Raw genomic sequence first — 144179 nt, 5'->3', positions numbered from 1 at the left:
TGAGCGGCATTAAACCCAAACTGGTGCGGTCCCTCAAGGAATCTAACATGCACTGGGTAGAGGAGCTCGACTCCGTGCTATGGGGGCTGCAGACCACGCCAAATCGCACCACCGGATACACACCATTTTTTATGGTGTACGGCGCAGAGGAAGTTCTGCCCTGCGACATAATTAATGACTCACCTAGAGTGCGCATGTACGAAGAAAGAGAAGCCGAGCTCGATCGGCAGGACAACTTGGACGCCCTGGAGGAGGAGCGTGACGTGGCAAAAGCCCGTTCCGCATTTTATCAACAGCAGGCCCGAAGATATCAAAGCAGAGAAGTACGGGCCAAAAATTACAATGTTGGCGAACTAGTTCTACGCCTGCCGGATAGGAAAAAGGAAAAACTCAAGCCCAAGTGGGAAGGTCCATTCATAATCGACCAAGTCCTGACTGGCGGGGCGTACCGCCTGCGAGATGCGTCGGATAACCGACTCGAGCTGAACCTCTTTTCTCTCCTTCCCCTCTTTTCTTTTATAGCCCTTAAAGGCTCATCTAGTGACGCGCCACTCGCGCTCATTAAACCTGGGGGCTTCTTTAATAGAAGCTTATTTATACGGGCTTCATGCCCAACACATGCGTCAAACTTCCGCATGTACCTTTTTGTTCACCATTATATGCATCGACATGACTTAAGTTTTGGCCAAGCTGGGTTGCCTGGCTCTGTGCTTACCCCTACGTTCCCGATTGTTCGGCTAGGCGGTAAAGGGAGCACCTCTGCGATTGTTACTGCCGGGTCAGCCGGATGTGTACCTCAGACTGGGTGAAGCTGAAAGCTAGCGTTCTTAAGGGAATATTCGGTCGGTGAGATAAAAGATGATCTTTTTACTCATTTTATGCGCCCCCAGATGCTTTTTTCTGCGTCTTTTTATGCAGTCCGGACATGCACTTTAGGGCATGCCTCCCAGCGAAAGGAACCCCTAACGGAACTATTCTCTCTGGAAGATGTTTCTTACTAACCATGTAATATAACATAACTAGTTGGGCACTTGTCTGATAAAGCACTAATGACCCCTACGCCTGGTCTCGACGCATACCACGGTTCTTATATAACCGCTATGGTATTCGGACACACTCTGCACCATCAGATCCCGAGGTTGAAGCGAAAAGGTTGGCAACAACAAACGATCTACAATCCGGCTAGAAGGCATTACACATGTCAATTCAAAATTACATAGTCATTCTGACTGATTGTATTCCTCTTCTATACCATCTAACAGGCTGTCTAATTTACAGTCCTGCTGGGAATACTTCGCGGCTAACTCTACTTGGCCGTATACTAAGCTTACAGGGATCTCCTTCCCGTCAGGCCCGACTGGTCCGACCTCGGCCATGTGGTTTGGGTCAGACTTCGTAAAACGGGTCTTCACCATGGCCCAGGCCTCCCTAGCGCCTTGTCGGCAGGCCGATATCTTCCACAACCGGAAGCGCCGCCGAGCTCCCTTCAGCTTCTCCGCAAGCTCTCCAAGGCCCTCGGGCATGGAGTGGGCAGGCCATAAGGCTTGGGCAACGCCTCGCATCGCCTGCCGAATTCGCTCGTGCAGTTGCGTGAGTTCGGGAAGAAGGTCACCCGTAGAACCGGGCATCTCCTCTGCAAGACGACCTGTGAGCATACCTACAGACATTACTCTGTTAGTCGACTTCCTCGCCGAACTCTTTTTTCAAAGTTCGTTCAAGCACTTACTAAATATGCCGCGTCGAAGCTGCTGATTCTCCTTCGTGGAGTCCGACAGCTAGCCACGAACATCTTTAAGTTTGACGTCCAGCCGGGTGTTGGCATCTTGAATATCATTCTTCTCTCGCCTCACCTTTGTCAACGTAATCTCACCGGCCTTTAGCCGGTGTAAGAGTTGTTGCTTTTCCGGATCGAGTTCGGCGCCATCTGCAACATGGTTTGTCACATTTGCACCCACACCGCACAATACTAATCTTTCAAAGTGTATCTTACCTGAGGGGGTCTCTTTGGGCTCCCCTGCTGCGGCTAGTGCGGCCTCTAGTTGGGCCTTGCACTTTTCCAACTCCTGGGACAGTACGGTATTCTTCTCTGTAAGAAGCTGCATATTAAATGATCCTTAAATCAGTTGCTCTAACTGCTTCAAGTCTCGGGGGCTACTGGCATATATATATATATATATATATATATATATATATATTTAACCAAAATTTTCTTGCCCGTATGTCTTTTACATACTGCTCTGTGGCTCGGGCTAAACCATTTTGAGCGGCACGGAGGTACGCATCTCACGAATTAAAGGCATCTAAAGCCTCTTGGGAGAAACAAGCGTCGCGTAGAATTGTCCGGCGACGCCTGTGGTTCATGGCACTCTCCACTTCAGAATTTGTGGCAGACAACCTGTCCGCATCCTCTGTTGGAGGAGCGTCCGGTGCGCGCCTTGTGCTCACCTCCGCTTCCTGGCCAGACGATGGAGCCTGGCTGCTGGAGGCGCGATTGGCAACCTCTCCGGATGTAGTCCGGCGAGGTCTCTTCGTTCTGAAGATAGCACGAACATTAATATGCCCTGACAGAATAACTCCAGGGAAACAGAGGGTGCACTATACCTTTGCGCCGGCATCTCAGTCCGGACTTCATTCCTTTTTGCCCCACGGGGCCTTGCGGCCCCTCGTTGGCTAGCCGCCGTAGGTTCGGCCTCCTGCCTCGAAAATCTCCCCTGCAAAACATGGCTGTCGTCAGAAACACCGGGCTACGTGAGGGTGGAATCTCTTTCAAGGGAATAAGACCCCGGTTTTTGTCACCTGGGAGGCCGGGATTAACCCTGGGTAATCCGCCGTAATGGCTACCAAGGTATTGTCCTTGCTTAGCTGATGGAACACCCCGTTGATAAGCTCCACCGATATGTCCGGATCCTCTTCGAAGTCCGGATTGAGGGACCGTTCTGGGTCCTCGGGCTGTGGAGGGCGGCTGCTTATATCCTTTACCTCCTGTCGCAGTTCCTGCATTGAAGTCGTTAGACTACCTATCTAACCATGGGAGTATAAAACGAATGGGCAAGCGCAATTGTTCACTTACCCAACTTGGAGGATCGTACATACTGAATCCGGCCCGCGGGTTGACGCCGAGGAATTCCTCCTTTTCTCCCTTGTACAAAGAGGATAAGATCTTTACTAAGGCGGCAGCTGAGGCCGGCCCCTTACGACTGTAACGTGTGGCGCCATCCTCCCCGTTGAAATCCCACATGGTGTGGCCTCTATATTGAAGCGGCTGCACCCCCCACATAATGCATGCGGCCATGACTCCAATCCTGGTTAGTCCGGAATGAGCCAACAGTCTTATCCGGCCCATCAGGTAAAGGACGTCTCTGTCGCTTTCTCTCTGAGAGCTCCGCGGACGCCAGGTCAAGCGTTTCTTCAATGGAGCACTGTTGAACTCAGGGAGACCGACCCGGATAGGGTCTGGTAGCGGGACGTCATCTATGTAAAACCATTTCGAAGGCCAGTCCTCGGACGCCTTCTTTGGGGTTCCGGATAGGTATCCGGTCCCGGCGATGCGCCATACTTCGGCTCCGCCCACTTGGTATATAGACCCCTCTTGAGAATGGGGCACCAGGCAGAATAACCTCTTCCACAGCGCGAAATGAGCCTCAATGCCTAAAAATAGCTCGCAAAGGGCGACGAAACCCGCAATATGTAATACGGAGGCGGGCGTGAGATTGTGCAGCTGGAGGCCGTAGAACTCCAGAAGCCCGCGGAGAAATGGATGAATTGGAAACCCCAGTCCCCTTATTAGATAGGGGACGAGGCACACCCGCTCTCCTTTAGAAGGATTGGGGGTGCTCTCCGCTTGTTTTCCGCCATTATAGGTGGCGAGACCGGCTCGGACCGGGACCATGTATGCCTGAGGGAGAAATCCCTTGGCCTGAAGCGACACTAACTCGCTATGCGGGATGGTGCAACTCTCCCAGTCCCCGGGTTTGGGACCGGAGGGGTGAGGGGAGGAGCTGCGACGGCTGGTCATGTTGGAATGGACCTTTGCTAGAAGCGCTCTGATGATAACTCGCGAAGAGGAGAAGATGTGGTTTGGACCTAAATCCCCATCCCGTTAAATAGGCGGCTCGTTTATACGGCTAGGGGTGTGGATGTAAAAATGCCCTGGCTTTTCGCATTTGTTTGACACGTGGAAGACGGCCATTATTGGGCGTGGGAGCCGAGGAGCGCTACATTACAAAAATTGGACATTATTCCTACAGGTACACAGGATTTGGAGAAGAACCCGCCTTGCAATGCCGAACAATCTGCGCGCCGGACTCGTCGTCATTGAAGCCTGGTTTGGGGGCTACTGAGGGAGTCCTGGATTAGGGGGTGTTCGGGTAGCCGGACTATACCTTCAGCCGGACTCCAGGACTATGAAGATACAAGATTGAAGACTTCGTCCCGTATCCGGATGGGACTTTCCTTGGCGTGGAAGGCAAGCTTGGCGATGCGGATATTCAAGATCTCCTACCATTGTAACCGACTATATGTAACCCTAACCCTATCCGGTGTCTATATAAACCGGAGGGTTGTAGTCCGTAGGCAATCAACTCCATATACAACAATCATACCATAGGCTAGCTTCTAGGGTTTAGCCTCCTTGATCTCGTGGTAGATCTACTCTTGTACTACCCATATCATCAATATTAATCAAGCAGGACGTAGGGTTTTACCTCCATCAAGAGGGCCCGAACCTGGGTAAAACATCGTGTTCCCTGCCTCCTGTTATCATCCGTCCTAGACGCACAGTTCGGGACCCACTACCCGAGATCCGCCGGTTTTGACACCGACAACATCCTTTTGGCCATATCACATCACATAGCATACCCTGCAAAAACAAGTTAGACGTCCTCTAGTTGTTGTTGCATGTTTTACGTGGCTGCTATGGGTTTCTAGTAAGAACGTTTCTTACCTACGCAAAACCACAACGGTGATATGCCAATTGCTATTTACCCTTCATAAGGACCCTTTTCATTGAATCCGATCTGACTAAAGTGGGAGAGACAGACACCCGCCAGCCACCTTATGCATCAAGTGCACGTCAGTCGGTGGAACCAGTCTCACGTAAGCGTACGTGTAAGGTTGGTCTGGGCCGCTTCATCCCACAATGCTGTCGGATCAAGATAAGACTAGTAATGGTAGGCAAATTGAACAAATCATCGCCCACAACTGCTTTGTGTTCTACTCGTGCATAGAATCTACGCATAGACCTAGCCCATGATGCCACTGTTGGGGAACGTAGCAATAATTCAAAAAAAAAATCCTACGTGTCACCAAGATCAATCTAGGAGATACTAGCAACAAGAGAGAGGGAGTGCATCTTCATACCCTTGAAGATCGCTAGCGGAAGCGTTACAAGAACGCGGTTGGTGGAGTCGTACACGCGGCGATTCAGATCAGGGTCGATTCCAATCTAAGCGACGAACAACGGCGCCTCCGCGTTCAACACACGTACAGCCCGGAGATGTCTCCTCCTTCTTGATCTAGCAAGGGGAGAGGAGAAGTTGAGGGAGAACTCCGACAGCACGACGGCGTGGTGGTGATGGAGCTCGTGGTTCTCCGGCAGGGCTTCGCCAAGTGCTACCGAGGAGGAGGAGGAGGAGGAGGAGGAGGTGTAGGAGAGGGGGAGGGGCTGCACCAGGGGAAGGGTATGGCTGCCCTCTCTCTCCCTCACTATATATAGGGGGAAGGGGGTGGAGGAGGCGCCCTAGGGTTCCCTAGGGGAGGGGCGGCGGCCACAGGGGAAACCCTAGATGGGTTTGGGCACCCCCACCCCTAGGAAACTTGCCCCCCAAGCCGGGAGGGGTGGCTGCCCTAGGGGAGGCGCCCCCACCTCTCCAAGTTACGTGAGATGGGGTGGGAGGAGCACTCAGCCTCTTAGTGGGCTGATGTGCCCCGTCCCCTTGGCCCCTAAGGCCCCCCAACGCTTGTTGGGGCCTCCGAAACCCCTTTCGGACACGCTGGTCATCACCCGGTACCCGCCGGAACAATTCCAAACTCCAATACCCTTCGTCCAATATATCTATCATCACCTCCAGACCATTCGGGGACTCCTCGTCACGTCCGGGATCTCATCTGGGACTCCGAACAACCTTCGGTAACCACATACTATTTCCCATAACAACTCTAGCGTCACCGAACCTTAAGTGTGTAGATCCTACGGTTTCGGGAACCATGCGGACATGACAGAGTCATCTCTCCGGGAAGTAACCAATAGCGAGATCTGGACACCCATATTGGCTCCCACATGTTCCACGATGATCTCATCGGATGAACCACGATGTCGAGTGTGACGCTCGGGTAATCCTGCTACAGTAATTTCCTACTAATGATGCCACGTCACCATGGTCACAAATTCACGTTGGTTCGAAAATGATTCAAATTCAAATTCAAATTATAATTGCATATTTCAAACTCACTAACATATGAACTAAAATGTTCATCATGTGGCAAATATTCTCTGGATATTTGTCATGCTAGATTCGATGTTAAATGATATGTTTAAAATGCCCAAACGTTTTGAAGAGCAACAAAACAATTATTTTAATGGCTTTGATAATTATTAAAATTGCCAAACTATTTTTTTAGGTAAAACTTTTTGTCGCAGTGGGCAAAATGCTTATGATAATTTTAGATTGTGGTCCTACATTTTTCATGGCCAAGCATTTGTGAAATGAATTAAATCTGAGTTGGCAAATAAAACAAAAACCTAAAATGTAATAAACAAAAACCCCCCTGGCCAACTGGGCCGTGAGGCCCAGCTGGCCGGCCCACTACCTATGGCCTATATGGCCACCACCTCCACTGAGGGAGTCCTGGATTAGGGGGTGTCCGGATGGCCAGACTATACCTTCAGCCGGACTCCTGGACTATGAAGATACAAGATTGAAGACTTCGTCCCGTGTCCGGAAGGGACTTTCCTTGGCATGGAAGGCAAGCTTGGCGATACGGATATGTAGATCTCCTACCATTGTAACTGACTTTGTGTAACCCTAACCCTCTCCGGTGTCTATATAAACCGGAGGGTTTTAGTCTGTAGGACAACATACAGAACAACACTCATACCATAGGCTAGCTTCTAGGGTTTAGCCTCTCCGATCTCGTGGTAGATCTACTCTTGTACTGCCCATATCATCAATATTAATCAAGCAGGACGTAGGGTTTTACCTCCATCAAGAGGGCCCGAACCTGGGTAAAACTTCGTGTCCCTTGCCTCATGTTACCATCCGGCCTAGACACACAGTTCGGGACCCCCTACCCGAGATCCGCCGGTTTTGACACCGACATTGGTGCTTTCATTGAGAGTTACTCTGTGTCGTCGCCGTCAGGCTTGATGGCTCCTACTATCATCGATAGTGATGCGGTCCAGGGTGAAACTTGTCTCCTCGTCTGTCTTCGGCGGCTTTGCACTGCGGGCTAATTTGCTTGGCCATCTGGAGCAGATCGAAAGCTACGCCCCTGGCCGTCAGGTCAGGTTTGGAAGTTTAAACTACACGGCTGACATCCGCGGGGACTTGATCTTCTACGGAGTCGAGCCACTGCCGAGCACGCCGCACTGTCACGACGGGCATGATCTAGCTCTGCCGCCGAACAGTGCCCTGGAGGCCGCACCCGCACCAGCTTCGACCCTTAATTCGGAGCCAACTGCGCCGATCGAGGATGGGTGGTTGGACGCCGCCTCGGGGGCTGCGATCCCAACGATGATCGAGCCGAACACCAGCCCCGCACTCCGCGAGACTCGTGACTCCAAGGAGCCGGACTCCTCCCCGGACTCCGAACCTTCCGCACCACTGCCGATCAAATCCGATTGGGCGCCGATCATGGAGTTTACCGTCGCGGGCATCTTTCAGCACTCGCCCTTCGGTGATATTATGAAATCACTAAAGTCTCTCTCTTTGTCAAGAGAGCCCTGCCCGGATCATGGCCAGCAGGATTGGGATGCGGAAGACGAAGAAATTCGACGCCCACCCACCACCCACTTTGTAGCCACTGTCGACGATTTAACCGACATGCTCGACTTCGACTCTGAAAACATCGACGGTATGGACGACGATGCGGGAGGCGAAGAAGAACCACCGCCCACAGGGCGCTGGACGCCCACCTCATCATATGACGTATACATGATGGACGCACCAAAAGATGACGACGAGGAGCGGAAGGACGCACCGAAGGCTTGTTCCCTCGAGAAGCAGTCAAAGCGGCGATGCAAGCGCCGCCCCAAATCCCGCCTCGACAGAAATAACGATCACACAGACCCAGCGCTGGAGTAGGGCGAACCGCTTGCGGACAATGGCAATCCGGATAATCAAACCGAACAAACAAATTCTATCAAGGATAATAGTCCGGACGACATAACGCCGGACAGGCACTCGGAGCAGCAGAATGCCCGTAAAAGGCTTGTTGCCACCGCGAGGAGTCTTAAAAAGCAGAAGCAAAGGCTCAAGGCTGCGCAAGACACACTCCAAATCAGATGGAGTAAAATAATCAACACAGCAACGAGGTACGGCAACAATCGCCCCTCCAAGAGCTACCCAAAGCGGAAGCTGCTACCTGAATTCGATGAGGAGGCCTCAGACCCCCCACAACCAAACATCAAAGCAGCCACCTGGCCGGATAGACGACCCCTCTACCAACACAGAGCGGCATACAACACCACTCACAATACAACACGCGATCCATGCGAGGGCTCGCACCCAAAGGACGGTGCAACAAGATCCATCTATGGACCACGCAAGCGCGCCCCAGCATACAATGCAACACAACAAACATCCGAACAACATGGTACACCTAGCTACAGGGGTGCCGCACACCCCCTATGTTTCACCGATGAGGTGCTGGACCATGAATTTCCAGAGGGATTCAAACCCGTAAGCATAGAGACATACGACGGAACAACAGACCGTGGGGTCTGGATTGAGGACTACATCCTTCATATCCATATGGCTCAAGGAGATGATCTCCACGCCATCAAGTACTTACCCCTCAAGCTCAAAGGGCCAGCTCGTCACTGGCTTAAAGGCCTCCCCGAAAGCTCCATTGGAAGTTGGGAAGAGCTCGAAGATGCCTTTCGGGCAAATTTTCAAGGGACTTATGTCCGACCTCCGGATGCGGACGATTTGAGTCATATAACTCAACAGCCCGGAGAGTCAGCCCGAAAGCTTTGGAACAGGTTTCTTACTAAAAAGAACCAGATTGTCGACTGTCCGGATGCCGAAGCCTTGGCAGCTTTTAAGCATAGCGTCCGTGACGAATGGCTCGCCAGACACCTCGGCCAAAATAAGCCGAGAATGATGGCCGCATTAACAAGCCTCATTACCCGCTTTTGCGCGGGTGAGGACGGCTAGCTAGCCAGATGCAGCACCAGCGACCCCAGTACATCTGAAGTTAGAGATGGAAACAGGAAATCACGGTGCAACAGCAATAACAAACGCTGGAATAAAGAATACAGCACGAAGGGCACGACAATAAATGTCGGATTCAAAAGCTCTCGGCCAGGTCAGCAAAAGCCGCCCTCTAAAGGCACCAGGGATGAACTGTCCAGCCTCAACAAAATTCTGGACCAAGTATGTCAGATCCATAGTACCCCTGGTAAACCTGCTAATCATACCCATAGAGAATGTTGGGTCTTCAAGCAGTCCGGCAAGCTCAACGCCGTACACAAGGGGGAGGATACACCAAGTAAAGACGAGGACGAGCCTCCCAAGCAAGACACTAGGGAACAAAAGAAATTTCCACCAGAAGTCAAAACAGTAAATGCGTTACACGTGATCAAGGGAAAAAACAACGCGGCACTCCCAGGAAAATATACCCAAGTGCCTGTCACCGTGAAGTCCTGCCACTGGTCGTCTCAACCGATCACTTTCGACCATCGCGATTACTCAGCAAGTATCCGACGCGCAGGATGGGTTGCCCTGGTATTAGACCTAGTAATTGGCGGATATCACTTCACACGAGTCTTGATGGACGGTGGCAGCAATCTAAACCTAATATATCAGGATACAATCCGCGGGATGGGGTTAGACCCAACAAAAATTCGCCATAGCAATACTACCTTTAAAGGAGTAACGCCAGGCCCAGGGGCTCATTGTACGGGCTCCCTCCTACTACAAGTTATATTCGGCTCCCCCGATAACTTCCATCGCGAGCATTTAACCTTCCACATTGCTCCGTTCCAAAGTGGCTATCAAGCACTGCTCGGACGCGATGCTTTCGCTCGCTTTAATGCAATACCACACTACGCCTCCCTCACACTCAAGATGCCCGGTCCACGTGGCATCATTTCAGTGAACGGAAATATCAAGCGATCTCTGCGCGCCGAAGAGAGTGCGGCTGCCTTGGCAGCCGCACACTAAAGGCGCCCGGACCAGCGAAAGCATCCAATAGGTCGTCAAGACCTCAAACACAACTAATCAAGTCCGGCGCCGCTATTTATACCGAATAAATGGTCACACCCATATTTGTCAATACAAGGGGCTCAACGCGCGCAGACAAGTGGCAATTTTTTCTCATCTTGTATTATACATGGTTTCTTTAAAAACTATCTTTTTGCACGACAACTTTTTCACCTAAATTCCTCTCTTTTACAGACGATCATCGTGCTACACCCGTCCAGGATACGGCACAACGGAGACACAGGCGCAGACGTGCAGCAGGGACCCGCTCCAAGGATTCTTTTTAGATTAAGACCCTGCGTCAACCTTTTTTACTGTCTCTTGTTGATACATATCCACCGTTGAGAAGGATGCTGACGTCTTGGCATGTGGCCACGCCAAAACAATGCACGTACCTGGACACAAGGGCCTTCTTACAAAGGCCATTATTTAGGCCCGGTTTATACCACAAAGACCGAATACCTTAGGGAGTGTTCGGCGTCGCGAGTTTGGCCCTATATGCATCAGCTCCGAATCATTGTCTTTGGTCAAATGTTGGGTTTGCCCGGCTCCTGTGTTTTGGTGCCTTACGTTCTGCTTTACCGGCTAAGGTAGCACCAGGAGAACTACTGCGATTGTGCCCTGGTTCATCCGGACGAGCACCTCAGTAGAGAAAGCCAAAAACTGACTGTCATGATATAGCGTGAGACTGGTCAACCACTCGATGACCTGTTGGAATGTTAGAATTCCTCCGCCTTAACGAAGGGCCATTTTCCGGCCAGGCATGTACGCACCCCGGGATTAGGAGAGTGCGGAGCCACCAGGGGCTATCTAGTAGCCCCACTGTCAAACTCCTATGGCTAAGTGAAAGTGCTAAAGCATTATAGTCCGATTGCCTCGCTCGCTCCGCTATCACCTCCTTAATAGGACCAAGACATTGGGTTAAGTGTGAACGCGTGTATTTTGCGAGCACCTCCGCATTATATGCGTGGGGGTTGAAGCCGACGGCTGCAATCTTTCAGGTTATAGACATGTATACATAAACGGCCGCCCAGGAGGCATCATATTACTTTTAGGCAAAAGTACAAAAATAGCCTTATAAAAATTTATAAAAGCATTTCGCTTACAATGAGATTACATATCACTCAAACATAATATTTTTTGAGCACTGGGTCTCTATCAAACGAGCACCCTCAAGAACTTCTTCAAAGTAGTGCTCAGCAGCCATTCGGCCTATGGCCGAATCCCGTGCTGCAACAGTGGTAGCATCCATCTCCGCCCAGTATGCTTTAACACGGGCAAAGGCCATCCGTGAGCCCTCTATGCACGCCGACCTCTTCATCGCATTAATGCGTGGCACCACGTCAAGGAACTGCTGCACCAAGCTGAAATAGTTGTTTGGTTTTGGCCTTTCCGGCCATAGATGATCCACAACAGACCTCATGGCGAGTCCGGACAACCTATTCAGTTCGGCCCATTCGGCTAATTAGTCAGTCAAGGAAAGCGGACGCTCGGGAGAATGGAATTGTGTCCAAAACAGCTGGTCCACTTCACGGTCCGTCTGACCCTGGAAGTACTTGGCCGCATCGGCAGCGCTCGCCGCCAAATCCATATACACATCCTCCGAACTCCACAGCCGATCCAGAGGGGCATACCGTGGATCTCCGAACTTCCTCCGCAACATAAAGGATTTCCCAGCTACAATATCCCCGGCTTCCTGCAGCTCCTCCTTCTTCGCCCTCATAGCAGAGCGGATGTCTTTTCTCATCGCAGCAGCCTTCTCAAGGTCCGATGCCTTCGCTAGGTTTTCCTTTTCAAGAACCCGGCAACGGTCGGCGACGGCTTTTAATTCTATGGCCATCTTGGCCATCTTATCTCGGCTCTCGCCATGCGCGGCCTTCTCGGCTTTCAACTCTTCGGTCGCCTTCAAAGCAGCCGCATTACCAAACCTCGCTTGTTCCTTGGCTCGGGCAAGTTCTGCCCGCAAGGCTTCAACAGTGGCAGCTCCATCTGTAGTCACAACATATTAAAGATACTGGCATCATGCTGCTCTTACTATGTGGCGTTTACCAGATAATGACACTTACCCTGTGCCTCGTCAAGCCTTTTGTTAACAAGCTCGATGTCGGCGTCTGCCGCATCCAACTTCCATTTTAAATGGGCAAACTCGCTAGTCTGGCTAGCCACCGGAGCTTCCATCACCTGCACATAGAGGCAGTATGGTTATTACCTGGGAATATGATCCTCTGTTCATCGTCGTCTCCGACGACAACCAGAGTCTCAAGGGCTACTATCTACACAGGGCACACCTAGCATGTGCAGGACTATCATACATTATTTTACGTACCTCAAAGCCTGTCAGTAGACTCATAAAAGCTTCATGCAATCCGCTTTCGGCGGACGAGATTCTCTCCATCACCGTATTCATCAGCATACGGTGTTCATCTGAGATGGCCGCTTGCCCCACCAGCTCCCTCAGAACATCCGGTCGCACACCAGACGGTGCCAGACTCTTTTGTCTGCTCTCTTCGGGAGCCGGACACTGGGAGCTTCGGGGGTCAATGGGATTATCTTCTGGCCTCACCGGACTCGGAGAGGCCCTCCACGACGACACTTCAGGGTCGCCCGCTTCCGGAGCGGAGGAGTCCGGAGGAGGCGTTTCGCTCTCCATCATCTCTGGAAGAAGATCCCCCGAAGACGAGCTCATTTGAGAGGGACTAAGGCCCGAACTGCAAAGATATACGCGGTGGGTATTTTTTCTCAGAAGAAAAAGATGGCATACCTGCACTATTAAAGTATTTCGGGTCACTTACGACTTGCTGGAGAATTGATCCCCCCACGGACTTTGTGCGGCAAAAGCACCCCCCAAGGTAGGACCCTCTGTGGGAGACTTCTTCTCCCGTTTGGAAGCTTCGGCTTCCAAATCCCCAGGCGCAGTCCTTTTCCTCCTCCGGTCGTCTTCCTTCATGGAGACGCTCGCTCCCTCGGTTAGAATGGGAAGTGTTGGGGGCGCGCGTCCGCCCGTATTATCCTCCCCAGTATCTTCCTTCAAGGGCTCCGGGCAAGGTGCAACCTGGAGCATCTTTTCCAATACCGGATTGTCCAAACCCTCAGGGAGGGGGGCCGAACACCAAATCAACTTCGCCTTTGTTAGCCAGTCCTGGTCAAAAAGCAAACTCTCAGAAATAACTTCGTAACAAATGAGAGATAGTATGTTCGGCCGAAAGATTCCTTACCTGTTCGGCGGCGCGGTTACTGCTCAGGCCCACGTCCTCGGTGATTTCCGGACACTCTACCTCAGGTCCGAAGAATGACTTGTACATCTCCTCGTGCGTCAGGCCGAGGAAATTTTGAATGACACGCGGTCCCTCGGGATTGAACTCCCACAAGCGAAGGGGCCGGCGTTTGCAAGGCTGGACTTGACGAACCAGCATAACTTGTATTACCGCAACCAAACTAAAATCTCCATTGAAGAGATCTCGAATCCGGCTTTGCAGTATAGGCACGTCCTTGGCTAGACCCCAGCTTGGACCTCTGCTGATCCATGACATGAGTTGTGGTGGAGGGCCCGAGCGGAAAACAGGGGCGGCCGCCCACTTGGCACTTCTAGGAGCCGTGATGTAGAACCACTCCTGTTGCCACAATTCAGACACCTCTGGAATGGAACCTTTGGGCCATGGAGCTCCCATCATCTTGCATATTGAGGCACCTCCGCACGCTGCATGTTGCCCCTCGATCATCTTCGGCTTTACTTCAAAGGTCTTGAGCCACAGGCCAAAGTGAGGGGTAACCCGGAGGAAGGCCTCACACACGACAATAAATGTCGTGATATGAAGAAAGGAGTCCGGGGCTAGATCATGGAAATCTAGCCCGTAATAAAACATCAAACCCCTGACGAAAGGATCCAGAGCAAGGCCTAGACCTCGGAGGAAGTGGGATACAAACACGATCTTCTCGTTGGGTTTGGGGGAGGGGACGGCCTGCCCTCGGGCAGGCAGCCGATGCGAAACCTCGGCGGTCAGATATCTGGCCTCCCTCAACTTTTTGATGTCTTCTTCCATGACGGAGGAAGGCATCCATCGGCCTTGAAGGCTAGATCCAGACATGATTGAAGGTTCGGAGCACCTGACCTGATCCACACATGGCCGGACTATACCTTCGGCCCGACTCCTGGACTATGAAGATACAAGATTGAAGACTTCGTCCCGTGTCCGGAAGGGACTTTCCTTGGCGTGGAAGGCAAGCTTGGCGATGCGATATTCAAGATCTCCTACCATTGTAACCGACTCTGTGTAACCCTAGCTCTCTCCCGTGTCTATATAAACCGGAGAGTTTTAGTCCGTAGGACGAACAACAATCATACCATACGCTAGCTTTTAGGGTTTAGCCTCTCTGATCTCGTGGTAGATCTACTCTTGTACTACCCATATCATCAATATTAATCAAGCAGGATGTAGGGTTTTACCTCCATCAAGAGGGCCCGAACCTGGGTAAAACTTCGTGTCCCTTGCCTCCTGTTACCATCCGGCCTAGACGCACAGTTCGGGACCCCCTACCCGAGATCCACCGGTTTTGACACTGACATCCACCCTAGCCCACCACACCCAAACCCTAAACCAGCCCACTGTTCACCCAGCCCCCTTCTTCATTCTGGATCGGGAGGAGACCCGATCCTGCGCTCCACCGCCGCCTCCCCGACACGGCGCCCCACTGGCACCCCACCCCATCGCCGGGCCACCCCGCTGCCGCCGACCGCCTCCCCGGCTCCCTCCCTCACCGCCTCTCCCGTCCCCATGTGAGCCGCCCGCCGCCCCGCTCACCCCTTTTCCTTCCGGTCGCCGCGCCCCTCCACGCCGTCTGTGGCCGCCGCACCGGCCGAGCGCAACACGCCCTGGCCGCGCCATCGCGTCGTCCCCTCCGGCCATGGCCACCGGCGGCCGCGCCCTGCTCCCGCTCGCCCGCACATGCCCCGCTTGCCCCCCTGCTGGCCTCGGCCACCGCCGCACAGCCACGCGTCGCCGGCCACGCCGGTCCATGCCACCCGTCCGCCCGCTGCTCCGGCCGACCCCCCGCCACCTCGCCTGCCTCCACCCAGCAGCCCCCCTTCACCCCCTTCGGCACCCCAGCGGCTACCGCACCGGCCGGCTCGGCCATGGCCGCTGGCCGCGTGCGTGCCCCGTCCAGCCCGGACATGTTCGGCGCGCCAAAGGGTGTGGCCTGGACATTGTCCGGCCATGTGTGGTGCTGCCCTGGACGTGTCCGGCTAGACACTGTCCAGTGGCCCAGTACTACTATCACTAAAAAAAGATAATAAAAATAATAATGTTAATTAATTAATTAATTAGTTAATTAGGTATTTTAATTAAGTTAAATATTCTGTTAATAGTCTAACTAATATTAGCTAATCTAATTAGTTAGATATTCTATTAGTTAGTGTTTGAGGCAATGGCATGCGGGTCTGTTGACCCTGTTGTCCAGTCAACTCTGTTGACTGTTGACCATTGACCAGTTTATTAAAATTAATTCTAAATGCTTAAAACTTCAGAAAATAATATAAAATAAACCATAGCTCGGATCGAAAAACTTTGAACATGAAAGTTGCTCAGAACGACGAGACGAATCCGGATACGCAGCCTGTTCGTCCACCACACATCCCTAGCATAGCAAACACGCAACTTTCCCCCTCCGATTCATTTGTCCGAAAACGTGAAACACCGGGGATATTTTTCCGGATGTTTCCCCCCTTCACCGGTATCACCTCATGTTGCGTTAGGTCACCCCTAGCACCGCGCATTGCCATGTTATGCTTTGTGTTGCTTTGTTTGCTCTGTTATTTATTGTGTTCCCCCTCCGTTACTTCTTTCCGGTAGACCCCCAGACTGCTGCCGGTACCCCCGATCAACTACGGTATTGACGAGCCCTCCTTGCCAGAGCAACCAGGCAAGCCCCCCACCCTTTGATCAACCCGATATCGCCTATTCTTCTCTCTACTGCTTGCATTAGAGTAGTGTAGCATGTTACTGCTTTCCGTTAATCCTATCCTGATGCATAGCCTGTCCTTGCTACTACTGTTGTTCCCTTTACCTGCAATCCTAATGCTTAGTATAGGATGCTAGTTTATCATCAGTGGCCCTACATTTTGTTCCGTCTGCCATGCTATACTATCGGGTCGTGATCACTCGGGAGGTGATCACGGGTATATTCTATATACTTTATACATGATACATGTGATGACTAAAGTCGGGTTGGCTCGAGGAGTACCCGCGGTTGATTCACGAATTGGGGGCTGGAAGGACATACTTTCCTGACGGCCCTCTGTGTGGATCTTTGTGGTGAAGCGACAGGGTAGGTTGAGACCACCTAGGCGAGAGGTGGGCCTAGCCCTGGTCGACGTTCGCGGATACTTAACACGCTTAACTAGATCTTGGTATTTGATCTGAGTCTGGCTACTGGCCTATACACACTAACCATCTACGCGGGGATAGTTATGGGCACTCGACATCGTGGTATCAGCCGAAGCCTTCGTGACATCAGCGACTGAGCGGCGCGCGCCGGGTTGGACCGCGTAACGCAACTTCCTTTGTAATTGAGGTTGCTAGGTCTGCTCACCGACCGCGTCAGCAACGTGCAGGTGTGCAATGGGTGATGGGCCCAGACCCCTGCGCCATAGGATTTAAACCGGCGTGCTGACCTCTCTGTTGTGCCTAGGTAGGGCTGTGACGTGTTGATCTTCCGAGGTCGGGCATGACCCAGAAAAGTGTGTCCGGACAAAGGGGATCGAGCGTGTTGGGAAATGTGGTGCACCCCTGCAGGGAAGTTGATCTATTTGAATAGTCGTGTCCCTCGGTAAAAGGACGACCCGGAGTTGTACCTTGACCTTATGACAACTAGAACCGGATACTTAATAAAACACACCCTTCCAAGTGCCACATACAACCGGTGATCGCTCTCTCACAGGGCGACGAGGGGAGGATCATCGGTTAGGATTATGCTATGCGATGATACTTGGTGAACTTACCATCTACTCTTTTCTCCTGCTGCAAGATGGAGGTTACCAGAAGCATAGTCTTTGATAGGACTAGCTATCCCCCCTTATTCCGGCATTCTGCAGTTTAGTCCACATATGATGCCCTTATTCCATTTGATACCAATGCGTACATATGTAGTGTAGCTCCTTGCTTGCGAGTACTTTGGATGAGTACTCACGGTTGCTTTTCTCTCCCTTTTCCCCCTTTCCCTTCTACCTGGTTGTTGCAACCAGATGTTGGAGCCCAGGATCCAGACGCCACCGTCGATGACGACTACTACTACTCGAGAGGTGCCTACTACTACGTACAGCCCGCTGGCGACGACCAGGAGTAGTTTAGGAGGATCCCAGGCAGGAGGTCTGCGCCTCTTTCGATATGTATCCCAGTTTGTGCTAGCCTTCTTAAGGCAAACTTGTTTAAATTATGTCTGTACTCAGATATTGTTGCTTCCGCTGACTCGTCTATGATCGAGCTCTTGTATTCGAGCCCTCGAGGCCCCTGGCTTGTAATATGATGCTTGTATGACTTATTTTATTTGTAGAGTTGTGTTGTGATATCTTCTCGTGAGTCCCTGATCTTGATCGTACACATTTGCGTGTATGATTAGTGTATTATTAAATCGGGGGCGTCACAAGTTGGTATCAGAGCCGACTGCCTGTAGGAATCCCCCTTCCACACTCCTTGGCCGAAGTTGAGTCTAGTCGATGAAAATTGTTTTACTAACTTGGTTGTGTGGCCCCTAGGACCACGTCGCCATCGGGTGTTATTAGGATCTTTTATTCCTCGATCTATACTCTGGGACTCTGATCTCTCTTCTATTCGGGTTAACTGATTTTGCTAAAAAATCTAACTCTAGGTTCTCGTTACCACTCCCTGCCGCAGAACCCTTCCATTACGGATGATCGACTGCTTCAACAGAAGATTCTGACAATACTCTCCGATATTTTCTCGAGACCTTGTGCCTGTTGCTTTTGCAATTCCCTACCACCGAAAAATCCCTATGGATAAATACTTACACCTGTCGTTCTTACTTTTATTCCAAGTTGGTCTTGTTATTACAAGATAGCCCGAAATACTCGTCGTTGTTTCAATAATCCTTTGAGCTTACTGCCTTGCTGTTCTTTGTCACCTGAATACCCCTACGGATAATTCTTGCACTTATCGAGTATCCGCTCATCCCCCAGTTGTTCATGTGTTTCACAATGGTCATCAAAATACTATTTGATCCTCCAAAAATCCTTAGTAGCTTATTGCTCTGCAATACTTGTCTGCTTGCATGATGGATGCTTTCCATATGTCTGGCAATATTCGTTAGTATCCTTAGGCACCGTCATTTTGATCCCTTTGATTCAACATGAGTGCGAATGCACGCAATCATCAGTTGATCCTTTTAAATTATCTTTCCGGCTCAGACGTCATTTTAAATATGAGCTGGTTCTCAACAAATCCAATTGTCGTCGATTGTACCCCTAAGGCTATTCAACTTATCCATCCCTAATCAGAACATTTCTTCTGATCCCTTGATTTGAAAATCATAATTCCTTTGCATTTGAGCTCTGGATTAGTCAGTTGTTTCCATAATCCAATGCCTTTGCATTGTTACTTCCTCTGGTTATGTGTCGATGCTCACGTCAGCTCTGTTATCGACCGGCAGATCCTTTAATGGATTTTATCCGTCAGCGTCCTTCATATTCAATAACCTTGTGAGCCTTCCCTCGGATACATAATGCCTTTGGTAAATTGTATCATCTACTCTCTCAACCTTGCTCTACTTTCGAGCTTGTGATATTTACTCTTGAAACTTGTGGTATATGTTTCTAAGAAACCCCTATGGGTTGAACATATGCCTTCTCTAAACTGTGTGAACTCGAAAGATTTCACGAGTCATACACTTCTGGTATTTTGCCAGATAAAATTTCCACACTACAACTTCTTCGAAAGTGAGAAGTGAATGAAAGGTTATGCATTGGAGAAGTGGGAGTCGACCTTGAACTTTGTGTTCATGCCCATGGACACGATGTAGATCTTATCATTAAAGCTTCTCTTAAATTAAATTATTCCTTTGGTATAAGTTCATCTTATATCCGGGATCTGGCCTTTTGCAATCGTGGTTCCGACCATGTTCTCCTTTAAATACCATTTCATGTGCAAGTTTAAGCGCTTGTCTTCTGTAGAGCAATACCCCAGTCCAACCTCTACTTTGATCTGTCATCGAGTATTACCCCCTCCGGTATCTCGAGATTATCACGGAACTGCATAATTTCTTATGAGTTCTTCTTCAAGTATTATTTGACTTTCACTGCATCATCATTTGACTTGATGACATCGCCAACCGATTACATCTTCATGAAATATCTCGACAAATGTGTCGTGGTCATCAGCAACATCCTGAGATCTTCCAAGATATAAATTGAATTCTTGATGAGAAATACCATCCTCGCCCCTCAATGGTTTGTGTTATAACCGACCACTTTATTGCCTTCCGTTCAACACAAACTTATTCGTGTTTTGTGTTATACCTTGAGATCCTTGCTATCCAGCATTTGTTCTTCTTTACCTTGGGATATTACCACCTTTTATGTCAAGAATGTCGTGGTAATTTTACCACCTCTTGAGAATTCTTGATATAGTAATATCTCTCGCCTTTTGCGTTCATTTCTTGGTCTCCGTGTTGTTTCTAACCGGAATACCGACAAATGGTCTGTGATGTGTAAATTCTAAACTTCTAGCAACCCTATTGCTTTGAAGTTATTGGTCTACAGTTTCATTCTAAAGTCTATTGCTTATTGAATCATCATTCGAACATTGATCGTGCTACCTAGTCCAAATTCCTGGGTGCACCCTTCTATCATTGTTCAATTGTGTATGTTTCCCTCGAGCATACATCATTATATCATTTGATCCGACAAATGATATTCCCTTGTTCACATAATGGTGGAAATCAACCCTTTGGAAATCTTGATGATTTGTTGCTGAGCCTATCAGCCACCTCCTCATCCTCTCCTTGGTTTACTGATGAACTCTTGTTTCGAAGCTCGCTTCCATAGTTCATTTCCCGATAATCTTACGAGGTCTTCTCGTCAATTCATGTCGTACCTTTTTATCCCGGGCATCTTGAGTCTGAGGTATCCTAGCACCAATAAGGTCTGAATCTCGGCAGATATGATGGTTGGGACATATTTCCAAGAATTATAACATTGGTCTTTATATGATCCGATAAGGTGATGTCATGCCTAGCACAACTGGCCGGAGGACCTATTGTTATAGTTTCCATTTTAGCAAGGTTAACCATTCTTCCATGAGGAAATGGTAAGGCTTGTTCTATAAGTTGTTCCTGAAGGATCATTTGTGTATCCAAAGTCTGGCCCTTATTTGAAACACCAAATCATTGCTACCTCGAGGCATGACTATGATATCCTGATCTTCAACAAGAACATTGGAAGCGCGATGCTAAATGTTTCTTTGTCAGTTGTCCAAACATCGATGTATGGGTAACAGCTTGATTATCCCTTGACTCTTTATCTAAATGGTTGGATACTTGCTCTTCTACCCTATATGCCATATTTTGCTTGTCCATGGGAAGGATATACTCCTAATACTTGTGTGTAAACACAATTTTTCCTCTCCATTGTTCTGATTAATGTGTTGATCACATTTTCCTTTCCATTGTTCTGTTTAACCTTCGCGAGGCCAAAAATTATATATATAATTGCGATCACGATGAACAATATGCATAGGATAAAACTTCTAATGAAATTCCAATTTCAATCGTTTGTAATTCCATGACCCCATATCATCACATAGCATATACCATGTCGATGCATCTCCCTTCAAAGATAAAGGGAAGACCTTCTTCTTAACAACACCTCCGGGTACACCTGCAAGCTTAAATAATCCACAAACTTCATCCACATATGTTAAGTGCTCATCATGATGCTTTGTTCCATCTCCTACAAAAGTATTAGCTAGCAGTTTTTCTATCATACCCGAAGGAATTTCAAAGCAGACATTTTCATTTTCAGTAGGTTCAGTAGGTTGAGGAGTAACTCTTTGCTCTACTAGTCGGGGTGAAGATACCCCAAACAAGCCCCTCAGAGGATTACTTTCCATAGTAACAAGTGACAATAAATTTCAGCACACTATATAAATTTTTCCTTACCAAATTCCACCTACCAAAGGCGCTTCACTCGCCGGCAACGGCGCTAGAAAAGAGTATTGATGACCCACAAGTATAGGGGATCTATCATAGTCCTTTCGATAAGTAAGAGTGTCGAACCCAACGAGGAGCAGAAGGAAATGATAAGCGGTTTCCAGCAAGATATTCTCTGTAAGTACTGAAATAAGTGGTAACAGATAGTTTTGTGATAAGATAATTTGTAACGAGCAACAAGTAACAAAAGTAAATAAAGTGCAGCAAGGTGGCCCAATCCTTTTTGTAGCAAAGGACAAGCCTGGACGAACTCTTATATAGAGAAAAGCGCTCCCGAGGACACATGGGAATATCGTCAAGCTAGTTTTCATCACGCTCTTATGATTCACGTTCGATACTTTGATAATCTGATATGTGGGTGGACCGGTGCTTGGGTACTGTCCTTACTTGGACAAGCATCCCATTTATGATTAACCTCTATTGCAAGCATCCGCAACTACAACAAAAGTATTAAGGTAAACCTAACCATAGCATGAAACATATGGATCCAAATCAGCCCCTTACAAAGCAACGCATAAACTAGGGTTTAAGCTTCTGTCACTCTAGCAACCCATCATCTACTTATTACTCCTCAATGCCTTCCTCTAGGCCCAAATAATGGTGAAGTGTCATGTAGTCGACGTTCACATAACACCACTAGAGGAGAGACAACATACATCTCATCAAAATATCTAACGAATACCAAATTCACATGACTACTAATAGCAAAACTTCTCCCATGTCCCCAGGAACAAACGTAACTACTCACAAAGCATAAACATGTTCATAATCAGAGGGGTATTAATATGCATATAGGATCTGAACATATGATCTTCCACCAAATAAACCAACTAACATCAACTACAAGGAGTAATTAACACTACTAGCAACCTACTAGCACCAATCCCGGACTTGGAGACAAGAATTGGATACAAGAGATGAACTAAGGTTTTGAGAGGAGATGGTGCTGATGAAGATGTTGATGGAGATTGCCCTCTCCTGATGAGAGGAGCGTTGGTGATGATGATGACGATGATTTCCCCCTCCCGGAGGGAAGTTTCTCCGACAGAACAGCTCCGCCAGAGCCTTAGATTGGTTGTGCCAAGGTTCCGCCTCGTGGCGGCGGAGTTTCGTCCGAGAAGATGGCTTATGATTTATTTTTCCCATCGAAAGACTTCATATAGCAGAAGATGGCCACCGGAGGGCTACCAGGGGGCCCGCGAGGTAGGGGGCACGCCCAAGGGGGTAGGGCGCGCCCCCACCCTCGTGGGCAGGGTGTGGCCCCCCTAGTGAACTTCTTCCGCTGAGCATTTTTTATATATTCTGAAAACGTCTTCCGTGAAGTTTCAAGACTTTTGGAGCTGTGCAGAGTAGGTCTCTAATATTTGCTCCTTTTCCAGCCCAGAATCCCAGTTGCCGGCATTCTCCCTCTTTATGGAAACCTTGTAAAATAAGAGAGAATAGGCATAAGTATTGTGACATAATGTGTAATAACAGCCCATAATGCAATAAATATCTATACCTACTAATAAAGGAAGGTGCGTTTCTACGACTTTTTCATCCGTTCACCCATATTGTTATTCTTTTCAGATATTTTTCTATCCGAAGTGGTACTAAAAAATTTCGTACAGCCTAAATTTCGCACATCTCTCGTGGGACGCCTTTATTTCGTGTGTTCCCTGCATGGGCCAAACATGGCCCTATTGGAGAGCAGCTAAAAATAGCATTCACGTGTGGTTCGAACTCACGACCTCCGGTTCCACAAGTAAGTCCGCGACCACCCGGGCTAGCTAGCATTTTATTACAATATATATATGGTTCCTTAGTAATAGTTCCACCCCAATTCTTTTTCTATTATAAATTGTCTAAAATATCAGCAGCCATTGAGAATCAATAAACAGATGAAAAAGAGGAACTACAAAAAAAAACATGCATGCATAATTATGCGGGATTGTGGGAAACAAAAGAGAGAGATTTGATGAGAGACAAAACTATTTGTGCATTCGGGGGAACTAATTAAGCGGGATTGATGATAATTAAACGAGATTGATTTGATGAGAGGAAAAAGGGGAGGGATGCGATTTCTGCATGCTGGGGATCTAATTAAGTGCGATTGATGGTAATTAAATGAGATTGATTTGATGAGAGAAAAAAGGGAGGGATGCGATTTGTGCATGCTGGGGAACTAATTAAGTGGATTGATGGTAATTAAATGAGATTGATTTGATGAGAGGAAAGAGGGGAGGGATGCTCGTGCTTTGCATGGCTCTGTGTAAGTAGAAATTTGATGAGAGAAGAAAGTGGGATTTAATTTGACGAGAGAAGAAGTGGAGGCTCGCCCTTTGCATGCGTGGCCTTTAGTAATTAAGCTGAAACTAAAGAGGAGAATTTCATGAGGCTCGCTTGGGACGACGATAGGAGAGAAGCATAGTAGTGTTGAAAGACAAAAATACATGAATGTTTTTTGTGCGGCCAAATTACATTTTATTTTAAAAATTTACCTGATTGATTGTACATCATTCATGCAACCGGAATACATGACACTAGAAGCCTGGATGTTGCTGCTGCAAGCGGAACGCGACGTTCCAAGAGCAAACACTTTATGCATCTAGCATAAGCATGCCAATGCAACACCAGTTGCCACTATTCTTTTTTACTTGAAAAGTTGGAATGCCATGGTGCAACCGACTATGCATATGCTGCAAGTATGGTCGATGGTATTTCAAGTTAGAGGACGATGTTGCAAAGCCGACCACATGAACGCTACAAGGATGACTGGCATCAATGTAAAGTCAAAAGCATATCGTTGCAAGGTCAATCGGTAGATTTGTCCCCTAAAAAAATTAAGTGTAGATTTCAATATTTTGGAGAAGTAAGTTTTCTTTGCATCGTTGCTAAGGCTGGTTTTGTGATTAATGCACAGCTGATATACATTTCTTCTACACCTCTGCGTGAGGCTCCCTCTAGTGGCTCCGTTCCATGCTATCTTACCATGCGACAGATGTTTTGATGAACACACATATTTTCTCTCCCGTTGCAATGCATGGGCCCTTTTGCTAGTCAATATAAAAGCATGATGCAAAATGGATGTATCAGTAGCTAGATGGCTTCTTCTCTCTCTTTGGATCTCAATACAAAGTTCTCCTCGATTCTCTTGGAGATCTATTCGATGTAATCTTCTTTTGCGGTGTGTTTGTCGAGATCCGATGAATTGTGGGTTTATGATCTAGATTATCTATGAACAATATTTGATTCTTCTCTGAATTCTTTTATGTATGATTGGTTTATCTTTGCAAGTCTCTTCGAATTATCAGTTTGGTTTGGCCTACAAGATTGATCTTTCTTGCAATGGGAGAAGTTCTTAGCTTTGGGTTCAATCTTGCGGTACTCGATCCTAGTGACAGTAGGGGAAACGACACATATTGTATTGTTGCCATCGAGGATAAAAAGATGGGGTTTATATCATATTGCATGAGTTTATCCCTCTACATCATGTCATCTTGCTTAAGGCGTTACTTTGTTCTTATGAACTTAATACTCTAGATGCATGCTGGATAGTGGTCGATGTGTGGAGTAATAGTAGTAGATGCAGAATCGTTTCGGTCTACTTGTCGCGGACGTGATGCCTATATACATGATCATGCCTAGATATTCTCATAATTATTCGCTTTTCTATCAATTGCTCAACAGTAATTTGTTTACCCATTGTAATACTTATGCTATCTTGAGAGAAGCCACTAGTGAAACCTATGGCCCCCGGGTCTATTTTCCATCATACAAGTTTCCAATCTATTTTATTTTGCAATCTTTACTTTCAATCTATATCATAAAAATACCAAAAATATTTATCTTATTATTATTATCTCTATCAGATCTCACTCTTGCAAGTGGCCGTGAAGGGATTGACAACCCCTTTATCGCGTTGGTTGTGAGGTTCTTATTTGTTTGTGTAGGTACAAGGTGACTCGCGCGTGGTCTCCTACTGGATTGATACCTTGGTTCTCAAAAACAGAGGGAAATACTTATGCTGCTTTACTGCATCACCCTTTCCTCTTCAAGGGAAAACCAACGCAATGCTCAAGAGGTAGCAGTATCCATATGCAGGACATACATCAAGTGTTCTCAAATCCAATATTCAATCCAACATAACGAAACCTCAAAGAGCAAGACTCAATTCATCACAAGAAGGTAGAGAGGGAAGAACACCATAAGATCCAAATATATTAACAAAGCTCGTGATACATCAAGATCGTGCCAAATCAAGAACACGAGAGAGAGAGAGAGAGAGAGAGAGAGAGAGAGAGATCCACATAGCTACTTGTACATACCCTTAGCCCCAAGGGTGAACTACTCCCTCCTCATCATGGTGACCGCCAGGATGATGAAGATGGCCTCCGGTGATTATTTCCCCCTACGGCAGGGTACCACAACGGGGTCTCGATTGGGTTTTCGTGGCTATAGAGGCTTGCAGTAGCGGAACTTCTCATCTAGGATTCTTTCTGGAGGTTACGGAATATATATGATCTTTTGGCGTCAATCTCACGTCAAGGGGATGGCCGAGGGGCCCACCTCATCAGTCACTTCCTGGCCCAGCTCCGATGTTTTGGGGGTCTCTTTTGGTCCATAAAAATCATCATAAATTTTCAGCCCATTCCGAGAACTTTTATTTCTGCACAAAAAACGACACCATGGTAGTTCTGCCGAAAACAGCATTAGTCCGGGTTAGTTCTAATCAAATCATACCAAAACCATATAAAATTGTTGTGAACATGGCATTAATACTTCATAAATTATAGATACGTTGGAGACGTAATAACATCTTCAAGGTTAATTCCCGCTCGTCCTCGAGTAGGTAAATGGTAAAATAAATAATTTATGAAGTGTGAATGCTACCTAACATGTTTGTCAATGTAATCTTTCTTTGTTTGCATGAATATTCAGATCCATAAGATTCAAAACAAAAGTTTAATATTGAGATAAAAACAATAATACTTCAAGGATACTAATAAAGTAATCATGTCTTCTCAAAATATCATGGCTAAAGAAAATTATCCCTACAAAATTATATAATCTTGTCATGCTCTATCTTCATCACAAAGTATTTATCATGCACAACCCCGATGAAAAGTGATACGTCTCCATCATATATACTTTTCCAAACAATTTTGACCTTCTTTTGGACTCTAACTTGCATGATTTGAATGGAACTAACCCGGAATGACGTTGTTTTCAACAGAATTGCCATGGTGTTATTTTTGTGCAAAAATAAAAGTTCTTGGAATGACCTAAAACTTCACGGAGAATATTTTTGGAATATATAAAAAATACTGGCAAAATAACCAACATCAGGGGGCCCACACCCTGTCCACGAGGGTGAGGGCGCGCCCCCTATCTCGTGGGCCCCCTGATGCTCCACCGACCTCAACTCCAACTCTATATATTCACGTTCGGGGAGAAAAAAATCAGGGATAAGGGTTCATCGCATTTTACGATATGGAGCCGCCGCCAAGCCCTAATCTCTCTCAGGAGGGCTGATCTGGAGCCCGTTCGGGGCTCCGGAGAGGGGAATTTGTCGCCATCATCATCATCAACCTTCCTCCATCACCAATTTCATGATGCTCAACGCCGTGCATGAGTAATTCCATCGTAGGCTTGCTGGACGGTGATGGGTTGGATGAGATTTATCATGTAATCGAGTTAGTTTTGTTAGGGTTTGATCCCTAGTATCCATTATGTTCTGAGATTGATGTTGTTATGACTTTGCTATGCTTAATGCTTGTCACTAGGGCCCGAGTGCCATGATTTCAGATCTGAACCTATTATGTTTTCATGAATATATGTGAGTTCTTGATCCTATTTTGCAATTCAATAGTCACCTACTATGTGTTATGATCCGGTAACCCCGAAGTGACAATAATCAGGACCACTCCCGGTGATGACTATAGTTTAGGAGTTCATGTATTCACTAAGTGTTAATGCTTTGTTCCGGTACTCTATTAAAAGAAGGCCTTAATATCCCTTAGTTTCCTATAGGACCCCGCTGCCACGGGAGGGTAGGACAAAAGATGTCATGCAAGTTCTTTTCCATAAGAACGTATGACTATATTCGGAATACATGCCTACATTACATTGATGAACTGGAGCTAGTTCTGTATCACCCTATGTTATAACGGTTACATGAGGAATCGCATCCTACATAATTATCCAGATCCAATGCCTACGAGCTTTTCACATATTGATCTTTGCTTAGTTACTTTTCCGTTGTCACTGTTGCAATCACTACAAAACCAACTATTACTTTTGCCAATGTTACTGTTACTTCCATATTACTTTGCTACTAAATACTTTGTTGCGGATATTAAGTCTTTCAGGTGCGGTTGAATTGACAACTCAACTGTTAATACTTGAGAATATTCTTTGGCTGCCCTTGTGTTGAATCAATAAATTTGGGTTGAATACTCTACCCTCGAAAATTGTTTTGACCCCCTACACTTGTGGGTTATCAAGACTATTTTATGGCTCTATTGCCGGGGAGACATAGCTCTATTATTTGAGTCACTTGGGATTTATATCTGTTGATCACTATGAAAGATGAAAGAACCAAGATTTTTCCTTCAACTACGAGGGGAGGTAAGGAACTGCCATCTAGCTCTGCACTTGATTAACCTTCTGTTTTGAGTAAACTTGCGACGCCTACTCTTGCTATTTATTCTGATATGTCGCATGTTATTGATGATGCCACTTCTGCTATGCATGATGCTTATGATGAAATTACTTGTATGCTTGATAATACTATGCCATTAGGTGAATTTCTAGGTGAACAACTTGCTAGGGTTAGAGAGAATGAAATTATTGAAATTGATAATATTGATGAAAGTGATGATGAAGATTCTCCCCCTAGATATGGATTGCCTGTTGTGCCTGAGGGTTATGTTATGGATGAAGAAACTTCTAGAGACTTTTTAGCTTGCAATGATAGATATGATCTTAAGAAATTGTTAGCTAAGCTGAAAGAAAAAAAATCCTTGAATGCTAGAATGAAATATGACCCTACTTTTGCTGCTTCACCCATCTGTATTTCCGATAAGGATTATGATTTCTCTGTTGATCCTGAGTTAATTACTTTGGTTGAATCTGATCCTTTTTATGGCTATGAATCTGAAACTGTTGTGGCACATCTTACTAAATTAAATGATATAGCCACCCTGTTCACTAATGATGAGAAGACTCGCTATTACTTTATCCTTAAGTTGTTTTCGTTTTCATTAAAGGGTGATGCTAAAACATGGTTTAATTCTCTAGATCCTGGTTGTGTGCGTAGTCCCCAGGATATGATTTATTACTTCTTTGCTAAATATTTCCCCGTTCATAAGAAACAAGCTGCCTTAAGGGGAATATATAATTTTGTGCAAATTGAAGAGGAGAGTCTCCCACGAGCTTGGGGGAGGCTTCTCCGATTACTTAATGCTTTGCCTGATCATCCTCTCAAGAAAAATGAAATACTTGATATCTTTTATAATGGACTAACCGATGCTTCCATAGACCACCTGGATAGTTGTGCTGGTTGTGTTTTCAAGGAAAGAACTATTGATCAAGCTGAATTGCTATTGAATAATATGTTGAGTAATGAAAATGATTGGACACTTCCTGAACCAACTCCTAAGCCAACTCCAAAGAAAAGGGGTATTCTATTTCTCAGTCCTGAAGATATGCAAGAGGTAAAGAAATCTATGAAAGAGAAAGGTATTAAAGCTGAAGATGTTAAGAATTTACCACCTATTGAAGAAATACATGGTCTTGATAACCCGACACATGTAGTAAAGGTAAATTCTCTCTATAGATTTGATAAGGGTGAAATCCCATCTACTAAGTTTGCTAGCCAATGCTTGGATGGGTTTGATAATTTTATGGTTAAACAAGAAGACTTTAATGCCTATGTTGGTAGTCAATTGAAACGTAATGCTTATATGATTGAACACTTGAGTGATTATATATCTAGATTTAAAGGTGAACTTAAACTTATTAGTAAACATGCTTCTATGGTTACCACTCAAGTAGAACAAGTACTTAAAGCTCAAAATGATTTGCTCAATGAATTAGATAATAAGAAAAATGAAAATGTTGTTAGAGTTGTGACTAGAGGGGGTAAAATGAATCGGGGACCTTTGTATCCTGAGGGCCACCCTAAGAGAATTGAGCAAGATTCTCAGAGAACTAATGTTGATGCACCTAGTTCTTCTAAGAAGAAGAAAAAGAAAAATGATAGAACTTTGCATGCTTCTAGTGAACCTGTTGTTGACAGACCTGAGAATCCCAATGATATTTCTATTTTTTGATGCTGAAACACAATATGGTAATGAACATGAACCTAGTGATAATGTTAATGATGATGTTCATGTTGATGCTCAACCTAGCAATGACAGTGATGTAGAGATTGAACCTGTTGTTGATCTTGATAACCTACAATCAAAGAATCAACGTTATGATAAGAGAGACTTTGTTGCTAGGAAGCACGGTAAAGAAAGAGAACCGTGGGTTCAAAAACCTATGCCTTTTCCTCCTAAACCATCCAAGAAAAAGGATGATGAGGATTTTCAGCGCTTTGCCGAAATGATTAGACCTATCTTTTTGTGCATGCGCTTGACTGATATGCTTAAAATGAATCCTTATGCTAAGTACATGAAAGATATTGTCACAAATAAAAGAAAGATACCGGAAGCTAAAATTTCCACCATGCTTGCTAATTATACTTTTAAGGGTGGAATACCAAAGAAACTTGGAGATCCAGGAGTACCAACTATACCAAGCTCCATTAAAAGAAACTATGTTAAAACTGCTTTATGTGATCTTGGAGTCGGTGTTAGTGTTATGCCTCTCTCTTTATATCGTAGACTTGATTTGAATAAGTTGACACCTACTGAAATATATTTGCAAATGGCCGATAAATCAACTACTATACCTGTCGGTATTTGTGAGGATATGCCTGTTGTGGTTGCAAAAGTTACTGTTTTAACGGACTTTGTTATTCTTGATATCCCCGAGGACGATAGTATGTCTATTATTCTTGATAGACCCTTTTTAAATACTGCAGGGGCTGTTATTGATTGTAACAAAGGCAATGTCACTTTTCATGTTAATGGTAATGAGCATACGGTACACTTTCCGAGGAAACAACCTCAAGTCCACAGTATCAATTCTATTGGAAAAACTTCAACGATTACTATTGGAGGTTTTGAATTTCCTCTCCCTACTGTCAAGAAAAAAATATGATATTCTTACTGTTGGGGACGTGCATATCCCCGTTGAGGTAACCTAGTGCTATTCGAAAATTCTCCGGTTTCATGCGATTCGAAAGAGTTTGTTAACAAGATTTGATCAACCTTGTTAGTGGATTCCTTTTGATGAGCATGAGATGGATGAAGTTACAAAGCACAACTCTGTGTACCCTCCTTTTACTTTCTGTTATTTAGATTAAATAAAGCAAAAATAGTATTTTCTCTCTGTTTTTTGAATTATCCTTGCAATAAAAAATACCCCAAAAATAAAAGTTCTCCAAATGTCATGAAAATTTTATATGATTTTTCTAGAATATTTAAGAATTATTGGCACTGAGAACACACCCGGGGGCCTCACCACCTAGCCACGAGGGTATAGGGCGCGCCCCTGCCTCGTGGACCCCATGTGGGCCCCCTCCACTTATTCTTACACCCACACACTCCGTCTTCCTCCAGAAAAAATCCTCCACCAGCTCAAGCCCGAGTTCTAGCTCATCTTGCTGCCATTTTTGATCTCCTAGCTCAAAGTTCCATTCAAAAACTGCTTTGGGGGATTGTTCTTCGGTATGTGACTCCTCCAATGGTCCAATTAATTTTTGTTCTAGTGCTTTATTTATTACAATTTTTTGCAGCTTAGGTGACCCTGTTATTGAGCTTGCATGTCAAATTTATGTGGTCAAAAGTAGTTTTAATGCATGATATGGCCTCTAGGCATTTGTAGGAGTAGTTGCTATCAATCTTGTTAAGCTTGGTTCACTTTTATTTTGAGTCACTAAATTTTTTAGAAATTTTTAGAGGAAGAAATATGTTTAGGAAAATGTACCAAGGTGGTTCCTCAAGGAAGCAAGGCCCAAGGCTCATGATACGTGAGCCGGACAATGAACTACCAAGGGAAGCTCAAGCGCAGCCCTGTGAATGGCCGTCAGAAGAGTTCATGGTCCGGGAAGGCATCAAGGATGAATTTTACACATATGTGCATAACGCTGATCTTGAGAGCTTCGTGTCAGATAAGTATCGGCAATACCTCTATCTTACTCATTCATTTGTGAGAAGGTTTAAATTTACATCCTCGCGCAATTCTCACACTATCCTATTTGATATTTATGATAAATCATATACCATGGACCTAGAAGATTTCACTACTGCTTGTAAACTCCCGCACTGGGGCAATGTTAGTGAACCTCGCAAATCTGAATATAAAGACTTTCTTGCTAGTTTTACTGTGGGGGAATCTAGGGAGATCACACAAGCTACCATAGGGAGCATTCATTTCCCTTCCACACATTATTTTGCTCTCTTCATTGGTAGAAGCATTAATGGTAAAGATGAGGCTTGTCACATGTGTGTTCGACATCTTAGTGTCCTCAAGAGTGCGGTATTAGGTGATAAACAATATAACTTGGGGGCTATTGTTGCACGTAGGTTGCATCACAATAGTATAACTAGAGATTTGTTTGGTGGAATTTATGCAACTCGTGTAGCTAACTATCTTGATATACCCATACGTGGAAATGATATTGAGTTGCCTCCTGCTTACCTAGATTATAATGCCATGGTTCGCCATCAGTTTGTTGAGAGGAACAATCAGTTCCTCCAGTACCGACTAATCTTTGACAAACGGCGCACCATCCATGTTGCTCTCCCTGCTCCTACTTTCTTTGACTTTCAGGCAAAAGGGAGATATGTTATAACCAGGGAGGAGGCGAATGAGTACGAGAGGAGGACGGAGGCAACTCGCCTCCAAGCTGCAGCTCGTCAGGCAGTGGCTGCTGCATCTCAGTACGACCCCAGCTACAATTTTGGATATCCACCAGGCCAACCATGGTGATAAACCAGCTTAGGCCAAAAGTCTAAGCTTGGAGGAGTACGTATCTCTCACTGACATTACATTCATGTTCACACACTCATAGCAGTTGTCGGTGCTCATACTTTTTCATTGTACTATACATGCTAGTCTATTTTCTTTTCCAGCATTCTTCTTGTTTGTTTGAAAAACCTTAAGAAAACCAAAAAAAATAGTTGTAGCTTTTAGCTAGTTTACTTTCCATGCCTGTAGTAGTAGTAATTAAAAAGAAAACCCAAAAAGATTTCTCGCTCTTCTTTTGCTTGTTGGGAGCTTTCTCGTGTAAATAGTTTTATTTCCTTTCTTTTTCTTTGGGGTCGAGAGGAGAAGGCCATGATGAAAATGTTGAGTGGCTTTCATATGCATTATTGTTGATCTAACAAAGAGCCCATATCACCTTGTCTTCTCCTATGTATTGAATGCTTGCAGATTCCAGCTTAGTCCAATGCACGTGCACTATTATTATTATCCACACCGTTCGGTCATGCAAGTAAAAGGCAATAATGATGATATATGATGGACTGATTGAGATGAGAGAAGTTGGTATGAACTCGACCTATCTTGTTTTTGTAAATATGATTAGTTCATCATTCCTGATTCAGCCTATTATGAATGAAACATGTTTGCAATGACAATTAGAGATTATAGTTGCTCATGTCATGCTTAATTAGCTAGGAGTTTATAATGGTTTACCTTGCGTGCCAACATGCTATTAAAATGGTTGTGATGTGGTATGATAGGGTGGTATCCTCCTTTGAACGATTCGAGTGGCTTGAGTTGGCACATGTTCACGCATGTAGTTGAAACAAAATCAACATAGCCTCCATGATATTTATGTTCATGGTGAATTATATCCTACTCATGCTTGCACTCAGTGTTGATTAATTTTAATGCACGTTCATGACTGTTGCCGCTCTCTAGCTGGTCGCTTTCCAATCTCTTTCTAGCCTTCACTTGTACTAAGCGGGAATACCGCTTGTGCATCCACTTCCATAAACCCCAAAAATTATTCCATATGAGTCCACCATACCTTCCTATATGCGGTATCTACCTGTTGTTCCAAGTAAATTTGTATGTGCCAAACTCTAAACCTTCAAATGAAATTCTTCTTTGTATGCTCGAATAGCTCATGTATTGTGACGCCCCCGATTCAATCGTACACTAATCATACACGCAAATGTGTACGATCAAGATCAAGGACTCACGGGAAGATATCACAACACAACTCTAGACACAAATTAAAAAAAAGTACAAGCTTTATATTACAAGCCAGGGGCCTCGAGGGCTCGAATACATAAGCTCGAATACACAAGAGTCAGCGGAAGCAACAATATCTGAGTACAGACATGAGTTAGACAAGTTTACCTTAAGAAGGCTAGCACAAAAGCATCTACGATCGAAAAGGCAAGGCCTCCTGCCTGGGAGCCTCCTAACTACTCCTGGTCATTGGCGTCCGTCACGTGGTAGTAGGCACCCTCGGGGTAGCAGCAGTCGTCAAAGGTGGCATCTGGCTCCTGGACTCCACCATCTGGTTGCAACAACCAGAAAGAAGAAAGAAGGGGGAAAAGGGGGAGCAAAGCAACCGTGAGTACTCATCCAAAGTACTCGCAAGCAAGGATCTACACTACATATGCAACATTATCAAAGGAAGGCTGTATATGTGGACTGGGCTGTAGAAATGCCAGAATAGAGAGAAGGTCTAGTCCTATCGAAGACTAGCATCTTCTGAAAACCACCATCTTGCAGCAAACAGGAGGGAGTAGAGTAGCATAAAGTAAAGTGGTAGTAGTGTTATCAACCTCGGCCAGAGATCCTTTCTCGACTCCCTGAGAAAGCAATCCCAGAGCCATACTATCCAGTTACCATCACAATCCAATACTCATCACCATCCAGTTCTCATCACAAGTATCCAGTTCTAGTTGTATCGATCGGGATACAACTCCAAGTGTCCGTTACCGTAGGACAGGCTATGCATAGATTAGTTCTTCCCTGCAGGGGTGCACCAACTTACCCACCATGCTCGCTTAACTCCGGCCGGACACACTTTCCTGGGTCATGCCCGGCCTCGGCCAAACAATACGCCGCAACCCGACCTAGACTTAAAAGAGAGGTCAGCACGCCGGACTAAACCTATGCCCCCAGGGGTCATGGGCCATCTCCTCGGAAACTCCTGCATGTTGCGTACGCGGCCGGTGAGCAGACCTAGCTACCTCCTTCAACAAGGCAGGCGCTTGCGCAGTCCAACCCGGCGCGCGCCACTCAGTCGCTGACGTCTATTAAGCTTCGGCTGATGTATACGACGCAGAACGCCCATACTATGCCCACGTGATGGTTAGTGCTATCAGGCCAGAGGCCCCTCGGATCAAATATCCAAATCGTAGTGGATTAGGAACGCGCGGTAACAAGCAGAGACTCACGAAAGATGTGACCCCGTTGCCCCGTCTCGAGGACTTGCGGCAAGGGCTAGGAATGCCCGGCCACGCCTCGTAATTATCTCGCGGGCACCCTCCAGGTCAACCCGACTCCACATCACTCGCAATTAAGCTCGCGCGGGTACCCCTCAGGGTCGACCCGTCTTTCCAAGTAACAGTGGTAAAGTCCAAGTATCCGTGTGTCCAAACATTAAGGGGAAAACCCGAGGAATCACCCCCGGTGAATTCCACTCGATGTAATCATCAAGGTGAACGTAAGAGGAATCACCCCCGAGGTTCACACTTGAGGGGTTGCACGACAGAGTCGTATCGGAAGTGGTTAAAGAGGAAATCACCCTGATAACCATGACCGAATAGCTACACTACAGGGTTAACATCAGAAGTGTTGTTAAGGTCTCACCCTCGGCACTTGATAGTATCCCAGTAGTGTCGAGCAACTAAGGGGAAAGTGATGTGCGGTGTCGGGGCCTGGTCTTCGATCCCGTTGATCGGGTCTTCAATGATGAAGCAGGGGCAACAAGGACAAGGTGGGGGTCACTGATGGATCACTAACCAACCTATACTAAGCAGTTTAGGATAAGCCGGTAAGGTAACATTAAGCAGGTTACAAAAGAAGGCTATGCATCAGAATAGGAGCAAACAATAACAATAGCAAAATCTGATGCAAGCATGAGAGAATGGAATGGGCGATATCGGGATGATCAAAGGGGGCGCTTGCCTGGTTGCTCTGGCAAGGAGGGGTCGTTGTCGACGACGTAGTCGATCGCCGGGGCATCAGCAGCCTCGGGGTCTACCGGAGAGAAGAGGGGGAAGAAACAGGAAATACATAGCAAACAGAGGTAACACTAAGCATGACATGACGATACGTAGCGCTAAGCGTGCTCTAACGCGGTCCTAGACGTTATAGGTGAAGGGGGAATTCAACCGGGAAGGTGTTCCCGGCTTCGGACCTGTGTCAGACAGATGACCGGAGGGGGAAAGTTCCATGTTCAGCATGCTAGGGGCATGTGACAGATGAACGGACCGCATATTCGGATTCGTTGGATTTTTCTGAGCAACTTTCATATAGAAAACATTTTCATCCGAGTTACGGTTTATTTTCTATGAATTTTTAAAGATTAAACCATTCTCTGGAATTATTTAAAATAATAGAAAAGATAAAATGACGTCAGCATGACGTGCTGACCCACATGTCATAGACAAAGGGCTAACAGTGAGTTATATTAAATTAACAGGGTGTTAATTAGCAGTTAGGCCCCACATGTCAGTGACTAATTAGCTAAACTAATTACTTTTAGTTATAAAACCATTTTAATTAGCTTAATTATGTGGTGGGGCCTACACGTCAGTGGTACTGGGCTGCCCAGTCAGCAGTTGACTGGGTCAACCCGGTCAACTGAGGGCCATAGGGCCCGCTGGCAGCGACCCTGGGGGTGGCCCCAGGTGTGCCACGTCGGTGGTGGCCGGCGGCTCAACGCCGGCGACGCTAAACGCGGCGGCGCGCCGCGGATCTCGCCGGAAAACGGCCTCAGGCGACCATTTGGCGCGCGGCCTAGCGCGTTCGAACGAGGGAAATGATCCGCGTCGATCTACGGCACTCACGCGGTCTGAAGCGGACGGAGTCGACGGCGGCGTCGACCGTGGCGGCGCCGGAATTCGGCCGAGGTGCGGTACGCGGCCAGAGGGCACGAGGTGGCGAGCTAGAGGCTCGGGCGGCACTAGGGAGGCGCCCTGAGCACGTTGCCGTGCTTGCCCGGCCTTGGCAATGACTACAGCGACGGCGACTAGCTGCACGGCGGAACCGAGCTCGGCCATGGCGGGCGCTGTGGCGACGGGATCACCAGAGGCCAGGGGAGTGAGGGGAGAGGATGAGGGGCTCACCGCGCGGCGCAAGAAAGGCCCTCGACAGGTTAGGAGCGCAGGGGAAGGCCGAATCGACGACAGCGGCGTCCGACGACCCGGGGAAGAAGAAGACGGGGATCCGGTGTTGCGGGGCTTGCCAGCTCGCGTTCGTGGCCGTAGTCGACGTAGCGGAGCGCAAAGGAGCGGCTGGTTACGGCGGAGGAGCACGAGGGGAGCGGTCGCCGCGGTGATGCGAGGTGGGACGACGGCGATGGTGCTCGGGTGAGGCGGGCGAGCGAGACAGAGAGGGAGAGGAGGAGCAGGCGGAGTGGGTGGTGCAAGTGGAGGCGGGGATCGAGGAGGCGAGGAGGCGCAAGCCTTATCCCCTCGCTCGGGCGACGCCGGCGAGGCGGGTCCGGCGGGGACGGGCGCGCTCTGCCTCGCCCGGTCGGAGGAACAGGAGGAGGGGGAGAGCGACAGGAAAGGGGGAGTGGGCCGGCTGGGGTGGGCCGATGGCCAGCTGGGCCTGTCTCTGCGGCCTTAGGCCCAGGGGCAGGGGGGTTTTCCTTTCCTTTTTTGTAAACAGCTTTTGCATTTTCTTTTCTTTTTCTTTTAGCCAATAAAGACTTTGCAAAAAATTATGCCATTGGACAAAATAAATTTCAAAGAAGTATATTGCACTGCCACGAAAATATTGTGAGACTTTAGAAAAAGAATGCCAATTTTATAAATTAAAAAGGCATTTAATTTATTGCTTAGGCCATTGCTTTAAGTAGCTTAGGCCACTTAAACCTTTTGCAAAAATGTTGGTTCACCACCAATATTAGTTGTGGATTATTTGGCACATGATGAACATTTTTGTTTTCATGTCTGAGCATTTTGAATTTCACACAAAATTTGAATTTGAATTCAACTGTAATGTGAAAGAACATGAGACAATAATGATCAGGCACATGTTTAGCAAAAAGATTAACTTAACCCCAGGGGTTACTGTAGCATCATTACACCGGGGTGTTACAACTCTCCTCCTCTAAAAGAAATTCTCGTCCCGAGAATTAAGAGGTAGAAGGGAACAGGTCGGGGTATTCAGCCCGGAGGTTATCTTCGCGTTCCCAAGTGGCTTCCTCTTTAGTATGATTCGACCATTGCACCTTGAGGAACTTGGTAACCTTCTGGCGGGTTCGACGTTCAGCTTCTTCAAGAATGCAGATCGGATGCTCTTTGTAAGTGAGATCATCTTGAACTTCAATCAATTCCGGATCCACTTCACGTTCCGGATCCTTGAAGCATCGACGAAGTTGCGACACATGGAAGACGTCATGGACGTGAGAGAACTGAGGTGGCAACTCCAATTGATAAGCCACCAGTCCACGACGGGCGAGAATACGGAAGGGACCAATGTAGCGCGGAGCTAGCTTGCCCTTGACTCCGAACCGATGAGTGCCTCTCAAAGGAGTGACACGCAGATAAGCTTGTTCACCAGGTTGATAAGTTGAACCCCAGTGTTTCCGGTCATAGTTGCTCTTCTGGCGGGATTGGGCCGCCTTGAGATTATCCCGGACAATGCGAACCTGCTCTTCAGCTTGTTGAATAATGTCCGGACCAATGAGTGCTCGTTCCCCAGTTTCTGACCAATTCAGAGGGGTTCGGCACTTACGTCCATAAAGCACTTCAAAGGGTGCCATCTTCAAGCTGGCTTGATAGCTGTTGTTATAAGAGAACTCCGCATAAGGGAGAGATTCTTCCCACTTCTTGCCGAAAGAAATAACACAAGCTCGAAGCATGTCTTCAAGAATTTGATTGACTCGCTCGACTTGGCCTTGGGATTGGGGATGATAAGCAGTGCTCCAGGTAATATGAGTTCCCATTGCCTCTTGGAAACTATCCCAGAACTTAGAAGTGAAAATACTGCCGCGGTCTGAACTGATCTCCTTCGGAATGCCGTGGAGTGACACAATTCGGGAGATATACAAGGTTGCCAATTGACTAGCAGTGATAGTCTCCTTGACTGGCAGAAAGTGAGCAACCTTCGAGAATTGGTCGATGACGACAAAGATAGCATCGTTACCTTTCTGAGACTTGGGAAGGCCAGTGACGAAGTCCATTTGAATCTTATCCCACTTCCATTCAGGAATCGGAAGCGGTTGTAGAAGTCCAGCCGGTTTCTGATGTTCTGCTTTGACGCGACGACAAACGTCACATTCTTCAATATATCGAGCAATGTCTTGCTTCATCTTAGACCACCAGTACTTCTGACGGATGTCAAGATACATCTTGGTACTTCCCGGATGAATAGAGAGAGGGGTGTCATGCGCTTCTTTCATCACCTTCTCTGTCATAAGCTCGAACCGGGGTACGACAATGCGATCTCTGAAGTATAAGGTTCCATCTTCACCAAGTGAGAAATCTCTGGATTTCTCTAAGGCAAGATCCTTTTTCATCAGATCAACATGAGCATCTTTGGCTTGAGCAGACTTGATTGCTTTCAGAAGAGTTGGTTCCAAAACAAGGTTATTCAGAGAACCCTGTGGAACTAGTTGAAGGTTCAGCTTGCATAGCTCTTCATAAAGGCGGGGTTGAGCTTTGTAGACCTGGTGATTATTGCAATAAGACTTTCGGCTTAGGGCATCGGCCATTACATTAGCCTTGCCAGGTGTATAAGATATACCGCAGTTGTAGTCAGCAATAGCTTCCATCCATCGCTGCTGACGGAGGTTCAGATCTGGCTGAGTAAACAGGTATTTCAGACTCTGATGATCGGTGAAGATCTCACAACGATTACCGAGAAGGTATTGTCGCCATAGTTTCAGTGCAAAGATAACCGCAGCAAGCTCGAGGTCATGAACTGGGTAGTTCTCTTCGTGAGGACGCACTTGACGGGAGGCATAGGCAATCACTCTGCGCTCTTGCATTAGGACGCAGCCTAATCCTTGACGTGAAGCGTCGCAATAGATGACAAAGTCCTTGCGAGAATCAGGGGGAGCAAGCACTGGGGCAGAAGTCAGTTTGTCCTTGAGTGCCTGGAAACTTTCCTGACATTTGTCTGTCCAATCGAACTTAACGCCTTTGTGAAGCAGATTAGTCAGTGGCTTGGCGATCTTGGAGAAGTTCTCGACAAAGCGGCGACAATAGCTGGCCAGTCCGAGAAAGCTTCTGACTTGCTTGACAGTCTTCGGAGGGGTCCAGTCAAGAATAGCCTGAACGCGCTCTGGGTTGACGGCAATACCATCCTTGGAGATAACATGACCAAGGTAGGTGACTTCGGGTAACCAGAATTCACACTTGGAATACTTGGCATAAAGTTGATGCTCTCGAAGCTTCTCCAGAACAAGACGAAGATGTTCAGCATGTTCTTCTTTATTCTTCGAATATACCAGTATATCATCCAGATAGACTACGACGAACTTGTCGAGGTAATCCATGAATATATAGTTCATCAGACGAGAGAATGTAGCTGGAGCATTGGTTAAACCAAATGACATGACGGTGTACTCGTAAGAACCATAACGAGTCACAAATGCGGTCTTTGGAATATCCTCTTCACGAACACGGATCTGGTGGTAACCCAACCTCAAGTCGAGTTTAGAGAATATCGATGAACCAGCCAGTTGATCATACAGATCATTGATCCGAGGAAGGGGATATTTGTTTTGAATTGTAGCTTGGTTGATAGGACGATAGTCTTGGACCAAACGGTTCGTACCGTCCTTCTTCTTGACGAAGAGAGAAGGTGCTCCCCAAGCAGAGGAACTTGGACGAATGAAACCCTTGTGAAGAGATTTGTCGATTTCTTCCTTAAGCTCAAGGAGTTCATGAGGTGGCATCTTGTAGGGTCGTTTTGCAATAGGAACAGTGCCTGGTTTCAAGTCGATGACGAACTCGACAGCCCGGGCAGGGGGTATTCCTGGAAGTTCTTCTGGAAATACGTCTTGGAAGTCGCGAACGACTGGAATCTTTTCAATTCCCTCAAGAGGTGCCGCGTTCAACGCATTCAAAGCATAAAGTCGTGCTTCAGCGTTTTGAACAAGCTGAGCATGGTAGGTTACAATCTCATCTGAAGGATGTAGGAGGTGAACGACCTTGGTAGCGCAAACGATAGAGGCAGTATGCGCTTTCAACCATTCCATTCCCAGAATGAGGTCAATATTGGAAGACTCCAGAATAATGGGAGAAACAAGGAATTCCAACCCTTCAATTTCAACAGGAACGTCGCGACCAATCATGGTAGTTTGACATCGGCCCGCAGGGGTGCGTACCACTATCGGAGTGTTCATGGGCTCGCATCGAATGTCATGTGCGTAAGCAAAATTTTCTGACATGAATGAATGTGATGCTCCTGAATCAAACAAAACAGAAGCTAGTACTGAATTAACAAGGAGAGTACCCATCACAGTGGCAGGCTGGTCTTGAGCTTCATTCAGATCAACATGATTAGCCTGACCACGACCATAAGGTCTGGCATTGTTGTTATGGGGTTGATTGTTATGGTCAGTTGAAGACAGACCCAGCTGATTCTGATTCTGAGGGCATTTCCTGGAGCGGTGACCTGGAAGGCCACACTTGAAGCACAGACCATCATTGGGATTGGGAGCAGAAGCTTGGGGTGGTACAGCCCGAAGGGGCAGCCTCTGTGGTTGAGGAGGCAGACGAGGTGCAACATAGGACTGTCTTGGTGCAGGTGCAGTTGGACGATACATGCTGTGGGGAATCCATATCCGACGCTTCTGCGCTGACGGGCCCGAAGATGGGCCAGCGTCACGGCTACGCCTGAGGGATCCCTGGTGTTCCTGAAGACCAGTCTCAACCTGAATAGCCTTGTTCACCAAGGTGGCGAAGTCGGCAAAGTCATGAACGAGCAATGCTAGCTTGATATCAGGGTGAAGTCCATCATGAAACTTCTCTTGCTTACGAGCATCAGTTGCAATGTCTTCTTCAGCATAACGTGACAAGTCCAGAAATTCCCGTTGATAAGCATCTACAGTCTTGTTGCCTTGGTTGAGGTTGCGGAACTCTCGCTTCTTCCTGTCCATGGTTCCCTGAGGAATGAAACGGGCACGGAAGGCAGCTTGGAAATCCGGCCAAGTAATGACCGTTCCAGCAGGTAGGGTACGCCTGTGGCTGTCCCACCATTGAGCAGCAGGACCCTTCAGAAAGAAAGATGCGAAGGTGACATAGCTGGCAGGGGCAACACTAGCAGACTCCATTTCATATGTGATGTCGCGGAGCCAGTCATCAGCATCAAGGGGTTGAGTTGAGCTGCGGTAGATAGTTGGGTTGAGGCGCATGAAGTCCTGCAGAGTTACTCGGGTTGGATGTTGATTCATGTTCGGACGAGGAAACTGAGCCATCATTCCTTCCATGAACTGGCGAGTTAACTCAAACTGTTGCCTCATTCCAGTAAAGAATTCAGGCGGTGGTGGGTCGTTGGCACCACAGCCACGACCAGCGGGTCTAACCATCCTGCTAACATGTAACAGGGGTAGTTCAGCATTGAGCATTTGCAAAGATAAGGATCATTCATGATGAAAACATGCATAATGAAGGAGGTACGATGGATTCCACTCCGTAGTCAACACGACAGGGTGTGCACTACTCAAAAGGCTATTCTAAGGAATAACTATGGCTTCATCCAACTTCGGGGTGAATGTGGTCACGGGATCCTAATGTTAGTAAATTCGTTTAACCCGAGTAGAAGAGAGTTCAGAGTCCTAGAGTATAGACGAGGAGTAAAAGATGCTAATACCACCCAATGGCGACGTGGGCCCGTAAGCCACAGAGCCAATGTTAGTAAAAGTTTTCAGTGACTAGACTCAACTTCGGCCAAGGAGTTGGAAAGGGGGCTACCTACAGGCAGTCGGCTCTGATACCAACTTGTGACGCCCCCGATTCAATCGTACACTAATCATACACGCAAATGTGTACGATCAAGATCAAGGACTCACGGGAAGATATCACAACACAACTCTAGACACAAATTAAAAAAAAGTACAAGCTTTATATTACAAGCCAGGGGCCTCGAGGGCTCGAATACATAAGCTCGAATACACAAGAGTCAGCGGAAGCAACAATATCTGAGTACATACATGAGTTAGACAAGTTTGCCTTAAGAAGGCTAGCACAAAAGCATCTACGATCGAAAAGGCAAGGCCTCCTGCCTGGGAGCCTCCTAACTACTCCTGGTCATTGGCGTCCGTCACGTGGTAGTAGGCACCCTCGGGGTAGCAGCAGTCGTCAAAGGTGGCATCTGGCTCCTGGACTCCACCATCTGGTTGCAACAACCAGAAAGAAGAAAGAAGGGGGAAAAGGGGGAGCAAAGCAACCGTGAGTACTCATCCAAAGTACTCGCAAGCAAGGATCTACACTACATATGCAACATTATCAAAGGAAGGCTGTATATGTGGACTAGGCTGCAGAAATGCCAGAATAGAGAGAAGGTCTAGTCCTACTGAAGACTAGCATCTTCTGAAAACCACCATCTTGCAGCAAACAGGAGGGAGTAGAGTAGCATAAAGTAAAGTGGTAGTAGTGTTATCAACCTCGGCCAGAGATCCTTTCTCGACTCCCTGCGAGAAAGCAATCCCAGAGCCATACTATCCAGTTATCATCACAATCAAATCCTCATCACCATCCAGTTCTCATCACAAGTATCCAGTTCTAGTTGTATCGATCGGGATACAACTCCAAGTGTCCGTTACCGTAGGACAGGCTATGCATAGATTAGTTCTTCCCTGCAGGGGTGCACCAACTTACCCACCACGCTCGCTTAACTCCGGCCGGACACACTTTCCTGGGTCATGCCCGGCCTTGGCCAAACAATACGCCGCAACCCGACCTAGACTTAACAGAGAGGTCAGCACGCCGGACTAAACCTATGCCCCCAGGGGTCATGGGCCATCTCCTCGGAAACTCCTGCACGTTGCGTATGCGGCCGGTGAGCAGACCTAGCTACCTCCTTCAACAAGGCAGGCACTTACGCAGTCCAACCCGGCGCGCGCCACTCAGTCGCTGACGTCTATTAAGCTTCGGCTGATGTATACGACGCAGAACGCCCATACTATGCCCACGTGATGGTTAGTGCTATCAGGCCAGAGGCCCCTCGGATCAAATATCCAAATCGTAGTGGATTAGGAACGCGCGGTAACAAGCAGAGACTCACGAAAGATGTGACCCCGTCGCCCCGTCTCGAGGACTTGCGGCAAGGGCTAAGAATGCCCGGCCACGCCTCGTAATTATCTCGCGGGCACCCTCCAGGTCAACCCGACTCCACATCACTCGCAATTAAGCTCGCGCGGGTACCCCTCAGGGTCGACCCGTCTTTCCAAGTAACAGTGGTAAAGTCCAAGTATCCGTGTGTCCAAACATTAAGGGGAAAACCCGAGGAATCACCCCCGGTGAATTCCACTCGATGTAATCATCAAGGTGAACGTAAGAGGAATCACCCCCGAGGTTCACACTTGAGGGGTTGCACGACAGAGTCGTATCGGAAGTGGTTGAAGAGGAAATCACCCTCGATGACCATGACCGAATAGCTACACTACAGGGTTAACATCAGAAGTGTTGTATAGGTCTCACCCTCGGCACTCGATAGTATCCCAGTAGTGTCGAGCAACTAAGGGGAAAGTGATGTGCGGTGCCGGGGCCTGGTCTTCGATCCTGTTGATCGGGTCTTCAATGATGAAGCAGGGGCAACAAGGACAAGGTGGGGGTCAATGATGGATCACTAACCAACCTATACTAAGCAGTTTAGGATAAGCCGGTAAGGTAACAATAAGCAGGTTACAAAAGAAGGCTATGCATCAGAATAGGAGCAAACAATAACAATAGCAAAATCTAATGCAAGCATGAGAGAATGGAATGGGCGATATCGGGATGATCAAAGGGGGGGGGCTTGCCTGGTTGCTTTGGCAAGGAGGGGTCGTTGTCGACGACGTAGTCGATCACCAGGGCATCAGCGGCCTCGGGGTCTACCGGAGAGAAGAGGGGGAAGAAACAGTAAATACATAGCAAACAGAGGTAACACTAAGCATGACATGACGATACGTAGCGCTAAGCATGCTCTAACGCGGTCCTAGACGTTATAGGTGAAGGGGAAATTCAACCGGGAAGGTGTTCCCGGTTCCGGACCTGTGTCAGACAGATGACCGGAGGGGGAAAGTTCCATGTTCAGCATGCTAGGGGCATGTGACAGATGAACGGACCGCATATTCGGATTCGTTGGATTTTTCTGAGCAACTTTCATATAGAAAACATTTTCATCCGAGTTACGGTTTATTTTCTATGAATTTTTAAAGATTAAACCATTTTCTGGAATTATTTAAAATAATAGAAAAGATAAAATGACGTCAGCATGACGTGCTAATGACGTCAGCAGTCAACAGACTCGCTGACCAGGTCAAACTGACCAACGGGTCCCACATGTCATAGACAAAGGGCTAACAGTGAGTTATATTAAATTAACAGGATGTTAATTAGCAGTTAGGCCCCACATGTCAGTGACTAATTAGCTAAACTAATTACTTTTAGTTATAAAACCATTTTAATTAGCTTAATTATGTGGTGGGGCCTACACGTCAGTGGTACTGGGCTGCCCAGTCAGCAGTTGACTGGGTCAACCCGGTCAACTGGGGGCCATAGGGCCCGCTGGCAGCGACCCTGGGGGTGGCCCCAGGTGTGCCACGTCGGCGGTGGCCGGCGGCTCAACGCCGGCGATGCTAAACGCGGCGGTGCGGCTCGGATCTCGCCGGAAAACGGCCTCAGGCGACCATTTGGCGCGCGGCATAGCGCGTTCGAACGAGGGAAACGATCCGCGTCGATCTACGACACTCACGCGGTCTGAAGCGGACGGAGTCGACGGCGGCGTCGACCGTGGCGGCGCCGGAATTCGGCCGGTGCGATACGCGGCCAGAGGGCACGAGGTGGCGAGCTAGAGGCTCGGGCGGCACTAGGGAGGCGCCCTGAGCACGTTGCCGTGCTTGCCCGGCCTTGGCAACGACTACAGCGACGGCGACTAGCTACACAGCGGAACCGAGCTCGGCCATGGCGGGCGCTGTGGCGACGGGATCACCAGAGGCCAGGGGAGTGAGGGGAGAGGATGTGGGGCTCACCGCGCGGCGAAGAAAGGCCCTCGACAGGTTAGGAGCGCAGGGGAAGGCCGAATCGATGACAGCGGCGTCCGACGACCCGGGGAAGAAGAAGACGGGGATCCGGTGTTGCGGGGCTTGCCAGCTCGCATTCGTGGCCGTAGTCGACGTAGCGGAGCGTAGAGGAGCGGCTGGTTACGGCGGAGGAGCACGAGGGGAGCGGTCGCCGCGATGATGCGAGGTGGGACGACGGCGATGGTGCTCGGGTGAGGCGGGCGAGCGAGACAGAGAGGGAGAGGAGGAGCAGGCGGAGTGGGTGGTGCAAGTGGAGGCAGGGATCGAGGAGGCGAGGAGGCGCAAGCCTTATCCCCTCGCTCGGGCGACGCCGGCGAGGCGGGTCCGGCGGGGACGGGCGCGCTCTGCCTCGCCCGGTCGGAGGAACAGGAGGAGGGGGGAGAGCGACAGGAAAGGGGGAGTGGGCCGGCTGGGGTGGGCCGACGGCCAGCTGGGCCTGTCTCTGCGGCCTTAGGCCCAGGGGCAGGGGGGTTTTCCTTTCCTTTTTGTAAACAGCTTTTGCATTTTCTTTTCTTTTTCTTTTAGCCAATAAAGACTTTGCAAAAAATTATGCCATTGGACAAAATAATTTCAAAGAAGTATATTGCACTGCCACGAAAATATTGTGAGACTTTAGAAAAAGAATGCCAATTTTATAAATTAAAAAGGCATTTAAATTATTGCTTAGGCCATTGTTTTAAGTAGCTTAGGCCACTTAAACCTTTTGCAAAAATGTTGGTTCACCACCAATATTAGTTGTGGATTATTTGGCACATGATGAACATTTTTGTTTTCATGTCTGAGCATTTTGAATTTCACACAAAATTTGAATTTGAATTCAACTGTAATGTGAAAGAACATGAGACAATAATGATCAGGCACATGTTTAGCAAAAAGATTAACTTAACCCCAGGGGTTACTGTAGCATCATTACACCGGGGTGTTACATGTATCAACTAGGGCTGTCTATATTTTCCATGCTAGGCGGGCTATTCTCAAGGGGAGTGGACTCCACTCCTCATTCACGAGAAAATGGCTGGTAACTAGGATGCCCAGTCCCATGCTTAAATTAAAATAATTGCAAACAAAACTCCCCCAGGATTGTTGTTAGTTGGAGGCACCCGTTGTTTTGGACGAGTCATGGATTGATGTTTGTTGGTGGTGGGGGAGTATAAACTTTACCATTCTGTTTGGGAACCGCCTATAATGTGTGTAGCATGGAAGATATCGAGATCTCTTAGTTGTTATGTTGATGATGAAAGTATGCCACTCAAAATATTATTTATCTCTATTTCAAAATCGAGCTCTGGCACCTCTACAAATTCCTGCTTCCCTCTGCGAAGGGCCTATATATTTACTTTTATGTTGAGTCATGATCCTCTTATTAAAAAGCACTAGTTGGAGAGCACCGCTGTCATGTGCATGCATTACTATTAGTTTACATTGAGTATGACTGTGACTGAATCTCTTTTACCATGAATTACAATGTTTAGTAAGTCCTTGAACTTCAGAGGTGCTCTGCATTTATGTTTTGCGGTCTCAAAAAGGCTAGCGAGATACCATCTTGTTATATCATATTATGATTGTTTTGAGAAAGTGTTGTCATCCGAGATTTATTATTATTGCTCACTAGTTGATTATGCCATTGTTATGAGCAAACACGAGACCTAAATGTTATTGTGAATATGGTTAGTTCATAATCTTTGCTGAAAACTTTAATGCTGGCTTTACATATTTACAACAACAAGATCAAATAGAGTTTGTAAAAGTTTTTCTTTATCACTTTCAGTTTGTCAACTGAATTGCTCGAGGACAAGCAAAGGTTTAAGTTTGGGGGAGTTGATATGTCTCTATCGTATCTACTTTTCCAAACACTTTTGACCTTGATTTGGACTCTAACTTTCATGATTTGAATGGAACTAACCCGGACTGACACTGTTTTCAGCAGAATTGCCATACTGTTATTTTCGTGCAGAAATAAAAGTTCTCGGAATGACCTGAAACTTCACGGAGAATATTTTTGGAATATATAAAAAAATTTGGCGAAAGATTCAACGTCAGGGGGCCCACACCCTGTCCACGAGGGTGGGGGGCGCGCCCCCTATCTCGTGGGCCCCCTGATGCTCCACCGACCTCAACTCCAACTCTATATATTCACATTCGGGGAGAAAAAAATCAAGGAGAAGGATTCATCGCGTTTTACGATACGGAGCCGCCGCCAAGCCCTAATCTCTCTCGGGAGGGCTGATCTGGAGTCCGTTCAGGGCTCCGGAGAAGGGAATCCATCGCCATCATCATCATCAACCTTCCTCCATCACCAATTTCATGATGCTCACCGCCGTGCTTGAGTAATTCCATCGTAGGCTTGCTGGACGGTGATGGGTTGGATGAGATTTATCATGTAATCGAGTTAGTTTTGTTAGGGTTTGATCCCTAGAATCCATTATGTTCTGAGATTGATGTTGCTATTGTTGGGAAACGTAGCAGAATTTTAAAATTTTCTACGCATCACCAAGATCAATCTATGGAGTCATCTAGCAACGAGGGAGAGACAAGTGCATCTACATACCCTTGTAGATCACGAGCGGAAGCGTTCAAGAGAACGGGGATGATGGAGTCGTACTCGCCGTGATCCAAATCACAGATGACCAAGTGCCGAACGGACGGCACCTCCGCGTTCAACACACGTACGGAGTGGATGACGTCTCCTCCTTCTTGATCTAGCAAGGGGGAAGGAGAGGTTGATGAAGATCCAGTAGCACAACGGCGTGGTGGTGGATGCAGCAGTGATCGCAGCAGGGCTTCGCCGAGCTTCTGCGAGAGGGAGAGGTATAGCAGGGGAGAGGGAGGCGCCAAGACTTTTTGATGCGGCTGCCCTCCCTCCCCCCCTCCTTTATATAGGCCCCTTGTGGGGGCGCCGGCCCTGGAGATGGGATCTCCCAAGGGGGCGGCGGCCAAGGGGGTGGAGTGCCCCCCAAGGCAAGTGGAGGCGCCCCCACCCTAGGGTTTCCAACCCTAGGCACAGGGGGGGCCAAGGGGGGGCACACCAGCCCACTATGGGCTGGTTCCCCTCCCCACTTCAGCCCATGGGGCCCTCCGGGATGGGTGGCCCCACCCGGTGGACCCCCGGGACCCATCCGTTGGTCCCGGTACAATACTGGTGACCCCTAATCTTTCCCGATGGCCGAAACTACACTTCCTATATATAATTCTTCACCTCCGGACCATTCTGGAACTCCTCGTGACGTCCAGGATCTCATCCGGGACTCCGAACAACTTTCGGATTACTGCATACTCATATCTCTACAACCCTAGCGTCACCGAACCTTAAGTGTGTAGACCCTACGGGTTCGGGAGACAAGCAGACATGACCGAGACGACTCTCCGATCAATAACCAACATCGGGATCTGGATACCCATGTTGGCTCCCACATGCTCCTTGATGATCTCATCGGATGAACCATAATGTCAAGGACTTAATCAATCTGTTCAATTCCCTTTGTCAATCGGTACGTTACTTGCCTGAGACTCGATCGTCGGTATCCCAATACCTTGTTCAGTCTCGTTACCGGCAAGTCACTTTACTCATACCGTAATGCATGATCCCGTGATCAACCACTTGATCACATTAAGCTCATTATGATGATGCATTACCGAGTGGGCCCAGAGATACCTCTCCACCATACGGAGTGACAAATCCCAGTCTCGATTCGTGCCAACCCAACAGACACTTTCGGAGATACCTATAATGTACCTTTATAGTCACCCAGTTACGTTGTGACGTTTGGCACACCCAAGGCACTCCTACGATATCCGGGAGTTGCACAATCTCATGGTCTAAGGAAATGATACTTGACATTCAGAAAAGCTACAGCAAACGAACTACACGATCTTTGTGCTATGCTTAGGTTTGGGTCTTGTCCATCACATCATTCTCCTAATGATGTGATCCCGTTATCAATGACATCCCCATGTCCATAGCCAGGAAACCATGACTATCTGTTGATCAACGAGCTAGTCAACTAGAGGCTCACTAGGGACACATTGTGGTCTATGTATTCACACATGTATTACGATTTCCGGATAGTACAATTATAGCATGAATAATAGACAATTATCATGAACAAGGAAATATAATAATCATTTTATTATTGCCTCTAGGGCATATTTCCAACAGTCTCCCACTTGCACTAGAGTCAATCATCTAGTTACATTGTGATGAATCGAACACCCATGGAATTCTGGTGTTGATCATGTTTTGCTCTAGGGAGAGGTTTAGTCAACGGATCTGCTACATTCAGGTTTGTATGTACTTTACAAATTTCTATGTCTCCATTTTGAACACTTTCACAAATGGAGTTGAAGCGACACTTGATATGCCTGGTCTTCCTGTGAAACCTGGGCTCCTTGGCAAGGGCAATAGCTCCAGTGTTGTCACAGAAGAGAGTCATCGGCCCCGACGCATTGGGTATGACTCCTAGGTCGGTGAGGAACTCCTTCACCCAAATTGCTTCTTGTGCTGCCTCCGAGGCTGCCATGTACTCCGCTTCACATGTAGATCCCGCCACAACGCTTTGCTTGCAACTGCACCAGCTTACTGCCCCACTATTCAAAATATACACGTTTCCGGTTTGTGACTTAGAGTCATCCAGATCTGTGTCAAAGCTAGCATTGACGTAACCCTTTACGACGAGCTCTTCATCACCTCCATAAACGAGAAAAATTTCCTTAGTCCTTTTCAGGTACTTTAGGATATTCTTGACTGTTGTCCAGTGTTCCATGTCGGGATTACTTTGGTACCTCCCTACCAAACTCACGGCAAGGTTTACATCAGGTCTGGTACACAGCATAGCATACATGATAGACCCTATGGCCGAGGCATAGGGGACGACACTCATCTTTTCTCTATCTTCTGCCGTGGTTGGGCTTTGAGTCGTGCTCAATCTCGTACCTTGCAATACAGGCAAGAACCCCTTCTTTGACTGATCCATTTTGAACTTCTTCAATATCTTGTCAAGGTACGTACTCTGTGAAAGACCAATGAGGCGTTTCGATCTATCTCTATAGATCTTGATGCCTAATATATAAGCAGCTTCTCCAAGGTCCTTCATTGAAAAACACTTGTTCAAGTAGGCCTTTATGCTTTCCAAGAATTCTATATCATTTCCCATCAACAGTATGTCATCCACATACAATATGAGAAATGCTACAGAGCTCCCACTCACTTTCTTGTAAATGCAGGCTTCTCCACAAGTCTGCATAAACCCAAATGCTTTGATCATCTCATCAAAGCGAATGTTCCAACTCTGCTTGCACCAGCCCATAAATCGAGCGTTGGAGCTTGCACACCTTGTCAGCATTCTTAGGATCGACAAAACCTTCCGGCTGCATCATATACAGTTCTTCCTTAAGGAAACCATTAAGGAATGCCGTTTTGACATCCATTTGCCATATCTCATAATCATAGAATGCGGCAATTGCTAACATGATTCGGATGGACTTCAGCTTCGCTACAGGTGAGAAAGTCTCATCGTAGTCAACCCCTTGAACTTGTCGATAACCCTTAGCGACAAGCCGAGCTTTATAGATGGTCACATTACCATCCGCGTCTGTCTTCTTCTTAAAGATCCATTTATTTTCAATGGCTCGCCAATCATCGGGCAAGTCAGTCAAAGTCCATACTTCATTTTCATACATGGATCCTATCTCGGATTTCATGGCTTCCAACCATTTGTCAGAATCCGTGCCCGCCATCGCTTCTTCATAGTTCGAAGGTTCACCGTTGTCTAACAACATGATTTCCAAGACAGGGTTGCCATACCACTCTGGTGCAGAACGTGTCCTTGTGGACCTACGAAGTTCAGTAGCAACTTGATCTGAAGTTTCATGATCATCATCATTAACTTCCTCTCTAGTCGGTACAGGCACCTCAGGAACATTTTCCTCGGTTGCGCCACTTTCCGGTTCAAGAGGTAATACTTCATCAAGTTCTACTTTCCTCCCACTTACTTCTTTCGAGAGAAACTCTTTCTCTAGAAAGGATCCATTCTTGGCAACCAAGATCTTGCCTTCGGATCTGAGGTAGAAGGTATACCCAATAGTTTCTATAGGGTATCCTATGAAGACGCATTTTTCCGACTTGGGTTCGAGCTTTTCAGGTTGAAGTTTCTTGACATAAGCATCGCATCCCCAAACTTTTAGAAATGACAGCTTAGGTTTCTTCCCAAACCATAATTCATACGGTGTCTTCTCAACGGATTTCCATGGAGCCCTATTTAAAGTGAATGCGGCAGTCTCTAAAGCATAGCCCCAAAATTACAGCGGTAAATCGGTAAGAGACATCATAGATCGCACCATATCCAATAGAGTGCGATTACGACGTTCAGACACACCATTACGCTGAGGTGTTCCAGGCGGCGTGAGTTGTGAAACGATTCCACATTTCCTTAAGTGTGTGCCAAATTCGTGACTTAAATATTCTCCCCCATGATCTGATCGTAAGAACTTTATTTTTCTGTCACGTTGATTCTCAACCTCACTCTGAAATTCCTTGAACTTTTTGAAGGTCTCAGACTTGTGTTTCATTAAGTAGACATACCCATATCTACTCAAGTCATCAGTGAGAGTGAGAACATAATGATAGCCACCGCGAGCCTCAACACTCATTGGACCGCACACATCAATATGTATGATTTCCAATAAGTTGGTTGCTCGCTCCATTGTTCCTGAGAATGGAGTCTTGGTCATTTTTCCCATGAGGCATGGTTCGCACGTGTCAAATGATTCGTAATCAAGAGACTCTAAAAGTCCATTTGCATGGAGCTTCTTCATGCGTTTGACACCTATGTGACCAAGGCGGCAGTGCCACAACTATGTGGGACTATCATTATCAACCTTACATCTTTTGGTATTCACACTATGAATATGTGTAGCATTACGCTCGAGATTCATTAAGAATAAACCATTCACCATCGGAGCATGACCATAAAACATATCTCTCATATAAATAGAACAACCATTATTCTCGGATTTAAATGAGTAGCCATCTCGAATTAAACGAGATCCTGATACAATGTTCATGCTCAAAGCTGGCACTAAATAACAATTATTGAGGTTTAAAACTAATCCCGTAGGTAAATGTAGAGGTAGCGTGCCGACGGCGATCACATCGACTTTGGAACCATTCCCGACGCGCATCGTCACCTCGTCCTTCGCCAGTCTCCGCTTATTCCGCAGCTCCTGCTTTGAGTTACAAATGTGAGCAACCGCACCGGTATCAAATACCCAGGAGCTACTACGAGTAGTGGTAAGGTACATATCAATTACATGTATATCACATATACCTTTCGTGTTGCCGGCCTTCTTGTCCGCTAAGTATTTGGGGCAGTTCCTCTTCCAGTGACCACTTCCCTTGCAATAAAAACACTCAGTCTCGGGCTTGGGTCCATTCTTTGGCTTCTTCCCGGCAGCTTGCTTACCGGGGGCGGCAACTCCCTTGCCGTCCTTCTTGAAGTTCTTCTTACCCTTGCCTTTCTTGAACTTAGTGGTTTTATTCACCATCAACACTTGATGTTCCTTTTTGATTTCTACCTCCGCTGATTTCAGCATTGAATATACCTCAGGAATGGTCTTTTCCGTCCCCTGCATATTGAAGTTCATCACAAAGCTCTTGTAGCTCGGTGGAAGCGACTGAAGGATTCTGTCAATGACCGCGTCATCCGGGAGATTAACTCCCAGCTGAGTCAAGCGATTATGTAACCCAGACATTGTGAGTATGTGCTCACTGACAGAACTATTTTCCTCCATTTTACAGCTGAAGAACTTATCGGAGACTTCATATCTCTAGACCCGGGCATGAGCTTGAAAAACCATTTTCAGCTCTTCGAACATCTCATATGCTTCGTGTTTCTCAAAACGCTTTTGGAGCCCCGGTGCTAAGCTGTAAAGCATGCCGCACTGAATGAGGGAGTAATCATCAGCACGCTGCTGCCAAGCGTTCATAACGTCTTGGTTCTCTGGGATGGGTGCGTCACCTAGCGGTGCTTCTAGGACATAATCTTTCTTGGCAGCTATGAGGATGATCCTCAGGTTCCGGACCCAGTCCGTATAGTTGCTGCCATCATCTTTTAGCTTGGTTTTATCTAGGAACGCGTTGAAGTTGAGGACAACATGGGCCATTTGATCTACAAGACATATTGTAAAGATTTTAGACTAAGTTCATGATAATTGAGTTCATCTAATCAAATTATTCAATGAACTCCCACTCAGATAGACATCCCTCCAGTCATCTAAGTATAACATGATCCGAGTTAACTAGGTCGTGTCCGATCATCATGTGAGACGGACTAGTCAACATCGGTGAACATCTCCATGTTGATCGTATCTTCTATACGACTCATGCTCGACCTTTCGGTCTTCTGTGTTCCGAGGCCATGTCTGTACATGCTAGGCTCGTCAAGTCAACCTAAGTGTATCGCGTGTGTAAATCTGGCTTACACCTGTTGTATTCGAACGTTAGAATCTATCACACCCGATCATCACGTGGTGCTTCGAAACAACGAACCTTCGCAACGGTGCACAGTTAGGGGGAACACTTTCTTGAAATTATTTCGAGGGATCATCTTATTTACGCTACCATCGTTCTAAGCAAATAAGATGTAAAACATGATAAACATCACATGCAATCAAATAGTGACATGATATGGCCAATATCATTTGCTCCTTTGGTCTCCATCTTCGGGGCTCCATGATCATCGTTGTCACCGGCATGACACCATGATCTCCATCATCGTGTCTTCTTGAAGTTGTCTCGTCATCTATTACTTCTACTACTATGGCTAACGCTTTAGCAATAAAGTAAAGTAATTACATGACGTTTATGTTGACACGCAGGTCATAAATAAATAAAGACAACTCCTATGGCTCCTGCCGGTTGTCATACTCATCGACATGCAAGTCATGATTCCTATTACAAGAACATGATCAATCTCATACATCACATATATCATTCATCATTCATCACAACCTTTGGCCATATCACATCACAAAACACTTGCTGCAAAAATAAGTTAGACATCCTCTAATTGTTGTTGCAAGTTTTTACGTGGCTGCTATAGGTTTCTAGCAAGAATGTTTCTTACCTACGCCAAAACCACAACGTGAATTGCCAATTTCTATTTACCCTTCATAAGGACCCTGTTCATCGAATCCGATCCAACTAAAGTGGGAGAGACAGACACCCGCCAGCCACCTTATGCAACTAGTGCATGTCAGTCGGTGGAACCGGTCTCACGTAAGCGTACGTGTAAGCTTGGTCCGGGCCGCTTCATCCCACGATGCCGCCGAATCAAGATAGGACTAGTAACGGCAAGCAAATTGACAATATCGACGCCCACAACTACTTTGTGTTCTACTCGTGCATAGTAACTACGCATAGACCTAGCTCTGATACCACTGTTGGGAAATGTAGCAGAATTTTAAAATTTTCTACGCATCACCAAGATCAATCTATGGAGTCATCTAGCAACGAGGGAGAGAGAAGTGCATCTACATACCCTTATAGATCACGAGCGGAAGCGTACAAGAGAACGGGGATGATGGAGTCGTACTCGCCGTGATCCAAATCACCGATGACCAAGTGCCGAACGGACGACACCTCCGCGTTCAACACACGTACGGAGCGGATGACGTCTCCTCCTTCTTGATCCAGCAAGGGGGGAGGAGAGGTTGATGAAGATCCAGCAGCACGACAGCGTGGTGGTGGATGCAGCAGTGATCGCAGCAGGGCTTCGCCGAGCTTCTGCAAGAGGGAGAGGTGTGGCAGGGGAGAGGGAGGCGCCAAGACTTTTTGGTGCGGCTGCTCTCCCTCCCCCTCCTTTATATAGGCCCCCTGGGGGAGGCAGCCCTGGAGATGGGATCTCCCAAGGGGGCGGCGGCCAAGGGGGGTGGAGTGCCCCCCAAGGCAAGTGGAGGCGCCCCCCACCCTAGGGTTTCTAACCCTAGGCACAGGGGGGCCCAAGGAGGGGGCGCACCAGACCACTATGGGCTGGTTCCCCTCCCCACTTCAGCCCATGGGACCCTCCGGGATGGGTGGCCCCACCCGGTGGACCCCGGGGACCCATCCGGTGGTCCCGGTACAATACCGGTGACCCCGAATCTTTCCCGATGGCCGAAACTACACTTCCTATATATAATTATTCACCTCTGGACCATTCCGGAACTCCTCGTGACGTCCAGGATCTCATCCGGGACTCCGAACAACTTTCGGATTACTGCATACTCATATCTCTACAACCCTAGCGTCACCGAACCTTAAGTGTGTAGACCCTACGGTTTGGGAGACAAGCATACATGACCGAGACGACTCTCCGGTCAATAACCAACATCGGTATTTGGATACCCATGTTGGCTCCCACATGCTCCTCGATGATCTCATCGGATGAACCACGATGTCGAGGACTTAATCAATCCCGTATTCAATTCCCTTTGTCAATCGGTACGTTACTTGCCCGAGACTCGATCGTCGGTATCCGAATACCTTGTTCAGTCTCGTTACCGGCAAGTCACTTTACTCGTACCGTAATGCATGATCCCGTGATCAACCACTTGATCACATTGAGCTCATTATGATGATGCATTACCGAGTAGGCCCAAAGATACCTCTCCGTCATACGGAGTGACAAATCCCAGTCTCGATTCGTGCCAACCCAACAGACACTTTCGGAGATACCTGTAATGTACCTTTATAGTCACCCAGTTACGTTGTGACGTTTGGCACACCCAAGGCACTCCTACGGTATCCGGGAGTTGCACAATCTCATGGTCTAAGGAAATGATACTTGACATTCAGAAAAGCTACAGCAAACGAACTACACGATCTTTGTGCTATGCTTAGGTTTGGGTCTTGTCCATCACATCATTCTCCTAATGATGTGATCCCGTTATCAATGACATCCCCATGTCCATAGCCAGGAAACCATGACTATCTGTTGATCAACGAGCTAGTCAACTAGAGGCTCACTAGGGACACATTGTGGTCTATGTATTCACACATGTATTACGATTTCCGGATAATACAATTATAGCATGAATAATAGACAATTATCATGAACAAGGAAATATAATAATCATTTTATTATTGCCTCTAGGGCATATTTCCAACAGCTATGACTTTGCTATGCTTAATGCTTGTCAGTAAGGCCTGAGTGCCATGATTTCTGATCTGAACCTATTATATTTTCATGAATATATGTGAGTTCTTGATCCTATTTTGCAAGTCAGTAGTCATCTTCTATGTGTTATGATCCAGTAACCCCGAAGTGACAATAATCGGGACCACTCCCGTTGATGACTATAGTTTGAGGAGTTCATGTATTCACTAAGTGTTAATGCTTTGTTCCGGTATTCTATTAAAAGGAGGCCTTAATATCCCTTAGTTTCCGATAGGACGCCGCTGTCATGGGAGGGTAGGATAAAAGATGCCATGCAAGTTCTTTTTTCCATAAGCACGTATGACTATATTCGAAATACATGCCTACATTACATTGATGAACTGGAGCTAGTTCTGTGTCACCCTATGTTATAACTGTTACATGAGGAATAGCATCCGACATAATTATCCATCACTGATCCAATGCCTACGAGCTTTTCACATATTGATCTTTGCTTAGTTACTTTTCCGTTGCCACTGTTACAATCACTACAAAACCAATACTATTACTTTTGCCACTGTTACCGTTACTTCCATATTACTTTGCTACTAAATACTTTGCTGCAGATATTAAGTCTTTCAGGTGCGGTTGAATTGACAACTTAACTGTTAATACTTGAGAATATTCTTTGGCTCCCCTTGTGTCGAATCAATAAATTTGGGTTGAATACTCTACCCTCGAAAACTATTGCGATCCCCTATACTTGTGGGTTATCAACAAGCCAAGCAGTTGTTTCATACTTTTGACGTTCTCAAACATTTTTAACTTTCACGCAATATATGAGCGTGAGCCATGGATATAACACTATGGGTGGAATAGAACATGATGGTGGAGATTGTGTGGAGAAGACAAAAAAGAAATAAAGTCTCACATTAATGAGGCTAATCAACAGGCTATGGAGATGCCCATCAATTTATGTCAATGCAAGGAGTAGGGATTGCCATGCAATGGATGCACTAGAGCTATAAGTGTATGAAAGCTCAAAATAAAACTAAGTCGGTGTGCATCCAACTCGCTTGCTCACGAAGACCTAGGGCATTTTGAGGAAACCCATCATTGGAATATACAAGCCAAGTTCTATAATGAGAAACTCCCACTAGTAATATATGAAAGTGACAAAATAGGAGACTCTCTATATGAAGAACATGGTGTTATTTGAAGCACAAGTGTGGAAAAAAAGATACTAACATTGTCTCTTCTCTCTTTTTCTCTCATTTTTTCTTCTTTTTCTTTTTATTTTTCTCCTCTTTTTTTATTTTGGGCTATTTGGCCTCTTTTTTTTTCTTTTTTCTTTCTTTTAGTCCGGAGTGTCATTCCGACTTGTGGGAGAATCATAGTCTCCATCATCCTTTCCTCACATGAGACAATGCTCTAATAATGATAATCATCACACTTTTATTTACTTACAAACTCAAGAATTACAAATCGATACTAGAACAAAAATATGACTCTATATGAATGCCTCTGCCCCGACGCGTGGGTACAGGTGGTGAAGCTCCACCATTGTAAGCCTCGCCGGTTGCCTGTGCCTCGAGGTGCTCGCGGGTCTCCCGTTCTTCCACATCTTCCGTGTGGTGGCCATCCAGGGGTCGACGGGCTCTAATCAAGGTAGGCCATCGAGGAAGTTAAACCGAGCAGTGACACCGTGGAGGCGGATCGACATGATGTCGTACTCCCACTCCGCCTGCACTTTAGAGTGTAAGGAGCCAATCCAAATCTGCTTATGGGTGTCGTAGTCGGTGATCTCCGCGACCCACGCCCCCCACTAGTGTTGCCGCATGCTGAGGTATTTCCTCTGTGACTGTAGCAGTGGTGGGAGGGCGAAGAAGAGGGCACCGCCGGCCTCGCGGTAGGAGGAAGTGCCGTGGCAGCCGCAACCACAAGCTCAGGACCGCTCGTGGCGGCGTGGATCCGCACTGGGGATGGGCGGCGAGGAGCGACTGGATCCATCCATTATAGGTAGTGGGCGGCGCCACCGTTGATGGGGTGGGGCTAGGGGCCCGCCGGCAGGCCGGGCTTGGGTGGCAACGACGGTGTGAAAGAGGAGGCGAAGTGGGGAAGGATTTTTACTTCGCGAGAGTGCGGTCGAGTATATTTAAGAGTCGCGGATGCCGCAACAGTGGCGGGGCTACAATACCTGGGTGGTCCCGTACAAAGGAAAGCCCACTATTTTCCTCTCATGGCCTAGGTTTTTCTTAATCCATCACTGTTCGAGCTAAGTTCTGGGCAGGCCATGACCCATTTGGCCTGGCTATAGCTCCACCAGTGCACTGTGGAGTAATTTTTTTCCTTCACTAAAGGTTTTCGGGCTTCGGTTAATTATTGGATAAATGAGGAAAAATGAATTTATCCACCTATAACAATTTATTTGAATAGGCTAGAGATGCTCTAAGTTCTTAACTTGATTTTTACTCCATCCGTTCCATAATATAAGAATATTTTTTTACACCAGTGAGTGTCAAAAACACTCTTATATTATAGGATGGAAAGAGTGTATAATTATTAGATTATCCTACGCAAATCCTGGCCCCACGCCCGGAGGGATGTGGATTTTTTCCCACGCAAAAGAATCGCTGAAGCAAAGAGGCCCGCAAACGGAAAAGATACACAATCTCATTAGTTTTTGTCTGAACGTCATTGTCTTTTGTGACAACACTATTAATAAACACTAGTAACATGTAGTCTCTTCGTTCCTTTTAGTCTGTATATCAATTTTGTGTCAAGTCAGAGTATCTTTAATTTGATCAAATTTACAAAAAAAAATATCAACATTCACAATACCAACCAATATCATTAGATTTATTATGAAATGCAGCTTCATACTACATATATTTGGTATTCTAGGTGTTGATGTTCTTTAATTTAAACTTGGTCAAACTTTACAAAATTTGACTTGACAGAAATCGTATACACAAAGTAAAAAGGAACGGAGGGAGTATATTTTTCTACGAGGGAAGTAATATGTGTATCGTCGGAAAAAAAACACAAGTAGCATGTACTGTAGACATGTAGCGACGTGGACCAGAAGAGAGATGCAAATTATCTTTTCTGTAATCTTATGAACTGCCTTAGCCTGGTTTTGGACTTCAGATTTGAGCAATTCAGCATTCAGTGCAAGTAAAGAACAGAGCAAGTGAGCTGCCACTATCTCACCAACCCCCACTGTCGGCGATATTTTCCGTGGTCCAATACATATGCACGTCCTTTTCAGCCATTCTATTTAATTCCATCGCTAGCTGTTGTCCCAGAATAATGGAGTATATAGTTTTTCTTTTTCATCAAGGTAGAATCATATAGCTAAACATAATTATCTTTTTTTCTGAACACAATACAATAAGCAGACACCTCCCCGCTCAAAAACAGGTATCCTCTCCAATGGCAATGGCCATGTCTGAATGTCTGCCGGTGCTGTTTGAGATGCACTGTACAGCGGCGGTGATATCTGCTGGCTGCATAAATACAGCACTAGGTCACATGTTTCAGCAGGAATGTCAGGTATTTTTGGTACTACAAAGTTACTACTTCCTTCGTTCCTAAATATTTGTCTTTTTAGAGATTTCAAATGGTCACCATATACGGATATATATAGACATATTTTAAAGTGTAGATTCACTCATTTTGCTCCGTATGTAGTCACCATTTGAAACATCTAAAAAGACAAATATTTAGGAATGAATGGAGTAGTACGTAATAAAAAGTAGCACTGCTCTTAAGTATTTCGTTGCCATGCTTCATCATTCGTGCCCGTGAAAGAGAGGCAAAGCTTTCCACAAAAGCATCTTTTGCCTTCTTTATTTATGGTGGCGACACAGTTGGCTTGGCCTGGATGCACTATCATAGTACCATTTTCCTACAAATAAATAGCTTCTCTTTGTTTTTTCAAACATTAAAAGATATGCAAATCTCAGCTAACACTGCACAACAATAGGCGCGGCTCGTGCTAGAAATAATTTAATGGGATCATCAAGCTAATGCTCCCATGATGGTACGTAGTTATGCTAAAAGAAAGAGGAAGCGGACACCCGGATCGAGCTGTTTATTTTTGTTTTTCTACTCAAGTATTAATTGAAAATTTTAAATTATTGCAAGTAGGGATTAAATTACTGTTTAGATATAGTATAGGCGGCTTCGTATAACAATTGATCCATGTGAGCAATGTCAAAAGTGATTGAGTGATGATGATGTGGTTGCTGGAGTTAACATGCCTAATTTACGGTGACCTTCCACTTAACACTGACAGCTATTTGTTTTTACGCTCATTGAAAGATGTTCACCAATTGACTGTAATTGTGGACCTTGCATATGGTATAGGAGGACGATAATACGACATAGAATGCGACATATATGTATGACTTTTCTCTAAAACAATGACATATGTATAGCTTAGATTATGATATACGCGGGTCAAGTGTGGCACTTACGCATATCTTGAACATCAACTCTTTTTGCCGACCAATTTACTCTGCTTTGCTACCGAACCTAGCGGGAAATGATATTCGTCGTGCATCGGATAAAAAGCATAATAGAAGGTGGAGGGGGGAGGGGAGGGTTAGATCTCGACCGTGGCACATCAAATTTTTTCAATATGAGTGTCATTTGTTCTTCACCGACCTTGTCTTCTTTCTCCACGTCCCTGCCCAAACGATCATTGATGTCCTCATCGGTTTCACTGCTGTCTCCCCATTCTTTCTTCTAGCTTATCCTTCACCTCCTCGACCATCGGTGCCACTAGATCTAGCAGGTCATCCGCCACCAGGCATCAACCAAAGGTTTCGAGGTAGGACACCGACACCCCAACAAAGACAATTGGTTTACGTCCGGGGGTGGAGCATCGCCACAAACCATGAAACATCGCCGAGTCCTCGGAGGGCGGCGGTCGCAGCTCCCCTCCCATCCCCTTCTTTCCCTTCCTCCCCTTGCCTCAACCCCCCGCCGATCAACATGTTCGCTCCGCAAAGCCAGATAGCAAACGGCCATTACCTAGTTTTCCAACAATAAATAAATGAATAAATAAAACAAGGGGGAAAAGATAAAAGCATTTTTTTTTGTGGTTTTGAAAAATCGTGCATCCACCAGATCCACAGAGGCGAGCATTCAGATCTCACCAACCGCATACCCCACGCACCAACCAATCGCCAGCGGTTTATAAATAAGCACACCCCTAAACCCCTCACCCTCGCCGTTCTCTGCCTCCCCTCCTCCTCCTCCTCCCCGTTGCTCGCCGCCGTCCCCCTCCGCCTCCGCGCACCCAGGGTAAGCGAGCCCTCCCCCTCCCCCTCCTTCCTCCGTGCGCCCGTGAAACCCCACGCACGGGCGCACGCCGGGCTCCCGTGGATCCGTGCACCACCGGATCGGCTGTCCCGCGCGCTTTGAATGACGATCTATGTTGGTAATCTGTCGTAGGATCGATCGCCGGGCCACCGCCGGCGGGTCTCGTCCTGGACCCGTGTCCTGTGCGCGTCGCGCGTAGGCGGCGCGGACGGAGAGCTCGGCTGCTCTGTTTGCAGGAACAGGGGCGGGAATGGGCTGCTCCGTTTCCGCGAATAGTTTTTTCTGGTGCCGTTGCTGAGGTCCGATCTGAGCCGATCGGGCGCTCAGATCCGATCTCCGATCACGGAAATGGCCAGGCCGTTTGGTGGTTTCGGATTTGGGGGATCTGGCGCTTCTCGCCGTTAAATTTTGATTCAGTATTATATTCTTTGGATTGCTAAGTCTCAGTCGATGCTATATTCGTGGGATCTTACACGGTGATCCGTGCATTTTTTTTTTACATATCATGTCACTAGTTTTTTTTTTCTGTCACTTGACCTTAACTTAGTTAAGTCTCGGTCGATTGAGACCTAGCCACACTATATTTAGGCCCATGCTCTGTTTATTAGGTGCCCAGCCCAGTGGTTCTGGATCTGACCCTGAGCCCAGAGGGTTTTCTCCTCGGCTTTATTATTCAGTTCGCTGGAGATTTATTTGTTTATTGTTAGTGCATGGGTACTGGCGTGTAGCTCAAAAGATCTGAAAATTCTGCTATTAGTGTCCATGCATGCAGTGTCTGTTATAAACTTGGAATGCACTCCATGCTAAATTTTGTTGATCGTTACTTGTGTATTTGTTCAAGATCCACCTGTCCCACCCTTTGCTGGTGTGAGAGGGACACTGCCACTGCCTCCCACCAATTGTTGTTAGGATTTATGTACCAACCCTGAGGTCTACATGGTAGTGGTTGCTGTTGGTACACCTAACCTAACCTACCTACCTGTATTGATTTAGTTCAGTTTTCTACTTTTGTTCTTTTAGACACTAGTAAATCAGGTGTATGAGTCCATGCTAATAGATTTCCTGCAAGAACCAAGAAATTTTAATGAATGCGTTTTATCGTTTGTTCACTATGTTTCTAGTTAGTTGCTTGCAGAAAATTGTTACTGAATTTTTTTATTTTGTAAGTTAGTTTTCTTCAGGTTACGTTTAAATTATAGAGATCCATAGTCTCAGTTGCAAGATCCTAACTCTCTTAGCTGGATCAAGCTGATTCTAATTCTATTATTTATGCAGAAAGATGGCGTCCCACATTGTCGGATACCCGCGCATGGGCCCCAAGAGGGAGCTCAAGTTTGCCCTGGAGTCTTTCTGGGATGGCAAGAGCAGCGCCGAGGATTTGGAGAAGGTTGCCACCGACCTCAGGGCCAGCATCTGGAAGCAGATGGCTGATGCTGGGATCAAGTACATCCCCAGCAACACCTTCTCCTACTATGATCAGGTTCTTGACACCACCGCCATGCTCGGTGCCGTCCCAGACCGTTACTCATGGACCGGTGGGGAGATCAATTTGAGCACCTACTTCTCGATGGCTAGGGGTAACGCCACCGTCCCTGCTATGGAGATGACCAAGTGGTTTGACACCAACTAGTAAGTCCACCGGATTCTACCTAAGGTTGTTCTCACATAGTTTATTCTGTATCTAGTACTTTTACTAACGACATCGTTTACTATTACAGCCACTTCATCGTCCCTGAATTGGCTCCTAGCACCAAGTTCTCCTACTCTTCTCACAAGGCTATCAATGAGTACAAGGAGGCTAAGGCGGTATGATAGTAGAATCATATATTAGCTGACTTCCTATATCTTTTGAAATTTTACCATTGTGATGTTAGCCTGCCTAATTGTTATTTTTGAACACACAAGCGTTGTGATAACAGCCTGATCACTCTAGAATGCCGCTGTTTTAATCAAATCTAAGTGATAGTAGTAATATACTAGTATTTCTTATTCCTACATTTGCTTAACTGTTTTGTAACTAGTAAAAGAGTTGCAAGTTACATTAAGGTGCAGTTTTACATTGATATTTCAGAACATTCTCACTCTTGTCTGATCAAATTGGTTAATGGCCAACCAAGTAACTCTAATAATTACTTTATATAGTTGTAACATCTCATTACCATAGGTCCTGTGCTGAAAACTTTGAATGTAGAAAGTGTTGAATAGCAAAAATGAGATTGCAGTTACTAATTATATTTTCACTACAAACCCTGCAACGTGGTAATAGCGATGCTGGTAGGATTACATGGTTTAGCACCAGGTTGTCAATGTACCTGATTTGACAAGCTTTCAGCTACTAATTATCTGTTCATTATAATCCCTCCAATGTGGGAATAGTGATGCCGGTATGATTACAGAGTTAAGCAGCAATTTCTGAATTTTGTGACGTTCACTCGGAAATGAATCTTAGTGTTTCTTTTAAAGGTTATTTGCGTGCTTGTATTGTATGTCTTATATTATGTGCACTCGCTACTCATGCAGCTTGGCGTTGATACCGTCCCAGTACTTGTCGGACCAGTCTCATACTTGTTGCTCTCAAAGGCCGCCAAGGGTGTAGAGAAATCATTCTCTCCCCTTTCCCTTCTTAGCAGCATCCTTCCCGTCTACAAGTAAGCATAGAAACGAGTAAATGACTACTATTGCACCTAAATCATCAGTTGATAATTTGACTTATCATGGTTTTTAGGGAGGTTATTGCTGAGTTGAAGGCAGCTGGCGCTTCATGGATTCAGTTTGATGAGCCCACCCTTGTTAAGGACCTTGAATCCCACCAATTGTCTGCATTCTCTGCAGCTTACGCAGAACTTGAGTCCGCACTTTCTGGATTGAACGTTCTTGTTGAGACCTACTTCGCTGACGTTCCCGCAGACTCGTACAAGTATGCTTCTTTTCTGTGCCAGTTTACCATTTTAATTGATTGTTCCTTTTATATGCCCTTTTGTTGGAATATCACATTTAACCTTGACCGTGGTTTTGACCGCTACTTCAGGACTCTTACATCATTGAGCAGTGTGACTGCTTATGGTTTTGACCTTGAACGTGGAACCAAGACTCTTGAGCTTGTCAAGAGTGGTTTCCCTGCTGGAAAGTACCTCTTTGCTGGTGTCGTAGATGGACGCAACATTTGGGCTGATGACCTTGCTGCATCTCTCGCCACTCTTCAGTCTCTTGAGGCTGTTGTTGGGAAGGGTAAGCATGTTGTGCTATGTAGAAGTTTTCCTTATTATAGGCTTGCAGCTACTATTTCCAGTTTCTGACTATGACATTTGTGCAGACAAGCTTGTCGTATCGACTTCCTGCTCACTCATGCACACTGCTGTGGACCTTGTAAATGAGACCAAGCTTGATGATGAGATTAAGTCATGGCTCGCATTTGCCGCCCAAAAGGTCGTTGAGGTGAACGCCCTTGCCAAGGCATTGGCTGGTCAAAAGGATGAGGTATGATGAACGTTTATGGCCTTAATTTGCATCCTCTTGACTAGAGCCTGGTTTTCTTTTATATATTTCAGACAATGACTCGTTCATTTCTATATGTTATCATCTGCAGGCTTACTTTGCAGCAAATGCTGCTGCTCTGGCCTCAAGAAGGTCGTCACCACGTGTCACAAATGAGGAGGTCCAGAAGGCTGTAAGTAACCTGGGCTTCAAAACTGCACATTCCAATTCCATGCTGACATAACATGTACACAATCCATAATCATATATTCCTTACAGGCTACTGCCCTCAAGGGCTCTGATCACCGCCGTGCTACCACCGTTAGCGCTAGGTTGGATGCGCAGCAGAAGAAGCTCAACCTTCCGGTCCTTCCCACGACCACCATTGGATCATTCCCACAGACCGTGGAGCTCAGGAGAGTCCGCCGTGAGTACAAGGCAAAGAAGTGAGTAATATTCATAATGCTGCTTCATTAACCAGTTATATTTTGTCTATTGCTCATAAATTAATTGTGTTTCAGGATCTCTGAGGAGGAGTACACCAATGCCATCAAGGAGGAAATTAGCAAGGTTGTTAAGATCCAAGAAGAGCTTGACATTGATGTGCTTGTGCACGGAGAGCCAGAGGTCAGTATCCTTGTGTCATCGATGTTCTGTTTGAGAAAATACCTTTTTATTTTCTCAAGCACAAAATGTAATGACTTATTTTTTATATCTTGAGATGTCCGATTCTGTGTTTGACCGAGTTGGATATGCATTTCACAGAGGAACGATATGGTTGAGTACTTCGGTGAGCAGCTCTCTGGTTTCACATTCACTGCCAATGGCTGGGTGCAATCTTATGGATCAAGGTGTGTCAAGCCACCGATTATCTACGGTGATGTGAGCCGCCCCAACCCCATGACTGTGTTCTGGTCCAAGATGGCACAGAGCATGACTGCTCGCCCAATGAAGGGAATGTTGACAGGCCCTGTCACAATCCTTAACTGGTCTTTTGTTAGAAATGACCAACCGAGGTTAGTAGCTTCCTCAAATAATGTTTGCAAGATGTTGAGGATAGCACCTGTCTTTAGAGGCTAAATCTGCTGCTTCATATCTTATCAGGTTTGAGACTTGCTACCAGATTGCTCTTGCAATCAAGAAGGAGGTCGAGGACCTTGAGGCTGGTGGTATTCAGGTTGGCACTGCTGTATTTGTTTCACATTTGAGCAACGGGATCCATGCACATAATGAGTGTAGCTGGGATTTTTTCTAAATGGTTCCCTTTGCAGGTCATCCAAATTGACGAGGCTGCTTTGAGAGAGGGTCTGCCACTCCGCAAGTCTGAGCATGCTTTCTACTTGGACTGGGCCGTGCACTCCTTCAGGATCACCAACTGCGGTGTGCAGGACACCACCCAGGTAAAAATCTGCTTCAGTGGAGCCTTGCAGGAACCTACCATTCTTCTGGATCATTGCATTGCAACTGACACATTCTCTCTTTATAGATCCACACCCACATGTGCTACTCCAACTTCAACGACATCATCCAGTCCATCATCAACATGGACGCTGATGTGATCACCATCGAGAACTCGCGGTCCGACGAGAAGCTTCTGTCCGTCTTCCGCGAGGGTGTGGTGTACGGTGCTGGCATTGGCCCGGGTGTGTACGACATCCACTCCCCCAGGATCCCGTCCAAGGAGGAGATTGCCGACCGTGTCAACAAGATGCTCGCGGTCCTGGACACCAACATCCTGTGGGTGAACCCTGACTGCGGTCTCAAGACCCGCAAGTACGCCGAGGTCAAGCCTGCCCTCACCAACATGGTTGAGGCCGCCAAGCAGATCCGTGCCGAGCTCGCCAAGGCGCAGTAAGCCGTGCTCGTATAGCAGAGCCCCCCTTTTAATTGCAAGGAGGATGTCACCACCATAGCCGTGTTTACTTTGAATAATCTGGGTCTCGTATCCACTTGTTGGCTAGGCTAGTTTGTTTCTCGGCGCCATGTGCTCATCCCTTGATTTGGTGGTTTTTGAGGCGGTTTGTCGGTGTGTATTGTAAACTGAGTGGCGAATTGTTCATCTAAGTCTTGAGTTTGTTACGTTATGTTTCAAATTACAAAATTTCTCCAGATGTTCTGCCTTAGTCTCACATGGTTCGTTGTTTGTGTGTTGCCACCAGTTGCGCTGCTGTTACTTTGCCCCATAAAATAGGACATTATTACATCCCATATACTAACATATTGGATGTAATAACGTCTTATATTATGGGATAGCGGGTGTAGTTAGTAGCTTAACTTCAAATAATTATTAGTGCACGTTGGTCATGACACTCTACCGCTGCTGCTCTGACGAGGCCATAAGCAATGCCCATGCATTGCAATGAGATATAAATCTTCTAGTACGTCGGCTCGTGATTTATCTGTCAATAATAATGCGATTATGTAAAGAAATGATTATCAAATTCAGCCCGCGATTATGTAAAGAAATGATTATCAAATTCAGCCCGTGAAAGATTGGACGAAGGGGCAGTAGAGAATTGTTGTATCTTCGAGAATGAAGATTTTCCAGCGCTATATTGCGACAGTAGGATTATACTAGGATTGGCGGCAAAGAGTTTGGAGCTGCCCCTGCCAGGACTTGACAGAAGGAGGTGTGGTCTGAACTGGGGCTCTTGAGTGTCATACAGGAATCCATATCTTAGGATAGGTCAGGCTCTATCACTGTAGAAATCTTTACAAAGTTACAGCCAGGCATGAGGGAACTGCCAATACCTGAACTTTGGGCTGAAGTTTGGGGCATTTCTCGTCGTGAATCCTTTGCCCAAAGTATCAGGAACTGTGTGCTGAAGAGGAAGCAGAACCACCATGTGTGCGGTGCAGGTGCAGACAGCAGGAGATCAGACTCAACACAGAATAAAAAACACCATGTTTTTCTCCTTCGACCAAACCCTTTGCTCCTCATGTCCCGTGTTGCTCCGTCGCGATACAAGAGGTCACAAACTTTAATTAACGGCGGTGGCATCCGGCCAGCGACAAATTGGTTTATTGTCAAAATTACCAGAACCCATCTGTCACCCCAAACTCTTGCATTATCATCTTCTAGAGCAACTCCAACGGGCCGATCCAAACGGATGTCGATTTCGTCCGCTTTTTGTTCATTTGGGTCGGCTAGACAGACACGGATGCCCGCTTCCGCATTTGCGTCGGTACGTGCGCCCAACGCTGGCCTGCGACCCATTTAGACGGCGCCAGAAAAAATGAACGCATGCATATTTAAAAAAAGAGAAACTACATTAATTAAACATTAAAGCCGGCCACGAAGGCCGGTGAAAGTCCACGCGTCCATGTTTGCATTTAAAAAAATAAAAACAGCCTAAACTACGAGGCGGTGCGCTGCCCTAGGCGTCCTCGTCGTCGTCCTCGGGGTCCATGAGGTCGATGAGCGTCGGCGCCGGCCCGGCCCAGGCGAACGCCGTGTTCCAGAGCGCTGCCATGTCGGGTTGTGCCGGCGCAGGCAATGCCGGAGCGGGGGGCTGTGCGGCCGCCTGTGCAACCGCGGCCTGGCGCGCCTCCTCTTCGGCCTCGCGCGTCTCCTCCTCGAGGTCGTGCTCGAGCATCTCCTCGTACTCGCCTTGCTGGCGCTCCTCTGCCAGTCGGCACTGGCGCCACATCTCGAGGTAGGCCTGCTGCTGCGCCGGCGTCGCCCCCAGTCGGATCGGTGGTGCGGACACCCACTCGCGCACCACTCCATTACAGGAGAAGCACGCAATGGGCTCGGGCTGCGGCCGCGGCTCCGGCTTGATGGGGACGGCGGGGCCACCGGCGGCACCACGCTGTCGCCCGCCGCGGAGAGGGCAAGGGCCTGCGCCATTGCCGCCTCGTAGTGGGCATCCTCTTCCGCCTCCGCCGCCTCCGCTCTGCGCCGTTCGTCCTCTTCGCTCTCACGATAGACGGCCGCAAGGGCCGCCTGGTAGGCGTCCTCCGCCGCCTGGTCCTCCTCGCGGACGACCAGCGGCGTTGGCCTCCGGTCGACCTCGCGCACGCCCCGGCGCCTCGCCTCCTCGTGCTCGAAGACGAACCACCTCGCCCAGTTGGGCAAGTCGGTTGCGTAGGCGGAGTCGCGGCGCTGCTTCGCCGTCAGCAGCGCCCGCCGGCGCCGCACCTCCTCCGCGTGAGCACGAGCCAACCGCGGCGCCACCGGCACTGGGATCCTATCTAGATCCAGATGCCAGTCGTGTGGCAGCGTCACGTCGGGATATGGCAGCGGCTGGCGGTTCTGCCAGTGCCATTCCGCCTGGTGCACTGGCACGTTGACGCGCTGCCTCTGCCGGCGAGGCGCCGACGGGGTGGGAGAAACTCGGAGGGGAAAGGGGTGGCGGGGGACTTGCCCTTGGCCTTGCTGCCGCTGGCGCCGGAGAAGAGGCCCATCGTCGCTGTGGTTGCGGTGGCTAGGGTTTGCCGGCGACGAGGGAGCAAGGGTGGGCAGATGGGGACGGTGAGTTTGGATGAGGACGGCCCCGCCACACGGTCGGCTTAAAAAGGACGAGCGCCATCGCTGACGCGTGGGCCCGTCGTCATAAATTAAGCTGACCGCGTGGGCAGCGGGTAGTTGGACGGCCGCCATGTAAGACGCAACGGACAGCGAAAAGGCGCGCGAAGCGTCCGTTCGGCGTCCGCGCCGACGCATTTGGGGCGCAAATTTGAACCGCAAATGCGTCGGCGCGGACGCGACGCGGACGTGATTTGGGTTTGGGTCGGCGCGTTGGGCCGCCACTTTTGTCCGCGCCGACCCAAATAGACGCAAGCGGACGAAATAGGTCGGCTTCTTGGAGTTGCTTTTAATCAGCCCATTTTTTTTAACACTCGAATGAGCCCATTTTGTATGTGCTTGCTATATAATACTCCATTCGTCCGAAAATACTTGTCATCAAAATAAACAAAATGAGATATATCTAGACGTATTTTAGTTTTAGATATATTTTATTTATCCATTTTAATGACAAGTATTTTCAGACGAAAGAAGTATTTCACTAATTATCACACATATCGTCGAGACCTCCTCGCCACCGCCTTAAGCGGCAGGTAAAGGAGCCAGCGCTCACGTGCCCCAGCTCCATGGGCCCACCCAACAACGAGGCGAATGCTTGCTCACGACGCGCCAGTTCTCCTCTCCCGGTTCCCTGGTTTACTGGTCGCGCTAGACTGGGCCACCGTTCACTTTTTTACTAGAATGCATTTTTTAAAAAAAATATAGAATTTAAAATAGGGAAAAGCTCTCCTTCACCCGACCGATCACTCGCGCCGCATCCGCCGGCTCCGCGTCCGTCGGATCGCCTGTTGATCGGACGGACGACAGCCTCCCCGCCGCGTGACGCGCGTGCGTTTCTGAAACCGAGCCATTGTTTCAGTACAGTTATTCTTGCAACTGACCAGCACTATTGACTCTTGTCTCTGAGAGGGCTAGGGATACGCGGCTGGATTCGGGAGGGCAGCGGCGGGCGGCGCAGGGCGTTGGGCGGCAGGGGCGGTGGCGCATATCCTCCGCGGTGGCGACGACGATGACGGGTTCGGCGGTGGCCAACATGTATGGATCGGGCAACCGGCCCCCTCCCCCGAACAAGATGCTCCGGAAGACGGGCGGCGGCCGAAAATTAGCGTGTATTTTCCTGCACTGATTGATTTTGGTTCCCTGTTCGATTTCTTGAGCATGCATTTGGCCGAAGGAACGAAACAACGTCAGAATTGTAGGTTTCCTTGTGCGGATGGATTGTGTTCCCCAACTGTTGATGTGATTCTGTTGCGGCTGCTGTTCTACTGGAAGGCATTCTGTTGCCGTCCTGATGAACTGGAATGTTGATTTGGAGCATCTTGTTCGTCTGGTTTTACTGGCTGAGCTAGAACCATAAACGAGCGAACTTGTTCATTTGTTGCATTGGATATCTGTGTTAGGTTGCTGAAATGGTAGTTCAGTTATTTGCTGCTGCAAATTAGCGGACGTGCTCTCACCTAGTTTGGAGGGTTTTTTTAGAATCAACTCTAGATCTTGGCAATTTAGATGCAGATGGTTTGATTTTTTTTACTAGGGAACTGTTCAAAGAAACAAAATGTAACTGAAATAGGACCCTCTTAGTTGGCGAACGATTCGCTTGGAGGAGGTGGACCGGTGGGGATGTAAATGGCAAATAAGTGACGTCCATAAGTCCCGTTTAGTCAGTTTTAGCTACCTTCATAATTCATTTTCCTCAAAAAAAAAAAATTAAATGGCATGTCACCATGATGGAGACGATGGCGCGACAAGGAGCAGAGCGGTTGTAGGTAGTTCGGCGGCGTTGTAGGAAGTTCGACAGCGCGACAACGAGTTTCAGGATCATTTTTTTCAGTTTTTATGCTGCTGAAAATTTGTGCAATGGAGCGCATAGTTCTGAAAACTCGTAGGTGTGTTTCTGAATTTTTGGGGCGTGCAGTTTCTGTAGGATCCCCTTGTTTCATTTTTCTGAAGCTCATAGTTTATGTTGTGATACAAATTTGTGCACTGGATCCCCTTCTGCTGAAAATTTGTGCACTGGATCCCATTTGTGTGTTTCTGAATTTCCGGAGCACGTAGTTTCTGTAGGATCCTCTTTGTTTTATTTTTTCTGGAGCTCATAGTTTATGTTGTGATGCAGAGAGAACTTACAGTTGCAGGATCCCATTTTTGTGTTAGTTTCTGAATTTTTGCAGCTCATCGTAGCGGTGCTCTGATGTAAGGAGATGCTCTCGTCGTCGGCGCCGAGGTGGATGGTGTAGATGATATAGGTGGTGTAGATGGTAGATGTGCAATAGGGATTTGGGTGTTGCACATCCAGTGTTGCAGAATTGTTTATTTGACTTTTAGAATACGCTGCTGGAGCTCATGCTATCCCCTTGCTGTGTTGTAGCTGATACTATCTTTTCTGAATGTTTGTAGCTCAAAACTTCTGTAGCATTTTTTTACTTGGAAGTTAGTGATGCAAGATTTTGATGTGCTGTACGGAATTAGTGGTACAGACTTGATGTGCTACAGGAAACTAGTGATGCAGGATTTTTCTTTTTAGTTCAAAGCTTCTGTATCTCATGCAGTTATTCAGTTTGTAGTCTCAGAGAAACATATATGTAGTTTCAGAGAGAGAAGAAAACATATATGTAATTTCAGAGAAACATTAGCTAAATTTTAGAGAAACTTACCTTTCTGAAACTAGTTTGTAGGTTATGTTTGTAGCTTATATTTCTGAAACTACAGGAATGTTTGTACTGCTAGCTTATAGCACAGGGAACTCAGTTTTTGCTTCTTAAACTATATATATCTTTTCTCTGAAATTTAGCTACTGTTCCAATACTTTTCCATGATTTTTTAGCTCATGTTTATCTGAAGTTAGTTGGATTAACTAATGTTCTTTCAAACCTGCATTTTATCTGCAGAGTTATATATGCAATCTTCAACTTTTGCTTCAATACTTTTCATTATCTGATAAGTAGATATGCATTGCTGATAGTTTCCATGTTTTCATTTTTGCTCTTGTTTTGCAGCATGCCTATCTTCCAAACTCGTTGGTCGACAAAGCAGCTGCGCGGAATATTAATCGTTTCCATGTTTTTTTTGTACTCCCTCCGGTCCTTTTTACTCTGCATATTAGAATTCTCTGAAGTCAAACTTCACAAAGTTTGACCGTATTTATATGAAATAATATCAACATCTGCTATGCTAAAGTTATATAATATGAAACTTTAAGTCATGACACATCTAGTGGTATTGATTTCAAACTGTGAATGTTGGCATTTTTTTTCTACAAAGTTGACCAAACTTTACGAGGCTTGACTTCAGTCAAATCTTATATGCGAACTAAAAAGGACCGGAGGGAGTATTTCTGCCTTTTCTATGCTCAGGACATGAGGTCGTTGCTCAATTTTCGGACATTCGTATCACCGAAGCTTTTCAAGCACCCTCAGAACACTCTCAACTCAGCCGAAGAGTTCCATAAACTGCCGAGAAGCTCGTAGAAGATGACAATCGGAACAGAAGCTCGCTAGCTTAGTTTTTACTTTTTATTTTGTGAGTCCATGTGTCCGAAACATCCATTTATGTAACTGAAAACAACAAGTATCATGCTGGAGCTACCTAGATGTTTTTTGTGGAACTCAAGATTGGAGCATCTATCATGCTGGGCATGTCCTTTTTTTCTTTTTTAGTTTGTTTTGAAATGCTGGAGCATCATCCATGATGATTCATGCTGACCCATGTGAATGTGAACTAGAGATTGATGGAGAGTTGGTAATGAAAATGACAGGCATTTTTTGCAGCTTGGTATATTTTTGTTTTCATTGGTTTTTTTGTGCTGAAACAGTGAAATCACACTTCATGTGCCATGTATATTTACTGGGATTATATTGTTGAAACAGTTCATTTTTTTAACTGAAACCATCTTGCATCATCATGTATGTATGTAAATTACTCGAGGGAGGACAAAATGTGCTTAGCAATACTGGGAATATGTCAACATATGCTGAAAGCATCATTCATGTTCTGGATCAGACCTCAAAAAACTGTTCAATACACAAGATGTTTCAAGTACTGGAAACATGTTTTGTCGTAACATGAAAACAAAAATATTGTAAGAAGGACAAAATGAAGAAAACAACAAATTCAAAACTATTTCAAGATACAAAATGTGAGCCTTTCTTGCCTGTTTTCTTGCAGGATAGTGCTATGTTTCCTCTGTTTTCAGGCACACATAGGTATCAATTTCAGTCACACATAAGAATATGAGATCTTTTTATTTCCTCTGTTTTCCCGTAACATAGTTTTTGCAAAATGGAAATATATCTTAAATGCATCATCAATGTTGCAAAATAGAAACTATGAATGTTTTTTCCTCAAGCACAATGTGAGGCTCAAAAGAAAATCGAAAACATTTTATGGAGCATTTTTTCCTATAGGTTGAGTTGCATTGCTTGGGCACTTCTCGGAGCATTTTTCATCACCGCTCTCAAGTACACACATTTTGGTACAGCATGTCCAACCTCTGAGCAAAATTGACATTTATGTGGTGCTGCCACTGCCTCTGTCGCAGCTTTGAGTGGTCTACATGTCTACACAAGCCGCTTGCTGGTGTTGCTTGCTTCTGTTGCAATGATCTCCGATGTGCTACTTGTTTCAGGTTTATCAGCTGTTCTAGCATGCACACACCCAACGACCCTCTTGATCATTACGACATCCTCTCGCTTCCGTCCCTTCTTCTGGCTGTACTTTGTTGAAGATATGTGTGTCCCGAAACCCAACTTGAAGGCATAGTCATTGTAGAATTTCTTTGCATCCTGAATTGTGTCAAAGACCATGCCAACATAGGGTGGTAGTGGCTGCGACGAAACATCTCCATCATCTGAATCATCTTGCATTGCATCATCAGCATGCACCAAACCATCTGAATCTTCATTATCATGGACAGAGAAGTTCCCTTGGACATAGCTCCCTTCCCCTTCAGTCGCAGCTTCCTGAAATGAGGCACAAGTTTTTATTTTTGTAAAATATAGCAGATGTTGTGCAACAATCACTTTTTTTATCTACAAGGCATTAAGAGTTATATTTGTTGTTTCAGAATTGCCAGAATTTTAGAATTTCATCTACAATGCATCAATAGATACATGGCCTAGATAGATACATGGCATCAACAGTTGTATTTTGTTGTTTCAAAAATTCATGCAATCCATGCCATTCATAAACAAAATTGAAACCAGAGACAACAACTAGCTATGTGTTTCTTCTGTTGATAAACAACAAAAATGAGATGTTTCAGATACATGTTGCAGAGATACAAGAAGGGGGCAGGGGTTTAGGGTTGTGCCTTGGCTTCACCCACATAATTCTAAAACTTTTTTTAGCTGCCACACGCATGAATCCAAACAGCCCTCTTCTGATAAATAGGATCTACAGCAGTTACAGTGACACGCAGCTCAGGGATTAAGATTCGGAAACTTACCCAGCTGCCCTGATTTGATCTTGTCGAAGGAAGCCCCCCGACGGCGGTCGGAGCTGAGAACGACGGCCACGGCTGTCCTTGAAGTAGGACCGCGGCTTGCTCGATTTGCGTCGGATCCCAGCGTGCGCCGCGCGATTTGGTGCGCCATTGTGCTGTAGGATTTTCCGTCGACGGCCTCAGTCCCTGTAGCGCCCCGGCAGCAGCGTTTTCACGGTGGCGGGGGCTGGCGCCGCGCTGCGCGCAGGTGTGTCTGGATGGCGGACATGGTTTTTTGTTTCTGAAATAGAGCGGTTGCTGCAGGAATAGTCACGCGTGCGATAGTTGGATGGGATGGTTGTCAGGACGCGTATCGGACGGTGGTACATGCGGCGGATGTTTCCAAAACAACCACCGGCCGACGCGTAGCGGCCGCCTTTAAAATATTATCACAAATTTGAAAAAGTTCAATATTTTGTGGATTTGAAAAGTTCATGAACTTGAAAAAGTTCACGGATTTGAAAAAAGTCCATGCATTCAAAAAATAGTTTTCTGAGGGAGCATTCAAAAAATATTTGCAGAATTTTAAAAGTTCATAGAATTCAGAAAATTTCGTGCATTTGTCAAAATCATGGATTTGAAAAAGTTCACAGATTTGAAAAAAGTTCATGCATTTGAAAAAAAATCTTGGATTTGAAAAAAGTTCATGCATTTGAAAAAAGTAATACATTCAAAAAATATTCACTGGATTTGAAAAAAGATCAATGATTTAAAAACAGTTCACGATTTGTTCCTTGTGAAAAAAGGAAAATCAAAATAGAAAATAAAGAATACGAAAAATTGTAGAAGCTTCCCAAAACCAACTGGGAAAACATTTATGAAAAAAGAAAAGTGACTGTTATATTGGCCAGGCCATTCACGTGCGATGCATGTGTTTCGGAATGGCCGAATTCCTGTCGAGAAGTAAAGAAAAAAGCTAAATGGTTTGAGCCCAAAATGGAGTGGAGGTGTGCACCGGTTTACAGAAAATAGGATTTTAGGAGCATTGAAGTGGGCCAGCCCATTTAGCATGGTTTTGGATATTCCCGTTTAGGAAGCCTGAGGAAGGTTCTGTGGGTGTTTCCAGTTTGGCGCTTCATGCGCCCACTTGTATGCATTTTGAAAACAGGTACACACAGCCCTCTCGCGCTGGACCGACACAACTCCCCTTTCGTCTTTATCTTTTTTACAGTAAATAAAAAAAGCTAAATGGTACTCCGGACATAAAGTTGAGTGGGGATGTGCACGGGTTAACAGAATAGGATTTTGGGAGCATTGAAGCGGGTCGGTCCATTTAGCACGTTTTTGGGTACTCCGGTTTAGGTAGTCCGAGGAAGGTTCTGTGGGTGTTTTCTATTTGGCGCTTCATGCGCCCGTTTGTATGCAATTTGCAAACGGGTGCACACAGCCCTCCTGCAATGGGCCGGCCCAACTCCTCTTTTGTTATCTGTTTCTTATAACGCAAAAAAGCACGCATGTGGAGTGAATCAAACCAGGGACGTCCCGCATCAAGTTACGCTTGACTAACCACAATGCCTCTTAGCCCGATCTGATAAGTTACATAACTCTCCTTCTTTTCATTTCCCGTTTTTCGTTTTCTGTTTTTCCATCTTCCTTATTTGATGAAAAAAAATCAACTTGCAATTTTTTTTAAATCAATGACTTTTGAAATTGATGATTTTTTTTCAATATCGATGAACTTTTTTTGAAATTCGATGTTTTTCCCAAAATTGATGATTTGTTTTTTCACAATTTATGAACTTTTCAAATTCGATGAACAGGTTTTTAAAGATGATGACATATTTTTCAAAATCGATGAACTTTTTTCAAAATTGATGGAATTTATTCCAAATTCGATGGACCTTTTCCTGAAAGATCTATGAACTTGTTCTGAATTCCATGAACTTTATTCAAAATTTTGAACTTTTATTCCGTAATCGGGAACCTTTTTCAGATCCAAGTTTTTGAAACAAAGTGAATGAGCCAGTTTTTTTAGAAATGCTAACGCGACAGTTGGTTGAAAAAAGGGATCAATGCTACAGGCGAGCTGTCCACAGAAAAAGCGCTACAGCCGAGTGATGCTACAGGCTGCTATAGTTCGTTGTGCTATCAAACTGTGCTGCGAACTAAGCGTCAAGCCAGGAGGAATGTTGGGCTGGCCCAACTAACCGGCTACGTGTGCGCCGGTGTGCGAACGGGCGCTTGAAGCGTGGATTAGGAGCACCCGGTTCTGTGTCCTACTTCTTAAAAAAAAGGTTCTGCGACCTTTTTCTTTGAATTTCTTTTAGTCGGTTTTCTATTTTCCCTTTGGTTTTTCTTTTTTCTTTTTCTTTTTTATGTTTCCTTTCTTAACTTTTTTTTGCGGGATTCTTAACTTATTTTCAAATACATTATTTTTCAAATACATGATTTTTTAAACCAAGTTTCAACCAGTTTCAGTGTTATAATTTTATTAGGCAATTTTTCAACCACGACCAGCAACAACAGAAACACCGATGAAATCTAAGGTGGTAGTCCGGGCACCTCCTTCTTCCAGACTAATAGCAAACCACCCTTTCTTCCCTCAAGACTCAGAGCAACGATGATCATATGATCCATATACCGTTTCTTCATCAAACCCTCTGCCCCTTCTTCATCCAAATGCGATTCGGAGAGAAAAAACCCATTTGGTTCATGGCGCCTCTGAATATTTAGAAGCGAATGGACTCTCGGGGCTCCTAAGATGCCCCGACAATTTTTCCAACTTAATACAAGCTTCATTGTTCCCGGCTATGATTACTTCAACAATAATCTTCCGAACATCCAAAAAACACCAGCCAAACCGACGTACGTCCAGACCCTAATTCGCAAGGAGTAGAGTGGACGGAGATCAAGACTCTGCAAACCTTGCTGAGAGGGCGGCAAGCACCGCAGGATAGAAAAACCGATCGCCGGCGAAACCAACGTCGGGACAAAACACCGACCGCTGCAGAAGACAACGTTGGGACGGAAAACTTGCACGATCTTCAGGAACTTCCAATCTAATCAGCAGTCAAGATGATGATGATGATGATGATGATGATTATTGTTGTTGTTGCTGCTGCTGCTGCGGGGCCAGCAGGCAAGATTCCAATGCATAGACACCATATATAAGAGCCCAACGTAACGACGCCGGGATGTAGACCTCAGGACTGATGAAAGAAAAAACGCTTCGTCGTCGCGCGCGCACTGTGATTGGTTAGCTCGAACACGCCCGCGTAACACGCACAGACGCGAGACACGGCGAGACCTGTGTTTGAGTTGAAGCCGAACAAGGAGTCGTGGTTTCGTTCCAACAGACTTGGGGCCCGACCCCGACCCCGACCCCGGCTCCAATTCAACAGAGACGGAGACCCTTGCCTTGTTATAACCCCGCCTCGCCTGGCCCACGACGCTCCGTCCAACTCCACAACCCGCCGGCCGCTGCCCAGTTCCCACGCGACCGCAGAGCAACGGGTCGACCAACCACCAATCCGGCTAGCTGCAGGCGTTCTGAATTTTAACCAATTAGGTTTCTTCTTCTTCTTCTTCTTCGTCTTCTTCTTCTTCTTCTTCTCGTTTGTATGCCATCAAGCAAAGTTATTCACTAGTCTTTAGTAACTAGGAACGAATCTGATATGTCTTCGATCTGTCTTTAGATGATTATGATGTTGACACTACATGTAAGAGGTGCTCCTCTCATACGGGCGTCTTGCATCCACGCAAAGGTGGATTTACTTTTGCGAGCAAAGAAGGTTAGATAGCTTTTCCCTACATTATTGCATCATTATAGTTTCATGTTGGCTGTCTCATGGCATTGTCATGTAGTAGGTCCAAGCAAGGAGGATCTGCGAGCCACACCAGCAAGTGCATTGGATCGAGTTGTGCCTTTGCCTGCCCCCTTGCCTACCCTAGGGAATGAAACCCTAGAGCCCATTATCAAAAGGTATTATTGTTATTACATTTCTTGCAATATTGCATTTATTTTATCCCACGAATTTCTTATTGGACAGACTATCAACTATGGTTGGAGGCGGACCTTCTGGAGCTGCAGCTGCAACTGCAATAGGAACCCATCCCAAGTCCAAATCCTTGACAGCCATGCCGAGTGGAAGCTCAAGGCTCATCACCAAGAGGTACCATTGCATTTTTATTTCATTGTTTCCATGTTGCGGTTAATTCTAACAAATGTATTTATGTTGATCACTTGCCGAAATTTTAGGCAACTGGAAGTGGCATTGGCATCGGCATTGGCTGGAGGTGGAACCTGCTCATCTGAAGACAACAACCAATGAAATTAGCAGGAATAAGTGAACGACTAACTTTCGAGTTTATTTACAACATTATAGGCCGGTCCATGTTAGTTCACAACTAGTCCAAGCATGTACTCCCTCTGTAAACTAATATAAGAGTGTTTAGATCACTACTTTAGTATTCTAAATGCTCTTATATTAGTTTACGGAGGGAGTAGTAAATAGCAATGCTGAGTGTTAAACTTTATGTCTCTTGCAGATCAAACAAAGTCTGATATAAACGATTGCATGTGTTATTTACGTTGTACATATATGTACAATTAGTTAGTAGCTTAACTTGGGCAGATAATTAACAGTGCACGGTTATTTACATTGTACAGTACATGTACAATTAGTTAGTAAGTTTAACTTCAGCAGATAATTAACAGTGTGCACTCATTAGCCTTATGGTGGCAGGAGCTGCTAGCTGCTGCTCATGGTGCGCCAAACTGACAGCGCGATCCCCACCAGCACCACCACCGCGGCCGCCATGTTCGTCACCAGCTCCGTCGTCGGCGGCGTCCCTGGATCCTCGCTCGCCGGCAGCAGCTTTGGTGACACGTCCCAATCCTCGTGCTCAGTCGGCTGTCTTCCACCGTTCGCCGCCTCCCTCGCTTTCTTGTCCTCCATCCTCTTCTCCTCTTGCTTCTTCATCTTCTCCAGCAGTGGCAACCTTACCTTGCCGTCTTCGTCTTGCACCTTGCGATGCTTCTTCTTCGTCTTCGCCTTTGCTTCCGGGAGACGATGACTAGGCGGCCGTGGTGGTGGTGGTGGTGGAGGCGGCGATGGAGATGAGACGCCGATTGGTATATCTGACAGCGGGGGTGACTTAGGCTGAGGCAGAGTGGCTGTACTCTGTTTTGGAGGTGGCAATGGCGGTGGCCCGTGCTCCGGCTCGGCCGTCCTTGGGCCAGGAACGATCGCCGGAGGTATCCAGGGCTTCCGTTCGGCGGTGGCGGGAGGCTTTGTTAATGCGGGCTCGGGAGGGGTGTCTCGAGCGTGATCTGAATGCCGCCACGGCAGCCAGAGCTTTGGGTCGAAGAAAGTGGGCCTCGCCGGAGGAGGAGGAGGGGGTGGTGGTGGTGGTGGTGGTGGTGGAAACGACGGTAATCGTGCACGTTCACGTGGTGGCGGAGGTGGCGGTGGACGCGACGGCAATGGTGCCGGTGCCGGCTCCTGTGGTGGAGGCGGCGGCGGTTCCTTTGGCTCGAAAAAGCTGGGGGGCCTAGACGAGAACGGAGGAAGTGGACGTGACACTGGAGGCGGTGGTGGGGGCAGCGGTGGTCGGAGCTTTGGCTCGAAAGCAGTGGATTTCGCCGGCGGCGGTTCCTTTGGCTCGAAAAAGCTGGGGGGCCTAGACGAGAACGGAGGAAGTGGGCGTGATATTGGCGGCGGTGATGGAGGCGGTGGCGGTGGCGGTGGCGGTCGGAGCTTTGGCTCGAAAGCAGCGGGCTTCGCCGGCGGCGGCTTTGGCTCGGAAACCGTGGGGGGCTCAGCCGGAAACGGAGGAAGTGGACGTGAACGCGATGATGGCGCCCGTGGCGGCGGCACCGGCGGCCGGATCTTCGGCTCGAAGAAGCTGGGCTTCCCGGGAGGCGGAGGCAAGCGTGGAGGAGGAGGCGCCGAAGACGGCGGCGGCTGCAACGCCGGCCTCGGCAGTGTCTCCGGGGGCGACGGCGTGGGCGTGGGTACCAGGTCCGCCTCACCGCCGGGGACGATGGGGAGGCTGATGAGCAGCTTCTCGTCCTCGAACCTGGCGCGGACGCCGTCGGCGTCGCAGTTGTCGGGGAGGCGGAGGTCCTTGGTGAAGCGGACCCAGCGGCCGCCCCGGGCGGGGCGGCCGCCAGTGACGCGGAGCACGCCGTAGTTGTCCACCTGCACGCGCACGTGCTCCTTGCGGAACCCCGGCAGCCGGAGCTCCACCACGTCCTGGTCGTCGCCGGCCTGCCTCCAATCCACCGCCGGGTCCAGCTCCTCCTCCTGCTCCTCCCCGTACGCCCGGCCGCCGGGGACGTCCATGGCTCGCCGGACAGGGCCTGGTATGCCGCCGTGTATGTGATGGCGATGTGTTACGTGTTTCTATATGCAGATATATGTATTCCAAGGGTCGGAATCGATGGGTGTAGTGTACGTGGCATCGAGGTTGCGTAGAGTGGTATTTTTCCTTTTGCCTTGGGGGCAAGAAAGCAAGGACATGGTTCCTTTCTTGCCGTTTTCCCTATCTGTTGATATATGTAGAACATTTCTTTCAATCATGAATTGGAGCAAGTATTTCCCGATATCATAATGACACTGCATTTTTTTCTTTTTCTCTTTTTTGCTAGCACCTTTGGGCTGAACAACATCCTTAACTGATTCTACCTTACTAGTGAGTACTGCTTCCACCTTACCACTACCTGGTGCTTTGTATTGTAGAAACCTTGCTTGTTCTCGTACAGTTGAATTAAGTTGATCTATAAATCTAGCTGCCTTAACTGCGGATGATTCCTGAAGAGTGTTGAATACCAAGCCTAGTACATGAATCATGATAGCCTCAAGCGTATAGATACCAAACATCTTAAGCATAGGTAAGCTACTTGGTAGGCAACCCTTTAGATATTGCTTAGCGTTAGGCTGATCTTTATTAATCAAGAACTTTACTATGTTAGGAGTTACTTTAAATAGATTATCCTCATCGAACTTCATTGTGCAATTTGCAATTTGATTCTGTAAATCTATTAATTCAGTATCGGAAAACACACCATTTTGATTCTTCTTTTCATTAATCAACAACTTTCTAACATCATCCTGATACATATCAACATTAGAAGTCTTTTTCGTTTTGTCAATATCCAACAGCTTAGCGTAGTAATCGTTCCAGAACTCCTTAATAATACGTGCATTTTGCAAAGATTTCTCATTCTCAATGCTATCATCATATGTCTCGGAACAATAAAATAGAACCTGCATACTTTTATTTGTTACCCTTAAAAAACCGCAGTAAGGATACGAATACGACTGAAATAAACTACTAGAATCTAAATATAAGGAAAGGATCAGAATAAGTACTAATGCTCTGTATAATACTTTTCCCCGAGCGATGGTTTAGCGGATTCGGAATTGTAACCAAGCATCCTGGGTTCTATACCCGATTCAACACTAGAGCATGCAGCCGATCCTGGATACATAACTCTAAAAAGTGTGTGTGCAGTTTTGGATCTTTATTGGTAGCCAGTCTTTCACTTCTGCCTCTCCACTCCCATGCCTTTCTTGGTCGGACCAACCCAACCGGCGATTTCCGACAAGTCTTTCTGCTTAGAGCAAGAAGCGGAACCAAAATAAAGCTTTCTTTATTTTCATTTATGGATAACCAATCCATTTTCCAATATAGTTGGGAGATTTTACCCAAGAAATGGGTACATAAAATGAAAAGATCGGAACATGGGAATAGATCTTATACCAATACTGACTACCCATTTCCATTGTTGTGCTTTCTAAAATGGCATACCTATACAAGGGTTCAAGTTTCGATCGATATTTGCGGAGTGGATCATCCCTCTCGAAAACGAAGATTTGAAGTTGTCCATAATTTACTGAGTACTCGGTATAACTCACGCATTCGTGTACAAACAAGTGCAGACGAAGTAACACGAATATCTCCGGTAGTCAGTCTATTTCCATCAGCCGGCCGGTGGGAGCGAGAAGTATGGGATATGTCTGGTGTTTCTTCCATCAATCATCCGGATTTACGCCGTATATCAACAGATTATGGTTTCGAGGGTCATCCATTACGAAAAGACTTTCCTCTGAGTGGATATGTGGAAGTACGCTATGATGATCCAGAGAAACGTGTGGTTTCTGAACCCATTGAGATGACCCAAGAATTTCGCTATTTCGATTTTGCTAGTCCTTGGGAACAGCGTAGCGACGGATAATTCCGAATCTACATAGGTCTAGTCCAGGGGACAAATCAATAGGAAATGCTATTTGCTTCTTAAGAAGAAGAACTTTTTTGAAATGAAAGAGTTTCCACGGGCGTCGGATATCATTTCTTCAAATAAGGAAGAAGTGTTATCGAAGGATTTCCTTCCATTCTTCCTAGTATGGAAGAAGTAAAGAAAAAGTACTGCGTCTCGATCTATACGAAAGGGCACTGGTTTTTTCTTTCGGTTTCATTGATAGCAGAAGAGTACGCTAGCTAGCGGAGCCTGAAAACGCTTGCTTGCGCCCCACCCCTACGGAAACTATTGCCTATGCTTGCTGCTCGCTCAGTGTCAGTAGAAGGGAAGAAAAGATGGTCACTCCTTTTAGGAACATGGCGAGCCTTACTTACGACTGTTGCACTTCACTCGCTGCTCGTTCATTCACTTGCTCATGAACTCGCTGCTTCGCCAGAAGCGACTAGTCGCCTCCTTTCCTCCGCCGAAAGATGCTTAGCCAGAAGCGACGAAGGAGGGGAGCTGGGGAAGGCCGACGATGGCAATGAGGGGGAAGCTGTCGTAGAAGCTTTGCCCCTTGCTTTACATAAATGGATTGTTATGAACTTACTAAATGACCTTATTTATTCTCCCGGAACGCTAGCAAATCTAATAGTTCCATCTGCTCTTCTTAACTTAAGAACGAAGGCCGCCATCCTTCTTATTCAGGAACCCTTTGTTTGAGGAGGGCGTATCCCCGGGAAGGGGAGAGTGGCCGAGCGGTCAAAAGCGACAGACTGTAAATCTGTTGAAGGTTTTCTACGTAGGTTCGAATCCTGCCTCTCCCACTTGTTGTAGACTTAAGAGAAGAGAAAGTAGGCGGAAGCCTAGGAGGGCCAACCGAGCGAAGCTCTTTTTTTTTGCCGTGCCGTGAAGTGCAATTTTCTCGTATGCGTTTTAGAGAGGTTGTCGAAAAAAGACGATCTATAGAGATTCCCCATCTATATCCAATCGAGAATAGAAGCGAGTCGCTTCCGGCGTCGGCTTGTAGTCTCTGCAGTCGGCACACGCACGCGCCCGCCATCATGCCTCCTTGGTTCGGGACGAAGCCAAGCGAGACATACGATAGACGAAGGAAGCGCCCACCCAGCAGGAGGGCTAAAACCTGTAGTTTTGAAGTTGCAAACTCCAGCTTCGAAGCTGGAGTGCTTTAGCCCTTTTTTAAGCAAGAATCACCGTCTTGAGCGCCTTGCGCGCTCAAGAACAAGCAAGGGATGAGCGCTTTGTTGCTAAAGCGGATACGTTTTCTTGCTGGGGAAGGCTAGTTTGATCGAGGATTGGAGAGGAGGGAGAGGTGGAATAAAAAGCTCGGGATGGATTTTGGAGTCTTTGTGCGAGCCGTATGCGGTGAGAGTCGCACGTACGGTAAGGAGGGGGGTTCGCGTCTATACGTGTAGTGTGGTGGTTGGGCCTACCCACCCTATTTGTTCCATGATCTATGGGTCTACTGGAGCTACCCACTTCGATCAATTAGCCAAGATTTTGACCGGATACGAAATCACTGGTGCTCGATCTAGTGGTATTTTTATGGGGATTCTTTTTATCGCTGTAGGATTCCTATTCAAGATTACTGCAGTTCCTTTTCGGGCGGCTGTAGGACGGACGGCCCCCTATAGGTAGTAGGGTAGGGTGGGTGGTACCGCTCAGATAGCGGCCAATCCTCCTAACTGCGCGCGGGCCGGGCTTAGAGCGCGTGAAACTCATCACTACCTCGTAAGGGCGTTGAGACCATAGCATGTTACACAAAAGCGCCGCTTTCTCAGGAGTGTTGTCACACAGCTGCCCGACTAGAAGAGCTACTCGCTCTGTAGTGTTGTCACACAAGATAAGCACGCCGCCCGCCTGCTGGCCGGGCGAATCGAAGTTATCTTCCGGTCAACTGTCCACCCAGTCAAGTGCAAAAAACACAGTGGAATCACGCAACGCACGCTGCTGGTGTGCTTCCTGCCCACGAGGAAAGAAGAGCGACAAGGTTCAGATTTGACTGTTTGCAGCATGGGAGCTGATTACCCAAAAAATCCCTGGGAAAAAAGAAAAGATATCTCGGTAACGAAAACCATAGGAGGCTGTATTGGCGAGATCCAAGGGTTCACAGCAGCCCAAAAGAAAAACCGCCTGGAAGTCCGAGGACCTTTAGTACCGTACCGAACCAGCAGCCTTCGCGCCAAGCGACGACCGCCCTTGTCCCTTTCCTTTTTCCATTCAGCCTACTTCTTAGCTTTGTTCCGTCAGTCTAAGGCAAAGCTTAAGTGGTTTGCCTACCTTACCCACTTGATGAAAGGGAACGAACTTCGTTTCCTTGGCGGCTTTATGGATGGATTCAGTCAGAAAAAACTCCTTCCTTTTGAAAAAAGTGACGCTTTGCGTCTTCGCTTCCGAGGGTTAGGGTATAGGCCGTTTCGAGCAAGCTTTCGCTTTTTCTCCCGGCTTTCTACAACTTTCGCTTTAGCTTCCAAAGGCGACCCAATGACCTTTCCGGAATTGGAAGTATTCGTCGCCCTACCCTAAGAAAGAAGTCACTATAAAACAGCTTGCCCTCCAGAAGTACCAAAGGTGCGCGGAGCCCGGTGAAAATGAATATGTTTGCTACTGAAAGAAGCCTGCCTATTGACTAATATTCGTCTTTAGAATGAAAGTAGCTATGAAGCCCAATCTATACTGTCGATTCAAAAGGGGGCATAGTCATATGGGTGGGGTGTTTGTGGGGAGCTGCCTTGGATATGAGGAATTCCTCCAATCTAAAAAAAAAAATGAACAAAGAAAAAGTCCGTGACGAAGATCTTTCTTTTCTATCAATAGATAGGAATGAGTGTTCGTTATAGGGGATAGGATCCATCTGCTCTCTCTCTCTCTCTATTTTCTTTGATGCAATTTAGAGAGAAAGAGCAGTGCGAATTAGAAAAAAAAGAGAATCGGGAGATGATTCCAAAATAGATACATAGACATCTCAAGTAAAGGGATGTATATATTATTCCTATATATATCATCTATCTATGAAAAAAGTAAACAGAGTTCGTTTTTGGGTTCCCCGAAGCCCCGAATGGATTGGATCGTTTCTGCTTCTGCCAACGAAATGAAGGCCTCGCCCCTTCCGAATGCTTCTCCGATCCTGAAGTTCTCGCGAAGAGAATAAGATGCAGCTCCCCCTCCCTCTGTCTTTTTCCGCTTTGCTAATCTTCCCCTCTAACGCGGGCCGGGCTTAGGCGGGCGCGGGAGGAAGAAAGAAAGTCGAAGAGCGTCTTCTCCTTTGTCCTTTTTTCAGTGCAACACAGGAAAGCACCCTCTTTTTGTAATCCCTGCAGCTTCCCAGAGGCTTGCTTTTTTTTTATTGAACGCATGGCGTAGCTAGGACCCCTCCAATCATGTTTGAGCCTATGTTCACCCGGGGCCAAAAAAGGAGAATTCCGGAATGCCTGCCGACGTTCAGATAAGGTGCATATCCCTTACCACTAAAGGAAAGGCTCGACGAAGGGGGGATATTAGCTGGGTAAGGAAAACGCTTTCGGAGATTGAGATGTCGATTTGTTTTTCATCGAAAAGGAAGAAGGCCGAGGGGATAGCAGCCTTCCTTCGGGCTTTGCCTGCCGACGTTCTAATAAAGAATTCCGGCTCGGCCCGGGAAAGCGCTGGCAACAACATAAAGAAAGGGGTCCATGTAGCTGCTGCGCCCGCCCACTGAGCAGCAGGTTCGGCATCTACTACAAAAGAGAGAATCCACTTCAGATAACCACGTCTCTGCTAGGCAGCGTGTGGAATGGCCGAGAGCGGACCAAATGGATATATAATCCAAGCCGAGAGTGGAGTTACGTGAACAGCCGTCTGATGGAAAACAACTTTCACGTTCGGTTCAGAGAGCACTTTTTTCGTTGAGAATAAGTCCTTCCCTTTTGTGTGAATTCCCCAGCGGCGAATTAACAACTTGTGGGGCCCTATCTATTCAATCTCTCGAGCCCCAAGAAAACCCCCCTCTCCCTCGGACTCAATCTCTCTTTTGACTCTATATATGTGGGCACCTGATATCTATGAGGGTTCACCCACCCCGGTGACAGCATTCCTTTCTATTGCGCCTAAAATCTCTATTTCTGCAAATATGTCACGTGTTTCTATTGTTGCTTCCTATGGGGGTACATTACAACAAATCTTCTTTTTCTGCAGCATTGCTTCTATGATCTTAGGAGCACTGGCCGCCATGGCCCAAACGAAAGTCAAAAGACCTCTAGCTCATAGTTCGATTGGACATGTAGGTTATATTCGTACTGGTTTCTCATGTGGAACCATAGAAGGAATTCAATCACTACTAATTGGTATATTTATTTATGCATCAATGACGATAGATGCATTCGCCATAGTTCCAGCATTACGGCAAACCCGTGTCAAATATATAGCGGATTTGGGCGCTCTAGCCAAAACGAATCCTATTTCGGCTATGACCTTCTCCATTACAATGTTCTCATACGCAGGAATACCCCCGTTAGCCGGCTTTTGTAGCAAATTCTATTTGTTCTTCGCCGCTTTGGGTTGTGGGGCTTACTTCCTAGCCCCAGTGGGAGTAGTGACTAGCGTTATAGGTCGTTGGGCGGCCGGAAGGTTGCCATGAGTAAGGTTGGGAGACCGAAGGCAGTTTTCCGTGCACCGGACACGTAGCTTACCGAATCAGTTGCAACACAGATGGGAATGCATGCTACGAAAGACAGGGTCGAGTCTGATACATCAACCGTCGACTCCATATCCTTGTACGAGTCCACAATCACTACACGAGATGAACCTGGGTTTGGTGAATGGAAGTTGGCCTTAGGTGTAATAGGACTCCCAGTTACTGCGCGCGATCGTATACTGAGGTGCTCCCCGTCGGTTGTTGGAACGACGCGAGCCGGGCCGGGCCTCGATTCCTTTCAAAAAGATGAAGGGACAGAGGTGACTAATTCCCCATCTCATTTGGGGCGGAAAACGAATCGACATCTCGATGTGATACAGCCCTTTCCATTTTCGTTGGGAAAGAACGGCGAAGTCCATCCGAACCCTCCAATGAAGAAATAAGAGGAGAGCAAAGCGCCAATGGCGCGCGAAGCGCATGCGGAAGGGGCACGGAGAAATAAAGAAGTGTGGGGGAGAAGCAGCCGAGCTCATTCCCTTCGCTTCCTGGGCCCAAAGCAGTGCTTTGTTTCCTGGCCAAATCAAGGATTTGGGGCTGATTGCAAAAGATATCTGAATAGAAAGATAGATCCATCCATCTATCCAGATATCTAAAAAAGAATCGATTTCGATTTCATGAAACCTTTGATTCAAAGAACTGCGCTTAGCCCCCCCGCTCATGAAACGGCTCTGCTGCAATGGATGGCAGAGGGTCCGTAGTACCCGAAGCACTGGAGTGATCCAGTAGCCGGGAAGGGGCCTAGAAGTGCCTACTACTACACCACACTTGGCTCTACACATTTACAGAGCTTACCCCTGTCCAGTGTCTGGCAGAACGTTGGGGGCTTCAATCGTCGACTCGTTATCCCCATCTCAGCCCAGGCTAACGGAGCCTGACTTATTCAGGGGAGAGAGTGGAGCCTATCGAAGCACTCTTGAGAGTAAGATCCTTGGCTCCTCTTCATTCTCTACAGGGGTCTCTGCCCACATGGAAGCGGGGCAGAGATGGATAAGATCAAACACGGGAATAAGAAGCATTTGAAATGCCTTTTTGATCATTTTGATAGAGGGGGATGGATAAAGTGGGCAAAACAGACTCACATTTTTCAATCGAAAAGATGGGTTCCTTTTTCGTCTCGACAAAGAAAGAATCATCTTGAAAACGCTCCTAACCCCTTCGTAGGGCCGTGTATAGTAAGTGATCCGAACCTGCCCGGAGCGAGCCCCCCTTAGAGGCAAGTGAAGTTGGTGAGCCGTATGATGGGCAACTATCTCCTGCGGTTCGGAGAGGACTCAGCTGTTAGTTAGTACCCCCTTGGTTTCGGGGTGGACCCTTTCACTCTATTTTATTATATACGCTTAGCGAAAAGAATGTTTTTTGATAGACCTAGGACATGGATTCTATATGAACCAATGGATCGTGACAAGTCGTTACTACTAGCAATGACTTCCTCTTTCATTACTTCATCCTTTCCATATCCCTCTCCCTTGTTCGATCTTACTCATCAAATGGCACTCAGTTCATATCTGTAAGTTCGTTCGATCATTGACAAGGTTCAAAGAAAGGGTGGGCCATTCACCATGAAGGCTAAAAGCGAGATAGGCTTTACTGGACATTTTCGCTTACAAAGGCGAAGACAATTCCGCGTTTTTTCAGCCGATTCTCCGAAATTTAAGACAATTATCCTCACTCAAACTTCAAAAAGTCCTTTTTTTTCTGATGTAAATTCTGTCTGTCTCCTTTGTCCTTCCTAACGCTAGTCTAGTCTCCGATTAAAGGATTGATACGGGCGTGCTTCCTTGCAGAGGGTTGTTTTAGACACCTACCCACCAGAAACTTCGCTTTGCCACCCAGGTATAACCAAAGCCTTCCACAAAGGAATATTTACTACTGGGTCCATCACGTGTCCAGATACCGGTGCATCCCTTGCCTATGTGTGCTTTCCATCAAAGTCACATTTCCTTAGCCTAACACTCAAGGATTGGTGTGCACTGTGGACACTTTTTTTTTGACACATTGCTTAGTGCTGTTCCATCAAAGTCACATTTCCTTAGCCTATTAGTCTTCTCTTAAGAATGCCATGTATTATGCCGTATATTTTGGATGTAATAACATATATAGTATATTGCGAGACGGAGGGAGTAATTGCCTCATCTCTAGCGGCCTTAGCGCCATTGGAGCGTGGTGGATGCCAGCCCTTGCCAGCGGAAGGGCTTCGTTTTTAGATGTTTCTCTAAATTTTGTTTTGGTTTTCCATCAAACTTACCACTTCCTTAGCCTAACACTCAAGGATTGGTGTGGACACTGTGGGACACATTGCTTAGTAGTTTAAAATTTTTGTGACTTGAGTCTTCTCTTAAGAATGTCGTGTATGATAATGGGGCTGGCTAGTCGACTTAAAATGAATTATGGTCAGCCGATTTTTGGATCAGCCCTTAATTTTAGATCAAACGGACAAACAGAATTGACTGGCCCAAATTTAGAATCAGTCGATTTTGTGGAAAACAGCCCAAACCAATAGAAGCCCACAACAGTTCTTGGGCCGACGCAAAACAACAGCCCGTTGATGAAATAAAAGGTTTTCTAATGGAGAGTGAATTAGTTAATGCACAAAATAATGGGAAAAAATTGCATGCAATTTACAGAAAAATTACGTTTTGTGCAATGTGTACAAGAGTAAACATATAGGAGTGGAATTTATGCAAAAAAGGAAATTTTCTAAAAAGGAATTAGTTTGTGGGATTGGTATTACCCTTTTAAAAACTTTAAATGAAAAACTAAAACAAATAATGACAAAATTTACACACAATTTACACATAAATTGTATGTTTATAATATGCAGAAAGAAGCATATAATAACAAAAAAATGGGGGAGAGTGTTTCAAAAAAGTAATGGGTTAGTGATATCGGTATTACCCTTACAAAAAAAAAATGAAAAGTAACACAAAATAAAATATAATATAATAAAGCAAAATGAAAATAGTGAAGTTTTCTAAGGAAGAATGAAACCCTTTCAGAAGAAAGAAAATAAAAAACTTTAAGCACACAATGTTGCACTAGAATTGCACATAAATAATAAGCATATAATACTGCAACTTTTGTATTCTACTATAATTTAAACATATATTATTTAGTAAGTACACGTATACCTACACACACAAAATAAAAATATATTTTATAAGAATGAATGAATTATTGCCATTGGTATTACCCTTTAAGAAGGAAAAGATGAAAACAATAAAATAATATAATGAGAAATTTTGCTCACAATTTATTGCGTTTTTCTATATACGCAAAATAAGCATATGATAGTGGAACAAAAAACCTTGCACGCAATTTTACCCCGAAATTGCACTTTTGTAATATAAAAAGAATAATCATATAATAATAAATTTTGCTACATATTTTATAGTATTTGTGTGCATATATTTACAGTCACCCAACATCCAAAAAATACCCACAAAAGAAAACATTAACACCAACTAATAAAGAAGGGAAAACAAAAGAAATAAAATAAAAGAGCAAAGAGCAAAGGCTATAGCGCACATGAATGCACTTTGGCCCCTTGAAGAATCGATTGAGCCAAATATGTGCTCATTGAAAAAAACAGCCCAAAACAACACAAACGCCAGCAAAAAAAAGAATGTAACTCCAACGATCTTGTATGCATATTCAGGGATAAGCCCCCCTGCTATATAACACGTACGCATCCCTCCAATGAGGGTAAGACACCTCGGGTGTGCTAGGTTTGGGCTCGGGGTGGGTCGATGCGGATGCACCGGGTAGGTGAGATTGGGCTTGGCCTGGGTGGTGCCCGCGTGGGTGCGGTGGTCAGTGCTGGTGATGGTCGGGTCTTCAATATCCTGTCATGCGGATCGGTGCCGGTGACCACGGTTGAGGCACCGTGCGAGCCGCGGCGGTCGTCGGGAGTCACGGGGTTGTGTCCCCCCCTCCCCGGTCCACCTAGACTGCCTGGGAACGCAAGTGTGGACGCCTCCTACTGTGGGGGGCATCGACCCAGATCCCGTGACTGATGCCGGGCTAGGAAGGGAAGGAGACACCCTTCTTTCCTCCTCTCGAGGTTGGTGCTCCATGATGTGGACGGACGGTGGTGGTCTGGACGTGGATTCCGGAGCAATGGCTTCAGATGGCGTCCGCATGGTTGGCTCTTTTGAATCCTTAAAACCTCTACATAATCTTAAAAAATTGAAGATGTTAATTTGGTTACTTCTGCAACCTTGTGGGGCTTATGGTTGCTTCGAAATGATTTTGTCTTCCAGAGGCGAAAATGGCGAGGCATGTGTGTGTCCTGGACTTGGTGGGCTCACTGATAATGCAATGGAAGATACTGTGTTCGGACGCGCAGGGTGCTCTTCTTTTTTTTGGAAATGAAGGTATACCCCCGGCCTCTGCATCATGATGATGCATGCGGCCCCTTTTATTAAAAATGCAAGAAGTATCATCATAAAGGTCTTACAGCTCGCAAACGGAGCAAAAACATAGAAATGGCCTAAAACAAACAACCGATACGGTGATAATAAGGACAAGCTCTCTAGCCCTCTATCCTGTTATGTGAACGCCATCCGAACCGGTTGAATATAGCCCGAGCCACCATCTCCCACTGGTTGCACCCAGTAACCAAAGACTCCCTGGAGTCCATAGGAGTGAGTAAGGACCACGTACGGATCCAAGCTGTAGCTCTGAAGATAACCTGCAAAAAAGTTAAGTTGTGTTGTCTGTTAAAAATTATATCGTTTCTGCAGTTCCATATAGCCCATAATAGCGCACATATTCCAATCCGAATACGAGCCGCCGTGATCTGTTCAACTCCAGCCAACCACGTCCCAAACAAAGACGCAATACCTATTGGGGGATTAATATCAAAAGCTATACGAATCGTTCTCCACAGTAATTTGGCAAGGGGCATTCAATGAATAAATGTTGTATTGTCTCATCTTGAGCACAAAAGCAACACCGTGAGTTGCCTACCCATCGCCTCTTAATTAAGTTTTCCTTTGTGAGTATAACTTGCTTGTAGACAAACCACATGAAAATTTTAATCCGCAAAGGAACCTTAACCTTCCATATATGAAGTGACCTTGAGAGGGGGCCAAAATTAATCAAATCCGTATAAAAGGATTTTACCGTAAATATCCCATTTTTAGTTAACTTCCATTGTGTAGAATCCGGCACGTCGGAGAGTCGAACTTCAATCAATCTCCGGACCAAGTGCAACCAGGCTGTCCATCTCGCACCTACTAACGTACGTCTGAACTAGATATTCAAGAGAATAGTTTGAAGGACGATACCTATGTAATCTTCCTTACGTTGCACAATATTGTAAAGGGTAGGATATTGTAAGGCCAAGGGTGTCTCTCCTAACCATGTATCCTCCCAAAATCTCGTTGACATCCCGTTGCCAACCAAGAATTTGAACCTACGAAAGAACAGATCCTTCATTCGCATAAGTCCCTTCCAGAATGGTGAATCAGTTGGTCTGGTGGTAGTCTGTGCTAGCGTTTTCGAGTGCAAGTACTTATTGCGCAGGATTTGAGACCACATGCCCTCCGGCTCTGTCCCTAACCTGTACAACCATTTGCTCATAATACATTTATTCTTAATTTCCAAGTTCTCAATACCGAGACCCCCTTGGTCTTTAGGTCGACAAAGGATATCCCAACACGCGAGACGGTATTTCCTCTTGGCCTCATCAGACTGCCAAAAGAATCGAGATCTAAAGAAATCACGTTGCTTTCGGACCCCTTTCGGAATTTCGAAGAACGAAAGTAAAAACATTGGCATGCTCGTTAGTACTGAGTTGATCAGAACTAATCGGCCCCCATATGACATCAACTTGCCCTTCCAGCAGCTGAGTTTTTTTTGATTCGTTCTTCAATTACTTTCCGTTCTTTATTAGATAATTTACGGTGATGAATCGGAATACCCAAGTAACTGAATGGTAAGGCACCTAACTCGCATCCAAACAATTGTCTGTAAGTGTGTTCCTTGTCTTTTGCCTTTCCAAAATAGAACACCTCGCTCTTATGGAAATTGATCTTTAAGCCAGACAATTGTTCGAATAGACATAAGATAAGTTTCATATTACGTGCCTTAGCCATGTCATGTTCCATGAAAAGGATAGTGTCATCAGCATATTGTAGAATGGACACCCCTCCATCAACCAGATGAGGAACTAGACCCTCTACATGCCCATGTTGCTTGGCCCTGCCAATAATGATGGCCAACATATCTGCCACAATATTGAACAGAAGGGGTGACATGGAATCCCCTTGTCGCAGCCCCTTATGCGTCTGGAAATAGTGACCAATGTCATCGTTCACCTTAATTCCGACACTACCCTTCTGGACTTGAGTATAGACCTGGTGCCTCCAGGTTTCACTAAAACCTTTCATGCGCATTGCCTGCTGAAGAAAAGGCCATTTTACCTTATCATAAGCCTTCTCGAAATCCACTTTTAAGATAACCCCATTTAGTTTCTTCGAGTGAATCTCATGAAGAGTTTCATGTAAGACAACTACTCCTTCGAGTATGTGTCGTCCCGACATGAAAGCTGTCTGACTAGGTTGAATCACTGAGTGAGCAATTTTTGTCAATCTATTGGTTCCAACCTTTGTGAAGATTTTGAAACTCACATTCAGCAGGCAAATGGGTCGAAATTGTTCTATGCGGACCGCCTCCTTCTTCTTCGATAATAACGTTATCGTACCCAAATTTAGATGAAACAACTTCAAATGGCCTTCGAAGAAATCATGAAACATAGGCATAAGATCATATTTAATGATGTGCCAACATTTCTTATAGAATTCAGCTGGAAACCCATCTGGTCCCGGTGCTTTATTCGGCTTCATTTGAGTTATGGCCAAATGAACTTCTTTTTCAGTAAATGGTGCAGAGAGAACATCATTCTCCGCTGCCTGTAATTGAGGTATATCATCAATCACAGACTCATCAAGAGACACCGTGGAAGTATTGGGAGGTCCGAACAAACTTTTATAATAGTTGGAGATATACGATTTTAAATTATCATGCCCCACTATTGTTCCCTCGCCCTGTTCCAGCTGTATGATTTTCTTCTTCCTATGTTTACCATTTGCAACCATATGGAAGCATTGTGTGTTGTCGTCCCCTTGGACAACCTTAAGCGTTTTCGCACGCAACGCCCACTTGAGCTCCTCCTCTCTCAGGAGAGCACGTAGGCCTTGCTCAGCTTTGGACTTGGTTCGATGTTCATAGACTGAGAGAAGAGTGGTTTCAGCCTTTACATCGAGTGCCTCAATGAGTTGCGTTAGACGTTCTTTTTTCTGCTTATAAATCCCACTCTCATTCCTGGCCCATCCTCTCAGAAATTGTCGTAAGTGTCTAATCTTATTTTGCCATCTCTCAACATGTGTCCTTCCCATAACCGGCTTAGCCCACTCACGTGCAATCATCTCCATAAATCCTTCTCGCTCAAACCAGCTTTGCTCGAAGGAGAAGGTATTTTTGTTTGCAACATGGGTAGCCTCTCCCGAATCTAAGAAGAGTGGTGTATGATCCGAGATTGCTCTTTGCATCGCATGAACCGACACCAACGGATATTTTTGTTCCCATTCCACACTAGCAAGTACCCTGTCCAGCTTTTCATAAGTGGGAACAGGTAGCGAGTTGGCCCATGTGAACTATCTACCAGTGAGCTCAATTTCTCTCAGATTGAGGCTCTCGATAATCATGTTAAACATCATAGACCACCGTCCGTCGAAATTGTCATTATTCTTTTCTTCTCTTCTCCGAATTATATTAAAATCCCCCCCCCCCCGACTAGTAGTGGCAGATTTTCGTCTCCACAAATCCGCACTAAATCGGCAAGAAAATCAGGTTTAAATTCAGGTTGCACTGCCCCATAAACCGCAACTAGCGACCATTGGAACCCGACCAATTTCGATCTCACCCTGCATTTAACTAAAAAGTCTCCTTGCACTACATTAAGTACCTCGAGCGTCTCGCACCGTACTCCTAGTAAAATCCCGCCGGATCTTCCTCTAGGTGGTAAGATGTGCCAATCAAAATCGATACCACTGGAGAGGGTTTGAATGTTGGGGAACGTAGCAGAAATTCAAAATTTTCTACGCATCACCAAGATCAATCTATGGAGTAATCTAGCAACGAGGGAAGGAGAGTGCATCTACATACCCTTGTAGATCGCTAAGCAGAAGCGTTCAAGTGAACGGGGTTGATGGAGTCGTACTTGTTGTGATCCAAATCACCGAAGCAGGATAAATTTTTCGCTTCCAGGGTCGTTTGGTCTTCTCCCCAACACCCTGTGGAACGATATTATCATCAATAACAGACACTGCCTCCTCTGTCAGGAGAGGCGCTACTGTATCTGTGGTCTCAACTTCCTCCTCATCTTCAGTATCGACACTAGGCAAAAGGTTGTTGCAGATATTTGCAAGATCAGTAATTCCTAAACTATTCATGTCATTGTCATTCATAGGTTGGATAGCGGCAAGATTACGAATGATCTCAGAAGCCCTCTCCGCTTCCATGTCTAGAAGATCATTGACGGATTTGACGACCTCGGTATCATTTGACCCCAAAGAAATGCCTAAGTCGTTTGCCTTATCAACTAACTCATTCTCAGAAAAATGTAAAATTGAACAACGTATATCAAATGACATACCTGCAGTAGTCTCGGCATGACGAAGCATGGCAGCCCTCTTGGCCCGCGCTAGCTGAAAGTCATCCGCATCCGGCTGTCCCTGGATCCGGTTGCTGACACGCCTGCCAGCCGACACCGGATCCGTAATCCCACCAAAAGCGATGAGCTCCTCTGTGGTCCTCTCGCGCGGGGTGTGGTCAGGACTCCCACGCCCCTCCCGTAACATCGGTGAAGGAGGAAGAGGCGTGATGGAGGGAACTGCCGGTGTGGATGACAAGGGGACAGAGGACCTTGGAGCCGCCTGCTCACAAATCTCGTCCCCCTTATCAGCCGTGGTAGTCATCGTACCTCGGCCGCCCTGCTCGGTGCCAAGCTGCAGAGGGGCTACAACACGGGACTCCTGCCCGCATCTCACCCCCAACTCGACCGGAGATGTGGAATTGGGAAGCGCGCCGTGGATCTCCTTTCCAGGCGCCCCTCCCGCCGGCGAAAGGTCCGGCAGTGGTATGTGGGTGTGGTGCACCTCCTGCCCAGGGTCTCCCAAAACCGCGGCCATCCCAACAGAACCCACCATCGCCCCGGAAGTAGGCTCCATGGTCGTCACCTTGCCGACTAAACTCGGCACTGGTGGAAGCTCAAGCTCTATCGGGTCATCTGTCTCGACCCTAGTGCTCCATAACCGGCTAGGCACGGACCTCGATACAAAAGAACCAAAACGAAGCGTGTTCATCGGAGTGGTGGACGAGGGCGTCTCTTTGGTAGAACTGTCTACCTTATCAAAATATGTAGCAGGCCCCTTGTCCGACTCCGGCATAGTGTCATCGGGCCCCTTCTCCTGGTCCCCGGGTGCGCCGCCCCCCTCCGTAGTATCCATGTCTTGTGTGCCATCTCCAGCCTCTGAAACTGCAGTATCCTCAATCTCAAGCTCTAAGAGGTAAGTAACTCCAGCATGTGTCCATCTGACTACATCTGGTATGCGCTCAACGCTCACAACACTGACCAAAAGCCTCGCCGCGTTTTGTGCACGAGTGAAAGGCATATCCACCTTTTCTGACTTACCAATCAAACCACCCAAACTCCAAGCAATCAAAAAATGTTTTACATATTTAGGTGGCACCCCAAAAAAACGAACCCACACCTTCTCCAAAGGTGTACCCTCGGGATCCTCCTGCTTCCACTCATCGAAAGCGATAAGAATGTTTGTGCTCGTAACTCTGCATAAACCCCACTTAAGAACATGCACCTGATCCTCTTTAGTGGGAAAGTCAACCTTATAAGACTGACCTTCTAACTTCTCCAGGTGCCACTGATAATTACCCGACACAAGCTCATGTAGTTGTCTGACGATCTACGCCTCGGTCAACTGTCCATTAGTGACTCTGATGACTGCCGGGAAGGAACTCTCAATCATCTGTGGTAAAGGATCCACCTCCGGGGTCTCAAAGAACATCAACTCCTTACAGCAGACCCCAAATATATTAATGCCAGGCTTAGGACCGGAAAGGAGAGGGCATTCCCCGGTCACATGCTGGGAACGGAGGCAGTAAACACAAAGCTCATTTGTACACTCTGCTACAAAATGACCCGGTTCACCACATCTATAACAGGGCAACTTTTTATTTTTAATTGCCCATTTAGAGAGCTTTTCGCCCTCCGCTTTATCCGGCCCTTTATCAGACGTACCATACTTAGGCTTAACACCTCCTGTATTCACCGGAACATTCACTGCTGCGAGAGCCCGAACCGTGTCTAGTGCCACCGCGGGTAACGTGGGTGTGTCTCCCACCCCCCCCAGCTGCATGCTCAAGCTCCTCCGAAGGCATCTCCGCAACCGGCAATGGTGGTGGTGGGTATTGACGAGGTGGTGGAGGTCGTCTCCCTCTCCCACCGCGACGATAACCACCTCGGAAGCGATCATTCGGTCCGACGGCACCTTCCACAAAATTACCAGGTGGCCCTTGAAAATGTCCAGTGTTATCAGGATTATACCGGTTGTAACCACGGCCACCACTGGAGGAAGATCCACGATGCAGCCCCTCACCATAAGCATCATATCCGTCATCTCCCCACTGACTGTAGCGGTTGTAGTTCTGAGAATCTCTGCTGTAACCAGTGTATCCGTCATGCCCTTGCCCGCCACGACCCCTTCCTAGGGCCAGTGCCTTGGCTGCCGGTGGCTGCGCCATGTCATCCGGCTGGTGCTTGGAAGCGACGGTCCCTGACGCTCGGTAGGCTGGGTGCCTCGAGCAGTCCCGGCGCGAGGCAGTGTAGCGGATGCCACCGGTCCCGTTGCCGTCGGCCTGGGAGGGATTGAAGCACCCCGTCCTCCACCACCGCCCTGGGCAGGACGTCCTACCGCGCCTGCCGCCGTAGTCGTGTTGGCCTGGCCTGAAGCCGAGGCGCCGCGGCCCTCTTCTTGTCCGGTGTTTAAGTCTGCTCGATCATCGGTGAGGGGGATTTCTTAGAATCGCCTGGGTCTAGCTTCGAGTGCATGGGGGCATGCTCTTCTTATTTTGTGTTCTTACATGTTCATCTAATCGAGTATTCCCCTCATGTATGTATCCGTAGGTGAAAAAACTTGCAAGCTTTATAATTCTGCTGCAGCTACTTTTGGCTTGCGCCGAGGCCTTGTAAATTTGATACTTTCTGCCTTGGCTTAATAAAAATTTGGGGCGGGGGAAACCCCTTTCATTTCAAAAAAAATAAATAAATTAGCCAACCGTTCATTTTTTGGCGATAAACCGTAGTCAGCAGTTGGAGCCTTAAGATGAGGAGCTAAACCTGAAGTTAGGTAAGCTAGAGCGAAATCTGGCATCCATGATCCAGGAAATACTACACTCCCTCCGTCCGAAAAAACCTGCCCGTCCGGAAATATTAATCATCAAAATAGATAAAGGGAATGTAGTATTTCAGGACAGCTGTTGAAAAGCAACCTGGGTACACTACTACACCAGATGTTGCTTGCGCCGCTAGAAACGAGGGGCCGCCGGAGGACCGGTATCATGCCCATACCTCCTACACTTGCGTGATGCGGCTACCGATCAATCATCTACGGGTGCCGCACGATTGTGCAGCCGAAAATACATGCGAACGGGAGCCGTTGAGAATGAGACCGCACCATGATGCCGGGGCCGCAGCAAAGCAGTACGTATCTGCGTCTCGCGGCCCAACACGGTAGCCTAAGGCGATAGCATTATCATGAGTCGTGACAGCAGCAGCTGGCCACGAGTCCCGGCCCCCATCCCGTATCTTGCCGCCCCTATAATTCACCCACGGACGGACGGACGGACGGACCACATCGACTTGCAGCAAGTTGCGACGCGCCAACAGAGTCAGAGAGGAGAGTTTGAGTTCCGGTGTTCCACTTGACGTCTTCACCTCACCACGTACGCGCGCGCGCATGGCCGCGACGGCATGCGCCCACGGCTACGACGGCGGCCTGGTGCCGCCGGCGCCGGCGCAGGCGATGGGCCCGTTCGACGACGGTGGCCACCACCGTCCCGTCATCCACGACCACTATCCCATCATCCACGGCCTCGTCATGCCTCCACCTCCTCCTCCGCCACCGCCGCCGCCTCCTTCTTTCCATCTCCATTCGGGCCACGCCAGCTCCAAGGCGGCAGCGTCTCGCCACCCCGGCCTCTGCACCGAGGGCCTCGGCTCGGAGAGCTCCGAGAGCTCGGGCGACCTCGACCTCGGCGACATCGTGGCCGACGACGACATTCAAGACTGCAAGCAGGGCGACCAGGAGCTAGGGGCGCTGATGCCGGCGAGGAAAAGGGTGTTCCCGCCGCCGATATCGGTGATCGGCGCGGCCGGGAAGCCGTGGCAGTACCTGAGGGCGCAGCGCGGGGGCGGCCGGCTGGTGCTGCGGGAGGTGAGGATACCGTCGCGGGAGCTGCTCCACGCCTGCCGGGAGGACGGCCGCCTCAAGCTCCACTTTGCACACCCGGAGCCGGAGCCGGAGCCGGAGCCAGAGGAAGAAAACAACACCATCTAGCTGATGGTGATCAGGAGGAGGAATGCAACAAACCAGCAGACTGCAATATGACAGTCAAAAGAGAAGAGCCAACAGAACATAACAGGGTTTTGGTTTTCTCGGTTTAATAAGTATGAGTTATTATATCGTCAAAGAGTTCTAAGAGTGCCATGGCCATGGCAGTGTCCTTCCAAAGAGATGTAAATATTGCAACAAAATTGGTCAGTCTTTGCATCCATCGTCGATCTACTGCTACTTCCTCCTCTGTCTTCTGTCTGTCGAAAGAAGCAGATGCACGGGTCAAGGATTCAGGTACAAGAATCAACAAAAGAAAGACGCGTTTGTCCTCGACATAGTCGCAATGATGCTCCACAGCTAAGGATGAGCGTGTATACAGTACAGGCTGCAAAGCACTCTAGGCTCACAAGAACCCTGCCTGCCTGGACTTGGTTTGATGAAAAAGGAATACTACAACACATGTGACAGTTGGTTGACAGGTTTACATTACAGCCAAAGCAAAGGGTATCTTGGGGGTCAAAGATGCTGATTCTGCCAATTATCATCCACCTCTTCATTTTAAGCAAGTGATTAAAAACACTAACTGTAGGAGTATAGTAAAAAATGTTTCAACAACTGTGAAGCAGTGATGCATTATTATCCTTCATGTTTCGAACATTTTGTTTCTGGTCACATGGTTACATTGCAGCATTTTGTTGATGCTATATTGGTGGAAAGCCACCAAGCTGCAAACACAGAGATACCTCAACATTTGGTGCGGCACATGTATTATTCCTGGACCCTCTGTTTTCCCGGTATTTTGGAGCTCATGTCCTTCTCATACAAGTGGGACCCAGGATGATGATGTCTTGCCATCCAACGTCAACAGCACTTTTGTATAGATCAGGACGCATGTCCCTGAATATACCCCAACAGCACGCTGTATAGATCAGGAATTGACCTCGTCCAAGTCGAACTCTGCTGCAAGCACCTCCTCGTCTTCGTCATTTGCAAGCTTGATGATCTCTTCAGTTGGCCCTGCATATGCACAGACATATCAATCATGCTTCTATTGTTGCACCTTCCTCTTTAATTTAAGAGTACACACTCAAGCTGGATTACCTGCGATGAACGAATTCCCATAGAACTTTATAGTGCCTTTGCCATGCTCAGTCTCTCAACAGTTTCCCTTCCTATCCGGTGAGAAGCAACAAGGGAAACCTGTTGGGCATACTTAAAGGTGACTCACTAAACTGTTGAGCCAACTGGTAGAACCTTTTAGAAATAGAATAAATATTACAGAAATACAACGAAACAAATAACAGTACCAAGTTAGCGCCAGTGTTCACGGGAATCCAGGTTCATATCCTGGGGTTCAGAGCCAATAGCAGTGGGATAGGACAATATCTCTGCCCCCTGCTTGCAGTCTCTGGAAACCAAATTACTACCAAGGCATGGATGACAAGGTCGGTCTTTGGCTCTTAGCTCCTTTCTTCATGAAACCACAACACCGCATTCATCCTACACTGCTGCAGAAGTAGAACAAACAATAAGCTCCAGGTATTCACAAATCATTGAATCAAGTACACACAAGGAAGCACAAAAGAGTGTAGATAACAGAAGAGAGCAAACGCACCTCAGTTGAGACCTGAGAGTCAGCAGGAGGGCATTAACCTCTTTAAAAACGTCTGGTTCATCCTGCCAGACTCAGTTTCTGCTGCTGGAATGTCCTTATGTGGAATAGAGGAAATCAAGTGGAAATACTCCCCACCTTGTCTGCAATGTCTTTGCAAGTTGGGGCAACCAACTATCTTCAAGGACTTGAGTGCTGGGAGCCGTTGGAGGAGGTCCTGCGGGAATTTTTCTATCCCTGTACACCTCTCGATTGTCAGCTGCTCAAGAGAGGTGAGGCCATCTGGCAAAGTTTTCAAGCCACTGCAGCCCTGAATCCGGAGCACCCTCAGCTTGGATAGATTTGAAGGCAGCGCGATCAAACACGTGCATTCTCCTATCACTAATTCATCAAGGGATGCAGCCACCTCGGGAATATACCGTAAGCTGCTACAGTTGTGAATGCTTAACATCTCCAGCTGGGGCGGCGGAAGGATTTCATCAGACGGCGAGCCCTTCCCCTTGAGCTTAACACAGAAGCTAATGCGCAGAAAACGGAGACGAGCCAGGTTCCGGAGCTCCTCCGTCGGCCAGTGGACAAGTTCGTCGCACCCAGAAATGCACAATTCTTCAACAAAGGCAAAGCACTCCCAGAGCCTCAGCAGGTGCGATTTTGACAAAGTGGATGTCGTTTCAAAGCAATTGGGACCGGATAGCCACATACTCCGAAGGGTTTCCAAGGGCCTATGGCTTTGCTGGTCCCCTGGAGGCAGCATCATATCACCCAGTGAGCTAACACTTAATTTCACGAGGGATAGCCAAGAGCCCAAAGGCATGCTTGCAGAACGAATTAATTCTCCACCAAACTCAAGCTCAGAGAGCGTTGTCAGATGAGCGATTGAGCTGATTGGAAGGCTGTAACATTCCATTATCCGCAGCTTCTCTATAACTGGGCTGCTCGGAACACTTGCAACCTTCGGACAGGCATACATACTTAGCTCTTCAAGCAGAGGAAACATCACCAAGCTATGAGGAGGTTCCCCTGCAGTACTGTTTTCTGTCCATCTCTCCAACTCTGGTAAGTTTTCTAAGAACATTCTTTTTAGCTTTGGGAAGATCTGACGAGATGCATTGCATCCTTCAACCTCCACATCAGTCTCCTTGCATATCATGGTCAGGCTATCCATGTAACCTAAGGACAAATACTCGAGGGAGACCAACAGCGGTGCGGATGGGAGATGTTTGCATTTTGGGCAGTTGAAGATTATGAGTTTTCTTAGGCACTGGCACATCTGAGAGTGCATCATCCATGATGAGAATTTAGTGCCACCATAACCATGTATCTCCAATACTTTGATCTCACTATGAGGTGCAAGAGCCTCCAATACTTGTTCCATGTTACCAACATCATCTTGAGGCCCGTGATATTTTCGACGACCCCAGCATAGCGACAGTTCAGTTAGATTTTTTTTCTGATAGAGTTTGGCTTCTTTTGCATCCACCACACTCTCTATTTTTATCAAATTGTATAGTTCCAACCGGTGGCTAAGGTATTTTAGATCTTTGAGTTGATCAATTCCACAACCATCTCCAGTGCCCACAACAAACGATGTTAGGGTGTGCAGGTTGCTTAGTTGACTAATCTTTGGGGGCATCCGCTCCAGTTTATCACACTCAAAAAGATAGAGATGGTGAAGTTTTTTCATGCTTCTGATGCCTTCAGGTAAATATCGGAGCTTGTGGCAATGATTGAGCCTCAGCGACTGTAAGTTGTACAACATGCATACCGAATCTGGCAATGTAACAATTTCAGAGTGAGACAGGTCAAGATATCGCAAATGCTTTGTCTTTATGGGTTGACGGATATGAAGGCCACGACAACATAATGCTCTTAACGACGTCAGCCTTAACTTGCTGAGATCCTTATGTGATGATGACGGTGCTAACAGAGTTCGGAGAGATTCCTTATTTTTCAGTAATCCGTTGCTTTGTTCCAATTCATCCGATGATATTTTCATGTGAAAGACATCTTCTACATATGCTTTCTTCTGAATCAACTCTTGCATAGTTGCGCATTCACCCGTAACATGTTTTGCTAGGTCATGCATTAAATCATGCATCCCACATCCAACCAAACCATGCCTTGAAGCTGGGCCATCAAATGGTTTCACTTCCACATCCTGAAGGAAGGATCTCCAAACCAACTCGTTGAAAACAAATTCGCCTTTCTGCTCCAAATCCATCATTCCCTCTTCTTGAATAAACCCATTGGCCATCCATAGTTGGATCAACATGCTTTTTTCCATCTCACTGTTCTTGGAGAAGACGGCGCAGAAGGCAAAGCATTGCTTCATTTCAGAGGATAAGTGTTGGTAGCTCAATTTGAGTATGGATATGATTTCTTGTTTGCCTGCAACACTATCCCCAATATTGCTTTCTGCAATGGCCTCCCATTCCCAGGCCCGTCCTTTTGAACACATCAAACCCCCCATTGCACTCAGAGCAAGAGGGTGCCCCTTGCATTTGCTGACGATACGCTTGCCGATCGACATCAACTCTGCCTGCTCTCGCACATTTCCCTTAAATGCTTTCTTTGAGAACAATTCCCATGAGTGTTGTTCACTCAGATGTGCCAGCTCATGGGTTTGAAGCGTGCCCATTATAGACGCTGCTCGTGGGCTCCGAGTCGTGACGATTATAACGCTTCCGGAACCGCCGACGGAACACAACGCTGATTTCAGGCTATCCTCCCACTTTCGCTGTTCTTCATTCCAGACATCGTCAAGAACAAGCAGAAACCTTTTCCAGCCAATGACCTCCTGAAGCCTCCCTCGCAGCAGCTCGACTGTGTCTGGAATGTCGCATCTCCCTCTCGTAGCCAACTCGATGATGGACTTCACAAGGGCGGCGGTCTCGAAGCTGTCCGACGCACAGTGCCACATGAGTAACTGAAAATGTTGCTGGACCTTGGGGTCGTTGTACACCATCTTGGCAAGCGTGGTCTTGCCCAGACCACCCATCCCAAAGACGGGCAGGACCTGCACTTTCTGATGATCTTGCTGGCCGAGCAACAGGTTCACCACCGCCTCCTTGTCGAGATCTCTGCCGAAGATCTGCGCAGGGTCGTCGATCGCCGAGTGCGTCTGCCGGCAAAGAACAGCATGCGGCGCCTCGGCATGGTTCTCCAGGCCGAAACTGTTCATCTCCGCGACAAGCAGATCGATCTTTTTGAGGACACTGTTCAGCCTCCAGCTCATTGCGAGACGGAACAGAAGCGGGTTGTGCGGCAGCGTGAAATAGCCGAGCACCTTGCGGGCGGCCGACTCGCCGATCCGGGCTTCGCGGCGCAGCGCCTCGTGGTGGAAGTCGTCGAGGACGTCGTCGGCCTGGTAGGCGGCGGTCCGCAGGTCCTTGATCCACCGCCGGACGGCCGGGTTGACCCCGCTCTTGAGCTCCGCGTCGGCCAGCTTGCACTGGACGGCCAGCAGCTGGCGCTCCAGCTTGCGGCGGTCGGCGTCGACGCCCCACATGCCGGCCACGCCCTGGACGAGCGCGTCGGCCGCCTTGCCGGCCGTGATGCGTACCGCCGGCAGAAGCAGAGCTTCCGCCATGCTAGCTACTACTCCCTCCGTTGGAATTACTTGTCTCAGAAATGGATGTACCTACTACGCTCGGGTCTTGCTAGCAGCAGCTACTGATTACTGAAGCGCCGCCCGGCAGTAGCAATCATTCTAGGAGATTTTGTGAGGCCCCGAGACCGAGAGGCAACTCAGAGATGAGATGAAGCAGTGAGGTGGGGAGGAGGGGAATTGGGGATGAGATTTCGTTCAGAGAATAAAGTGGCATAAATAAAGTTGGCAAAAACTAGAGTGGCAAAAACAAAAATTTCCCTTCAGAGAAAGTGTGCAAGTGGAACACACTGCCCGTGGGCCCGTCGTACGTCGGTCGACTGCGTCCCGTTCATCGTCAGGCGAGGCATTGTCGCCGTTCGTCATATCTCCACCAACCAACCCCACCTATATAAGGGCATGTACAATGCATAGCCTCAAGGTGATGCCTCATATGCCATGTAGGATCGGATATGACGTAAAGCAGGTTCGGATAGGGAAGTGGGATCCTCTTCAGGAGGCAGGTGCTTGAAAAAGAAAATTATGGTCCGGTGACAAAAGCTAAAAAAGTTGGAGTGAAAAGTAGAAATGCATATGTATTAGAGTCTTTATTTTCTATTTTTTAATGAGGCCCATTAATGATAGTTTGCATTGGAGAGAAAAAATTAATGTAGATGCCTCAAATTACTTTTTATCATGGAACATATGTATCCATATGCCACCATTGTACATCCCTAAATGGCCCCTTTTACGACTTACTTAAGTGCATCTATAGCCCCGCGAAAAACTTATTTGCTCGTCTAGCCCCTTGTAGAACGAAAATGATACGCTTACAGAAACAATCTACGGAAACCAAACGTCTTGCCGTCAGCTATACCTGGCCATCTCTCGGGCCGGACCAACCAAAGCCCGACGCAAAAAAACCAGGCCCGAGCCCAGCCTGGCCCGACTGTCAGGCCTAAAAACCGGGCCCGAGCTCAGCCCATCATGCTAAAAGGGCCTCGGGCCACGAGCCGGGCCTTTTCCTTAAACGGCAAAAATGACGGGCCCGGCCCGGCCATCGGGCTCAAAACCTAGGCCCGAGCCCGGCCCATGGACAAGGCCGGGTCGGGCCGACCAGGCCGGGCTGCCCATGGCCAGGACTATCGTCAGACAATGCTCAAGTTCAACGGTCATCGCTCCGCCACCTGCCCCACCACCACCTCCTCCTCTGCCACCGCCACCTTGGCCTCTGCATCGAGGGCCTCGGCTTGGAGAGCTCAGGTGACCTCGACGCCTGGTCGACGACATTGAAGACTGCACAAGGGAGCAACAACAACATTTTTTTTTTGAAACAAAGGCAAAAGCTTTGCCTCATCGATTAACTAAGAAGAGAATTGCCCAGTTAATTAACGGAAAACCGAGCAGCACTCTGACGACCAGGAGAAGACACCGATACCGGCAAGGAAAAGGGTGTTCCCGCCGCCCATATCAGTGATCGGCGCAGCGCGGGGGCGGCTGGCTGGTGCTGCGGGAGGCGAGGATACCATCGCGGGAGCTGCTCCACTTTGCCCACGGAGCCCGAGGAACAACATCATCTTGCCGATGAGCAGGAATGCAACAACTAGCAGAGCAGATTGCAATATAACAGTCAAAAGAGAAGAACCAACACAACCGAAGAGGGTCTTGGTTTAATATAAGTTTTGAGTTATTATCGTCAAAGATGCTGATTCTGCAAATTATGATCCACCTATTGATTTCAGTAACTAAAATCAATAACTGCAGGAGTATCACCAAAATGTTCCAACAAATGCTATGCATCATTATTATATTGCTTTGATCCCTCATGTCCATAACTGTAGGAACAAATATTCTCTTACATGACAGTATTTTATTAATGCTCTATTGGCGGAAAATCACCAAGTTGCAAACACAGGGATACCTTTTTTTTTGCGGGGGAAACACAGGGATACCTTGCACAGAGGCAAATCATTCTTTTTGCAGGGAGAAGCTAGACTTACAAACGATCTACCATTTGGTTCGTGGACCCCGTGTTTTCCCAAGATAGAGCATTGTGGAGCTCATGTCCTCTTCATAAAAGTGGAACCTAGGATGATGATGTCTTGCCATCCAACGTCAGTAGCACTTTGTATAGATCAGGACGCCTGTCCCTGAATATACCCCAGCCGTGCCTCGTAGATTTGATCTCGTCCAAGTCAAACTCCGCGACGAGCACCTCCTCGTCTTTGTCATTTGCAAGCTTCACGATTTCTCCAGTTGGCCCTGCACACACACAGAGTTGTCGTATGAAATGATCATATCAATCATGCTTTTATTGACGCGCCTTCCTCTGTAATTTTAAAATACAGACAGAAGCTGGATTACCTGCGATGAATGAGTTCCCATAGAACTTTATGGTGCTGTTGCCATGCTCAGTCTCAACAGTTTCCTTACCTATCCGGTTAGAAGCAACAAGAGGAACCTGTTGGGCACATTAAGGTGAATCACGAAACCGTGAGAACTCTTGAACCAACTGGTAGAAACATTTAGAAATAGAAGAGATGTCTTCTAGACTCGTGAAAGAAGATACGGGTCCATTTAAGGACATTAAACAGAACAGCTAACAGTACCAAGTTAGCGCCGGCGTGGCCTTGCATGACACGCTTCCAGTGTTCACGGGAATCCAGGTTCATATCCTGGGGTTCAGAACCAATAGCAGTGGGATAGAACAATATTTCCGCCCCCTGTAGCACCATAGCCCTTGCGGTCTCTGGAAACCACTGATCCCAGCAAATTCCTACCAAGGCATGGATGACAGGGTCAGTAATGATAAGCAAAGCTGCAAATTTGCTAATTGGTCACGCTGATCATTAACAGAGCTACTGTGACAAAATTAAATAAATAAATGGTATCAGTGCAAATAAAAATAACTTACCAACACCAATTGTTGCATACTTGGTTTTGAAAGCCTGCATCAACAAAAGGTGGTCTTACTAAGAAAGTTCCTAACAATAACAATGATAGCTACAGCTACAATATGTAGATCTTGTTTAACCAAAACTGGTATCTTATACAGATACTGAATAATGTTTACCTTGAATCCAGTGTCACCCGGGTTGAAATAAAATTTCTCTTGATAACCTGACAAAAGAAAGCGCTTATCTAGATAAGATAGTGCACTTAGGATTTATACTGTATTAGGTGAACACTACTGTAAAGTCATACCTGGTCCATCTGGAATGTGTGATTTGCGGTATAGGCCAAGATCGGTGCCATCAGCATCAATAATGGCCACGGAATTGTAATGAGCATTGCCCGCTTCTTCAAAGAAACTTACAGGTATTACAACATCCAACTCCTTTGCAAGTTTTTGCATTCTATGGACAATGAAAAACGAAGTGAATGTATAAATATTACAGACACTTGACTGAAAATATCACTAGCCAGCAGTCCACATGCTTCAAGCACAACAAGCTACCCTACCTCATTATAGTCGGGTTCTCTTTATAAGGCTTGGCACGCCCAAAGAAATCCATCCTTTGAGCTTGACAGAAATAGTGCCCCTCAAATAGCTCCTACAGAATTTAACAAATGTAAGTGGAAAATTAAATATGTCTTATTGTACTCGTTTTACTGTGAAACTAAAGGAAGAATATACATCTGAATTCATATGTCTGCCATGCATGTCTTGAAAGAAATATTGCAAGCGTAAATTTTGTCACTCGTCAATGAACGTCACATTTATTTACCATATATATGGGTTTACCTGAATGAGGACAATGTTTGCGCCTTTCTTATGAGCTTCTCTAATCAACCTGAAATACAAATGATCGGAAATTCAGGCTTAGGTTCTTTTGTATTCCCAGTGACAGATACGAGTGACAACAACTAAAAGACCATAGGAAACAGCTTCCTTTCTTGTCACTATGAATAATAGTTGGGGACCACAAAACTCTTGATTTCTAGCAGTATCACAAGTCAGAAGCACATTCCAGATATTGCATGTACATGTAACTATGGAAAAATGTCATTTTTATTCTTGTCACATAATAAATGAAAAAGCATATAGCAGCTTCATAAAGTGGCCCTACACATATAAAAAAGATGACTAGACACAATTATCCTCTTCACTAGCAAATAGTCCTTAGAAAAGGTGACCTACGAACCATGGACTCTGTTCTGCACTGTTACTTTTCATGCAAAGATCCTTGCTAGCAAAGAGAAACAGTGGCAAGAGAACTAATCCTCACACTAATGGTGAATACTTATCAAAATCATCACTACAGAGCTAGAACAAAATATCCCCAAAGTCAATTATCAAAATAATGAACACAAGTAAAACAAAAATTCCCATATTCAGATATCAAGACCACTGATATGGAGCTTGAACAGAATTTACTAAAATAAAGTGCTATACAGCAGCTTTAGAATCCAGTGAAATATGAAGATAAAAGCTGCACCTTGAAATGTAGACAAAAATAGCACAGTAACTTTAAGAATCTATGGTCCACGGAGGAATCACAGCATGGCTACAGTTTTCCATCAGGATGTACAACAATAAGAACTGTAGGCTGATTTAGACATTATTAGGCCAATCAGGGTTAAAACAAATAAAACACGGAGAGCACTGAGTTTTTCTCTTTGGCATGACAAGGTCGTTGTGGAAAAGTGAAGTCCTCACTCCTAGTTGACTCATTTGGTTTGTCTATCCAAACTATATAGATGAAAATGGTTTAAAATACATGTTTTGAAACGGCGAAAGAACAATAACTGCTGATTTGGGCGAGGAGCCAAGTCCACACCAACTGGATGTCATCTGTGGTGATTAGTGTACAAAGCCACTAAATAGACTACCTGGTGCAAATGGATAGTGCTCTCTCACTCTATCATGGCATACGCAAGATCCCATAAGTAATAGAAAGCTTATGCTCACAAGATGGTACAAATCGAGAAGATATGTAGCACCTCATATTCCCGATCATAACAGACTATTAATACAGCAGGAGCATCTGATTGGCATTGATTTTTTTAAAATCTTCACTATATTGGATTATACTCCTATCAGGTGATATTCTATTTATGACATCAGTTATTTGAAACATCAAAAAAAAGGTTTATTCTCATGGTCAGGTCAGATCAAGAAAGTGGAAGGCATAAAGTGTGGCAACAGCTTGTGGAATATGAGAAACACTAATAATTTGCGGTTAGAACAGGCTATTAATAAAGGAGGAACAACTGATTGCCATTGGTTGGTTTTCTTGATTTTCATTAGGTGGAATTTGTATAAGGTGATATTCTGTTTATGACATCAGTTATTCGAAACGGCAAAAAGAAGCATATTCTCATTGTATACCCTAGTCAGACAGAGGCGCACAATCAGTAGATAAAGGCACTTGTTGAGATCAGATCAAGTGGAAGGTATAAAGTGTGGCAACATTTTTGTGGAATATGAGAAACACTAATAATTGGTATAAAAGGTCATTAGGTCAAGTAAAAAGCAAGTTGTGGTCAGGAGCTTGCAGTTATTCCCTTGAAAAGTAATTCAGATCTAGTGTGCAATTACAAAGTGTGTAATTGAGATCCAAGAGATTATGCAGCTTCAATGCCTAATTTAGAAGCACGAGCACATGGAAATGAAATTAACGCAAGCGCAGCCCAAAACCGAACAACACAGCTAGGCGATGGTAAAATCCAAGCCTGACGCAAGGAACTGAACTAGTACTTTCATCTGAGGCATAGTTAGCAAAATCAAAATCCAATCACCGCGAATCCAACAAACCACAATACTCCTCTCTGCGGCGGTCAGATAAAAGTAGTTGGAGCTTTGGTTCCTTGGGTAGGTTGCTAGTAGTTGTACAGAGTACAGATAGGGGATGGGACACCGGGAGCTGGGCGAATCCATACCTCTCGGCGGCGGCGACGTTGTCGGCCACCGTGTCGGTGCAGGCGAACTGCACGGCGGCGACCGCCACCTTCCTCCCGGCGCCGGCCATCTCCCCCCTCACCTACCCCTTCCTCGGCCCGCGCTGTTCCGCTTTGGCTGCTGCTGCCTGCTGCTTTCCTCTGACGGCGAAGAGATGTCGAAGATTTTAAGCGCTGAAGAAAAAGGTAGCCGCCACGGGGCCCACATGGCATGGAGGAATCCAAATTGACGGAGAGAGGGGGTCGAGGTTACCGGCGGAGAACGGTGCGGCGGCCGGCGGGAGATGGGGTTCCTGGCGAGCGGGCGAGCGAGCGACTGCCGCCGGCGGCGGGGAGGACGAGCTCTAGGCGGCGCGAGGCAGTGGGGAAGCAAGCTGTCCCGGCGGCGGTGCAGTGACGTGGCGGCAGTGTGGACATGGGGAGGAGGGGAAAGGAAGGCGCCCTTTGGGGAAACCGCTTTCCTTCGCTTTATACGGTAAGTTACGAGCTGCTTTTCCTTGGACCAGTTGAGTTCGGGCCAACTTTCAACGCCAGACAAAGTAGCCAAACAATCTTTACCGGTCCAAAGGAACCACATATGTGCTACACGTGTCTATCTGGCCTCCCATGTACTCCCTCCGTCCGGAAATACTTGTCGGAGAAATGAATATATCTAGAAATGAATGTACTATATGATGGGGTTGTATATTTTGCTACAAGATGTACATAGCTCCTTTGACGAGGATATTCTACGATTCTTCAGACGGACGGACGGTTGATGTGGGTCAAAAGTGTTTCCTTTCGACGGACGGTCAACAGGGAGCCTCCCTGTTCTGTCTCCGCCACGAACATGGTCTCGCCGGCCAACATCTCCGCCATGATGCACCCAAGCGCCCACATGTCCACCGCCTGGCCATAGTACTGGTTGCCTTCCAGCTATTCCGGCGAGGTGTAAATCAGGGGCACTCCTCATATGGTTTCGCCTGCATCGCCGACCCAAAGTCACCAACCCTAAGCCCGTCGAAGAAGCCGACCAGGACGTTCTCCGGCTTAAAGTCCCGATGGATGACGCCGGCTCCATCTATCTTCTTTGCCACCTCCATGATCTGCTCCATCATCACTCATATCACTTCCTCGGATATAGGCCTCCAGAGCGATTCGCAGAGGGCGGCCGTCGGGGACGAGCTCCATTACGAGGAACACGTCCCCTGTCTCGGCGTCCGTTGCCACATCCAAGATCTCGACAATCTCCAAATTGGCGCGCGATTCACAGATACTGCGTATGCGTCACATTTACGCGAATGACGCTTGCTTCATCACGGGTTTTTCTTTCCGATCGATTCGTCCATTCATCTTTTTTTTCTTCAAATTTCTTTCGCGTTTTCTCTCTGTTTTCCCTTCTACATTCATCATTTAAAAAAATCAAACACCTCTTTAAAAAATCAAGAATTAATTTAATAGTGTGAAAACATCTTAAAATTACATGAATGTTTATATAATATACATGAACACAAATTTCCCACCAAATGAAGTTTTTTTTAAATATGTGAACACTTCCTTTTCCCTTTTCTATATGAAAATATATGAACTCTATCTAAATGAGTGAACACCTTTTATAACACATGCATATTTTTTTTGAGATAGTCACCATCCATGCTGAATGGTAACACATGCATATTTATTACAAAAGCATGAACACTTTTTAAAATTACATAAATATTTTTAAAATATGTGGACACTTATACAAATTTTTTTAAATATATGATGAATAAACTTTAATACATGATAACTTTTTTTAAAATTACACTATGAGCATTTTTTAAATACGTGATGAATATTTGTGAATGCACGTGTGAACATTCTTAACACACGATAAAACATTTTCCTGAAATACACGCCGAACATTTTCTTAGTACATGATGACCATTTTCTAGTAAGTTGAAGAATTTTTAATATGTTGTTAAAAAGATATTTTACAAATTTATAGTTTGTCGAGCATTTTTAAAATATCTCTACTATTAAAGGGGAGTCCATAGTTATTTTGTTCGTTTCATTTGTTCCGCATGCATCCACTAATGTCCAAAAATCGTCCCAATTATTTCAGGAAAATTGTGAGTGTATTAGCACACATATGAATACATGATAATAGTTATATATTTGAATAAGATGATAGTTTCCATTAAAAAAAGAAATAAGATGATGGTGTTCCTTTCAAGATGTAGTCGTATATAACGACTTCCCTTACCGAGCTCGTGAACTTGAACATGTCGTCGAACAGATTGAGCGGACAAATCCCAGACATGATCGGGGCCATGCGGTCGCTGGAATCTCTCGACCTCTCTGAGAACGAGCTCTCTGGTGAGATCCCATGGAGCTTGTCGAGCCTGACGTATATATCTGTCCGCCCTTAACCTGTCCTACAACAACTTGTCCGGAAGGATACCTTCCGGCCCGCGACTTGACACCCTCGTCTCGGACAGCATATACGTCGGCAACGGCGGGCTTTGTGGGCCTCCTCTCAGCAGAAGTTGTCCAGGAAATGGTGATTCTTCCGTCATCCATGGCGACGTCGGAAGCAGCAAGCAAGCAAGAGCTTGTTCCACTGGCCTTTTGTTTCGCCCTTGTGCTGGGACTTGTGGCGGGGCTCTGACATGTGCGCGGTCCGTCCTTGGAGAATGCCGTCATGTGATGATCCGCCGGTGACATCATATATAGAAGGAGCAAAGTATATATTGTATCAGTTTTGCTAAAGCACAGCTAGATGTGCCATAAGTATTGCACATCTAAGTTCTATGTCATTGATCTTACGTCGAGATTCGTGTGGATATTTTCTTTTTTCTTTTTTCTTTTCTCTTTATGCTTGATTCACTCACTTAGATATGCAATAACTAAAGCACATCTAGATGTGTCCTAGACACACCCATATTGTATTGTAAGACGTGTGGGTCGATGTAATACGTGCTGATTCAGCAGGTAGGGCTGCAGGTACTTCTCCCCCGATCCACCACCACCCAACCTCGCTCGAGAAAAATAACTCACTCTTTTCCTTCTCTTCTTTGCCACGCCGGCGCGCGCTCTCCTGAGGAAGACGATCGAAGCAGATTCCCATGCATGGCGCTCACCCCTCCTCGTCATGATGAAGCCCTCTCTGCTGGCGCTGAGCACCAACTTCGTCCTTCCTCCCCGTACGTCGACCTGGGCTAGGCCACCACCATCCACACCATCAATCAAATCAAATCAAACACCGCCGTGGTTGCTGTCTTCCTTCCTCCTCGCCTCCGGCCGCAAGAGATCGATCCCCTTCACGTCAAAAAGAAAAGAAAGATGACTTTTCTCTTTCCATTTTAATTTGCCATGCTCGCCTCGACGGCGCCGCGAGGCCAGTGAGATCAATGACCGACCGGGGGCGAAGAAATGGTTGTGGTTGTGGTGAAGAGTTGGTGTATCTTCGAGGGAAAGGGGACTCGGGTGGATGGTGAAAGATGGTGGGGATTGTGTCCACACCGGCGGCGTCGACGAGACCCTTGACGCCGGCCTTTGTGTCGTCCAAGGCCTTGAGCACGCGGAGGCGGTCATGGTCGAGGCAGGCCTCTTGGATAATTGGAGCTTGCTCGTACGTGCGGTGTGTGTGCGTGCGCAAGTGAGTGGAGTAGACGTGCTGCTCTACTGACCGGGATTGCAACAAGTAGTAAATCACACTTCAATTCCGATCGATGCAAAGACAATCCCTGAAACTTATACAGTTGCTCACGTAATGGATCCTTCCATCAGGCACTCGAGTACGTCGTTTGCCGGATATTCGACAAGGGCTTTGCCGAGTGCAATATGGGGGGTGCTCGGCAACATGAAGGTACCCGACGAGCCTTTTCTTCAAATACACGTCTCAGCTACAGACGGAGATAATATGTATACGGAGAACAATTGAGGGAGGCACTTCTGAAATTCGGTGTCGGATCAAAGTACAACATGAAGGACACAGCTGGTGTGGGAGTGGAGCCGAGGCAGATTTATTCGTCCGAATGCCGCTTCCACCACCCCAATGGCACACCACAACCTACAAAACCAAACCCTAACTATAAAGCGGAGGAACGGGTCCTCCTCCCTCCTACCGCTGGAGCAACAGTCAAAGGAAGAGGGGACCAGCCCTGGCCGGTATAGATCGAAGGTAGAGGATCGCTTCCTTAGTCGCCTTCACGTGGCGCCGGCTAGGTTAGGGAAAAAACACCTCATCTTACACATGCATGCATTGACGGACGGACACCTTCTGTTTCCAATATTCATTCACATACCCCTGAAAAAATGAATATCCATTCACATGTGCATGCATGCATGCATGTGCAGCCTACTCGACGTCCACTGCCCGCTGACACCTTGATCAACTTCAACCACTTACATTCGTCCGTCTGCCAGCGCCGCCATCTCCGAGAGACCCCACATGCCTACTGCGTCGACTGGCTACAAGTAGGTGTGGTGACCATGTCCACACATATTTTGATTGTGTCTTAGTAGTATAGTCACTGGACAGATCAAACTCGGGATAGACTATATTGTTTGGCGATAACCGTCAATGTAATATTTCCGGGGCTTTGTACTGCGCCCTGGCCTCCCCCCCCCCCCCCCCCCCCCCCCGCGCATCGCCACAAGCGTGTCGGACATGGCCGACTCCAACGTCACCCGAAAGAAGTCCACCGTCTCAGCGGCCACCTTTATGTCGTCGACCGCCAATGCTCGCCTTGACGGCCCCGCGAGGTCGGTGAGGTCAATGACCGGGACGGAGAAATGGCAGTGGTTTTGGTGAAGAGTTGGTGTGTCGTCGACGGGAATAGACTCGGATGGGTGGTGGAAGATGGCGGGTATAGTGTCCACACCGACGTTGACGAGACCCTTGACGCCGGCCTTTGCGTCGTCCAAGGCATGCGGAGGTGGTCATGGTCGAAGCAGGCCTTGGATGATTGGAGCTAGCTCCTCCATGCAGTGCGTGTGTGGAAGTGAGTGGAGGAGTCGTGCTGCTCTACTGACCGGGATTGCAACGAGTAAATCACACTTAAATTCCGATCCATGTAAAGGCAATTTGTGGAACTTAGGCCCTGTTTGGTTCATAAGTTCTAGGAATTTTTTTAGTCCCAACTTATAAGTCTCAAGTTCCTAAAAAGTCCCTATCTGTTTGGTTCCTGAGACTTATAAGTCTCTATAAGACCATATTACAACTATAAGTCCCTATAAGTCCCTCCTTGAGAGTCTTATTTCATAAGTCTCAAATGCCCACTTTAAGTCCCTATAAGTCTCTCCTGTTTGGTTTAGATGAGAATTATAGAAACTTATTTAAGTCCCTAGATCAATAAGTCCCTGGAAACAAACACCCTCTCAGTTGCTCAGGTAATGGATCTTTCCATCAGGCACTCGAGGTACGTATGTGGTTTTCATCAACTAAAAAAAGGTATGTGGTTTGGTACGATGGAGGCCACGATGATTTCTTTTTTTCCTTTTTTATTCAGTGTGTGTGGATTATTATGTGCTTCTTTTCTTTTCTTCGATTCATCCGTGGTTTAGTATTAAATTTTAATGGGTGATGCGTCGATTTTACAAGCGCATCAGGATATTCATTCATTAACGGGTCCATTTAATTCCCTCAATCCAATCTAATTAATTTTCTTTTCGATTCGATCCACCAAATTGACGTGTACATGCATCCGTACGTGTCTCACATTATAAAATGCAAAAAAAGTACACACAACGTAATTACACCTACGTACGTACAGTGCTGATATCTGCTTCATGAATGCGTGATTAGCTCGCTTATTACTATCCCCTCAAATAAAAGCTAGCTTATTACTACTACCATGCAAAAAAAGTGGACTACTTTTTCTTTTTTGAGATTAGCTTACGGCTACATGTACGTACGTACGTCCACTCCCTCCATCGATGATGGAGTTAATTACACGATAGTACCACATTTGGGGCGGTGGTGGCGAATTGATACCATTTTTGAAAAATTTTACGTGTCAGTACCACGTTTGAGTCGAACTGTTGCGAATCGGGCTAAACCTCGTATTTCTACGTATTGACGCTGGAACTGACCGCCCGGGCCCGCGCGCTAGCTGCCACGCTGGTGAATCGGTACCCGCCCGCTCGCTTGATAGGTGCGGTCCGGCTCGAACCGGACCGGCCCGTGCTCTGTCTCTCTCTCCTTTCCTCTGTTCCTCTTTTCATCGACGAACCCTAGCTCCACCGCACGTCTGTACTGCGATGGCGGCGGCGACCCCGGGCGGTGGTGGCGGCAGCGGCGGTGGCGGCAACGGCGATGGCGGCGGCGCAAACAATCCCCTCTTCGGCAGCCGCGCGGCAGGAGAAATCGACGAGAGATCTCCAATCGAGGGCGGCGACGACTACTCGAGCTCTGACTCGTATTCCAGCGACAACGACGAGTTCATGGAGCCCGCACTGTCCATGGAGCAGCGGGTATGGCTGGCACAACAATGGGTGGCGAACCCTAGCTGTAGCCACGAGCTGACCCACGGCTTCGGCGGTGTCTTGTAAGTTTTCTCTCTCTTTTTGTTCTCATTTAATTTGTAATTAGGGTTATAGTGTACTGATTAGACAAATTGCATGTGAATTGTAGTTTATATGAAGACATATGGAATGTTAGGATCCATTTTGACAATAATGATCTATTAGAGAGGAAGTTAAGCTGTTCAGATGTGACATATCTGAATATGGTTGCTTTGATGGAAACACAAGGCTTTAGTATTGATGATTCACTGCTGTTTTACATGGAGACCCCAGGAGAGCAGGGTTTGGAATTGGTTGATAGTAATGTTAAACTACAGTTGATCAAGAGGCAGAATGAGGAGAGTTTGGTGCTTAATTTGTTATTTAGGGCTTGTCCACCAGCTGTTAGTGTAGTACAGAAGGGTTTTGCAGAGAAGCAAAATTTAGATCCTATTGTTTATTCTGAGCATGTGGTTTATGATCTGGCTGATCCTCCTGTTTATGCTGTTGATCAGCAAGGTGTTGCTTATGAACGTCAGAGTAGCTGCTCTATTGCACCTGTAGGCCCTGCTATTTTAACACAAGAGAGCAGGAGTGTTGTAAATCCGAAGTTAAAAGAAGTTGTGGAAGAAGAACAAGATGGCTATGATGCCAGTTATGCATCTTCATCTGAAGGGCAATATGATAGTGACACTAACCCTTATTATATGGGGTATTTAAGGCCTAACTATAATGAGGAAATGAATGATGCTGAAGACATGGAGATGGAAGAGGGAAACAGACAAAGAGAACCAGAAGAGGAAGAGGAAGAAGTACAAGAACAAAATGAGGAAGAAACAAAGGAAGAAGAATCAGAAGAAAAACAGAGGAGGAAGAACCAGTGCATTATGAGGGTGACACAGAGGTAGAGGAATTATTTGAGTTGGAGGATGATGAGCCTATTGTTCATGAAGAGGAAGAAAAAATATATGTGCCAGCAAAGAAGAAGCAGAAGCTGCAAGTAAGGAGGGGACCAACAACAAGGTCACATTCCAGTGTTTTAGAAGAAGTGCAACCTGATTGGAAACCATCATCAGATGAAGAAGATAATAGTTTACTTAAGGACAGTGAAGATGATGGGTTTCAGCCACTAGCATTTGTGCTACCTGAAAAAAGGAAGAGCAGGGCAAAGAAGAGGCCACCTAGAGTATGGTACAATGAGGATTTGGAGCAACCACACCAACAACTACAACTGCAAATGTGTTTCAGAGATCAACATCAATTCAGAGATGCTTTGTTGAGCCTGCACATCACTTAGTGCAGAGACTTCAAGTATCACAGGAACTCAGATCAGAGGATCATTGTGCATTGCAAGAATTCACAATGCAAGTTCTGCATTGTGGCAGCTGTTATAAAAGGGGAAAACACTTTTGCAACTAAGAAGATGAGATTACAACACACTTGCCCTAGTTCTACTGGAACAAGCAGGGTAAGTGCCAAGTGGCTTGCAAAGCAATATGAGCCACTATTCAGATCTGATGTCAGTACTAGCATACATACACTTATTAATGCCTGCATGGAAAAGTATGGTGTGGATGTGCCCAAGGCAATGGCATATAGGGCAAAAAACCTAGCTGTTGAGGCTGTGTTGGGAGATCATAGGAAGCAATACCCAAGGCTGAGAGACTATGCTCAGACTGTCATGGATACAAACCCTGGGAGTAGGGTTGTAGTCACCACTGTAACTTCAGCACCCACTCAAAAAATCCCACATACAGGACCCAGACTCCATGCAATGTTTTACTGCATCAATGGAGCAAGGGAGGGATTTCTACAGGGGTGTAGACCATTCATTGGTTAGTTCATTTTAGCTTGTGCACTACTTTGATTTTTTTAGTTTCAATAGCTTGCACATATAAATGCATTTAACATGTTATGTTTACATCATGTTTTAGGTGTTGATGGATGTTTTATCAAGCTGACCACTGGTGCACAAATCCTTGCTGCCACTGGTAGAGATGGCAATAACAATATATACCCACTGGCATTTGGCATTGTTGGACAAGAGGACAAAGCAAACTGGTGCTGGTTTCTACACCAACTAAAGATTTGTCTTGGAGGAGAAGTTGGACATTATGGTCCATATATTATAATGTCAGACAGACAAAAGGTATGTCTATCCACCTTGCATTGCCTGCTAAATATGTGTTGACATGTGTATTACACAAGGGCTTAGCTATTTAAATTGTGTGCACCAGGGGCTATTGTATGCAGTGAGTAAAGTTCTTCCTAATGGTAATCAAAGATTATGCTTAAGACACATATAGGCAAACTTCCAAAATGCTGGCTTTAGGGGGGAAGACCTTAAGAAGTGCATGGATAATGCCAGTTATGCATATAATGAACACAAATTTAATAAAGCAATGGATGATCTCAAAGCTGAGAGTGAGCAAGCTTGGCAGTGGCTTAGTGCAATAACCAAGAATACCTGGGCTAGGCATGCATTTGACACAAATTGCAAGACTGACTTAGTTGTCAACAATTTGTGTGAGGTGTTCAACAAGTACATCCTAGATCATAGGAAAAAACCAATAAGAACTATGTGTGATGGCATAAAGGATAAGCAGATGGTCAGGTGACATAGGAATAGAGAGAGTGGAAAGGAGGCTAGATGGGAGATCACACCACATTACAGTGAGAAGTTGGAGAGTGAAAAGGAAAGGGCCAGGTACTGCAAACCCATTCAAGCAGGTGTTAACTTGTGGCAAGTAACTAGTGGGGAGCAAACACATGCTGTAAATTTGGAACTTGAAACCTGTGGTTGCAGAAAGTGGGACCTCAGTGGCATCCCATGTAACCATGCCATCTCAGCAATTAACAAGGCAAAAAGGTTTCCAGAGGACTTTGTAAGCAAAATTTTCAAGAAACCATATTACTTGGCAGCATATGAACCTATGATATATCCTGTCCCTGGTGAGCATGACTGGACAAAGACCCAAGGTCCAGACATAGAACCACCAGCATTTAAAATCAAGAAAGGAAGAAGGAAAGAGAAGATGATAAAGGAAAAATTTGAAGTTCCAAAGCCAAAGTCCACCTCAAGAATGGGGACAATTACTTGTAGCAATTGTGGATTGCAAGGGCATAAATACACAAGTTGCCTTAAACAGTTGAAACCTGAGTTGGCCTTAAGAAAGAACAAACATGTGGTAAGCCCCTTTGAACTACTTCTTCAGTTTGTTGTTTCTGTAAATTACCTTTCTCCCTTGTGCATTTTTTACTTTTAGAATTATTAAGTGTGTTTCCTTTGAATTGTTTTCCAAGCCTGCTGCAAGGAATTCACAAGGAAGAGATGTTGCTCCTACAGCTCCTGCAGCAACACCTAGAGCTGCTTCAGCAACACCTAGAGCTCCTTCACCACCAACAACTACAGCTTCTGCACCAACAACTAGAGCTCCTGCACCAACACCAAGAGCTGCTCCAACTGGAGGAGGAACTGGAAGTGCTGCTGGTAGAGGTGGTGGAAGTGGTGCTGGTAGAGGTGCTGGAAGAAGGTCTGGTGGTGGAAGAGGATCTGGAAGAGCATCTTCTAGTGCTCAATCTTCTGCTGGGAGAGGTGCTCATTCTTCAAGGCCTTTCTCTGCCCCAAGGCAGCATGGTGCCTCAACTTCTAGTGCTCCTCCACCAACTGATGGCACACACACTGGATGGATGGCCTGGTTCAATGCTAGTAGAGGTGGCAGAAGGTGATGCAAACTCCAGTAACTTGTGCTGCTGCTACAATGTGCTTTATTTTGGTTTGATGCCACTGCAACAACTTGTGTTGATGATACATTGTAGCAATATTTTGGTTTGATGCCACTGCAAGGAAATTGTGCTGATGATACATTGTGCTTTATTTTGCTTTGATGACACATCAACAACTTGTGCTCATGCTACATGTGTATTATTTAGAGTTTGATGCCACTAAAGCAACTTGTGCTGATGCTAATGGATATCTTGATGGTTCTGTTGGGGATAACTTAATGGTTCATGGATTTATGCCACTTGGGTGGATAACTTGATGGTTCATAGATTGATGCCATTTGGGTGGAATAGTTGATGGTTTATGTTCATACGTTAATGTTATTGTTTTGCTATTTGGTCATGTGGATGAACCAACCTAAACCTAAGCAGATGGGTTTACGGTGCCTCGGGGTCGATGAAGCCACCTAAGCCTAACCATTAGGGTTTATGGTGACTCGGGGTCGATGAAGCCACATAAGCCTAACCATTAGGGTTTACGGTGACTCGGGGTCGATGAAGCCACCTAAGCCTAACCATTAGGGTTTACGGTGACTCGGGGTCGACGGGGCCACCTAAGCCTAACCATTAGGGTTTACGGTGACTCGGGGTCGACGGGGCCACCTAAGCCTAACCATTAGGGTTTACGGTGACTCGGGGTCGACGGGGCCACCTAAGCCTAACCATTAGGGTTTACAGTGACTCGGGGTCGACGAGGCCACCTAAGCCTAACCATTAGGGTTTACGGTGACTCGGGGTCGAGGAAGCCACCTAAGCCTAACCATTAGGGTTTACGGTGACTCGGGGTCGAGGAAGCCACCTAAGCCTAACCATTAGGGTTTACGGTGACTCGGGGTCGACGGAGCCACCTAAGCCTAACCATTAGGGTTTACGGTGACTCGGGGTCGACGGAGCCACCTAAGCCTAACCATTAGGATTTACGGTGACTCGGGGTCGACGGAGCCACCTAAGCCTAACCATTAGGGTTTACGGTGACTCGGGGTCGACGGAGCCACCTAAGCCTAACCATTAGGGTTTACGGTGACTCGGGGTCGACGGAGCCACCTAAGCCTAACCATTAGGGTTTACGGTGACTCGGGGTCGAGGAAGCCACCTAAGCCTAACACTGGTAGAAAAAAGGCCTGTTGTCCCAGTTCGTAAGAGTCTTTTGTCCCGGTTCCTGAACCGGGACTAAAGGGTCGGTACTAATGCCCTGTCCCTTTAGTCCCGGTTCAATCCAGAACCGGGACAGATGGGCCTCCACATGGCCTGTGCGCGGAGCCCAGGCAGGAGACCCTTTGGTCCCGGTTGGTGGCACCAACCGGGACCAATAGGCATCCACGCGTCAGCATTTCTGTGGCTGGGGTTTTTGTTTTTTTTTGAAAATGGGGGGGGTTTGGGGGTTTTGGGGGGTTAATTTAGGTGTTTCATATATTGTGTTAGCTAGCTATAATTAATAGAGAGAAGTGTCCTCTCTTATGTCCGTGCTTGGTCGACGCTATGTACTATACATACGTATAGAGAGGACTAGACATGCTAGCTAGCTAGTAAGCAAACGAAGGAAACAGAAGATCATCATGAACATATATGCATACAGAGAGAAGTGATATCGACCACCTCTCCTTCTCCGAGAGATTGGTCGAACAACAAGTTCTCGTATATCTATCCGACACTACCGGCTACATATATACAATAATTATCTCTTACAAATATAATCATACAAACTCATGGTCCACATAGTATTCTCCGTCTTCAGCGATCACGTGGTCAAGAAAGAATGCCGCCAATTCCTCTTGAATTGCTCGCATGCGAGCTGGTGCTAGGAGTTCATCCCGCTTCCGAAACATCTAATTTGAAGAAGGGGGTCAATACATATATATATGAATGAATGAAACTCAACACAAATGATGGTAATAAAATAAAATTGTGAATGTTGTTATTTACGTACTTCATATTGTTCGTCAGTGTAGCCCCGCTCACAGGTCGTGTGGCGGATGGACTCGCAAACGTAGTATCCACAGAAATCATTCCCTTGTTCCTGCCACAACCACTTTACAAGAAATAGAGGTCAATCAAACTGATAAGCAAGAATGCCAAATGGTATTGATGAAACTAGCGCTTGAATCAATAGGAGATGCACGGAACATGCTACTATAGTACTTACTTTCGGGTGTCTAAATTGCAGCTTCTTCGGGAGTCCTGGAGCTTTTTTGGAGAATTTTTTCCAAACCCTGCCAGACAAAGAAAACAATTACTTGATATATCAGGAAATGAACAAAGTTGCTGATATGGTGGATAATGATCGATTTAACTTACTTCTCGAGCATTTGAGTCATGTCTGCATAGTCCTGGGGATCTTTTCGTCTTGAGTCTAAGACGGTTACTAGTCCCTGCTCAAGCTTAATCTCTAGGAGAATATAGTGGTAACTGCACACGCATGCATAACTCATCAATTACATTACTATAACCTTGACTAATATATAAGGGAAACCGAATACGCACAAGACAGTAACACTCACTTGAAGTTGTAAGGAAAGAGTATTATATCTTTGTTTTCATTTATTACCAACGATCGTAGCAAGTTGGCCTCGGTATCTGCGGCATGAAATTTAACCTGAGTTGCATCTATGAGATATGTGTTAATGAACCCAATATCACCGACTTGTCTTTTCTTCAATTCGGCGATCTTCAATCTGCATAATATATTGAGGATGATTATAAATACATGCAATGAAAGAGCTGAGCTATATAGAGAGACTTAATGACAGAAGTAGCACTACTTACAGACAGTAGCAGGCGACCGTTGTTTTATCGAGGGCCAATTGATTGAAAAACTGAAAGAACTCCTCAAATGGAACAGGCAACAGTTCAATTCCAACGAGGCCATGCTCCTTTTTAACTTTCACATACAAAGTACTCCTCCCCCAGAGTCTCTGCAGATTTTCAAGTACCAATCATGCAATCTTCGCATCATCGTTGATAGAGATCTTTCATCTTTGATGAGAGGCTTCCCGTACTCGTATCTTTGTATCTGCACCTCCATGAAATCATAATGTACATCGTCGGGCAGGTAATCGCCAAGATTGCTATAACCGGGCACCATCCTCGGATCATTAGCGATGTTGTCGCTAGGCACCTTGAGCGGGGGGCACGATTGCTTCGCTTGTTCGCCAAGCTGGGCAATTTGTTTCCCAGCTCGTCGTTCTTTCAGCCTTTGATCACTGACAGTACTTCCCGACCACTCTGCTTCGGCAAATTCCTTTCCAATAATGCGCTCATAGTTTCCTTTCGGCGGAGGCTTGGGTGGTTTTGTCAGGGCAGCCAGAGTGCGCTTCGCTTTCACCGGATCTACCTTCTCCTCCCGAGGTGGATGTTTCTTTGCTTTCACCCCTTCAAAGTAGTTCCTCACTTCTTCTCGTGCGATCTCGGCGTTCTCCTCCGGGGTCCTCTCGTATGGTAACTTCTCTGGATTCTTCAGAGAAGGACCAAATCTGTATTTCCTCCCGCCTCTGGCTGTACTGCTAGACGCCGGCAGAGCAGACGGAGCAGTTGTCTTCTTTACTTGCTTACGAGGCGGAGGAGAAGGACTACGACGCACCGGAGCAGCCGGAGCGGCGGCAGATCTCTTCCGCCCTTGCCGACGAGGCGGAGAAGGAGGAGGCTGGCTGCTCGGGCGTGTCGACGCAGGCGGAGAAGGAGGCGGAGTGCCACCACGCACTGGAGAAGGAGCCGGTCGAGTGCCCTGATCGTCACTCGCTGGAGGAGGAGGCGGTGGAGGAGGCGAAGTGCCCTGACTCGCCGGAGGAGGAGGCGGTGGAGGAGGCGGAGTGCCCTGACTTGCTGGAGGAGGAGGAGGAGGCGGAGGCGTCTAGTTCGGAAGGTTGATGAGCTCCTTCCGCCATAGGCATGGAGTCTTCAGAGCAGACCCCAGCCTAGTCTCCCCTTCACCGGTAGGGTGGTCAAGCTGGAGGTCCTCAAATCCCTCCGTTATTTCATCCACCATCACCCTAGCATATCCTTCTGGAATCGGCCGGCAGTGAAAAGTTGCGTCGGGTTCAGTAGGATAAACAGAGCCAACAGCCGCCTTGACCTTCAAATTCATCCATTGTGTCATAAGGTGGCAATTTTGAGACTCCGTGATAGCATCCACGGGATAGCTGGCAGGAGCCGTCAAGGCATGCTCCGGCTGAAGCAGCTCAGTGGAAGCCACGCTGCTTCTCCGTTGAGATGGTGGGGTAGCTTCGGGGGAAGCTTCGGCAGTACGTTTGCTACGATTTGCTTCTCGTTCCTCTATCGCTTGTACCCTTTCTTGCAGCGCCTGCATTTGGGTCTACTGCAATTTTTTCCTCCTCTCATGGGATTTGTAACCGCCTGCGTCCGGAAACCCAACCTTCTACGGAATGGAGCCTGGCATGCCTCGTGTCCGTCCAGGGTGCTCAGGATTCCCGAGGGCCATTGTGAGCTCGTCGTTCTCTCTGTCTGGAAAGAACGTCCCTTGCTGCGCTGCTTCGATATACTGCTGAAGCTTCCTGACTGGTATGTCCATTTGATCATTCGTCCAAATGCACTTCCCTGTTACAGGGCCCAAGGTTCTGCCAGCCCTGAAGAACCAAGTCCGGCAACGGTCTGGCCAGTTAATTGTCTCTGGTTCGATCCCTTTATCAACCAGATCATTCTCAGTCTTGGCCCACTTAGGCCGGGCTACGAGGTAGCCACCTGACCCCATGCGATGGTCATGCTTCTTCTTCGCAGCATTTTGCTTGTTTGTCGCCGACATCTTCTTACTCTTTTCCGATGTCTTGTGGGCCACAAATGCGGGCCAGTGATCTCTGATCTTCTCATATCTGCCCTTGAATTCTGGTGTCTCTTTATTTTCGACAAACTTATTCAGCTCTTTCTTCCACCTCCTGAATAGTTTTGCCATCCTCTTAAGAGCAAAAGACTTGATTAATTGCTCTTTAACTGGCTTCTCTGGATCATCCTCTGGCGGTAGGGTGAAATTTAACTTCAGCTCAGTCCAAAGATCATTTTTCTGCATATCATTGACATAAGACACCTCAGGGTCTTCTGTAGCCGGCTTTAACCATTGCTGGATGCTGATCGGGATCTTGTCCCTAACCAAAACCCCGCACTAAGCAACAAATGCGCTCTTTGTCCGGAGGGGTTCAATCGGTTGGCCGTCGGGCGAGATTGCTATGATCTCAAACTTTTCATCCGAGCTCAACTTTTTCTTCGGGCCTCGTCTCTTTACCGAAGTTGTGCTCGATTCGGAGGGCTAGAAAAAAGAACAAAGACTTAATTAATATGTGTACATACCAAAACAATGAATGCATCAATTAGCTAGTAACAGAAGCTTAACTAATATATATACCTGGCTGGACTCGGTTCGGTCACAAGAGACGTCATCACGGTCTCCTTCTTGCACCGGCATTGGGTCACCGAAGCCGTCCTCACGGTCTCCTTCTTGCACCGACATTAGGTCACCGGAGCCATCATAGCCAGCTGCTTCCAGACCATCGGTGTCATTGAGAAACAACGAGCAGACGACATCACTTCCTCGTGCGATTATGTCCCCCAACAACTCTTCTTGTACTTCGTCTCGGGCGGTGTCCATAGTTTCTACAAATATTTACAACATGGCAATTATTATTCAAACATGACAGATGGATATATTAGTGGCAAACGTAGAACTAATATTAATTAGTGGCCTCGACGTTGCTTCTCTAGGGTTTGGGGTGGCCTCGACGCTGCTTCTCTAGGGTTTGGGGTGGCCTCGACAACGCTTCAAGGACAAAAAAAGAAGAGGAAGAAGAAAAAAAGAGGAGAAGAAAGAATAGAGGAGTTCTACTCCTCTATTCTTTCTTCTCCTCTTTTTTTCTTCTTCTTCCTCTTTTTTTTATCGGGAACGAGGGTCGTCGAGGGTCACCGAGCGGTAGAGGAAACCCTAAATAGCAAGTATCGTGGGTGTGAGATACATGTGGCCGTCGGTGTCGGACACTACATCCACGTCCCACAAGTGACGTGTGAAGGAAATATGCCCTAGAGGCAATAATAAAATTATTATTTATTTCCTTATAATCATGATAAATGTTTATTATTCATGCTAGAATTGTATTAACCGGAAACATAATACATGTGTGAATACATAGACAAACTTAGTGTCACTAGTATGCCTCTACTTGACTAGCTCGTTAATCAAAGATGGTTATGTTTCCTAACCATGAACAAAGTGTTGTTATTTGATTAACGAGGTCACATAATTAGTTAAATAATCTGATTGACATGACCCATTCCATTAGCTTAGCACCCGATCGTTTAGTATGTTGCTAATGCTTTTCTTCATGACTTATACATGTTCCTATGACTATGAGATTATGCAACTCCCGTTTATCGGAGGAACACTTTGGGTGCTACCAAACGTCACAATGTAACTGGGTGATTACAAAGGAGCATTATAGGTGTCTCCAAAGGAAGATGTTGGGTTGGCGTATTTCGAGATTAGGATTTGTTACTTCGATTGTCGGAGAGGTATCTCTGGGCCCTCTCGGTAATGCACATCACATAAGCCTTGCAAGCATTGCAACTGATGAGTTAGTTGTGAGATGATGTATTACGGAACGAGTAAAGAGACTTGCCGGTAACGAGATTGAACTAGGTATTGGAATACCGACGGTCGAATCTCGGGCAAGTAACATACCGATGACAAAGGGAACAACGTATGTTGTTATGCGGTCTGACCGATAAAGATCTTCGTAGAATATGTAGGAGCCAATATGGGCATCCAGGTCCCGCTATTGGTTATTGACCGGAGACGTGTCTCGGTCATGTCTACATTGTTCTCGAACCCGTAGGGTCCGCACGCTTAAGGTTACGATGACAGTTATATTATGAGTTTATGCATTTTGATGTACCGAAGGTTGTTCGGAGTCCCGGATATGATCACGGACATGACGAGGAGTCTCTAAATGGTCGAGACATAAAGATTGATATATTGGAAGCCTATGTTTGGATATCGGAAGTGTTCCGGGTGAAATCGGGATTTTACCGGAGTACCGGGAGGTTACCGGAACCCCCCGGGAGCTATATGGGCCTTAGTGGGCTTTAGTGGAAAGGAGAAAGGGGCAGCCCAAGGTGGCTGTGCGCCTCCCCCCTTCCCCTAGTCCTATTAGGACTAGGAGAGGTGGCCGGCCCCCTCTCTCTCTTTCCCCCTCCGCGAATCCTATTCCAACTAGGATTGGGGGGGGGGAATCCTACTCCCAGAGGGAGTAGGACTCTCCTGGCGCGCCACACCTTGGCCAGCTAGCCTCCCCCCTCTAGTCCTTTATATACTGAGGTAGAGGCACCCCAGCAACACACAAGTTGATCCACGTGATCTATTCCTTAGCCGTGTGCGGTGCCCCCAGCCACCATATTCCTCGATAATACTGTAGCGGAGTTTAGGCGAAGCCCTGCTGCTATAGTGCATCAAGATCGTCACCACGCCGTCGTGCTGACGAAACTCTTCCCCGACACTTTGCTGGATCGGAGTCCAGGGATCGTCATCGAGCTGAACGTGTGCTCAAACTCGGAGGTGCCGTAGTTTCGGTACTTGATCGGTTGGATCGTGAAGACGTACGAGTACTTCCTCTACGTTGCGTCAACGCTTCCGCAGTCGGTCTGCGTGGGTACGTAGACAACACTCTCCCCTCTCGTTGCTATACATCACATGATCTTGCGTGAGCGTAGGAATTTTTTTGAAATTACTACGAAACCCTACAGTGGCATCCGAGCCTAGGTTATTTATGTTGATGTTATATGCACGAGTAGAACACAAGTGAGTTGTGGGCGATATAAGTCATACTGCCTACCAGCATGTCATACTTTGGTTCGGCGGCATTGTTGGACGAGACGACGCGGACCAACATTACGCGTACGCTTACGCGAGACCGGTTCCCCCGACGTGCTTTGCACATAGGTGGCTTGCGGGCGACAGTCTCTCCAACTTTAGTTGAACCAAGTGTGGCTACGCCCAGTCCTTGCGAAGGTTAAAACGGAGTCTATTTGACAAACTATCGTTGTGGTTTTGATGCGTAGGTGAGATTGGTTCTTGCTTAAGCCCGTAGCAGCCACGTAAAACTTGCAACAACAAAGTAGAGGACGTCTAACTTGTTTTTGCAGGGCATGTTGTGATGTGATATGGTCAAGGCATGATGATGAATTTTATTGTATGAGATGATCATGTTTTGTAACCGAGTTATCGGCAACTGGCAGGAGCCTTATGGTTGTCGTTTTATTGTATGCAATGCAATCACGATGTAATGCTTTACTTTATTACTAAATGGTAGTGATAGTCGTGGAAGCATAAGATTGGCGAGACGACAACGATGCTACGATGGAGATCAAGGTGTCGCGCCGGTGACGATGGTGATCACGACGGTGCTTCGGAGATGGAGATCACAAGCACAAGATGATGATGGCCATATCATATCACTTATATTGATTGCATGTGATGTTTATCTTTTTATGCATCTTATCTTGCTTTGATTGACGGTAGCATTATAAGATGATCTCTCACTAAATTATCAAGAAGTGTTCTCCCTGAGTATGCACCGTTGCCAAAGTTCGTTGTGCCCAGACACCACGTGATGATCGGGTGTGATAAGCTCTACGTCCATCTATAACGGGTGCAAGCCAGTTTTTGCACACACAGAATACTCAGGTTAAACTTGACGAGCCTAGCATATGCAGATATGGCCTCGGAACACGGAGACCGAAAGGTCGAGCGTGAATCATATAGTAGATATGATCAACATAACGATGTTCACCATTGAAAACTACTCCATCTCACGTGATGATCGGTTATGGTTTAGTTGATTTGGATCACGTAATCACTTAGAAGATTAGAGGGATGTCTATCTAAGTGGGAGTTCTTAAGTAATTTGATTAAATGAACTTAAACTTATCATGAACTTAGTACCTGATAGTATCTTGCTTGTTTATGTTGATTGTAGATAGATGGCTCGTGCTGTTGTTCCGTTGAATTTTAATGCGTTCCTTGAGAAAGCAAAGTTGAAAGATGATGGTAGCAATTATACGGACTGGGTCCGTAACTTGAGGATTATCCTCATTGCTGCTCAGAAGAATTACGTCCTGGAAGCACCGCTGGGTGCCAGGCCTGCTGCTGGAGCAACACCAGATGTTATGAACGTCTGGCAGAGCAAAGCTGATGACTACTCGATAGTTCAGTGTGCCATGCTTTACGGCTTAGAATCGGGACTTCAACGACGTTTTGAACGTCATGGAGCATATGAGATGTTCCAGGAGTTGAAGTTAATATTTCAAGCAAATGCCCGGATTGAGAGATATGAAGTCTCCAATAAGTTCTATAGCTGTAAGATGGAGGAGAACAGTTCTGTCAGTGAGCATATACTCAAAATGTCTGGGTATAATAATCACTTGATTCAATTGGGAGTTAATCTTCCGGATGATTGTGTCATTGACAGAATTCTCCAATCACTGCCACCAAGCTACAAGAGCTTCGTGATGAACTATAATATGCAAGGGATGAACAAGACTATTCCCGAGCTCTTCGCAATGCTGAAAGTTGCGGAGGTAGAAATCAAGAAGGAGCATCAAGTGTTGATGGTTAACAAGACCACTAGTTTCAAGAAAAAGGGCAAAGGGAATAAGAAGGGGAACTTCAAAAAGAACGGCAAGCCAGTTGCTGCTCAGGAGAAGAAACCCAAGTCTGGACCTAAGCCTGAAACTGAGTGCTTCTACTGCAAGCAGACTGGTCACTGGAAGCGGAACTGCCCCAAGTATTTGGCGGATAAGAAGGATGGCAAGGTGAACAAAGGTATATGTGATATACATGTTATTGATGTGTACCTTACTAGAGCTCGCAGTAGCACCTGGGTATTTGATACTGGTTCTGTTGCTAATATTTGCAACTCGAAACAGGGACTACGGAATAAGCGGGCACTGGCAAAGGACGAGGTGACGATGCGCGTGGGAAACGGTTCCAAAGTCGATGTGATCGCGGTCGGCACGCTACCTCTACATCTACCTTCGGGATTAATATTAGACCTAAATAATTGTTATTTGGTGCCAGCGTTGAGCATGAACATTATATCTGGATCTTGTTTAATGCGAGACGGTTATTCATTTAAATCAGAGAATAATGGTTGTTCTATTTATATGAGTAATATCTTTTATGGTCATGCACCCTTGAAGAGTGGTCTATTCTTGTTGAATCTCGATAGTAGTAACACACATATTCATAATGTTGAAGCCAAAAGATGCAGAGTTGATAATGAGAGTGCAACTTATTTGTGGCACTGCCGTTTAGGTCATATCGGTGTAAAGCGCATGAAGAAACTCCATACTGATGGACTTTTGGAACCACTTGATTATGAATCACTTGGTACTTGCGAACCGTGCCTCATGGGCAAGATGACCAAAACACCGTTCTCCGGTACTATGGAGAGAGCAACAGATTTGTTGGAAATCATACATACAGATGTATGTGGTCCGATGAATATTGAGGCTCGTGGCGGATATCGTTATTTTCTCACCTTCACAGATGATTTAAGCAGATATGGGTATATCTACTTAATGAAACATAAGTCTGAAACATTTGAAAAGTTCAAGGAATTTCAGAGTGAAGTTGAAAATCATCGTAACAAGAAAATAAAGTTTCTACGATCTGATCGTGGAGGAGAATATTTGAGTTACGAGTTTGGTTTACATTTGAAAAATTGTGGAATAGTTTCGCAACTCACGCCACCCGGAACACCACAGCGTAATGGTGTGTCCGAACGTCGTAATCGTACTTTATTGGATATGGTGCGATCTATGATGTCTCTTACTGATTTACCGCTATCGTTTTGGGGATACGCTCTAGAGACGGCCGCATTCACGTTAAATAGGGCACCATCAAAATCCGTTGAGACGACGCCTTATGAACTGTGGTTTGGCAAGAAACCAAAGTTGTCGTTTCTTAAAGTTTGGGGCTACGATGCTTATGTGAAAAAGCTTCAACCTGATAAGCTCGAACCCAAATCGGAGAAATGTGTCTTCATAGGATACCCAAAGGAGACTGTTGGGTACACCTTCTATCACAGATCCGAAGGCAAGACATTCGTTGCTAAGAATGGATCCTTTCTAGAGAAGGAGTTTCTCTCCAAAGAAGTGAGTGGGAGGAAAGTAGAACTTGACGAGGTAACTGTACCTGCTCCTTTATTGGAAAGTAGTACATCACAGAAAACTGTTTCTGCGACACCTACACCAATAAGTGAGGAAGCTAATGATGATGATCATGAAACTTCAGATCAAGATACTACTGAACCTCGTAGATCAACCAGAGTAAGATCCGCGCCAGAGTGGTACGGTAATCCTGTTCTGGAAGTCATGCTACTAGATCATGATGAACCTACGAACTATGAAGAAGCGATGGTGAGCCTAGATTCCGCAAAGTGGCTTGAAGCCATGAAATCTGAGATGGGATCCATGTATGAGAACAAAGTATGGACTTTGGTTGACTTGCCCGATGATCGGCAAGCAATTGAGAATAAATGGATCTTCAAGAAGAAGACTGACGCTGATGGTAATGTTACTGTCTACAAAGCTCGACTTGTCGCAAAAGGTTTTCGACAAGTTCAAGGGGTTGACTACGATGAGACCTTCTCACCCGTAGCGATGCTTAAGTCTGTCCGAATCATGTTAGCAATTGCCGCATTTTATGATTATGAAATTTGGCAGATGGATGTCAAAACTGCATTCCTGAATGGATTTCTGGAAGAAGAGTTGTATATGATGCAACCGGAAGGTTTTGTCGATCCAAAGGGAGCTAACAAAGTGTGCAAGCTCCAGCGATCCATTTATGGACTGGTGCAAGCCTCTCGGAGTTGGAATAAACGTTTTGATAGTGTGATCAAAGCATTTGGTTTTATACAGACTTTCGGAGAAGCCTGTATTTACAAGAAAGTGAGTGGGAGCTCTGTAGCATTTCTGATATTATATGTGGATGACATATTGCTGATTGGAAATGATATAGAATTTCTGGATAGCATAAAGGGATACTTGAATAAGAGTTTTTCAATGAAAGACCTCGGTGAAGCTGCTTACATATTAGGCATAAAGATCTATAGAGATAGATCAAGACGCTTAATTGGACTTTCACAAAGCACATACCTTGACAAGATTTTGAAGAAGTTCAAAATGGATCAAGCAAAGAAAGGGTTCTTGCCTGTGTTACAAGGTGTAAAGTTGAGTCAGACTCAATGCCCAACCACTGTAGAAGATAGAGAGAAAATGAAAGATATTCCCTATGCTTCAGCCATAGGCTCTATCATGTATGCAATGCTGTGTACCAGACCTGATGTGTGCCTTGCTATAAGTTTAGCAGGGAGGTACCAAAGTAATCCAGGAGTGGATCACTGGACAGCGGTCAAGAACATCCTGAAATACCTGAAAAGGACTAAGGATATGTTTCTCGTATATGGAGGTGACAAAGAGCTCATCGTAAAAGGTTACATTGATGCAAGCTTTGACACTGATCCGGACGATTCTAAATCGCAAACCGGATACGTGTTTACATTAAACGGTGGAGCTGTCAGTTGGTGCAGTTCTAAACAAAGCGTCGTAGCGGGATCTACATGTGAAGCGGAGTACATAGCTGCTTCGGAAGCAGCGAACGAAGGAGTCTGGATGAAGGAGTTCATATCCGATCTAGGTGTCATACCTAGTGCATCGGGTCCAATGAAAATCTTTTGTGACAATACTGGTGCAATTGCCTTGGCAAAGGAATCCAGATTTCACAAAAGGACCAAACACATCAAGAGACGCTTCAATTCCATCCGGGATCTAGTCCAGGTGGGAGACATAGAGATTTGCAAGATACATACGGATCTGAATGTTGCAGACCCGTTGACTAAGCCTCTTCCACGAGCAAAACATGATCAGCACCAAGGCTCCATGGGTGTTAGAATCATTACTGTGTAATCTAGATTATTGACTCTAGTGCAAGTGGGAGACTGAAGGAAATATGCCCTAGAGGCAATAATAAATTTATTATTTATTTCCTTATAATCATGATAAATGTTTATTATTCATGCTAGAATTGTATTAACCGGAAACATAATACATGTGTGAATACATAGACAAACTTAGTGTCACTAGTATGCCTCTACTTGACTAGCTCGTTAATCAAAGATGGTTATGTTTCCTAACCATGAACAAAGTGTTGTTATTTGATTAACGAGGTCACATCATTAGTTGAATGATCTGATTGACATGACCCATTCCATTAGCTTAGCACCCGATCGTTTAGTATGTTGCTAATGCTTTTCTTCATGACTTATACATGTTCCTATGACTATGAGATTATGCAACTCCCGTTTACCGGAGGAACACTTTGGGTGCTACCAAACGTCACAACGTAACTGGGTGATTATAAAGGAGCATTACAAGTGTCTCCAAAGGAAGATGTTGGGTTGGCGTATTTCGAGATAAGGATTTGTCACTCCGATTGTCGGAGAGGTATCTCTGGGCCCTCTCAATAATGCACATCACATAAGCCTTGCAAGCATTGCAACTAATGAGTTAGTTGTGAGATGATGTATTACGGAACAAGTAAAGAGACTTGCCGGTAACGAGATTGAACTAGGTATTGGAATACCGACGATCGAATCTCGAGCAAGTAACATACCGATGACAAAGGGAACAACGTATGTTGTTATGCGGTCTGACCGATAAAGATCTTCGTAGAATATGTAGGAGCCAATATGGGCATCCAGGTCCCGCTATTGTTTATTGACGGGAGACGTGTCTCGGTCATGTCTACATTGTTCTCGAACCCGTAGGGTCCGCACGCTTAAGGTTACGATGACAGTTATATTATGAGTTTATGCATTTTGATGTACCGAAGGTTGTTCGGAGTCCCGGATATGATCACGGACATGACGAGGAGTCTCTAAATGGTCGAGACATAAAGATTGATATATTGGAAGCCTATGTTTGGATATCAGAAGTGTTCCGGGTGAAATCGGGATTTTACCGGAGTACCGGGAGGTTACCGGAACCCCCCGGGAGCTATATGGGCCTTAGTGGGCTTTAGTGGAAAGGAGAAAGGGGCAGCCCAAGGTGGCTGTGCGCCTCCCCCTTCCCCTAGTCCTATTAGGACCAGGAGAGGTGGCCAGCCCCCTCTCTCTCTTTCCCCCCTCCGCGAATCCTATTCCAACTAGGATTGGGGGGGGGAATCCTACTCCTAGAGGGAGTAGGACTCTCCTGGCGCGCCACACCTTGGCCGGCCAGCCTCCCCCCTCTAGTCCTTTATATACTGAGGTAGAGGCACCCCAGCAACACACAAGTTGATCCACGTGATCTATTCCTTAGCCGTGTGCGGTGCCCCCAGCCACCATATTCCTCGATAATACTGTAGCGGAGTTTAGGCGAAGCCCTGCTGCTGTAGTGCATCAAGATCGTCACCACGCCGTCGTGCTGACGGAACTCTTCCCCGACACTTTGCTAGATCGGAGTCCGGGGATCGTCATCGAGCTGAACGTGTGCTCGAACTCGGAGGTGCCGTAGTTTCGGTACTTGATCGGTTGGATCGTGAAGACGCACGAGTACTTCCTCTACGTTGCGTCAACGCTTCCGCAGTCGGTCTGCGTGGGTACGTAGACAACACTCTCCCCTCTCGTTGCTATACATCACATGATCTTGCGTGAGCGTAGGAAATTTTTTGAAATTACTACGAAACCCTACAACGTGGGCGTCGAAGCCCGCGCCACTTGTGGGACATGGATGTAGTGTCCGACACCGACGGCCACATGTATCTCACACCGACGATACTTTCTATTTAGGGTTTCCTCTACCGCTCGGCGACCCTGACCCTCGACGACCCTCGTTCCCGATAAAATAAAGAGGAAGAAGAAGAAAAAAAGAGAAGAAGAGGAAGAAAAAAATCATCGGTGTGAGATACATGTGGCCGTCGGTGTCGGACACTACATCCACGTCCCACAAGTGACGTGGGCGTCGAAGCCCGTGCCACTTGTGGGACGTGGATGTAGTGTCCGACACCGACGGTACATGTATCTCACACCAACAATACTTTCTATTTAGGGTTTCTCCTCTACCGCTCAGCGACCCTCGACGACCCTCGTTCCCGATAAAATAAAGAGGAAGAAGAAGAAAAAAAAGAGGAGAAGAAGAAAGGAATAGAGGAGAAGAAGAGAAAAATAGAATATATATTCTATTTTTCTCTTCTTCTCCTCTATTCCTTTCTTCTTCTCCTCTTCTTTTTCTTCTTTTTTCTTCTTCTTATTTATTTTGCAACAACGCGAGCTATTGATCTACAACATAATTTGCAAAATACTACCAGGACTAAGTTCATGATAAATTTGAGTTCAATTTAATCATATTACTTAAGAACTCCCACTTAGATAGACATCCCTCTAATCCTCTTAGTGATCATGTGATCCAAATCAACTAAACCATGTCCGATCATCACGTGAGATGGAGTAGTTTCATTGGTGAACATCACTATGTTGATCATATCTACTATATGATTCACGCTCGACCTTTCGGTCTCCGTGTTCCGAGGCCATATCTATATATGCTTGGCTCGTCAAGTATAACCTGAGTATTCCGCGTGTGCAACTGTTTTGCACCCGTTGTATTTGAACGTAGAATTTATCACACCCGATCATCACGTGGTGTCTCAGCACGAAGAACTTTCGCAACGGTGCATACTCAGGGAGAACACTTCTTGATAATTAGTGAGAGATCATCTTATAATGCTACCGTCAATCAAAGCAAGATAAGATGCACAAAAGATAAACATCACATGCAATCAATATAAGTGATATGATATGGCCATCATCATCTTGTGCTTGTGATCTCCATCTTCGAAGCACCGTCGTGATCACCATCGTCACCGGCGCGACACCTTGATCTCCATCGTAGCATCGTTGTCGTCTCGCCAATATTATGCTTCCACGACTATCGCTATCGCTTAGTGATAAAGTAAAGCATTACAGCGCGATTGCATTGCATACAATAAAGCGACAACCATATGGCTCCCGCCAGTTGCCGATAACTCGGTTACAAAACATGATCATCTCATACAATAAAATTTAGCATCATGTCTTGACCATATCACATCACAACATGCCCTGCAAAAACAAGTTAGACGTCCTCTACTTTGTTGTCGCAAGTTTTACGTGGCTGCTACGGGCTTAAGCAAGAACCAATCTTACCTACGCGTCAAAACCACAATGATAGTTTGTCAAGTTGGTGCTGTTTTAACCGTCGCAAGGACCGGGCATAGCCACACTCGGTTCAACTAAAGTTGCAGAAACTGTCACCCGCAAGCCACCTCTGTGCAAAGCACGTCGGGAGAACCGGTCTCGCGTAAGCGTACGCGTAATGTTGGTCCGGTCCACTTCGTCCAACAATACCGTCGAACCAAAGTATGACATGCTGGTAAGCAGTATGACTTATATCACCCACAACTCACTTGTGTTCTACTCGTGCATATAACATCAACATATAAAACCTAGGCTCGGATGCCACTGTTGGGGAACGTAGTAATTTCAAAAAATTCCTACGCACACGTAAGATCATGGTGATGCATAGCAACGAGAGGGGGAGTATGATCTACATACCTAGTAGATCGACAACGGAAGCGTTTGGTTGATGTAGTCGTACGTCTCCATGATCCGACCGATCAAGCACCGAAACTACGGCACCTCCGAGTTCTAGCACACGTTCAGCTCGATGACGATCCCCGGACTCTGTTCCAGCAAAGTGTCGAGGAAGAGTTCCGTCAGTAGGACGGCGTGGTGACGATCTTGATGTACTACTGAAGCAGGGCTTCGCCTAAACTCCGCTACAATATTATCGAGGACTATGGTGGCTGGGGGCGCCGCACACGGCTAAGGAAAAGATCACGTGGATCAACTTGTGTGTCTCTAGGGTGCCCCTGCCTCCGTATATAAAGGACTAAAGGGGGGAGGCTGGCCGGCCAAGGAGGGCGCGCCAGGAGAGTCCTACTCCCTCTGGGAGTAGGATTCCCCCCCCAATCCTAGTTGGAATAGGATTCGCGGAGGGGGGAAAAGAGAGAGGGGCCGGCCCCCTCTCCTTGTCCTATTCGGACCAAGGGAGGGGAGGGGCGCGCGGCCCATGAGGGGCTGCCTCTTCTCTTTTCCACTAAGGCCCATGATGGCCCATATAGCTCCCGGGGGGGGGTTCCGGTAACCTCCCGGTACTCCGGTAAAATCCCGATTTCACCCGGAACACTTCCGATATCCAAACATAGGCTTCCAATATATCAATCTTTATGTCTCGACCATTTCGAGACTCCTCGTCATGTCCGTGATCACATCCGGGACTCCGAACAACCTTCGGTACATCAAAATGCATAAACTCATAATATAACTGTCATCGTAACCTTAAGCGTGCGGACCCTACGGGTTCGAGAACAATGTAGACATGACCGAGACACGTCTCCGGTCAATAACCAATAGCGGGACCTGGATGCCCATATTGGCTCCTACATATTCTACGAAGATCTTTATCGGTCAGACCGCATAACAACATACGTCGTTCCCTTTGTCATCGGTATGTTACTTGCCCGAGATTCGATCGTCGGTATCCAATACCTAGTTCAATCTCGTTACCGGCAAGTCTCTTTACTCGTTCTGTAATACATCATCCCGCAACTAACTCATTAGTTGCAATGCTTGCAAGGCTTAAGTGATGTGCATTACCGAGAGGGCCCAGAGATACCTCTCCGACAATCGGAGTGACAAATCCTAATCTCGAAATACGCCAACCCAACATTTACCTTTGGAGACACCTGTAGAGCTCCTTTATAATCACCCAGTTACGTTGTGACGTTTGGTAGCACACAAAGTGTTCCTCCGGCAAACGGGAGTTGCATAATCTCATAGTCATAGGAACATGTATAAGTCATGAAGAAAGCAATAGCAACATACTAAACGATCGGGTGCTAAGCTAATGGAATGGGTCATGTCAATCAGATCATTCACTAATGATGTGATCCCGTTAATCAAATAACAACTCTTTGTCTATGGTTAGGGAACATAACCATCTTTGATTAACGAGCTAGTCAAGTAGAGGCATACTAGTGACACTCTGTTTGTCTATGTATTCACACATGTATTATGTTTCCGGTTAATACAATTCTAGCATGAATAATAAACATTTATCATGATATAAGGAAATAAATAATAACTTTATTATTGCCTCTAGGGCATATTTCCTTCAGTCTCCCACTTGCACTAGAGTCAATAATCTAGATCACATCACCATGTGATTAACTTCGATAGTTCACATCATCATGTGATTAACACCCATAGTTCACATCGCCATGTGACCAATACCCAAAGGGTTTACTAGATTCAGTAATCTAGTTCACATTGCTATGTGATTAACACCCAAAGAGTACTAAGGTGTGATCATGTTTTGCTTGTGAGAGAATCTTAGTCAACGGGTCTGCCACATTCAGATCCGCATGTATTTTGCAAATTTCTATGTCAACAATGCTCTGCTTGGAGCTACTCTAGCTAATTGCTCCCACTTTCAATATGTATCTAGACCGAGACTTAGAGTCTTCTAGATCAGTGTCAAAAACTTGCATCGACGTAACCCTTTACGACGAACCTTTTTTGTCACGTCCATAATCGAGAAACATATCCTTATTTCACTAAGGATAATTCTGACCGCTGTCCAGTGATCTACTCCTAGATCACTATTGTACTCCCTTGCCAAATCAGTGCAGGGTATACAATAGATCTGGTACACAGCATGACATACTTTATAGAACCTATGGCCAAGGCATAGGGAATGACTTTCATTCTCTTTCTATCTTCTGCCGTGGTCGGGCTTTGAGTCTTACTCAACTTCACACCTTGTAATACAGGCAAGAACTCTTTCTTTGACTGCTCCATTTTGAATTACTTCAAAATCTTGTCAAGGTATGTACTCATTGGAAAAACTTATCAAGCGTCTTGATCTATCTCTATAGATCTTGAAGCTCAATATGTAAGCAGCTTCACCGAAGTCTTTCTTTGAAAAACTCCTTTCAAACACTCCTTTATGCTTTACAGAATAATTCTACATTATTTCCGATCAACAATATGTTGTATACTTATCAGAAATGCCGTAGTGCTCCATTCACTTCCTTGCAAATACAGGCTTCACCGCAAGTCTGTATAAAACTATATGCTTTGATCAACTCATCAAAGCGTATATTCCAACTCCGAGATGCTTGCACCAGTTCACAGATGGATCGCTGGAGCTTGCACATTTTGTTAGTACCTTTCGGATTGACAAAACCTTCTAGTTGCATCGTATACAACTCTTCTTCAATAAATCCATTAAGGAATTCAGTTTTGTTTATCCATTTGCCAGATTTCATAAAATGCGGCAATTGCTAACATGATTCGGAGAGACTTAAGCATAGATACGAGTGAGAATCTCTCATCGTAGTCAACACCTTGAACTTGTCGAAAAACCTTTTGCGACAATTCTAGCTTTGTAGATAATAACACTACTATCAGCGTCCGTCTTCCTCTTGAAGATCCATTTATTTTTATGGCTTGCCGATCATCGGGCAAATCCATCAAAGTCCATACTTTGTTCTCATACATGGATCATATCTCAGATTTCATGGCCTCAAACCATTTCGCGGAATCTGGGCTCATCATCGCTTCCTCATAGTTCGCAAGTTCGTCATGGTCTAGTAACATGACTTCCAGAACAGGATTACCGTACCACTCTGGTGCGGATCTTACTCTGGTTTACCTACAAGATTCGGTAGTAACTTGATCTGAAGTTACATGATCATCATCATTATCTTCCTCACTAATTGGTGTAGTAGTCACAAGAACAGATTTCTGTGATGAACTACTTTCCAATAAGGGAGAAGGTACAATTACCTTATCAAGTTTTCTACTTTCCTCCCACTCACTTCTTTCGAGAGAAACTCCTTCTCTAGAAAGTTTCCAAATTTAGCAACAAAAGTCTTGCCTTCGGATCTATGATAGAAGGTGTATCCAATAGTTTCCTTTGGATATCCTATGAAGACACATTTCTCCGATTTGGGTTTGAGCTTATCAGGTTGAAACTTTTTCACATAAGCATTGCAATCTCAAACTTTAAGAAACAACAGCTTAGGTTTCTTGCCAAACCATAGTTCAAACGGTGTCGTCTCAACGGATTTAGATGGTGCCCTATTTAACGTGAATGCAGCTGTATCTAATGCATAACCCCAAAACGATAGTGGTAGATCGGTAAGAGACATCATAGATCGCACCATATCTAATAAAGTATGGTTATGACATTCGAACACACCATTACATTGTGGTGTTGCAGGTGGTGTGAGTAGTGAAACTATTTCACATTGTTTTTAACTGAAAGCCAAACTCGTAACTCAAATAATCTTCTCTACGATCAGATCGTAGAAACTTTTTTTTCTTGTTACGATGATTTTTCACTTCACTCTGAAATTCTTTGAACTTTTCAAATGTTTCAGACTTATGTTTCATCAAGTAGATATACTCATATCTGCTCAAATCATCTGTGAAGATCAGAAAATAATGATACCTGTCGCGAGCCTCAATATTCATCGGACCACATACATCAGTATGTATGATTTCCAACAAATCTGTTGCTCGCTCCATTGTTCCGAAGAACGGAGTCTTAGTCATCTTGCCCATGAGGCATGGTTTGCAAGCATCAACTGATTCATAATCAAGTGATTCCAAAAGCCCATCAGCATGGAGTTTCTTCATGCGCTTTACACCAATATGACCTAAACGGCAGTGCCACAAATAAGTTGCACTATCATTATTAACTTTGCATCTTTTGGTTTCAATATTATGATTATGTGTATCACTACGATCGAGATCCAACGAACTATTTTCATTGGGTGTGTAACCATATAAGGTTTTATTCATGTAAACAGAACAACAATTTATTCTCTTACTTAAATGAATAACCGTATTACAATAAACATGATCAAATCATATTCATGCTGAACGCAAACACCAAATAACACTTATTTAGGTTCAACACTAATCCCGAAATTATAGGGAGTGTGCGATGATGATCATATCACATCTTGGAACCACTTCCAACACACATCGTCACTTCACCCTTAACTAGTCTCTGTTTATTCTGCAACTCCCGTTTCGAGTTACTAATCTTAGCAACTGAACTAGTATCA

At 46.4% G+C, this 144179-nt stretch overlaps 6 protein-coding genes and 1 non-coding gene across 10 annotated transcripts; 5 read left to right on the top strand and 2 right to left on the bottom strand.

Moving 5' to 3' along the window:
• The first annotated feature begins 62442 nt into the window (after window positions 1-62442).
• LOC123102066 (5-methyltetrahydropteroyltriglutamate--homocysteine methyltransferase 1) lies at window positions 62443-68209 on the top strand. The gene is made up of 14 exons (XM_044523344.1): window positions 62443-62606; window positions 63900-64253; window positions 64343-64430; window positions 65145-65272; window positions 65350-65541; window positions 65653-65852; window positions 65938-66101; window positions 66211-66291; window positions 66378-66544; window positions 66620-66725; window positions 66864-67114; window positions 67203-67275; window positions 67370-67498; window positions 67585-68209. The coding sequence occupies exons 2-14, from the start codon at window positions 63904-63906 to the stop codon at window positions 67951-67953; spliced, it is 2298 nt and encodes a 765-aa protein (XP_044379279.1). The 5' UTR covers window positions 62443-62606; window positions 63900-63903; the 3' UTR covers window positions 67954-68209.
• A 15172-nt stretch (window positions 68210-83381) lies between these two features.
• Window positions 83382-84341, top strand: LOC123102065 (NADH dehydrogenase [ubiquinone] iron-sulfur protein 3-like). Its single transcript, XM_044523343.1, has one exon. The coding sequence runs from the start codon at window positions 83424-83426 to the stop codon at window positions 84285-84287; it is 864 nt and encodes a 287-aa protein (XP_044379278.1). The 5' UTR covers window positions 83382-83423; the 3' UTR covers window positions 84288-84341.
• A 693-nt stretch (window positions 84342-85034) lies between these two features.
• Window positions 85035-85117, top strand: TRNAY-GUA (transfer RNA tyrosine (anticodon GUA)). The gene has a single exon. It is a non-coding gene; the product is annotated as a tRNA-Tyr (tRNA).
• LOC123102063 (NADH-ubiquinone oxidoreductase chain 2) lies at window positions 85112-90533 on the top strand. Of its 3 annotated transcripts, XM_044523340.1 has the most exons (3): window positions 85118-85914; window positions 88331-88902; window positions 90306-90533. In XM_044523340.1, exons 1-3 carry the CDS (start codon window positions 85761-85763, stop codon window positions 90492-90494), a joined length of 915 nt encoding a protein of 304 aa, XP_044379275.1. In that variant the 5' UTR covers window positions 85118-85760; the 3' UTR covers window positions 90495-90533. The 3 variants fall into 3 exon arrangements, with proteins under 3 accessions (XP_044379277.1, XP_044379275.1, XP_044379276.1); XM_044523342.1 differs by having other exon boundaries at window positions 85112-85914; window positions 88331-90533; XM_044523341.1 differs by lacking the exon at window positions 85118-85914 and having other exon boundaries at window positions 85921-88902.
• A 10386-nt stretch (window positions 90534-100919) lies between these two features.
• Window positions 100920-102088, top strand: LOC123102062 (protein FAF-like, chloroplastic). The gene has a single exon (XM_044523339.1). The coding sequence runs from the start codon at window positions 101022-101024 to the stop codon at window positions 101619-101621; it is 600 nt and encodes a 199-aa protein (XP_044379274.1). The 5' UTR covers window positions 100920-101021; the 3' UTR covers window positions 101622-102088.
• Window positions 102089-102222: 134 nt separating this feature from the next.
• On the bottom strand, window positions 102223-107062 carry LOC123102060 (putative disease resistance protein RGA3). 2 transcript variants are annotated; one of them, XM_044523337.1, is made up of 4 exons: window positions 103234-107062; window positions 102926-103123; window positions 102720-102818; window positions 102223-102635 (listed from the first exon to the last, which is right to left on the bottom strand). In XM_044523337.1, the coding sequence occupies exon 1, from the start codon at window positions 106817-106819 to the stop codon at window positions 103253-103255; it is 3567 nt and encodes a 1188-aa protein (XP_044379272.1). In that variant the 5' UTR covers window positions 106820-107062; the 3' UTR covers window positions 102223-102635; window positions 102720-102818; window positions 102926-103123; window positions 103234-103252. The 2 variants fall into 2 exon arrangements, with proteins under 2 accessions (XP_044379272.1, XP_044379271.1); XM_044523336.1 differs by having other exon boundaries at window positions 102926-103126; window positions 103234-107027.
• Window positions 107063-108596: 1534 nt separating this feature from the next.
• Window positions 108597-113162, bottom strand: LOC123102061 (N-carbamoylputrescine amidase). The gene is made up of 10 exons (XM_044523338.1): window positions 112971-113162; window positions 112700-112858; window positions 110562-110610; window positions 110279-110370; window positions 110021-110172; window positions 109890-109936; window positions 109731-109764; window positions 109426-109592; window positions 109181-109277; window positions 108597-109078 (listed from the first exon to the last, which is right to left on the bottom strand). The coding sequence occupies exons 2-10, from the start codon at window positions 112786-112788 to the stop codon at window positions 108903-108905; spliced, it is 903 nt and encodes a 300-aa protein (XP_044379273.1). The 5' UTR covers window positions 112789-112858; window positions 112971-113162; the 3' UTR covers window positions 108597-108902.
• Between the last annotated feature and the right edge of the window lie 31017 nt (window positions 113163-144179).

Source organism: Triticum aestivum, chromosome 5A, assembly GCF_018294505.1.
Source record: "Triticum aestivum cultivar Chinese Spring chromosome 5A, IWGSC CS RefSeq v2.1, whole genome shotgun sequence".
NCBI lineage: Eukaryota > Viridiplantae > Streptophyta > Magnoliopsida > Poales > Poaceae > Triticum > Triticum aestivum.
This window is presented reverse-complemented; position numbering and strand designations above follow the sequence as displayed.

Excerpts from the sequence above, each read along its gene's own strand:
- LOC123102062 (XM_044523339.1), top strand. The coding sequence starts at position 101,022 with ATGGCCGCGACGGCATGCGCCCACGGCTACGACGGCGGCCTGGTGCCG.
- LOC123102065 (XM_044523343.1), top strand. The coding sequence starts at position 83,424 with ATGCTCTGTATAATACTTTTCCCCGAGCGATGGTTTAGCGGATTCGGA.
- LOC123102061 (XM_044523338.1), bottom strand. The coding sequence starts at position 112,788 with ATGGCCGGCGCCGGGAGGAAGGTGGCGGTCGCCGCCGTGCAGTTCGCC. Across the intron at positions 110,611-112,699 it reads AACGTCGCCGCCGCCGAGAG|GTTGATTAGAGAAGCTCATA; the intron begins GTATGGATTCGC and ends TTTGTATTTCAG. Across the intron at positions 110,173-110,278 it reads GAGAACCCGACTATAATGAG|AATGCAAAAACTTGCAAAGG; the intron begins GTAGGGTAGCTT and ends CATTGTCCATAG.
- LOC123102060 (XM_044523337.1), bottom strand. The coding sequence starts at position 106,819 with ATGGCGGAAGCTCTGCTTCTGCCGGCGGTACGCATCACGGCCGGCAAG.
- LOC123102063 (XM_044523340.1), top strand. The coding sequence starts at position 85,761 with ATGATCTATGGGTCTACTGGAGCTACCCACTTCGATCAATTAGCCAAG. Across the intron at positions 85,915-88,330 it reads GATTACTGCAGTTCCTTTTC|ATATGTGGGCACCTGATATC; the intron begins GGGCGGCTGTAG and ends TTTTGACTCTAT. Across the intron at positions 88,903-90,305 it reads TGACTAGCGTTATAGGTCGT|TTTTATTATATACGCTTAGC; the intron begins TGGGCGGCCGGA and ends CCTTTCACTCTA.
- LOC123102066 (XM_044523344.1), top strand. The coding sequence starts at position 63,904 with ATGGCGTCCCACATTGTCGGATACCCGCGCATGGGCCCCAAGAGGGAG. Across the intron at positions 65,542-65,652 it reads GTTCCCGCAGACTCGTACAA|GACTCTTACATCATTGAGCA; the intron begins GTATGCTTCTTT and ends CCGCTACTTCAG. Across the intron at positions 66,292-66,377 it reads ATGAGGAGGTCCAGAAGGCT|GCTACTGCCCTCAAGGGCTC; the intron begins GTAAGTAACCTG and ends TATTCCTTACAG.